General features: G+C 42.4%; 8 protein-coding genes across 21 annotated transcripts in view; 4 read left to right on the top strand and 4 right to left on the bottom strand.

Annotated features, from left to right (window-relative positions):
- The first annotated feature begins 3,175 nt into the window (after positions 1-3,175).
- LOC125288125 (suppressor protein SRP40-like) lies at positions 3,176-3,947 on the top strand. The gene is made up of 2 exons (XM_048234231.1): positions 3,176-3,262; positions 3,480-3,947. The coding sequence occupies exons 1-2, from the start codon at positions 3,203-3,205 to the stop codon at positions 3,882-3,884; spliced, it is 465 nt and encodes a 154-aa protein (XP_048090188.1). The 5' UTR covers positions 3,176-3,202; the 3' UTR covers positions 3,885-3,947.
- Positions 3,948-9,206: 5,259 nt separating this feature from the next.
- Positions 9,207-13,768, bottom strand: spp1 (secreted phosphoprotein 1). 2 transcript variants are annotated; one of them, XM_048235247.1, is made up of 9 exons: positions 13,688-13,768; positions 12,211-12,275; positions 12,079-12,120; positions 11,716-11,781; positions 11,323-11,373; positions 10,942-11,022; positions 10,041-10,352; positions 9,734-9,929; positions 9,207-9,702 (listed from the first exon to the last, which is right to left on the bottom strand). In XM_048235247.1, exons 2-9 carry the CDS (start codon positions 12,262-12,264, stop codon positions 9,452-9,454), a joined length of 1,053 nt encoding a protein of 350 aa, XP_048091204.1. In that variant the 5' UTR covers positions 12,265-12,275; positions 13,688-13,768; the 3' UTR covers positions 9,207-9,451. The 2 variants fall into 2 exon arrangements, with proteins under 2 accessions (XP_048091204.1, XP_048091203.1); XM_048235246.1 differs by having other exon boundaries at positions 9,207-9,929.
- Positions 13,769-46,155: 32,387 nt separating this feature from the next.
- On the top strand, positions 46,156-62,734 carry sh3bp2 (SH3-domain binding protein 2). Of its 6 annotated transcripts, none has more exons than XM_048234217.1 (13): positions 46,156-46,182; positions 54,081-54,220; positions 54,493-54,595; positions 56,725-56,842; positions 56,980-57,047; positions 57,721-57,806; positions 58,249-58,317; positions 58,664-59,264; positions 59,679-59,799; positions 60,569-60,624; positions 61,248-61,326; positions 61,454-61,513; positions 61,716-62,734. In XM_048234217.1, the coding sequence occupies exons 2-13, from the start codon at positions 54,085-54,087 to the stop codon at positions 61,851-61,853; spliced, it is 1,635 nt and encodes a 544-aa protein (XP_048090174.1). In that variant the 5' UTR covers positions 46,156-46,182; positions 54,081-54,084; the 3' UTR covers positions 61,854-62,734. The 6 variants fall into 6 exon arrangements, with proteins under 6 accessions (XP_048090174.1, XP_048090171.1, XP_048090172.1 ...); XM_048234214.1 differs by lacking the exon at positions 46,156-46,182 and adding an exon at positions 47,571-47,720; XM_048234215.1 differs by lacking the exon at positions 46,156-46,182 and adding an exon at positions 47,571-47,720 and having other exon boundaries at positions 59,682-59,799.
- A 4,299-nt stretch (positions 62,735-67,033) lies between these two features.
- Positions 67,034-87,606, top strand: vldlr (very low density lipoprotein receptor). 4 transcript variants are annotated; one of them, XM_048234880.1, is made up of 20 exons: positions 67,034-67,345; positions 70,072-70,197; positions 73,509-73,631; positions 75,079-75,201; positions 75,679-76,047; positions 76,644-76,766; positions 77,425-77,547; positions 78,397-78,516; positions 78,909-79,034; positions 79,807-79,978; positions 80,590-80,814; positions 81,513-81,631; positions 81,902-82,041; positions 82,349-82,490; positions 83,203-83,352; positions 84,663-84,725; positions 84,923-85,009; positions 85,554-85,634; positions 86,004-86,173; positions 86,771-87,606. In XM_048234880.1, the coding sequence occupies exons 1-20, from the start codon at positions 67,285-67,287 to the stop codon at positions 86,804-86,806; spliced, it is 2,679 nt and encodes an 892-aa protein (XP_048090837.1). In that variant the 5' UTR covers positions 67,034-67,284; the 3' UTR covers positions 86,807-87,606. The 4 variants fall into 4 exon arrangements, with proteins under 4 accessions (XP_048090837.1, XP_048090839.1, XP_048090838.1 ...); XM_048234882.1 differs by lacking the exon at positions 84,923-85,009; XM_048234881.1 differs by lacking the exon at positions 84,663-84,725.
- Positions 87,607-93,003: 5,397 nt separating this feature from the next.
- kcnv2a (potassium channel, subfamily V, member 2a) lies at positions 93,004-97,513 on the top strand. The gene is made up of 2 exons (XM_048235392.1): positions 93,004-94,451; positions 96,438-97,513. Exons 1-2 carry the CDS (start codon positions 93,135-93,137, stop codon positions 96,774-96,776), a joined length of 1,656 nt encoding a protein of 551 aa, XP_048091349.1. The 5' UTR covers positions 93,004-93,134; the 3' UTR covers positions 96,777-97,513.
- A 580-nt stretch (positions 97,514-98,093) lies between these two features.
- pum3 (pumilio RNA-binding family member 3) lies at positions 98,094-108,538 on the bottom strand. 2 transcript variants are annotated; one of them, XM_048235390.1, is made up of 18 exons: positions 108,458-108,538; positions 107,880-107,965; positions 107,421-107,726; positions 106,879-107,017; positions 106,604-106,679; positions 106,251-106,344; positions 105,969-106,035; positions 105,603-105,777; positions 104,427-104,530; positions 104,219-104,297; positions 104,021-104,119; positions 103,849-103,902; positions 103,013-103,093; positions 102,483-102,625; positions 101,825-102,047; positions 101,507-101,594; positions 99,817-99,907; positions 98,094-98,562 (listed from the first exon to the last, which is right to left on the bottom strand). In XM_048235390.1, exons 2-18 carry the CDS (start codon positions 107,956-107,958, stop codon positions 98,436-98,438), a joined length of 2,025 nt encoding a protein of 674 aa, XP_048091347.1. In that variant the 5' UTR covers positions 107,959-107,965; positions 108,458-108,538; the 3' UTR covers positions 98,094-98,435. The 2 variants fall into 2 exon arrangements, with proteins under 2 accessions (XP_048091347.1, XP_048091348.1); XM_048235391.1 differs by having other exon boundaries at positions 108,399-108,463.
- Positions 108,539-112,308: 3,770 nt separating this feature from the next.
- carm1l (coactivator-associated arginine methyltransferase 1, like) lies at positions 112,309-126,955 on the bottom strand. 2 transcript variants are annotated; one of them, XR_007192532.1, is made up of 17 exons: positions 126,605-126,955; positions 126,281-126,323; positions 125,976-126,021; positions 123,084-123,364; positions 121,864-121,989; positions 120,380-120,486; positions 120,035-120,139; positions 119,680-119,790; positions 118,318-118,495; positions 117,627-117,717; positions 115,364-115,445; positions 114,452-114,537; positions 114,216-114,305; positions 113,712-113,849; positions 113,531-113,620; positions 113,161-113,276; positions 112,309-112,858 (listed from the first exon to the last, which is right to left on the bottom strand). XR_007192532.1 is itself a non-coding variant. In XM_048235457.1 (16 exons), the coding sequence occupies exons 4-16, from the start codon at positions 123,244-123,246 to the stop codon at positions 112,849-112,851; spliced, it is 1,377 nt and encodes a 458-aa protein (XP_048091414.1). In that variant the 5' UTR covers positions 123,247-123,364; positions 125,976-126,021; positions 126,281-126,323; positions 126,605-126,953; the 3' UTR covers positions 112,309-112,848. The 2 variants fall into 2 exon arrangements, 1 of the variants encoding a protein (XP_048091414.1); XM_048235457.1 differs by lacking the exon at positions 113,161-113,276 and having other exon boundaries at positions 126,605-126,953.
- Positions 126,956-128,310: 1,355 nt separating this feature from the next.
- lin54 (lin-54 DREAM MuvB core complex component) overlaps positions 128,311-142,748 on the bottom strand; it is a 16,585-nt gene continuing 2,147 nt past the window's right edge. For 2 of the 3 annotated variants that reach the window (XM_048235242.1, XM_048235244.1), the window contains exons 2-14: positions 140,742-141,503; positions 138,584-138,701; positions 137,399-137,517; positions 136,687-136,839; positions 136,201-136,405; positions 135,298-135,371; positions 134,468-134,650; positions 133,527-133,618; positions 133,312-133,383; positions 133,092-133,194; positions 132,319-132,456; positions 131,830-132,032; positions 128,311-131,535 (exon numbers count right to left, since the gene is read on the bottom strand). In XM_048235242.1, coding sequence (XP_048091199.1) covers positions 131,346-131,535; positions 131,830-132,032; positions 132,319-132,456; positions 133,092-133,194; positions 133,312-133,383; positions 133,527-133,618; positions 134,468-134,650; positions 135,298-135,371; positions 136,201-136,405; positions 136,687-136,839; positions 137,399-137,517; positions 138,584-138,701; positions 140,742-141,482 — 2,391 coding nt within the window. In that variant the 5' untranslated portion in view covers positions 141,483-141,503 and the 3' untranslated portion in view covers positions 128,311-131,345. Of the gene's footprint in view, positions 131,536-131,829; positions 132,033-132,318; positions 132,457-133,091; positions 133,195-133,311; positions 133,384-133,526; positions 133,619-134,467; positions 134,651-135,297; positions 135,372-136,200; positions 136,406-136,686; positions 136,840-137,398; positions 137,518-138,583; positions 138,702-140,741; positions 141,504-141,606; positions 141,696-142,748 lie in introns of those variants that run through there. The other variant, XM_048235245.1, reaches the window with a different exon arrangement.

Here is a 142,748-nt window from a genome sequence, read left to right on the forward strand (position 1 = left end):
AGCCGCAGAAATACAGTGTAACTGTTTTATTATTCAGCTGCTGTGACCACAGTGAAACTGGGACAGTCAGTCTGTGTACTGTACGTGCATGAGTGATGCAAAGAGAAGAGGATCCTCCAGGGGATGGATAGTTGAATATTAATCTATAGCATGACCTCCTTCCCCATCGTGTCCTTCCCTTGAACTGTCATTCTATTCTATCGTAACGCCTCCAATTATATGTGAGTTGGACTTAATGCTGCACTAACGTCCTACTCCTAATTGCATTGCTCCTTGATTGTTGCCTGTTTTGTAAGTCGTTTATGTAAAAGTGTCAGCTAAATGACTAAATGTAAATGTTAAATGTTGCATAATGCCTGTTGAGAGTTATCTGGTTTGGCATAGAATAGATCATTCCCTCTGAGGCACTTGGATCCAGATCTACGATCGTCTGGTAATCAGTCCTCTGAGATCAATCATATTAGCACCATCGTCATGAAACCTGTAAAGATTCCAGAATGGTTGACTCCTCCAAGTTTCGTCTCAAGCTAATGATACATCAGGTGTCTATGAAATAGTGGCCATATAAAACTTGCATAATCAATGTTTTCTGTTGCTGTTGCGGGCCAAACTCTTGTACTATGAGTAGTAGCTGCCTTATGATTCATATTGCTATTCCCATAGACATTTATTTTGAAAAAATATTTATACTATACACAAAGGCTAACCTTTGCACATTTGGGGCAATTTCTATGATGATTTCCCTTTTGATTAAAATGCAATTTTTTGCTTCGCAATGTACTTCAATGCTGAAGACAATAGTCATGCCATAAAAATGATAATGCATTTCTATGTAATACTTGGGTAATCAAATTGTGAAATATTTCATTTGATTTATGTAATTACTGCTAAGTATGAGATGATTACAAAAGTCTTATTAAAGGGGTAGAGTTTTGGGACGTAAACCAAACCTCATGCCTCAACTGGAATGCCTGACATCATCAGCACACACCCATTTCTATGGAAACCGTACTGCACTCATTGTCTTGACTGTGGGGCGGTCTGGGACCACAAACCATATCAGCTCTGAGCATACAAACAAGCCCCGTTTGGATTGAAGCGAATGAAGCTAGATCACTCTGCTGATACAAAGTCCTTTATTGAGCGGACACTGATGCCCCGGCCACTGATGGCCAGGTGGGGGCAATAGATTACATGGAAACCCACGACTGTCATAATACCACCTGGCCTGGGTCAGCTAACTGTGCTTTTGAAAAGCACCTGAGATATCGGTCAGACTGTGACACAGCCATAGTTGCGAAGGTAGTAGTTTCCTTTGAATGAATATACTTCTCTAACAGTTTTATGTGTCTCGCATATAGTACTGAAGTGCTGGAGCAGACACCAAATTGTACTCTTGTACATCAGGACTCCCAGGAGGAAGATATACTGTATCTCAGTGGGACCTTCCTGGTAAAACAAATGATAAATAAAAAAAATGTCATTGTAATTTTGTTTTCTACCATTTATTCAGAAAATACTCACATATTGTTGTCCTTCCTGGCTGAGAGAGTTAATGCCACATATATCATGTATGGCCGTCAGAGTGGTGTTGCAATAGCAATAGCCCATTGCTAGAGAGTGGATCTGCTGAGGGAGGACCGAGAGTACCCCTGTTTCACCACCACAGCCAGAGAATGTCACATATGTGTCCCAAAACAGCCAGAGCATGTCAAATATGTGCCCCAAAACAGCCAGAGCATGTGCCCCAAAGTAGTTCCCCTGAATGAACAGAAAACAAAAAACACGTGCCTATTGGCACAGTACTCACCAGAGCTTTGTTGCGGTAACACAGCCAAATATGTACTCCAAGATGCCTTCCATGGACTGCCCAGATGTTAGGTTTGTCTTTAACAATCTGTTAGAGTGACCACATCTGCTTTCAGGAATTTGCCAATGGTTAGAGGGGGACAGTATTTACAGTTATAACGGCCACACAACTTACCCATTCAAACAGCTCACCAATACCATATAGACACAGACAGCTCAAAAGCGACATATTGTTCTGTTGCAAATTATAATGCAGTATTTGCACCACCAAGGAAAATAACTCCATCTCAGATCTGTCTATTCGTACCATAATATACTTACAGTAACTATGTACCGCTTTACTGCCACTTACTCCTGGACATTCTCTCCACAAAAATAAAGCACGCAATTTGTCTCCATCTCCTACTCCAGCCCCTACGCTTGCAACTTTTGTGTATGTAAATGAGTGTGCATAGTGTGTGTTTGTTTTTGTGTATACTGTATGTGTGCTTCTCTGTGTGTGTGTGTGTGTGTGTGTGTGTGTGTGTCTGTTCGCTTGTGAGTGTGTACTGTATGTGCGGGTAATGGTGTGTGTGCATGTGTGTGTGTGTGTGTGTGTGTGTGTGTGTGTGTGTTTACTGTATTTGTGTGTGTGTGTGTGTGTGTGTGTGTGCGTGTGTATGTGTGTATGTGTGTGTGTGTGTGCATGTGTGTATGTGTGTGTGTGTATTCCCGGCTATTTCCATACTTTTGTGGTACCTCGGTAAAGAAATTACCTATTTGATTCTATCAGGAGAAGGAAAACTGTTATTTTTGTTGTGGTTATTGATACAATGTAGAAGGAAATTCATAAACAATGCAAATACAAATATGAACTAAGATTGAGTTTAGAGTTCGCTGTGACATTCTATGTTTTTTGTTATAGTTTCCTTGAAAGTATTTAATTGTTGCTAATGGATGTTGAACAGCTTTATTCCATGACTCAAGTTGGGTTAGGATAGATAGGATGTGGTTTACCAAAGACAACAATGGTCATTTAGCAGCAGACTTCACTTGCATCAGGTGGGAAAATACCCAAGGTCATAGAGACCCACCCATGGCGTTACTCATCACCTCTTAATGCTGTATATTAACCCTGGCTCATGCAAGAGGATCCTCAGTTGTTGAAGGATTTTAAAAGACTAGTCCATCCACGAAAGCAGCGAAGACCCAAAGAAGGTAATGCAAAATCTAAACTTCAAATACCTGCTCACATATAAGATGCCAACTTCATTGTTGTGTACACTAATATCTAACCAGCATTGTTGCTTAGTAATGAAATTATCTGACTGTTGCTGCATGTCAGACATGTGTTAAGCACAGGTTTGTTCATTCTTTCTTTTGGTTCAGGAAACACAGCACTAGAAACTGAACAATGGCGATTTTGAGGATCACTCTCTTTGTGATGTTTGTGACCGCAGCATTGTCAAGACCAGTAAGATTTGTAATTCTTTGACTTACTTAACATTTACATTCTTTGACTTCAGAGCATGGTGCTCTGTGCTTTGATCAACAAAGCGTATGGTGTTGTGATAGTATGCTCTTGAACATTCAATTATTGTAGTATAAGAACTTCCGATGTCACTCATAATCACTGTAGGGTGGATTGTAATGGGTACAACACTGACCAAGCTGTGTATCTTTTCTTATAGTTTGGTTTGCGCAGTCAAGAATCCTCTGAATCAGTTGAATCTACCGAGGCCATTTACGGGAGGCATTACAACCCCAGACATGACGCATCTGAGGGCAGCATGGATTCCAGTTTTGAGGACAGTTCAAACTCGGATTCAGATTCCAATTCAGATTCTGATTCTGATTCTGATTCAGACTCTGATTCAGATTCCTCAGAGGAGGACATGACGTCCACAAGATCACCAATCACCATAGGAACAGTGAAGACCACAAGATCACCGCTCACCACAGAATTCGTAACCACAGAACCAGCTGCAACCACCACTGTGCCAGGCACCATGGTTCCTGTGCCACCAACAACGGCAAAGGATACTACAGGCTGTGTCACTCTGGATATTACAACAACAAAACGAGGAGACAATTAAGTTATAAAACAGTAAAAAACAGTACACAGATGATTCTACACTATATTGCGTTTTGTAGCATATTTGAGGATATATTAGAAGATATTCCTGTTTGTGATCTCAGTAAATTGTATGTTGCATGTTATTTATTCTGCACGCTTTTAGATAAATGCATTGTTTGCTTGACTTGATTTATATATATATATATATATATATATATATGTGTGTGTATACATACATATATATATATATATATATACACACACACACACACACACACATACATATCTTTAGAGGCAGTATTAGAGGCATAATAAAGCCATCTTATGAAATAGAGCCTGTCTTTATCTGTTTCATGCACTCTCTGTTACCCCCTCCCTTGGTGTTTGCCACCATGGAGAGGTCATCTCCAGCCACATTTAGATTCAGTCCTAATTTAACTGACTGATATCATAGCTAAGGTGTGTAAAGATCTGGTTATAACTGCAAAAGACAGTACCTCCGAGTAAAGCTGAGGAGGGATTTATGTACAAAAAGTAAATTTATTTTTAAAAACAGTCGCTGTCACTAAAATATCATGCCATGCAAGGTTGCATTCATGCATGCAAGGTTGTAAATCCTGTGAGGAACTAACCAGAAGGGGGCAGTATTGAGGTATTTCCACCTACTGAGAACATAGTAACACACAGCAGGGCACCGGCCTTGATGCCAGGTACAGCATGCCAGGTGCAGCATTGATGTATCCCTTCAAAATTGCAAGTAAATGTTGGTTGAACTCAAATGTATTAAATTTTACTCAAAATTGTTAGCAGTCTGTTGAGATTTTATAACACCAGAGGTCTGATCCCAACTCCCTTTTCAGGGGGTCCAGCATGGATTCTGATCTTTTCAGGGGGCTGGCGAGTCTTTGGACCTTCATAATGTACCCAACAGGAGCAAACATCAGACACTGGCATCTGAGAGCAGAGTAATTACAGCCCTTGCCATTCCACTGCACATTAGGGATCCTGGTTTAGCTTGAGGTCTTCCTGATTTGCATGATTTAGTGAACAATAAAAACTCAGTGTTGAATGGGATAGGGTGAGTGTGCTGACTCTGACTGAGGAATGCTACTTTTTATTAATAGTCTAAAGACACTAAACTCATCCAGTGTACATATAGACCAAAGATTCTAGAACAGAGCTCTGTTCTAGAATCTTTGATATAGACCCTTTCAAGAGTTCCATTATCAGCATCATAGTTGGCCCCACAAGGCTTCCGTTTTAACATTCCATAATAATACATATTATGTTATCTTAATGCAGAGGAATTAGATTGGGAACCAAATAGAACGTTCAAGCATTATTTTTGTTTTTATAAACAGTATGGTTGATACAACGGTTGAAATACAATACAAGTAAATGATGGTGAGAGTTTTGCTAAATAAGGTGACCAGATTTCTGAAACACAATCCAGACAATTTTGAGTTCAGAAGCGTAAATATCTCCAAAATGTTTTATCTTTGTAAACTTAAGTAAATGTACTCCATTACTGTCCAGAGTTGGACAGTAATGGAGTGCATTTACTTGAGTACAGTACTTGAGTACAATTTTGAGGGATCTGTACTTTACTCGAGTATCATTTTTGGGGAGTACTCATGACTTTACTCAAGTACATTTGAGAGGCAAATATTGTACTCTTTACTCCACTACATTTCTATCCATAACCGTGAGTACCCGTTACTACTTCTAAAAAGAAAAATCTCGGAATCCCTCAATTTGTTGTTTCCCTCTCAAACGTGATTGGATTGTGCAGGCACCACTGATTGGGACAGCCTATCAGCAATCACCTTCAGCTTTCCGCCAAAGTCAACTCCATGGTCAGATTTAGATAAGAGACGAAACCATGGACGAAACAATGGATGAAGACGCAGCAGGTCCATCCCAGGAATGTGCCAATCTTAATCTCGCCAGACTATTTCAATTTTCTGAACAAGTTAATGACAGTTTTCGCTTTGAGTGTTTCAATTACAAAATAGTATTTTGTATTTGAAATACGTATTTTAAATACATGTATTAGAAATACTGCCCATCCCTGGCAACATGGTAAAAAGACTTGATTTTAATTTCAATTCCTTTTACATTCTCCAAGGTATTAACATCAACATTTTTCATAACTACATGTAGGACGTATCTGTACATAAATGTAAGCACTGTGGCAGTAGTAATGCAATATTTAGAAAATGTAGGCTACTCTTGTACTCTTGATACTCAAGTACTTTTAAAAACAAGTACTTCAGTACTTTTACTTAAGTAGACATCTGACTGTTGTACTTTTACTTGTACTTGAGTAAAATTTAGCAAAGGGTAAAAGGGTGTACTCTGTCCGCCTCTGCCTATACTCTCATATACAGAGCAGCACAACCAAATTCAAAGGTAATCCTGCCTAATTTGACTAACTGTGTTTGCAAGCAGCCTTCTGTGTTTTTCTCTTATCACAGAGCGGTCTCAGTCGCCATTGTGCATCTAAATGAGATGGATAGACTTTTCAGGCTAGCATACATTACAACAGATACAGTTGTAGCCAATACAGCAAATACATGTCTTTAGTTTTTGTAAGGTCTATAGTAATCATTTATGTGGACTTTCTTCTCGGGGTGTCCCTCCTCCTCTTTATTTTCATGAAATCAGTGACAAGCTATGCATTAGCATAAGCGGTAACACTTTACTTGACAGTATCGACATAAGGGTGACATGACACTGTCATGAACACATGACACTGTCATGACACATGAACCCTAACCCTAATCCTAACCTCTAACCCTAACCCTAACTCTAACCCTAAACCTACCTAATAATTACCTACTAATCCTAACCCTCATTTGTTATGACAAAAACCGAATGAGACATAGGGCCCTATCATGATAGTCAAAAGCACATCGTCACTCGTCAAAAACTTATTCAAATTTAGTAGGATGTCCAGTCCACATTGGGAGGGTTTTCGTTATCAAACATCGAGCACATGGCCCAATCAAGGTGTTCCTGGGTTTTTTAATCAGTCATGGATGTGTTTGGGGCGTAACATCATTTAAACCAATGAGAATGGCATCTGTCATTCCCTTTAATAGCGCAAAGCGTGATGTCAAATAAATGCATCGGTATTTTGACATTCAACGGCGCACTTGAAGGAGGCTGCTTGCTAGACTGTATGGAATAGTCATTCCACTAAACCATGCTTTCCTAAAACCTAGCATAGCCTTCACGCATTTGCACTCCTCTATTACAGTTTTTCTCGATTGCTTTTACCTGCTTAAGTAAACTAGAACCCACTTGGTCTTCATGACTACTTTCTTTGCACAGCAGAAGTCATCTCTTGCGAATGTGTTCACACATTTTCATTGGGTTCACACATTTCTCACACCCTTTTGCAAAACAGTTAACACAGGTGTCATTCAAAAGCCCCAAACTCTATTGGTTTTCTCATGCTAAACAAAAGGAAAACATCTTTTCACAGGTGGTATAGATTCCTTGCATAAGTCTGAATCTCTGATACACCTGTGTGAAACTCCTTTGCACAATTCTTCAATCAGCAATCATTCATTATACATAAGAGATGTCTGTTCTGTGTTGCTATTTGCAAGTATGGATCTAATGCACATTTAGACAAAGTACTGTATTGCCTATTTGGTGGAGAAAACAGTACAAAAGGTGTTTACTGTATGTCTATTTTGATGAAAGTTGTAGTTCATTGAAAATTGCTGTATCTTGCTAGGTATTTGCTGTATGTCTTACATGTCAATGACAGTTACATCTTGGGAGGAATGAATAATTCGTTTTTTTATTTAGTACATTTTGTCTTTTCAGAGTTTTTTTTCTGATACCAGAAAAATGAGAAAGTAATGAAACAGACATAGCAAAAATGCTCATTTTGAGAAGTAGATTTTGCATTTTGTTGCCCAGTGTGTAATGATTGATTAAAGAGTGTTTTTGAATTGGCAACAAGTTGTAGTGTTTGAAGGCAAGATTTGCTTTTGCTGCATGTTTTAAGTGTTTTGAGAGAGTAACAGCCTTTTGCAAGCAAAATGTGTCATTTTGTCCAGAGTGCTTTTGTTCAGACACAGGTGTTAACTGTTTTGAGAATGTGATGTCAGAGTTGATACAGGTATCAAAACGATTGAGAAAAACTGTATTTGAACTCATTGGCAAAGTGAAACTAACTTTACCATGGTGTCAGTCAACGACAAGACAGTTATATGCTGTTACTTTCACTATTGACTGACAATGGGTTACCATCGAAAACATGTGCTGGAAAAAGCAACACTTACCCTAATATTGCTCAAAAGACTGAATAAAAAACATTTATCCTGCAGAGGAGTTGCTTATATCTTGTGACAGTGTGTCTTTAGCTGTGCTCCATACGTGTCTCTCGCCTCTCCCCTAATCACTTTTAACCATCATGACCAATTTGCAAATAATGGTGAATAACTACTCATCATGAGATGTACAGTATTTTGTAATATCTTTATTCTAATTATGTTTCCCATTGTAATCGTGCAATTTGTAATGTTTTGCATGGACGTGGCTGGTGTGCGTTCATGGATGATAGGTGCACCCGCCAATATGACTGTTGACAATGCGCTCTTAAAATAACATATAAACAACTCGCCATAGACTTCTGACCAGGTGTACAATAGCGATTTTTAGACAATGCGCTAAGCCACTCCCTAAGTTGTTAATTGCCACACCCCTGGGTGCATTGTTTAAAAAATAAACGTGCAAAATAAGGAATTAAACTTTGCGCCTGGTGGAAAACGAGTTTTACACCATGCACCAGGGTGCAAAATACAGCCCTTAATATTAACTGAAATGTCTCTCTTGTTAAAGCAACATAGTGTAATTCTTTTACCTTAAAATACTGGCTTCAAACTCATGTAGATGCCACTCTGACTTACAATACGGAGAATGGACTCTAACATTGCTGATGTGGCCCGGATTGTATGTACAATGTATGTCAAGTTTTTGTCATATGTAGGAGCATGACTTTTTTTTGTTGGTTTTTAACAAATTGGGCACCCGATTGTGATAATTGGTTCACAATCGTCACGTGAACCAAATTAGACATTACAGTCAATGGCTAGTAACTGCAATAGACTGTAATGCCCTTTACCAACAACAAATATTTGAAGGCCATATAAATGTCTTACAATGCATTAGTTTTTTTGGTGGTTTTTACAGGGGTCAAGGAAAGGCAACAAGCTAAAAGGTACTGAAAAAGAGCATTTTTATTAATAAATTTAGATACATTATACCATTATACATAGTAGTAAAAATATATATTAACGTAAACATATATGGTAAATGTGCAATGAACAATAAATGCCTGTGCTTCTCCGAGACACCCATGGACATTTTATTGCTCTTTACAAATGCTGCAAGTACAGACCTTCAAAGGGCCACAATGTCTCTGAATGTTCGCTACTATGCCTCCTAGCTGAGCTTATCAGTTCTCTCAGGCCTCACGGTGTTTAGCTGTGCACACCACAGAAGTTCCCCTTGCAAACTCATCACCGCAGCCAGCCGAGCATGGGGACATTGAACCAGCGATTGGTTTTACTTGGCAGTGATGACGATGGTGGGGGCTTCGCTGGTGGGCTCTGGGCCCAGCTCTTCCGAGGTCGAGTCGGACTGGCTCTCGTTGCTCTCGTCGCTCTCGTCGCTGTCGGCGGCCCCAGGTGTGGCGGTGGCGGCGCTCTCCTCGCTGCTCTGGCTGCTTTCGGACTCCTCCTCCTGGCTGGCGCTGGCGCTCTCGCTCTCGCTGGTGCCGTCGCTGTCGGCGCTCGCGCGCGTTCGTCCCCGCGGCCCTCACGGCCCCAGCCGCCGCCTCTTCCTCACTCTGGCTCTGGCTGTCGCTCTCGCTCTGGGAGGAGGCCGGGCCCTCGGCGGCGGAAGCACTGCTGTCCAGGCCGGCCTCGGCCTGCTTGGGGACGACGGCCTCGTCTTGGATGCCGCTGGAGGTGTCCAGGCTCTGGCTCTCCACGTCGGGGGTGCTGGTGTCCTCCTCCAGAATCTCCTCGTGCACCTGGAGGGCCTTGGGCCGAGACAGAGCAGTGGGTTTACTAGCTAGACTGTGCTTACTTACGGGCAGTGCAGACGAGGCGGGCAAGTGGGCGTTGTGTACATGCCGCAGGACGGTGTATACCTTGTAAACCTTCAGGGTCTTCTCAACGTTGTTTGCACCATCATCAAAGGTCGCGCCGGACTTCTTGCTCACCATGTTCAGTCCCATCTTGTCATCGGCGTAGGACTTGTAAGGTGAGGGCTCCTTCTCCACAACGTTGCTCTCCATGTAGCCGGATTTCTTATAGTCGCTGTAGCCCATGCTGTCGCCCCGGCCACTGTCAGTGAACGGAGGGAATGTGGGGACCACTACCGATATGGGAAAAGCGGTGGTAGCAGCAGTAGTGGGTGCCTCTCCAGACTCCGTACTTTCGCTAATGCTCTCCTCCGTTTCCTGCAAAACATATATACCGCCTTTAGTCTAGAGGTCCTCTATCATTACCATACCCATATTCTCCATAAATCCCTCTACTCTCGACTATAAACCAAGCAAGGCTATGTATATCTTAGTTTTTACCATAATCCTATACATGGTGCAAACCTCTTCCATCTACAGTAGTGGTCCTTTCAGAGTCAGACACATTCATTAGTTAGATAATAATAATACCTCTGGAGTCTACAAGAGTCAAGACTTTTCTTTTTTTCAACATCACAGCAGCTTCACTGCAGTGTTGCAGTAATTCCCAGCATGATCACTGGCAGGCCCTGTCTCCTTTACATTTCCATATCTCTGCATATTTGAATGGGGCACACTTGAAGAACTCTCATAGTGCATATTTTGGCTTGTGTGCCAAACCATATGAAATGGTTGGAGTGAAAATGGAGTATGAAAAAGAGGTATGACATGGGTGACTTCTCTGGGACTGTGCTGTGTTTTTTCCCACCCCTCTTGGTATGGCTGCATGCTTATGCACTGTATATAGCCCTGATGATTCACATCACATGTGTGTCTGTCTGGGGATGGCATAAATGGAGTGACTCACGCTCTCCTGTGTGTCCACGCTGTCGGCACTGTCGGCACTGTCTGTGCTGTCTGTGCTGTCGTCGGATGCCGTGTTAGATTCCTGAGGACAGAGGAATATCGGTCATCACTCAGTCAGTCGCTTAGATATTCCAGTCCACTTCCATGGAAGTGACTCAAAATCGCATTAGTCAAGTCTGTGTCTGTATATTTGATGTTAATGGATAACTTTCCACTAACTTTCCAGTGAATGTGACAAATCCCTTTTTTTTAATTGTGTGCGTGTGTGTGTGTGTGTGTGTGTGTGTGTGTGTGTGTGTGTGTGCAGTCACTGAGAAAATCTAAAAATGTAGCAGATGTGGTATGCTCGAGGGTTTGTTTACAAACAGATCGCTCTACATACCTCAGTTTCCTCTGATGTTTCCGTGCTCTCATCCGAATCAGCAGGAGCAGCCTGGAACAACAACAGCCCAGGGTGAGAAAACACTTCCACTAGTCAAGCAAGTAGCAATTACCCCATGCCTACATGTGTGTGTGTGTGTGTGTGTGTGTGTGTGTGTGTGTGTGTGTGTGTGTGTGTGTGTGTGTGTGTGTGTGTGTGTGTGTGTGTGTGTGTGTGTGTGTGTGTGTGTGTGTGTGTGTGTTTGTGTGTGTGTGTGTGTGTGTGTGTGTGTGTTTTGTGTGTGTGTGTGCGCTTGTGCATTTGTGTGCATGTGTTTATATTAAACATTTGTGTGACAGGGTTTAATCTAAACACATAGACATGACAGTTCTCAGCAGAACAGTCGGTTCTTACAGCAGGTTCTGCAGCCTTCATGGTCAGAGTTACAGGAGCTTTCCGAAGTACCGGAGCTGGCCTCACCTGAGAACATGACAATTCCACGGTCCATTAACGGAGCATTGTTCACACAGAGAGACTAATAAAAGACAAGTAGCTTGTAATAAACATACTTATAAATTCAGACTTCTAACAGGTGAAATTATTTTGACCTTATAAACTATTTCAGTACTTGATGACACATCTGAAATGCACATTAAATGATTTGGTCTGTTTTGAAGGCCTACATATTTGGACAGGCAGATGACTCAAAGTTATATTTGTGAATATTAATATTGTCCAGATAAAAAAAACTGTGGGTGTTTTTAAAATGAAACATACCACTTCTTCTGAGCTCTCTGAACTGCTTGCAGAGCGTTTCACCTAAGAAGCAGAATTAAGTTATGTGAGATGGTCAGTTACGTTTCAGTCGGAAATGTACTTATTTATGGAATAGCTTTCTGTTTTACATACTGGGTGGCAGAAGACGCTTGCAAAAAGAAGCACAAAAACAATGACGGCCTTCATGGTCTTGATGTCTGGAGAGGAACAGAAAGGAAACTCATTTCAGTGATTCATTACTTCCATCTTTTCCATCACAGTAAAACTTTAAACACTTTAAACAGTACTTTTCATCATTGTCACATTTTTGCACAGTGAGCCTTAAAATACACTGCACTCCCTTTTTAGACCTCTAAATCCTAGTGAAAGCTTTATGAATTGTTCTTCATCATGTCCCAAAGCTAAGTGCACAACAATTAAAGGGCAATTACTGCCACTTTTATTGTCAGGTCCATCTGAAGTGAGACCTCACAGCTTCACAAAGGTTGGAGGAGAGAGAGTTCCGCAGGGAGAACACATGTCCACAGCTTGTTGGATATCCAGGCCCTTGCTGCCTAGTACCGCCAACTAACTTCCGGCCCAAAACATCCTCCATGTTTTCCATTTCAGCGACCTTGCGCAAAATATACGTTGAAAAACCTCCCTCTCGTTGACTCCACCTATAATGATCTTGACAAGTGTATAATTCTCCGAGTTAAATGCGGAGGCTCTGAGAAAACCACAGCCACAAGATGGAGGGGGTCGGGTGTACGTTGGGTGCTGAGAAACGCCTCAAAGTTTATTTTGGAAGCTGGAGCCAGTTTCTCATTAGCTCGTCTATTACAGCGAGGCGAGCCCTGAAATTTGTGTCGCTTGTGGAAAGTGCAGAGCGTAACGCTAACGCCACGTGAAACATGGCCACTATAGGAAAGGGGGATGCTGAGGCCCCAGTGCAGGGGCCGAGACAAGTCTGTGTATCCGCTTTAATTGTAGTGCCTGTTATTATTACTGTTTATCTAATGAGGCTTTGATATTGTGGCTTCGCCGCTGGAACATGTGAGTCGGTGACAAACCCAGGATGGGGTGACTACAGACTGCCCACAGCTTCCGCCCTTTCCCTTGGTCATGTTTGTGTTAATTGCTCCGGATCCCAAAATGTGGATTGTGGTTTCATTTAATCTTTTCCAAAAACCGGCTCTCTCTGACTGTGTGCATTTGTCAATCATGCAGCTCTTTGTTTTGGAGTGCCTGGATCAAAGAAATACTGCGCTCAGTAATTTCAATTCTTTCTCATCCAGTGCCTCATACTAATCAGCTGTCACCACACTGTCTTTAATCCATACTGCATAGCATAATATCTCTGAATGCCTGAAGTGTAAATAAAGGTCTTCAATTTCAGACAGAAAAGCTCTAAAAACCTTAAGTGCATGAGGTATCCCTTGCTATAATCACTCTAAAACACTCTTCTACAAAGACGAGAAACTAAGGCTGCATGTCTACAAGTTGTTCTCAGCCTTTTGCATTCAACAAGATGTGAGGCAACCACTCTTAACATTTACCCTTAACATGGTTGCAAGACTTACATGAAACAGACTGAATATATCAAGAATACATTGAAAGCTGTTTTTACCTGTGGTTGTCTCTTCAGGGAACTGAAAGATTCACTTCAGGTTGAATTCAGAGTGTTGCTCAGTATGCTCCTGGTTGCCAGTGAAGTGACTGAGGATTGTGATGCTGCTTTGGAGGATGCTGCTAGTTGGCTTATAAACCCTTCAGCCTCCGGTGTCAGCCAATGGCAGCGCAGCCTGTGATGTCATGAGGTTTACCACGGCTGTCCCACCTCCCATCTCCCACTCTTCCTGTGGTTGCTGCGGTCGGCCAATGCAAACATACACCAATGGGCATGGCATGTCGGGCACAACAAAAGCTCACATATCTTATATTATTCTTGTGATCCTACCAAAGTAAAAAAAACACCATGGAGGTGGACTGGTTGCATGACCATGGCAGATTTGACCATTTTCTTTACAGATTGTGAGGGTATCATCTTTTATTTCATATGTCTCAAGCACCTAGTTTCCATGAATGGAGAATGCACTGAAACATTCTATGAGCATTCCAACTAAGCAAGAAAGCGATTGGATTTACGAAAAGAAATTAGGCTGTAGACTAAAATATCAGGACCTCACCGGTAGCATATTGGATTAAAGCATTATCTTCACTGAAAAATAGTCATTACAGGAAAAGAAAATTGATTCTAAAATTTGCATTACTTCTGACAAGGACCTTAGGCCTTCTCTCTTTGCATGTCTTTCTTAAATTTGTGTGAGCAACTGATCGGCATTGTTTACTCTAGGCAGCTGTTGCACAGTTCCAAGTAATGGAGAAGATGATATGGCTGGTCAACAATAGAGATCCCTACCGAGAGGAACAAGTGTGTGAATGCAGCTTAAACATTATTCTGTTGCTGTAGCTCTGTATCTTAAATGTCATTCGCTTTGGACAAACGTGTAAATGAATGAGCAAGCGAGTGAGTGAGTGAGTGAGTCGAGTCCTCTCACCCTCCCGTGCATTCCAGTTCTCCTTGTGGGTACCACGAACACAATGGAACTGAGGCAGACTATCTAGCTCTAAGGTCATGTCCTCCATCAAAGATAGCTCTGAGAGACCACCCTTTTGTCTGTACCAGGATGGAAACAAGGCAACTAATACATTTACACCTTAAACCCTCTCTCCGTTGAGGATATCTCATTTCTCAACTATCAACTTAGTGCAGATCAACACAAGATGAAGATAACTACAAAGTAAAATCCTACGCTAAGTACCATATTGCTATTATTCCAAAACTTTATTTGGATACACTCCTACATACCATACATTTTCAAGGAAGCATGCCGACTATCTGCTAATCAGCATTGGTCCTTGGGGAGCAAAGAACAGACTCAAGGCATCAGGGGACAGATGAGGCGCAATGACTTGCATAATGAAGTTATTTAAACTAAAGGATTAGACTTTATTCACCAAGGTAAGTTGTGATCTACTTTTAGAAGTAGGCTTAGGAATACAGATTTGGCCTATAGTCCAGGGGAGGGCCGGGCCATCACTCCTATGTGGGTGTAAAGGCTGTCTGTTTTATGATCCCATCCCCCTGACACATCCAGACAACTGTGCATTCCCTGAATGCTACGATATGATTATTTGCTATAAAGTTGGGAGCACATTAAAGTCAACAATCCTCCCTAAGTGGTAGTTAGCGTCAAACGCCCTGATGATTTGCTTCTTCGTCACAGACTCTACCTCAGGCTTGCAATTAGCGAGTCTGGATCAGGGGAACTCATTTGACAGGTAGTCGTCCTGCCTCTATCTGCTCGGTCACTTTCACTCGAGGCTATAGAAGCCGTTTTTTCCCCCTTCACAGTGATGTAGACACGAGGGGAGGGAAGCACCACATTACGTTTCAGAATGCGCCTGAATTCCAGACTTGTCTGAAAAGTTTGCATTGAATGCGCCAGGACTTGTCACATAAAGCAAGAGGTTTGAGGGAAGAAAAGTTGTGTGTTTTTACCCCACAGTGTTCCATCTTGGGTGTCTGTCACCGCGACATGTTTCCTCAGTGGCCTTTGTCTGGAAGTTTTTCAAGAACGTCCAAATGAGCGTCTCGCTTTCCGCTGTCTTGCGCCGTGGCTGCGGTCCGCGGGCGAGATCGACACAAAAGACACCACCACCGAGACCGCCACGGGATGACTGCTGTTTTCCCCACGCCACTCTGAAATAAGCCACCAAATAAACTCCACCAAAGTCTGTGGATCAAAGTGTCTCTTCAAATTCATCTCTTTGTCTCTTTATTTGTTCTTAATCACATAAACAGACATATTGATAGTCTGAAAATATCGTTAAATGGAATGGAATTAGGCCTATATTCCAATAACTATGAAGAGACAGCATTTCCTTTGGGGTCTACAATGTGTCCAAAATGGTTTATTGATAATGTACAAGAAACAGTTGTAGTCAGCAGTATAACAGTTGGATAGTTCCATCTTGCGCCGTGAGCAGAAAGATAAGGCTTGATACTATGAGCTCAACTCAGATGTTAATTAGGAGATAGGTCTATGGATCATATTTTATGACATATTGTAAGATTATAATAATGATGAATTATATCCCAAATGTTTGCTTTAAGATGTAATTAGATTTGAACTTTTGTTAGATTTTGTAAAGTAGATTTGGTGTAAAACAAATGATCTTTGAAGCCATACTAATCCTGGCCAAACAAATGCAAATGAGAGGCCTGTTAATGAAGTTTGATTTACGTCTACAAACGATAGTCTGCAAATGATTTTGTTAGTCTGACATAGAAGCAAGTACTAAATGAAGTATTTATACAGAAAGAAACAATGATATTGAGACAATATTTAATATCTGACAAACTCCTTGTCTGGCAATCTGAACGATAACACTGGATGGCTCTTCTCCACAGAGTGTGTTAAATATCTTAATCGCCGTCGGGTCAGTTTGGTGCCGTGGTTTGGCTGTGTGCAAGATCTAGAAAATACATGTGGCACCAATTGAGACGGATCCACACAGCATTAGTTTATGATGCTGATGTCATTCCCCTGCTTAACCCATGAACAATACAGCTCCATTGTGGTTAAACTGAGACCAGGCCATCGTTGTGGTGCATCTTTGTTTGGAAATAACCCATAAATTCCACATTACAGTACGTGGATTTGCTATTCATATCCATAATTCCTCTTGGAATGCTGAACTGAGCCATGAGCTTTTGTCCAGTAGAAGATGTATATGAATGCTGAAGCACAATGGGAATAATCTGATGTGGCCTTTATTGGGTCACTTTATGAGGGGTGAATGAGTTGTTTAAGACCCAGGAGTCATAAAGTGTGGTGTAACACTAACTATTATACAATCCCAGCTAACAACCCTCAAAGCATTGAAAGAACAGTATATAGAATGCCTTTACTATTGTCCAGCGTTCTTGAAGCCGAGAGACCATTGTCAGCATTGTGCAAAATGACCAGTTTGAGTGTGGTTTCCATGATTTTTGTATGTTGTCCATTAATATTCTGCCCACTGTACATTAAGAGTTTCAGCAATGTTAATGGACCCTGGATTCCAAGGAAAGGGAGGAGAGTATTTAGAAATGTAGCACAAGCAGCTGAGTGATGTCTCTCTACAACCGGCAGTTAAAGCTTTTTGAAGGTTATAGTAAAAATAATTGTATTTTGAAGATTATGCCAAATTTATACAGCACAAGTTAGGGAGTGGGTCCTTAAGAGAGGCATTTCCATTGTGTTTAGCTAATACAAATGCTCAGCACAAGCCTATATATGTTATAAAAAAAAGACAGTTATGGGTATTTTCCCCTTTGGCTTTTTACTCTTTTGTTTTGAATTTAGAGAAAGAAGCTGAAGAGAGGGAGAGGGGGGCGTGTAGAGAGTAACCACAGGGGAAAACCCTTATCACATCTCAACCACTAAGTACATGATAGTACACAACAGTAATACATATGTCAAAATGGCAGGTGATTCACACATCAACTAGACAGATATACTCAGCCTACACATTTCAGGTGATTAAGACATCAGACAGGTAAACATTACATTAAGCCTTCCAGACAGCATTGACTTAGGTTTCTTATATGTCTATGGCAGAGCGTTTGTTGGGAAATAATCATCGTTCTCAATCATGCATCCGATCTTGCTGAACTGAGAAATCAGGGGAGCAGTTTTCCCATCTGATCCACTTGCATGCAGAAACATTGTGCTTACAGCTACCCATTCCCACACTAATGTCACACACAATGTCTGTATGTGCTGGCCTATTTGGCTGTAATATAAAGGAATGCCATCATCAGCATGGTGTATACATACAATTTAATTGAGTTAACTTGATATTACTATCACATAGTGTAAATAAATAAATAAATAAACAAACAAACCAATCAGTGAACATGAATTTAAATTGCATATACTAGTCATTAAAGATCAAAGCTACCTGTGATCTGAATTGAACATCCACTGAAACCATGCAGGATCAGGGCTGGCTCCATGCCAGGGTGTAATTTCATCAGCAGACCCCAGAAGACGAGATTTGACAGGAGGTTCATGTCGTTCATACTTCAGACTTCATGTCGGGTTTAATGTGACCTGAAGTAAACTCTGAGAAGTGTCTTTTGATGTCGTCCCTGTGGAATGGTTATTGGATTTTACTCATGCATTACAGAATACGTGAATCAACCTGGAGGTGCAAGTCTGTCTGTGCCTTGAGAATGTTTTGAACCTAGTTAAAACAATGTAAGACTGTTGTGTTTTTAAGCAAAAGTGGAAAAATATTTTGTTGAATTTTATGACTGGGTTCCTGTCTCAGATACAGAGGGGAAAGAACATATTTTATTGTTCAAATACAAATAGCGACCCGATACAAATTATAAAACTAATCTTTTCGACACCTCTTAAAACCAAGGGATTGGCCCACTATTCAGAAACAACCGGTTTCAAGAGGACTGGAAACCATGAATTTCCCCATTATTATTTGTTATGTCAAACCACCATCTGCAACAACAGTTTTGATGAGTGTAAATATGAATGTGGCCGATGCATATAAAATGCCGAAATGAGTGTGGCACTAGACATAAAACAGAGTGTCAGGGCATGAAAACAAACACTGTGGAACCCGGTACAAGATTGTTCCAAATCCCTCTTGTAGTGAGGATATGCAATACAGTTCTCTGGTACTGAATCAACAAGGAGCCACTTACAAGCCCGGATCAACAGCCATCAATACAATTTACAACTCAGAGCTGCGTCCCTGCCAGAAAGAGTGGCTTTCATTTTTATTATTTTTGTTTGTTTGTTTGTGTGTTTTTGCCTTTATCATATAGGACAGTGAAATGACCCGGGTCAGACTCGAACCAGGTCCCCTTCGGCATTTGGACACGTACATGGCATGGGCACTGTAGCCAGTTGCATCACAGCGTGCGTGCCCCGACACTCTTTAGTTTAATGCATATTTTGATGACTACAGTCATCTGAGTCCTCACTGGTTGTAAATGGCCATGGCCAAGTCATAATTTGAGAACATGGGCCATGCATTCTTCTACATGCAAATAATGTACGGTAAGGTCAACATGTCATATTCTTGTCAAATTCTGCATTCACCGGGAAGAATGGGATAATAGAGTGGTAAAGTAAAGTAAAAAATGGCTTATGGGTGGCTTATGACTTCATGCAGTTTTCCATTTTTTAAATGTTAAACTACCAGTCTGTGTAGTCTTCATTACACACCAGTCCTCTATTGAGTTTAGGTCATTTAATGCGGCTTTCTATTTTTCACATTTGAACCTACCCGTCTTTTAAGTCCCCACTTAACGCCATGTAGTCCTCCAATACGTTTAGGTCATTGAGACATTGTATGACAAAATGTCTGCAACAACTTCTGTTTTTCTCTGGTTTCATGCATTACACTGTGCATTGTGGTGAGGCAGGGGTAGAGTAGGGATTGTAACGGTTAGTGGGGTGGGTTGGGGGTGAGTGGTCATGTCTGTGCTGTGCTGTATGTATTCTTGGTTCCCACCTCCACAGTTTCCACCATGACTAGGGCCACAGGCTTCCTGTCCCTCAGACGAGACCTCCACAGTCCACTCTCACTGCTCAGGTCTCTTCTCCTCTGAGTCAGTGTCCTGCGCCAGGTCAAAATGGGTCAGGATTTACTGGAACTTAAGCAATGAGGGTCATTTAACAGTTAAAGGGACAGTAATTAGTTCTGTAAATAGAGCCTCTATAAAGTAATGCAACAGAAAACCCCATATAATGAGTGCAGGACACGGGTGAGAGAAGCACAAATACACTAATAAACACAAACTCTTCAGTAAATGGACACCACACCACATATTTTATTATCATACAACACATGCAGACAGAGACAGACAGACAGACACACACACTCACACACACACACACCAAAACACATCATTACACATAAGGGAGAGGACAGATCCACTAATTAGAGACTAATTATGGACATCTATGAATCATGATTCAGTCTGAAAAAGGTTCCTGCTATTTGCATTAATCACAGGTCACAATAACGTCTGTTTGTTTGTTTATTTGTTGGTTAGTTACAATTAGCAACACACAAAGGAGGAAGTGGTGCTCCGAGTCCAAGACTTGTATCACTGTCTCTCAGAAGGCAATATGGATGTATGAAATGTCACAATCCGACACAATCAGAAACATGTGGTGATGAGCCAGCATTTCTCCCCCTCCTGCCTACTCATGCACTTTCATCCGCCTTACTGTAACCTGACAAACAAATACTCAACCAAAAGGCACATTTCCACCCAGTCAACAGACCACAGCATAGACCACAGCATAGACCACACAGCAGCAGCACAGTTAACATTGAATGGCACCCAAAATGATTACAGACTCAGTGCTGCAAAGATATAGAGGTTAACCAGCCATCTTCTCCTGCCATAAGTATGCAGAAGTGGCCATGAAGCGAACACCCAAGGGTCAAACGGGAACATTGGCGCCATGCAAGCCCTATCTGGGAGAGAAGATTAAATACTTTAAAGCTTTTTAAAACCTTTTGAGAAATTAGGTGTGCACAAATTGTTGATGGTTCTGAAGACATTAGAGGATTAGAGGTTAAATAAATAAATGACACAGAAGCATTTTTCTCAAAATGAATATAGTTATAAATGGGGTTATTTGGGATTATGAAGTGCAGAGCGGATTTGGGATTATGAAGTGAAAAGCGGAGACTGCACTTTTTCTTTTAACTGGTGTCGCGATACTTGAGCAGCAGGAGAATACACTGACTACGTGTCAGGCTTCTGGCCTAGAAACAGCCAACTGTATGTTAAATGTGACCTTTGTTTATTCAAAGCCTCAAACTGTTGCTTCTTATAATTGTAGTCATTACAAATATCACATTATCATATATAGTTTCTGTACATGGGACCTTCTGAGAAAGATACCACTGAGCAACCCATCCTGCCATCTGTGCTCCAGTGATGTGGCCAACCGTGTGATTAGTGGTGGACTTTATGCCTGCTCAACCTCCCAAGCAAGGCATTGGTGGATCCGCGTCATATCCCTGACATGCTGCTAGAAAGGTTAGCTGATATACAGCCGGTCTTTCCCACATCATAAAGTCTACAGACACTGACAAAGACTAGAGGGTGTGTGATGTTTTCATGCTCCATATTTGTGTCAATCAATGCATCATTATCAAGACTAGAAGACAGTTTGACTTCCTTCAAACGGTGAGAAATTGGTATTGCATTTGCAGTCTCGCAGATGATTTCATTTGACATAGTGACAGTTATAAAGTGTTAACAAAATCTCTCGACAGGGAGCTATAGTTTAGAAATTAGGGGGTAGACTCAAATCTGGCCAGTCTTCAAGTGTTGTGCCAATGCATGTGGGTAGAATGAATGCCAACATTAAGTCAACAACTATCATTAAAAACAAACTAATTAACTGAGCCGCCACAAAAAAATGAAGAATAACAAGTGTGAGGAGCCACTGAAGCGAAATCAAGTCATCTGACCGCACCATATTCAGGTCATCTGATGCGCCAGAGGTACTGTATATGAAAATGCTTTACCGACAGACAAAGCATCCATTCTTCTGTAGGACAGCTCAGTGTACCGTATGGGCGCTTAGGTCCATAATAAAGCCTCGCTGAAGTCCAAAAGGAGACCCTTGGAAATTTCCCATCAGTGCTCCTTGTTTTCCGTCCTAAAGAGGGAAACTCGCTCTGCTGGCTACAGAGTAAATGGGTGTGATATCCAAGGGCATTTCAATATTATTTTAACAAGCTCGCTGTTAAATGTGCCTATAAACTAACTTTGACCATTTTTAAGCAGGGAAGAGACTCAGCAAGTTTATGGTTGCACTAAAAAATACAGTGTTTGCCAGTGGGACAAATACATTGGGGTTCTTATGTAATGCTGTTTCTTTGCAGTGTTGTGTGCAGAAGCCAATATTCTGACCCTGATACAAGAAAAGAGTACTGAAAGAAAAGAATAAAAATACAATACTGATTGCTGCGTGGGTTCAACATGCAGGTGTGCAATTTGATTTTTATTGATGTGGCTAAATCACCAAAGCCACAGAGTGAAATATGGCAACAACTCACACATCAGATCAAATAGCTCTTAAGTGTAAAGTGAAGACTCATCATGTAGGGCTATTATTCTAGAATTTCCATTTCCATGAGTAAGAATATGTAGACATAAAATAACAACAGATCATTGCTTTGAAAGTGTGACAATTTATGAATTGAAATGAGACAGTGTAGACACAGAAATCCCTGGGACACGCTTAAGATTTATGCCTGTACAAACCCACTTCGGTTTGTGGAGCACAACCACGGCTAAGACGTTAGCTAGCCTGCTGATTATAACACTAACGCTCAGCTGTGCCTTCGCCTTATGCGGAAACTCTGAGCATGTGATGTTTACTTTATGAAGTCTAGACATCAGAGCTGCTGTACAGTATGTTTGTGTGTCGCTTCATTTGCTGCTTTCCATCCAGACAATAAACTGTAAAATGTGTTATGATTACGAACAAGCCTCCCAAAACCAGTCCAGCTCACCCATAAGACTGTCTGAGCAGTTAGACGGGCGCACAAAGACAGACAAAAGGGACAGACCAGCAGACAGACTCAAAGAAGACCAAGGCTGAGAGGTAGAAAAGGAAGAGAGAGAGAGAGAGAAGCTGAGGACAAGACAAGACAAGTCTGTGCTGTTGTAAACAAATTATATGCAGATATTTGTATGGTGTAAGAAAGGATTTAACACCAGAAACTTCCAGCTTAGTGAAATACTGTAATGTTGTGGTTTTTATGTATGAGAGAACACTGTAAATACATGTAGACTGATTATCTCAGTATAAATGGGCATGAGTGATGCTTATAGGAGAGTTACTTGTTCCAATAGATAAGTACTGACCACTACAATTCTTGTATACCCCATCAAAAGCCAAGGGCAAGTCTGTCACCAGCCCAACTTACCAACTACAGCTGTAAAAATCTGCAGGACGTAGGGCAGCTCATGGCTTTGGTTCCCACTCAAGGGAAATTCCATCCTTGTGGTGTTATCAGCTTCTCGCCGATTCTGGGAATGGCAAGGAAAAGCATCAGGGGGCGTATACCAGCAATGCTGTTTGAGGGGAATGCTGACCAAGTTTTCTGCCTCTTCGGCCCTTTGTGTTAACATGCACTGCTGTAGTGGAGGGATTCATTTATATTACGACCACAGCAGGCCCATGGTACATAAAAATGTAAAAAGAGGAAAAATCCATGTTGTCATTTTAACACGGCAATTAAAATTTGTGTTCAGAAAATAAAGATTACCACAATATGTGTTATACATATTTAAATTCGACACGGGTCCCCCTCATAAAATGAGCGAACAAAAATCATTATGATGAATGCGGTCCATATCACGGCTGCAAAAGGCGTACAAATCTTAATTAGGGAGACTGTAAAAAGTGGAACAGGATGGTGGATGGAAAGCCAGAATAATGTGGTGCCCACCAGATAGGGACAGAGCAGGGAAACCAACACAGAATTCCCCATTACTGGGCAAGGGTTGGGCTGATCGTGTGCCAGTGGAAGAAATGAGAAATCTCTAAAGTTATAGTGTATCTTGGCGGCATAAGTCCAATACAAATAATATTGTAGATGGAAACTACATTATGATAATAACAATTTTATTGATGTGAAAGTTTGAAAAAAAAATGATCAGCTGAAGAAAGCCCTTCTTCCAAGGCCTTCACATAAGCCTACAGATGAGCGCCGAGCGCCGCTGTAGCAGGCAGCTCACTGCGTCGGGATTAGTGTGTGCTTCGCCTCTGTGTTCACGGTGTGCTGAGTGTGTTTCACTAATTCACAGATTGGGATAAATGCAGAGACCAAATTTCCCTCACAGGATCAAAAGAGTATATATATTTATGCTTATACTTACTTAGATGAGTGCCTGGCACATCAGTGTCAATGTCAGGCACACACACACACACGCACACAGACCACATTCTCTGGAAGGAGCTCTGAAGGATCAAGGACCAGATATACAGCAGACATAGACCTCTCCAGAATAAGTCCCGCCTCCGTAACTTCCGTATCCATCCAACTTCCTGGCGTCGATTGTCTATGGGAAATAACATGGCGTTTCAAAATATCATACCGGTAAAACATCTGTAGGTAGCGAAGTAGAAAAAGCTGGTGGGCAGATTGGCCTACACACTTCTGCCATCTAAGTCATCTGCCATCTGCCGTTTAAGTAGTATACTACTTAAACGGCACCGACAATCAAAAAATCCAGTGGAAACTAGATGGCAGAAGTGTGTAGGCCAATCTGCCCAGCAGCTTTTTCTACTTTGTCACCTACAGTTTGACAGGTACGATCTTTCTAAACGCCATGTTATTTCCCATAGACATTTGACGACCGAAGGTTGGATGGATACGGAAGTTAGGAGGCGGGACTTATTCTGGAGAGGTCTATAGGCTAACACAAACATGAAAGCAGCTGGACAATATGGTGACTCAGTGACCCAAGCCTTTCCTGGAAGGCCCTTCATAACTTCATCTGAAATGAAAATGGGGGGAGACGGCTGAAGAGCATGAGAAGCACAGCACCTTTGCCGTTCCTCTTTTTTCACTGTAGCTGAGGAAAGGCTTCATGATAGATATATAGAGGCACACATAGCGGTACCTTGGGCCCAGGCTACACTGGGTCAACAACTAGAGCGCTCCGTCCGTGTAGCGGAAAGATAGTATTAGAAGACTCATTGGTCTCATTTAGATAGATAGATAGATAGATAGATAGATAGATATACTTTATTGAACCCTAGGGGGAATTCAAAAAGAGCTACTGGAAGTGCTGCCACTGTCGTCGGCGCCGGAACCGGAAAAAATAGTATTATATTACCGGAATTTTATTATTTATTTATTATTTATTACCAGAATTTAGATAGATAGATAGATAGATAGATAGATAGATAGATAGATACTTTATTGATCCCCAGGGGAAATTCAAGGTATTTCAAAGAATTTATAGTATTATAAATGAGACCAATACTATTAGAAGACTCATTGGTCTCATTTTTTCAAACATGCTCGCTGCTATCACATCTGGTGTAGCCAGTTCCATTGATTACAGTAAAAGCTAATTGTTGCAGCAGACGCTAGGAGAACGGAACGCTTCAGTTGCCTGCGGTGGAGCGTCCCTGTTAGGGCACGGCATCTCGAGTCACAACATGGTAGTATGCCTTCCCTCCACACCAAACAGCTCTACTCATCAATACATTCCTTTTTCTTTTTTTTCTTCTTTTTGCGACGGGTACTGTCTCCACTTGTGATGGAAAATTTTACGGGCTTCTTTTAAAGGCCCTTTGAGGTGAACGAGGTCTATTAATCAGGCATGTCTAAAGTCATCAGTTTTACTCCTCATGTTTCCCCAACTTCTACTCCACCTACACTTCTCGGTGTGTCATTAAATGAGTCTCACTCTGCTATTATTAGCCTGCTGTAGCGTCTCCATGAGAGAAAAGGCCTTTGGCCAGACGCCTTTGAGCCACACATTATAAAGGTCATTGGTGATTTCAGTCTTCGTTTGTTACATTTCAGATAATTAATTAATCAGAAACAGTATCTTTGAGTAATAATATAAATATTGTATTTGTAGCTAAATATTTTTCTGTCGTTCTGAGTTCTGTGTTTCCGTCATTGCACTGGTGCCCTCTTCAGTCATTAGTTTCCTGCCATTGCTTAAAATAGATGAGATGTTTTGTCAGAAGCACACAAAAAAAGATGGCTTCAAAGAAGCACTGCTCCTGTTGCTGGTGCACAAGTGGGTTTGCATGCCATGTCTCCCAAAAGGTCACCCATGTGATGTCTGACCAGTCAGTTCACTTATTCTTTCCATGTTGCACATTAAAACATTTTTAACAGGGAAACCACAAGCGTTTCCTGTGGCCCCCCTCAGCAGCACATGAAGAGCTGTGCGACAAAAAGAACGCACTTTCACCGTATGATACATTCTCATTCGTAGAGACACGCTTTGTATGCTCTTGCCCGCTCCGAATATTATTTTTATCCATTTTCATCTCTTAAAAATAATATTTTCTGTTATTGGGTTGCAGTCTGATGCGAAACACATGAGGAAAAAGGATAAAACAGACAGTTGTGGGACAATCATCTTTTTCAGGCATCCAGGAACAGATGTCAACAAGTTCCTCAGTGCTCTCACCGCATGTATTTTATGGCTACAATCACAAGCTAGCCATGTCCCAGAGTGAACCTCATGCCTGTTTTAGCCATGCACAGATGTTGTGCATGTTACATGTAGGCCATAACAGAGAGGACAGGATAGAGAGCATTCCACTTAGAAAACACGCAAGGCATGGGAGCAGCAGCCATGAAAACAAGCTAGTGGAGACAGCCATGTTAGCCTTTGAGTATTCTAGGTGGATTAAAAAAGGTGCCCCACAAGTACTATAGCCTAACAACTGCTCTAATTGAAGTCTGGCAAACATGATGATCCTGCAAGGGTAGTTCAGTGAGTGAAAACTAAACTGCCACCTGTTACAGGTCAGAATGCCATGGCCAAGGATTTGAAAATTGCATAACCGTCTTAGCAGGCTCCTATTACGCTCTTGATCCAATAAATTGTTGGACGTCGACCAAGACTTAAGTCTGCATGAGGTAGCATTCCTGCCCCATAAAAATAAGCAACACAATAGATACAGACACTGATTTTTAATGTGCACATTTTTAATGGTTAATCCTGAGCACATTGTGACTCATCCCCTAGTTTGTGCCCTGCCTATATGTCTGCCATAGGGGCATGTTTTCTATTTTGAGTCTATTCTTACATCACAGCTCTAACATTGGATGGAAAAGCCCTCCCGTCTGCAAGTAACATACTGCATAAGGCTTTGTGTGTGGGCCAGACATGTCATGAAATTACCTGTGTGGTTGGGGAGCCTATGATCAAACCCAGGTGAGGGTGTGAGGGCTGTATTACTAAATACTGGCAGGCGGGTGATCAGCTACAAAAACAAAGCAGTCGTCCATCTGACCTCTTGTGCTGCTAAAAGCAGTTGTGTCCCACCCTTACTGCTGTTTTGACTGTGTCTGTGTGTGATGCTCAGTAGGAAACCTATACTGTGTGTGTGTGTGTGTGTGTGTGTGTGTGTGTGTGTGTGTGTGTCTGTCTGTTTGTGTGTGTGTCTGTCTGTTTGTGTGTGTGAAAAGGAGCCTGTGAGTATGAGGTTGAATATGTGGAGTTTGTATAATGTATACGATATCATAACATCATCGAACATAAGCGGCATATTGCACACACACCATACAGTTCATGTGTGTGTGTGCAATATGTGTTTGGAGCATGTCTGTATATATTGCACACACACACCGTACAGTAAATGTGTGTGTGTGTGTGTGTGTGTGTGTGTGTGCAATATGTGTCTTGTGCATATTTCCACATAATGTGTGTGACAGTGCATAGTGCCCTTTCGTTGCACCTAATGTGTGCGTGTTTCTGTGTTTCAATGTGTGTATTGAAGACGATGTGTGTGACGTGTGTGTGTGTGTGTGTGTGTGTGTGTGAGTTATTAGGGTGTCAGTCGTCAAAAATAGTTTGCGGTGGAGGCCGTGGGCAGTTGTTAGGCTATGTAACCAGGGCTCAGTGTGTGGGAGGCGGGTGGCAGGGCAGGGGAAGTCTGTCGCGGGCTGCAGTAAAACCTAACCACACCATGCTGCTGGAAGCCCACTCTACACAGACAACACTAGCAGCTCCTCGCAGCCTAAGGCTCCAGGCATTTTTATGGCAAGGGGAGAGGGGTGTGTGTGTGTGTGTGAGAGAGAGAGAGAGAGAGAGTGCTCATTATGGAAAGCATGTTTATAAGTGTATCCAAACACACACATTTATTTCTGTGCTTATTTCAGTGTGTATAAGAGATATGGTTAGAACATACAGTCTTGGTTTGCTTGTATTTTCATGTGGGTTGGTGTTTGTGACCGTGTAGAGGACATGCTCACTGTTTGTGACCTTGTGTGTGTGTGTGTGTGTTGGTGTGTGTGTGTGTGTAAGCAGAGGGAGGATGCATGTTGTGTGTATGTATGTCTCTGTGTGGGTGTGAGCCTGTGTAAATGCCTGCAGTGAAACAGAGATTATACATGAGAAGATTCCAACTCCTCAAAAGAATATTTGAGGTTTAGTCTGAAGTGTGTATTTACTGATACAGCTTTACCTTCAGGAGTTACACACAACTGTTGCATGCTCAATTTCAAACCCAGACAGACAGCCTATAATGGCCTCTGTAAGCAAAGTAGGCTAAACTAACGGAATGCGTCTGTGTATGTTGTGAAAGGACTTGACCACATCAGGGCCGCCAGTAAATATGACCAACATGTAATCACTCGACTTCGTCAATTAACCCTTAAAGGAGTACCGTCACACCGGTGTGACGGGAATGTTGGGAAATTAACATTCTAAAGAATATCTGGGTTCATTGAATTCAACATAGAATTTTAGAACCTTCAATTGTTGCGGAACTTAGAATGTTCAAAAACCTACACCTTTAAGGGTTAAGTCCACACCCATGTGTCCGAATCGATCTGGTGCTACTGCACAGGCCAAAGCCTCAAGTTTTCGTTTATGCACTGTTGCTCAAAACTGTCTGCTCTGCTTCCGGTGAAAGTCAACACAGACACTTGAGGTGTCGCTACAGGAGAAAGTTTTAAAAATAAACACCTGTGATATGTGCGTTTGTGTACGGTATGTGTGTGTGTGTGTGTGTGTGTGTGTGTGTGTGTACGCGCGCTGACACTGCTGAAGTACTGCACTCTCTACACTCTAGAATGAGATGATCTCGACCAGCCCTGTTACATCTACAAGAGTGTGTCTTATGGCTTCTGTGTAAAAAAATTTGATAACACACATTTACAAAGACTCATTTTGTGTCAGAAAACAGAGGTTTTGCTTACAATAGACAGTCTCTTCTGACAGATTGCTCACAGAAATATGGGGTCTTCAGCCTGTTCCTTTAGAGAAAAACCTAGAAGTACATAGAGACTTGTTTTGTCAAAGACTATTGGGCGTCTCTGTTTTGGTTTACCCAGATTTCTGTTTTCGATCTGGAGTCTGATGAGGGTTTGTTGTAGGATGCTGAACATAAACATGCTAAGTGAGCCGGGCGGGGAACTTCTACTATTCTGAAATAAGATTTCCTTGAAAACAAACAGACAATGAAAAATCACTGTTTACTTTGAAACGAACCCTTAAACCTAAAAATGCATCTATTTTTACAGCAGCTCTGATTGAGCAATCTGACGTCGTCCACAGTCGATGAGAGACGGACTCCTCTGAACAGCTAACTAAATATGTGTGGACAGAAAGTGGACGTTTAAGTGGATGGGATGTGGAAATGTTTAATTGCGACTTTGGTAAGTGCAAAGTGGACATTTAAGTGGACAGGAATCTGGAGTCTGCACTGTGTTGACCGCACAGCTCAAACCTGCACTTGAACCCGTAACTTACAGCACCTTGCATTGGAAATCGAGCGTGCAACAGTATAGCAATTGAGCTAAAACCCCAGGGTGCTAGCATCACTTGCTAGCACGTCTTTTAAACGTTGTATCAGTGATTGCAGGCCCACAAAAGGCCCAAACATAAATGATCACATTCATCTAATCTTTCCTAACGATTTGATAGCTGCCCGTCCCATAAGCAGGCTGTCAAAAAAACGTGTCTCTGTAAGCAGCCTAGGCTCTGAGATCTGCACACAAAAACAATTGCTACCAACAAGTGTTGCCAACCACTCAAAGGCAAAATAAAGTGTTCCAACCAATAACCGACGAGATGCGCGTTCAGGAGAGTTTCAATTGCACGGGAGGGAGGGGGAGCGAGTAGGGAGCTAGCTCTCTGTTTTGTTTGAACGTCAACAGAAGTGACGTTACCATGCAAACGCTGATACAACCTTTAACGCCGGTGATCTACTAGCATGCGATGCGAACTCCGCAACGCAGTATCCCTATTCATATCTATGAGAAGCGAATTCCGCACCCGCATAGGATTCTGGGTATGCGGTGCAACATTCGCTGTGGCTGTGGCATGTCAAAAAGTTCAGCAATCCCCAACTTTATGCAAATGAATCCGTCCATCGCGAGGCGAATATCCAATAGCAGAGCAATACGCAGGGGAGGTCCATCATCACGTAGCCTAAATAAAACCTAATTTTCCGGTAGTGTGGTTACCGCCAAAACAACGTAGGCCTACAGAAACATGGCAGACGAAAAATTAATCATAGCAGTGTCTACATTTCCGTGTTTGTATGATGTGTCGCTAGAATCATACAGGGACAACTTCATGCGAAATGAAGCGTGGAGGAAAGTTGGAGAGATTCTTAATGTAGCATTTAATATGAGAACGGCCAATTGTTTATCATTGGGGAATGACAATTTTAGGGGTGTTCAGGTTCAGCGTAAAGTTGCCCCACTACAATGGCTAAAGGCCGCTGGCGACATACCTGGTACAGGTCCGGCGGGCAGCCGAGCTGAATGGCTGTTCGGCGGAGAGAACGCGCGTACAGGTGGCGTTGGCTCTGGAGGGGGAAGCGCTACAAGTATTAGAAGACCTGCCCCCGGCAGAGCAAGTAAGCTGGACCGCAATCGAAGCAGCTCTGCAACGACGATTCGGCCAGAGAATCTTCATCAGCGATGCCAGAGAACAACTCGCTTCCAGACGGCGACACAAGGACGAGAGACTGGGCAAGTTCGCGGCTGACCTGCAGCTGTATGCCCGGCGGGGCTACCCAACGTACAGCCAGGGTCTACATGAAGAGATGGCACTGGAAGCGTTCGTGCGAGGCATCCACCCAGAGCGGCTAAAAGAACACTTCTTGTCCCATGCCCCGCGTAAAAGTCGAGCGGGTGGAAAAAACATCTTCCGCGACAAAAGAGTCGAGGCATTGCGTCGCCAGACATCGATGGAGGAAGACGGGAGGAACTGGAGGTGACGCGGCAGACCGCGCACAGCCACCACAACGCCGCCCACGCAAGTGGGAAGAGGTCGGCCAGCAGAGACGGATGCCACCGGTGTGGCGAAGCCGGGACACACTGCCAGCCCCGGCACCCCTCACCGCGTCGTGCCCCAGTTACTAGAAGAAGGTGGCACGCGGGGGAGGGGCTATGGATTGCATCACGGCTGGGCGGCTCAGCCAAACCAGAGGACTGTATGTGGACTGCACGCTAGATGGGACTCGGTGTGGCGCCTTGATCGATACTGGCTCCACCATCTCAAAAGCGCCCGGTCTCTTACCCGCACGCTGGTAGCCAGACCCAGAGGCTGGGAAAAGACAAAAGCGCGCATCACAACAGTTACCGGAGAGCGAAGGAACTGTATGGACAGAAAGTGGTGTGCGCGTGTGCATCAACGGTGAGACGGCGAGAGTCCCGGCTTTGGTTGGCTAGCATTCAGGATGATTGCATTCTCGGCCTGGACGTGCTAGAGAAATGGGGGGCTGTGGTGGACATTTCCCGGTTCACACTACACTTGGGGAAGAGCAGCGTAGTGTTGCACATGGCGGAAAAAAGACAGAGCATGAAGTGCGGAGAGCTGGATGACGAAGAACTCTCCACCTCGCTCCACACAAGTCCGCAGGGAAGCGAACTTCGCAAAGAGTGCTTCGTCATCCCAGACTCGCCCCCCCCACACAAGCCCGCTAAACTCAAGCCCGAAAAAAACAACAGGTCTCATCCAGGTCCGCTTGTTGAGTCTCCGCCCCTCCCACACAAGCCCGCAAACTCAAGCCCGCCAAAACAACAGGGGCCTCATGTACAAAGCAAAGCAAAAATGACGCGACAAAAATGCTGCGTCAGACGCCACTTCTCACGCCACGCGCGGATGTAATAAGACTGACTTGAGGCGTGACAATGTGAGGTCCTCCACGCAAACTTCATGTCTGGCGACGCAGAAATTTCTAATGTGTACCGTCAGTTGTTTACACTTAGAGGCAATGCAGCTGAACAACAACATTATATGATCGCTGAGTCTAGGCCTTTATTTGCACAGTATATTGTGAAACGTGGGTTATTAAAAATGATAACACTTGCCGAAAATAGGCCTATGTTTCTAAATTTGGACATGCAACATGCGCCAAATTCTACTAAGTTATGCAACAACCTATCTATGATGACAACTGTAGACTTATTAGAGGATAAGAATTAAAAGGGAATGTGAAACATAGCCTACACAGCCCCGATATTTGGTTACGCGATTGTTGATGACTGGTTATCAAACATTTCAGATTCTGAAGAGCTTTCCACAAAACCTGTGATAAATGGGGTCGGCTTCACATTTTTGCCCATGCCTTAACATTTGCAGTGTTTTCCCTTCATATCTCGATAGTTTTCATTTTAAAAGAAATACATATGGGACAGGATCATGCATGGGAATAGAAAGGCTGACTAATAAGTGTGAATATAAGATATTTCCCTGATTGACTGCATGGCTACTTTGACTTTCCTTGAGTAAGCATTTGCATTATTGTCACACTTGTGTGCAAATATAGGGATATGATCCAGAAATCGTAATGTTGTGGCGAGGTGGCCTGGATCAACTGAGTTCATTCCATTCGGTGCACGATGCGGGTACTTGGACGCGATTTATTTAATGATTTTTTAATAAATGCAGTAATGTTGTCATGGTCCAAATGCATTCAACCCAGTTATCACGAACCCTGTCACCTACTTGCAGACTGACCAATAATTCTGCCACGGTCTCAGCCTAGCCACTGCCACGCTCTGCCACTACTGTTTTTGTTTTGTTATTAATTAATTACAGATGATAAAGACATAAGATTCTTGCCATTTTCGTCAGATAAGCACTTCTACCTCGATTCGTGCTGGAAATACACTTTTTTATTCATTTGATGATTTCAATTATTAAACTTTGCAAATTGCAACAGGTTTGAGTATGAATGGATTCACAGATGAGTTTTCATTGTTATTAATATTGCGTGGGATAGGCCATTTTGTCTTCTGAGAGGTCTGCGCCTCGAATGTCCTTCTAGTGAGCATATTAAAATGAGTGTGATTGAGGGAGAGAGGGTGGAGTGTAATGCCTGCATGCACGCTTAATTTCACATTAATTGGGATGTACAAAGAAAAAGCTGCGTGGAATGCTGCGCACGCACAGTTTCATACATCAGGATTTTTTTTGCGTGACGCTACTTTTCAGGTTTGCGCAGTACTAATGTTTTAGTATGAAATCCCGCAAAGTCTTTGTACATGAGGCCCCTGGTCTCATCCAGGTCCCGCTTGTTGAGTCTCGCCCCTCTCCCACAAGCCCGCCAAAACTCAAGCCTAAAAACAACAGGTCTCATCCAGGTCCGCAGAGGCCGCCACACCAGCTCACGCCCACCAGAGAGGAGCCAAGAGAGCTGGTTGAGCAAACGCCAATCTCCGCCAGAGAGCTGCCCTCTGTAGAGACAAGGCAAGCCAAAAATGAACTCTGCACTCGTAGCTGTGAGGGGCTGAGTGAAGCACAGAGTAGCCAGGGTGTGAGACTACTAGCAGCGCACACCGACATCTTGCTGCAAGAGATGAGGACTGCACCCGAAATCAGCCTGGTCCAACATGATATCGACACCGAAATGCCCGGCCCATCCGACTTCAGCCTCATCGCTACCGCTTGCCCGGCGACAAGCAGCTGAAGGGGCAACGCTTCGCCAGCAGCACGCCAGAGAGACTCAACGCCGGCAGCGCCGCGCCATCAAGAGAGCCACCGCCGCGCCACTTCCAAAAAGTAGAGAGTCAATGCTTTCGCCAGCAGCACCCCGAGTTCGCCTTCCACTACCAGCTACAGTGATAGATAGACCGGAGAAAACGCACGCAGCCCAAAGCCACAACGCAGCACTGCAGATGGCAGCTTGGGCCATGGACGCCAAGAGTCGCCGGTGGGACGGATGTCGAGGAGGAGATCCGAAGGCTAATCGGAGGACGCCACGCCGGCTCAGTGTGGTCATGGATCGGCCGGTCTTGACCGCCATGGACTGATGTATCAGCACTCGATCCAGAGACCAAAGCGATTTATTCACAGTGGCGGGAATAGTAGCACATCAAGGACTGTTGTATAGACACTGGCGAGCCCCGATAGACAATCTGACAATTTCCAGTTGCTGGTTCCTGCTGGATTACGAGCCCGTGTACTGGAACAGGTACATGGGGCAGTGGGGGCGGCTCATTTCGACATTGCAAAAACTCTTCGTCGACTGAGAAGCCACTTCTATTGGCGGGATGCAGGCTGGACGTTGAACTGCATGTTCACTGCTGAAACGCCTGCACAGCGAAGAAGGCGCCCCCCCACGCGACGTCAAGACGCTCCGCTGCAGCAATACACGGTCGGGTAGCGGGTAGCCGTCGATATCATGGGCCCACTGCCAGTCACAGAGATGGGAAATCGCTACGTGCTCGTAGCTATGGACTATTTCAAGTGGCGAGGCGTATGCAGTGCCAGATCAGAGCTCAGCCCATTGCGACAGCGGACAGACTGGTCACTGAGATGTTCTGGCGGTTCGGGGCACCAGAAAGAGCTCCACAGCGACCAAGGGCGGAATTTCGGCGGAGGTGTTTGCTGAGGTTTGCCAGCGCATGGGCATCTGGAAACGAGAACAACACCTCTGCATCCACAAAGCTACGGGCTAGTGGAGAGGTTTAATCGGACTCTAGCAGTGCAGCTGGCCATATTGGCCGACCGCCCGACAAAAGGACTGGGACTTACACTTGCCCCTGGTGCTCTGGGCATATCGCAGCGGTGCAAGAGTCAACGAAATGCACACCGGCAGCTCTGATGTTCGGCGAGAGCTACAATGACGCTGGTGGACTTGGTGTTCGGTTCGCCTCGAAGCGGAGATTGGAGGTAAGCCAGCTGGAATACTACAAGCAGCTACGCCGAGACTGAAAGGAGTACACGAGTTGGTCCGCAGGCTGTGAGTGAAGCTGGAATACGCCAAAAAGCGAAGCCACGATACTGGCGCTGTCATGGCCAGGAGTTCAGACTGGCGATATAAAGTTTGGGTGTACTGCCCGGAGAGAAAGAAAGGCATTTCCCCGAAACTCATTAGCCAGTGGGTCGGGCCGCGGCGATTTCTTAGAGAAGCTGTCTGATGTGGTCTATCGTGTGAGACTGATTAAGCGTCAGAGAGTTGTGGCTCTCCACCATGATCGACTGGCCCGTGATCGACCCCTGGCCTCAGCTGAGGGGTGGAGACTTGGACACTGATTCTGTGGACCTTGGTGACAATGGAGCTGTGGCTCTAACACCAGTCACCGTGCAGCCGTCCCTCGAAGTCACCGCCCGTGGCAGCGTTTTCCCACAACGCCAGCGTCGCATCCCAGCCAGGCTCATGGACTGACGTAGGGTAAGACTTGAGTCAAAGGGACATAGACTAAGTCTCGGGGGGCTGTGTAGTGAACTGAGCCTAGCTGGTTCATGACTGAACTCCCATAGTGCTGTGCAGTGTATGTGTGTGTGTGTAATGTTGATGTTGGTTTTAGTGAGAGTAATTGCGTTTAACTTGTCATGTATGTGTTAGCTGGTATAGTCTTTCTTTATGTTGTACCTCATGTGTTTTGTATGTGACTACCCTGTTTGTGTATCGTGCTTGTTTAATTGACAATTTAATTGAAGTGTTGCCTGTGTAATGACGTTCGTGTGTTTTGGTGCTTAACCAATAAAACCATTCTGAGACAACTTTGCAATTTGTTACAATATATATGTATCAGTGTATGTTCTTAAGTGAGCCTTACCTCGGACGCTACATTAATATAGATGGTGGGTGTGAAGTTATGAAGTTTATTGGTTGGTTGTTTAGCCTACTAGGCTACCTGCTCTTGCCCTGCCGTTTCTACCCATCTACAAAAGGGAATGTAATAGCATCAAAGCGTCTTCATGGAGGGTAGTGCCTCCGCGTAACGCCCCTGATCCACTAGCACGCAATGCGAATTCCCCAAATCGCGACGCTACCCTCCATGAGGACGCTTTGATGGGCGTTCCCTTTTGTAGATGTGTGGAAACGGCAGGGCAAGAGCAGGTAGCCTAGTAAACAACCAAACAAAATGTTTCCCTCCACTATTTTGAAATTACCGAGAGAAAGTCACATCTATAAATTAGTTTGCAAGTTGGACGGTCATTTCAATCATGAAGTTGTCCCTGTAGGATTCTAGCCACACATCACACAAACACATAAATGTAGACACTGCTATGATTATTTTTTTCTTATCTGACATGTTTCTGTACGTTGGCGGTAACCACACTACCGGAAAATTAGGTTTTGTTTAGGCTACGTGATGATGGACCTCCCCTGCGTTTTGCTCTACTATTGGATACTCGCCTCGCGATGGACGGATTCATTTGCATAAAGTTGGGGATTGCTGAACTTTTTGACGCACCGCAGCCACAGCACTCGTCGCACCGCATACCCAGAATTCTATGCGGGTGCGGAATTCGCTTCTCATAGAAATTAATAGGGATACTGCGTCGCGGTGTTTGCATCGCGTGCTAGTGGATCAGGGGCGTAAGGCCCGTTTCACACTGGGTGCGTGACACGCATGTCTCAGGTGCGGCTCAAGCTGCGCTGAAAACGCCTATTTTTCATGCCACAAGCGTGTTGGAAGCGTTTCCATTCAATACAGTTAAGAAAAAAAATACGCGAGAAAGAGAGACGTTTTAATTGGCAGAAAGATAGATAGATAGATAGATAGATAGATAGATAGATAGATACTTTATTGATCCCCAAGAGGAAATTCAAGGTCTCAGTAGCATAGGCCTACAGACATCACACACATGCACTTACAGGAGAAATGGTAAGTATAAGTATAAACATATAACAAAACTCCACTGTACAATAGAGACAGTAGAAGATAAGAAAACTAACAAAACTAAATACTAAATATACTATATAAATTAAATTAAAAAAAGGCCGCCACAGCACTGCATCAAACACACTTCTGGTAAGCAAAGACATGACAAAATGCCACGCAGCAGGCACGCAACTGACACGCAACGTTCACATCTCGTTCCCGGTGTAAAACGGGCGTAAGGCGTCTGGAGTGAGGTTTACCATCCTAATGTATATACTGCAATACCAGCAGGTTACCGCTTCAAACACACACTATTTATGTATCAACTTTGTAATACAACCGTAGGCTCAATCATGAAATATGCCCATGAATGTACTGTAGGCCTATACAATTGCTATGATATACAGGACATGCATGGCATGTTTGCTAGGCTACACTGCTGTCTTTTCAGGGATATAGACCTTGTCCTTTTCATCATATCACTACACAGCTATTGTATCAGCAAGGACTGTTCAATGAGAGGTCCTGAAGGACAAAGTCTCCATTCACAAGCATTCGCATTGTGACCTTAAAAGGTGGGTCATACACTTCCTACAGTATAAGGTTTAAGGACATGAGGGTAAAAATTCTAAAGGAAGTGCCAGGGAGCTGCATGTGGCATTGGTTTTGCTGCCGCCAACGCTCTGTGTCTGGGCCTCCTCTTGGATAATTACAGGCTCCTCTTCTGGGTAAGACAGGACAGAACAGGCAGGAAGAACCTTATATGGGCAGACGGTACACAGGCACACATGTCCTGTGTTGGTGCTGACCTGTCCAGACCGGAGAATTTGATCCAAATTCTATTCTAGAACCTGAAAAAGCATGTGTGCTCTACAAAAACAATAATCAACTCACAGAACGTCACCATGGTCCTTTCCTTCCCTCCCTCGAGTGCATGTTTTGAGTTTCTGCCACTTTGGAGTAAATACCTCCATGACAAATGTCCCCTAGCGCACGTCGCCTAGGCCACGCCCAGAGTTAGGTCACACAAATTCAACACAGAAAAATAAGCACCCTCAGGGAGTTCATTTATTACACAATCAATTTCTGCAGTAAATAATTGATGTTCATTGTCACTTCCATGGAAAATATCAATAACTGCATGGCATTGAAGGATGCAATGATGATGTTTTTGGTATTAATAGGTTTATGATGCATCATATGTGATAGTCATAAGATCTCTAACCTCATATATAGATTATAATGAGGACATTATGTATCATAACATCCACATTATTACATTATTTGACAACATTTCAGGCCTCTGTACTTCTCAATACTTTCTACTGACCTGTGCAGATAACTAACATTGAAGAACCCAAAACTGGTAGAATCTAGGGATGAGTCTGCAGAGATGAGGAGCATCAAGTGCATAAGGCCTGGACTGGGGGAAACATCGCCATCTGCTGGTCAGAAGTTGTAAGTACTCTCATCTGACCTGTATAATAAATCATACCTGCCAACATTTAGCTTTTTGGGAGATTTGTTTTTTTTGGGGGTGCAGTGTTTGCACAGAATCAGTTTTTGCATATGTAATTCTGCATTTGCATCTGCATTTCGGTTATTGCTTTTACCTTACCGAAATTAGGCTACGCATGCTATCCGCCTGCTGCCTCCCTCCAAAACTCCTAAGCTGCTCCAAAGACTATGTTCCGAGGACAGAATTTGCCTATTGTGTATCAACAACACTCAATAACAGTTATAATGTGATGTGTTAACCACAACATTTCTTCTAACAATTTGACAAATCCTTGGTTCTCAAACTTTTCACAATGAGTAGGCAATTGGCTCTCCAAGTACCACCATTATCACTGGCATTAAAATACAATAGCCAATTTTACATATTGTATATTGTAGCCTAAATACTGTGTTGCGTCGTTTGTTGCTGGCAGGTGCCATGGAAGCTTCACTGGTCATATGTGCTGTGCTCATTGTCACTAACTTCAGTTTCTGCTCGACATATCACCACACTTCTCTTTCTAATACTTCCCGTTTGGAGCCATATTGCATTAATGTTTTTAATCCATCATGTTTGCTTTCTTTTCCTTAGCTTGCCATCAAGGCTAGCTTGTCAACCATTTGCTAATGCTCCATACAGTTAAACTAGCCAAGTAGGCCTGTTGGCTCCTATTGGCTGATAGGCTATAGGCTAAAAACAAATATAGGCCTACTTTGTTCATAAAAGACAAAAAATAGTTTAACTTCAGTGACAGGTACATATAGATATAGATATAGATATATTTAAAAATCCTGTACCTGTCACTGAAGTTAAACTATTTTTTGTCTTTTATGAACAAAGTAGGCCTATATTTGTTTTTAGCCTATAGCCTATCAGGATATATATATATATATATATATATATATATATATATATATATATATATATATATATATATATATATAAGATAGATTATTGATATAATTAGAAGTGATTGTCATCTTTATTTAACAAAAAATCTTGGAGACTCCTCCACTAGAAGGAGTCCGCGTAGGCTACCAGCAGTGGTACCCGTACCACAGTTTGAGAACTACTGAACTAGACTATTCAACTAGCCCGCTTGCTTACGAGACAGTGGTTGCGCAGTGTGCACCCGCTTGATTTGGGTTTTGGGTTGCCAGGTTTTATGACAAAAGGGTTGAAATTGAAAGTAGCTCAAGTCATTGTGTGTAGGCTATGTGTAGGGCGTATCATACCCAATTTGGCAATCCGTGATTTAAAAAAAATTAAGTTTAGGCTAATGATCATGCATGCAAATTCCGGGAGTTTCCCTAGAGGGCGCCGGGAGATGACCTTGAAATACGGGAGAAACCCGGTTGAAACGGGAGTGTTGGCAGGTATGAACTGTACTATGTGTGCACCACACCGGAATCTCAGGTCAGTCATAGGGCGATGGCGTGGTAACCTCACACATGATGGAAACAATGCATTGTTCTTGCAGCAAAAACTCTAAGTGCTTTTGGTGGCGAGTCAGACTGCTTGTGGCAATGGGTTTATAATAGCAGTGATGGAACAAACACTGAGTTCTTAGCTTATAAGCAGGAAACCCACACTGCTAACTTCACCACAGGCCTGCAGGCGTTGTGTAAGTGTGAATTGTGTTTTCTTTTTATCTATGCGTCTTGTCGTCCAGCTTGAAGAAAATAGTTTGTTTCGTTATAATTGATTTCATGGACCCATGTAATGCTGGATGATTCAATATCTCTCTGTAATGGTAGATTACAGATGGCTACGCCTATCTCTCTTTGATGGTAGATTTCAGATGGCTAAGCAAGATATTAAAAACAGGTCAGTTTCCTCTCCAACTACGTGTATAACATTTGAATGGGTTGACAACGTCAACCCAATCATGTTGGGCAACATTTTTATTTGTTTGGTGTCCACATCTGTTTTTGACCGTGTATAACTGGCTAAATACAGTACTTATATGATACATCAGACAAATGAAGTCCTTACAACTGGATTTAACAGAACATATATTTTTTATAGGGTTCAACAGTTGTCTTATGTAGAACCTATTTTGAGTGGCAAACTAGTGGATGTAAATGCTCTCTATATCCAGGCTAAGTTGAGTCTCATAAACTACTTCAGAGAATTTACAAGAGTAAGCATGGGAGGACACAACAGAAAATACGATGCACAGCGCTGTGGCATCTCAGTTGGTTTACTTGTTTCATGTCATTTACGATCCTTTTTTCAATTACACTAAATACGTGAGACATTTGTTAGGACCTTCATAGCTAATTGACTTAATGGATATGTACTGAGTATGTGCCTTTTTAGTTCTGTGGTCCAATTAAACCACTGCTATTTTCCTGAGTCTCTGTTTGATCTGCTCTGATTAAACAACCCCCACACTCAAACAGAGGAAAATGGCTTCTGTCCAGAACGATTCAAAGTTAAATGAAATTCAGAGACTGGAAAGTGGTCTCCATATTCCTCTCCATACAAACTAACCCCAAAATGGGATCAAAGTATAATGGAATTGTCTGACTTCACAGTGTAATAAAAATATCTCTTGATGTGATTTTATCTTTCTCCTCCTAGGAGACACAGTCTCATTCTACAATTTTGGCCAACTGGCAAACCTTGTTTCTGAGAGATTCAGTCATTAACATAACCAAACATAAATGCCCACAAAACGGTGTCCTTGAAAAAATAGATAGGGCTTCACTCACAAAAATGCTTCCATATCAATTCTTAAAACGTGTGGCAAATTATGAAATGGTAATTGCTCTTTGTGTCTTTATATAGGCACATTGTAAATAAGCTAAACCAGTAGAGAGCAGTGTTTGCCAATTTGCCTACTCTCAGTCGTCTAGCAATACACATTTAGGATGTCCATTCTGCTGAGCTTTGCTTTAACCAAGACAGCAACGTGCTGAAATCTGCCGTCATGACAGTTGCCCGAGCACAATGGACTGTTCAATGATACTGTCATACTGTAGCCAACTTGAAAGAAGCTGAAAGTTGACAAAGACCATTTGGGTTTGTAGTCTCAAGATCTGGCAGTTTTGTGACAAATTGACTATAATTTTGATTTGGCGCGTCTGTGGCTTAAACTAAGGCAACTGCACAACTTTATGTGTTGCACACCCTCTAATGCAGGAAAATGCTTACATGACATAAACTGGTGAGAAGAGGGAAGTCGTACCACATTAATTAGGCTTCCCGTCTCCCCACTGCTGTAAGAGTTATGCTCCAGAAGTGAGAGAAGAGAAAATTTGTTTGTTTCCATGCGTACTCTGGTTATTTTATATCTTTGAGAAAGAAACTGGAAGTGGAGGTTACCCACAGAGTCAAACGTGGACTTAACAGTGAAAATGTAGTGGGATGTCGACTTGTGAGAGTCGTCAATATTTCCACTCGATGCGTGTTTAATTATAGCCTCCTCTTCAGGATGAGTGGGAGGGGGCAAATGTTGTTTCTGGAGATCTGTAGCCTATTAAGTTTCCTTTTCTTCGAGAGGTTTAAGTTTATGCTTGTGTTTGTTTATGCTATTTAGCAGATGCTTTTTGTCCAAAGTGACTGCAATAAACATTACATTAGCATTAAAATTAACAGTATATTGTAAAACCAATTAGCCTAAAATTACCAATATTTTTAAGTAGGTCGGGAGGGGATTTCCCAGAGACCAATCAACCAAGCCTGTTTACCATCAAAGACAGAATCACCAACAAAGCAACCTTACCAACACAGAACAATGCCATCAGAGCAGCCCTTTGAGAACATTTCACTGGTTATCAAGCAGGCACCTTTCTTCATCTGTGTTTCCTTAAGTTAAGCCCATGACACCTCTAAGGCTCAACAGTTTTGAAGACTCCCAGACCAGATCTACCACCCCCACACTCATGACGGGCTCTCTGCCAACAAATTCTTCGGTCATTCCTCTTCTTTGCTGTGACCGTTTATGATCCGATGAGCATATCCAAATTCTTAGGTCATTCCTCTTCTTTGCTGTGACCGTTTATGATCCGATGAGAATATCCAAATTCTTAGGTCATTCCTCTTCTTTGCTGTGACCGTTTATGATCCGATGAGCATATCCAAATTCTTCGGTCATTCCTCCTCTTTGCTGTGACCGTTTATGATCCGATGAGCATATCCAGACAAAACGCAATCTTTTATGAGAGCACCAAGACCAACAAATACCAGCAAATTCTTCCATCACTCCTCTTCGTTGCTGTGGCTGTTTATGATCCGATCTGCAACATAACCGGATAAACCATAGTCAGAGTGACCATCGGTTTATTGGTCACCTCCTTAACTAAAGCCTTTCGCCCCTGATCATTCAGAGGGACGGCCAGCTCGAGGAAGTCTCCTGGTGGCTCCAAACTTTTTCCATTTATGGATGATGGAGGCCACTGTGCTCATTGGGACCTTTAAAGCAGCAGATTTTTTTCTGTACTCTTCCCTAGATCTGTGCCTCAAGACAGTCGTGTTGTCTCGGAGGTCTACAGACAATTCCTTCGACTTCATGCTTGTTTTGTGGTCTGACATGCACTGTTAACTGCGGGACCTTATATAGACAGATATGTGCCTTTACAAATCATGTTCAATGAACTGAATTTACCACAGGTGGACTCCAATTAAGCTGTAGAAACATCTCAAGGATGATCAGTGGAAACAAAATGCACCTGAGCTCAATTTTGTGCTTGTGCTTGAATACTTATGTACAAGTGATTTCTTCGTTTTTGTATTTTTTTTTATAAATTTGCAAAAATCTCAAACAAACTTTTTTTAATAGCGGCCTTACATTCTACGATTTTGGTACAATGTTTTCACAGTCGGCGACTACATTTCCAAAGTCGGAAAGAAATCATGGGAGTTGTACTGGAATCGCGGCGCGCTCCCGTCAACTAGATCGTTTAGTGTAAAGTACCAATCTTAGCGGTTTTAAGTCAGTCGGAGTCAGTCTTTTTCTAGTTTTGACGTTAAAACAATATCAAACATGTTTGATATTATCGCAAGTCTTTTGAGTCGTGGCTCATGCAAATAGTGACGTGAACAATATGAAAACCAATAGTGACCTCTCTCCAACACCAAACAGGAAGGGGCAAAGTAGGCGACAGCTGTAGCCTATATGATTATTTGTCATTCTTATAATATTTGTCATTTCTTATACATATTTAGTCATATTTAGACAACTCTATATCGGTTAGGGATGTCACGCATGAAACAATGCTGCAGAAACACGAAAATATGACTTTGAGCTTAGTAGGCTATCATTTCAGTTCCTGTTTATCTATGCATGATGGGTAATAATTTAAAGGAATCTAGTTGCAGTCTTGTAAATAGTGACCCTGCAAGATCCTAGTCATTGCAAAATCATAGTCTGTGACTTAAAACTCTAATACTTGTCTTTAGATGTGAGATGGTCTGAGACTGTAGTCTTTCAAAAATCTTTTCCAAATCTTTCCAAAGTCTGTCAGTGTAATGAGGGCTTAAGTTGTTATTATGGGGTATTATGTGTAGAATTTTGAGGATTTTTTTAATCAAAATGTGGAAAAAGTAAAGAGTACTTTCCGTATGCACTGTATATCCACTAGTCTTGTGTGTGCTTGCCTGCCACATTCCCTTTCTATACCAGTTCAGCATACTGTAACTTCTTCCTTCTTTGCTTGTTGGTTCTTGCTTGTTATATTTCGTTACATTTTAGTAACAAATAGGTTCCATTCTGTGCATTAGCCTGATGAGTGATGAAAGTTGCCTATGAAGATGAGAGGCATTTGAAATTGCCGTTCACAGGCATGATTAGAGAGACACTTGGAGTAACCAAGAATCCAAGAAAAAATGGAAATTGCTGATGACAAATTCAGTGATGCCATTCCTGGTCTCATGTCCAAGACCACAGATGCCCGTGTCGGGAACGGTCTACTGTCAGTGGTCACTGTTCAATGTCGCTGTTATGATATTTGTTGGCTTTCCACTATGACGGGAAACAAATGTACTGTGACATCCATCCAGTACATCACCGTTCTGGCTATTTTAGTGAGTCAAATGTAAGACATGGGCTATCGCCTGAAAATGTTTGGGTTCTTTCTATTTTTTTTAGATATTAACCTACATAGCTTACTGTAATGTTTTGCTTTACCCATACCTTAGGCTACAATGACAGTCAGGCTACATGTTGGTCAATTGTTTGATGGGCAGGCCATTTAGCGGATAACAATTAGGCCTAATTGTGTATGCTGCCCATCACTGTTTTCACTTTCAATTGCTGAGGTTAACCAAAGCAGAGAGAAGCATACAAATAGTCTTAAAATGAATAGGCTAATCCAAATGTTGATGGACATCGTAAAGCTATAAGCAAAGAACCAAGTTAGGCTACTATAGCCCTGTGATTAAACTTTAGCTACCTGCCACATTAATCAACTGTCTTCTGTTTGAAGTGATGCATCTGATTGGCCAAAAGCTTTTATATCTCACTGAAGGAGCTGAAAGAGCTAACCATGAGACTGGTGGGTCTCTCACTCACTGTTGGTGAGGACAGCTAGCTGGTGGTGAACTAGAATGAGGAACTTAAGGAGTTAACATCTTTCACTGTGGCCGGTCTTGTTCTGGTCTCACAAAAGAGGTAGGCTAACAGGAAGGAACTGCAGAACCAATTGCCTTGAGTTAGGGTTTACATATATAATTTTTTGTTAGTAGAAGTAAAATTGTAGTTATCCTTTATAGAACACTTTTTAGCATACTTAAAAGTATGCTGACTGGTGATTTGTATTTAGATCAGTTTCAAAATACCGTGAGATCCTTTCCATGTTTCATCTTGTGTCAGTGAGAATATATTCTGTGTAGCCTACTTGTTTTATGAATGTTCCTCCTACACAAGGTGCACCCAGTGCAGTGCAACACCATGCATGACAAATGCAGATGCTTGATAGCAAATGCAAATGCTTAATGGAGTTTTGGTATCACATGCTCTACTGCAGGGGCGTCAAAGGTGGCTACGGCCCCGGGGCTAGATCCGGCCCACCAACAGGTTTTAGTAAATAAGTATATCATCAAAAAAAATTGATACCCATGCAGTCATGGCAATTACTATGAATGAGATCTCATTCTAACAAATCCGGTCAACTGCCTAATATGAGTCTGACACCCCTGCCTAGGGTTTTGTCAATTTGTTGACGAAGATGGTTTCTTAATTTGTTTAGCGGTGTACTGTACCTTATAATATCACACCACAATACATTTCTTGAGTTTGCATCCAAATGTGTTGATCCTTAAGCAACAGTAAAAGTACTCTATGAATGTGAAACTATGAACTTCAGATGCGTATTGTAGGTCTGAGGCTTACTGTAAGTGCTGTGCACTTTTAAAAGCATGCTTTCTGCAACCCGCTGTTTTTTTATGACGCGTGCACCTCAAAATTGCCACTAAGAATGCCACCGTGGAGCCCCTCCAAAGCACCGTCCTGACACAGAGACTGGTCAGCAGCCCATGTAAGTGTTTTAAATAGGCACCACATCTGGGCCCAGAGTGTCCCGGCGCTCAGTCCCAGCTGCAGGCTTGTAATTTGGGTCGCTGTTGCTGCGCGGAGAGGCTGTGGTCGGAGCACTTTCAGCCCTGGCTTTAGGCATCTAGATGGGAGGGTCTGAGCTCAAGCCCTAGACACATAGAGAGGAAACGGCCTTGCTCTCACGGCAAACCGCTGACATGAAGCAAGAGCACACACACTCAGAGATCCTCAATGGGTGAGTCTTTTGTTTTCAAATGGGACGGTTGTTGTCATTTGAAAATGGGTTGTGTGAATGACCAGGTAGGTGTCGTATGAATGCTGAGATATTAGTCTGGTTTTGGTGAGTGTGGTCTGAGTGAGATGTATCAGACCATAGCTAGTGGATCAGAGTTAGTCTTACAGGACAGGCTGTCAGGACTCTGGTGCGTTTGTAGCTGGACAGGAAACAGAGATCAGAGTCCTAGGTTAAGTAAGAGCCAATTTTATCTAGTATGGCAGAATTGTAGGTTGTGTAAGTGCCACTTTTATCTAGTATGGCAGAATCCTAGGTTGTGTAAGTGCCACTTTTAACTAGGCTATGGCAAGGTGGATTAAAGACAGCATTTGGTGAATATCTGGAAATTTCATTTTTTGTTAAAAGATCATTTGGAAAATAATCTAAATCATTTGAGATTTGAGAGTTCTGATAGTTTTTTTGTTTTGTTTTTTTGACGGTACAGACCATACCAGCAAGCATATGTATTGAATATAAATAAAACAGTTCAGTTCGACTTAAAATTGATATCATCGCTATTTGATATTCAAGCTAAATAAATACTCAGAAATGTAATTATTGTAAGCATAGCATCAGCCTCTGTTACAGCAATTCAACTTTACTATAAGAAAGACTATATTACATGCTGTAGAAATTGTAGTTTTCTTTTAATTGTACTAGTAAACATTTCATTATGATCCGTTCAGCCCTGACTGGTACAAGTTTTATAAGGCAATAGGAAAAATCCTTGAAATTGATCCTTACATTTAACCTATAAGTTACAATGTCTCTTTGTCTGATTATGTCTACAACTGGACAACGTTAAACTGAGTTCAGTGGTGGAAATCATAAACAATATCGTTCAGCATACACTAGCAATACAGAGTGTTTTGACCGTGAGAGTCAGGTCGTGCCATCAATCATTGATGATTCTGAGAGGATAACTGAGATGATCAGGTGTTCTCTGATTCAAAACCAGACCAATATCAACAGGTGAATTTTGGCAGTGGGTCTCAATCTATTCACAATAAATTCACCACCTGTATACAAGTGCAGTTTCTTTGCTCAACCCCATTTGTCTTTCAATTCAAATGACTCAGTGTGGACAGTGTGGCGTCTGTGGTGGAAAGTCCCATGCTCAGGACACTTAGCCCCCTTAAAGCCATGTTGTGAGGATTGTGAGTCTTCTGTGCTCGCCTAATAGGCAGAGAACAGGAAACAGCAACTGTGACATGACGGCTAAGTGCGGTTTGGGTTAGAGCGAGACAAGGGGCTGGCCGGATATGACAAGCCCTACAGGGCCCCTCACAGTGCATAATCTCCTTCAGACACTGAGACATTATCAATTAGCTCCCAGACTGTCACTAGCTTCCGTCAGTCTGTCCGTCCAGCGGCACCGTTTTGGCTGGACAGTAACATGGTTGAGTGGATGTGCGAGACCCTATGGCTCTGTCGGTGAAAAAGAAGGGATTCGTTGGCTCAACTCACCCTAGTGTGAAAATGTGTCTTAATCGCTATAAGTAAGTAGATATTTAGCTGGCTTGTTTTTAATACCAATCTGCAGTTCAGTGTGTGGCCCTAGTTATTAATGACGGGATGTGCTGAAAGATATGATTTTTGTTCTACATGCAAAGTCTTTCTCTTCCAGTAAAATAACTTTGATTTTTAGGCGAAGGTAAAGAACATCCTATGCTGAGAATATTGGAGGTGAATGTATGCTTCTGGAAGTGGCTTGTTGTTGTTGGTCACAGCATTGTTGTGGTTTCCCTTAACACTACTGTCACTACTGTGTTTGATAATCAGATAGAGTCAATGTGTGTGTGTGTGTGTGTGTGTGTGTGTGTGTGTGTGTGTGTGTGTTGCTTCTTGATTTAAAATGGCTTCTCATCCAATGCAGATGCAATGAAATCACAACTTGAAAAAATATGGTCTCAGTTTTTGTTGCTTGAACTTAGCACAAGGCTTTCGGTTTTCTATTCTCAGAAAGGCTATAATTATTGTTAAGAGCCAACTTCCTTTTTTAAAAGAGGAAAGCACATATTTGGAGCCAGTAGGAAGTGACGCAGGGGGGGAAAGCCAAGTGTAGCAAATGGCAGAAAGACTACTCAAGAATCTGTTTCCGTGGTGCAAAGTCAGGCTTTCACAAAGAACAACCTGAAAATAATACACAAAGGAATAGAGAATTTTCCAACCAAAGCTTCCTCTTTGTGATGCGCTAGAATGAATGCCCTCAATAGACTGCTCATGTGTTTACATGCAACTCCAATTGTTCATCCAAACTCCTCCAAGTATCCACTCTGACCAGTAAACACGGAGCTGTTACACTGTGCAGAGGAGGATTCTGGCTTAGAAATGGTTAGAAATGGAAACGTACCCTCACTGCCTGTCAAAGAATGGGGTCCCTTATTTTGAAAGCCAGGATGACTTTTGCACAATGGTGTGGCGTTAGCTGACCTTTCCCACGTGGACAACTTAAAGACACTGCCGTCTTCATGGACTAAATAGAGTGACAACGCGGGGAGCAATGCTGTATATCCTAACCACCACTGTTTTTTGAAGTCATGCTGACACTCGTGTGGAACAAATGGCCTCAGTGTGAGTGCAGCGCAGGTTAGGGTCAAGCTGATTCAGCAAGGTCAGACACCCGTTTCCCCTTCCTTTAGTCCAGCCAGGGAGTCGGCATTAGCTGATAATTTACATGTTTATGTTCCTGCTACAGGCTGTAGTTCACGGACACTGGATTAAGAGGCTACTTGACAGTGAATCAGTAGGCCCGGTCACAGACACTGGATCAGTGCGATAGTGCACTATTGAATGAATGAATTTGTTTTGTAAAATGCAAGGAAGCCACTTCAGCACGTACACTGTTCAAATTGCTAATTGGTTTAGCCATGACCATGACTGCTTACTTTTGTTATTCTGTATTAGTAGGGCTAATACTTTTACAAGACATAGGCCTATTCAAACAATTTCATGTCATTACGCCATGAACCATATCATATAGATGTGTCCTCTGAAATAAGCTACATTCACTTAGGAAATGGCTTTAAATAGTGTGAATGACAAACACCACAACATTACAACTTCATGATTCAGAGCAGGTCCATACTATGTTACCCCTTATATGTGTGTCTATGAATCACTGCTATATTTGTTTGAACTGTTGTCATTGTCATTGTTATGATGGATCACAACTGCTTTTGGGGTCAACAATTTAGAGAGCTTTCACACACACACACACACACATGTGCGCGCAGCAGAGCATGAGGGTTGTGTATATTACGTCCACAGGGCTGCAACAATTAATCAATTCATCAATTAGTAGTCAACTATTGAATTAATCTCCAACTATTTTGTAAAACGGATAATTGGTTTGGGTCATTTTGAAGGAAAATACCTCAAAATTTGCTGATTGCCGCTTAGTCTTTTCTGGTTTTATTTGCTCCTTAATGGCAGTAAATATCTTTATATCAAATATCAAAACAAGGGATTTGAGGACAAAATGATGGGCTTTGGGAAACACCAATCGACAGTTTTCACCATTTGTTATTAATTTAATGTCAATGTCAATTTATTTATATAGCACATTTTAAAAACAACAAAGGTTGACCAAAGTGCTGTAAAAAATAAAATAAAATAAAACAATACAAATACTAGTAATTGAAGCAGCAATTTAACAACTAATTGATTAGTTGTCCACAAGAGAGCTGTTGTCATGGTGAGATATATGGAAATACAGGGTTGTTAAGAAAGTTCTGTATTACTCTTTCATTTCTATGGACCCTTTCAACAAGGTAAACACAAACAATGCTTAAACATTCTATTTGGGCCCAAATCTACTTCCTCTGCATTAAGATAACATATGGAATGTTAAAAAGGAAGTCTTGTGGGGCCAACTATGATGCTGATAGTGGAACTCTCTTGAAAGGGTCCATACATGCGCTGCATGTTACAAAGAAATAATGTTTTTGTTAACCACAACAAAATTCTGGCTGTATGTGGCTTGCCGATGACTGCCATGGAAATTCCTCGAGCTGTCCTTTTGGGTCTTTCAGTACCGCTACCTTCCTTTAGAGCAGGGGTTCCCAAACTTTTCCACGACAATGCCCCCCAAATACCACTAGGTTCTTGCCAAGGACCCCTGTGATGTGTTATTAAACCCATCGAGAATACTACGGCAAATGTAAAAATACATTAAGCTAATCCTAATAATTATTTTAGCCACAAACACTTCGCGATGGAGCATACAGTGTGTAAAAATTGTATTTGGGGCTTTCTGCTATGTGAGAGCTATCACTCTACTATTATTCCCAGTCATCAGGGAAATATAATAAGCCAGTTATCATGGAAAATATAATGTTCAGATATGCGACACATTATTGTAATGGCATTGTATAACAACCTAGTAATAAGTATATTTTAAAAATTTCAAATGTATTTATTTGTTGCTTTTATTTTTCCTTCCAACTTGCTGAGGCCCCCCTGGCACCACCTCGCGGCCCCCCAGGGGACGCCGGCCCCCACTTTGAAAACCACTGCTTTAGAGTTTTACCGATTCCACTGGCCTGCTTACCACTACACAGGCAGAGACCCAACCCCCAACTTATGGAAACATAGCATTGCAAGGAAATCAGAGTGGAATAAACCATTATAGTCATCATCTGACAGTATTTACTATGAGCATGACAGCATCTCAACTCACAGAATCAGGATAGGAAGGCTTTCTAATAAACAAAAGTCAGCTGGTCCTGGAGTCTGTGGAAATTAGAATGACACAGATAAACCCTAAACTGACCCTGCTATTGCACACATTCCAAAGAAATCTGACAGTGGTTGTGGTTGACTGACCAATTGTATAGTATGACATCATTATTTGACTGGCTTTAAACCTTCTCGTTAGTTACTCTTGAAGTCACACTTGTTTCAAGTTTCAGCATCACATCCAGTAAGACAAAACATAAAGGATATACCCGTAACGTAAAGGATATAAAAATAACATGTAATATATATCGCATGCAGTCTGCACCTCGAACTGCACACACAGAAGTTAAAGATAATGTTACATTTACTATTCTGTTTTTAATGTTTGTCTGCACATTTTCCTCACATTTATCTGTGAACAATGGAGAAAGATGCCAGGGTCTGAGAGGATCTAAGACAGCCTTTCAAAGACAACACTTCTGGTCTTCACCCTTCTGTGGTAAACAGTTGTACAAAAAGCATGAATAGTCATCACTGCATCAAGTGTCATCTCAGATTGACCTATTGCTTATTAGATGACCTGAATGGACTCAAAATGGACACATGCATGGTCATCTTGTGTCATGGCTTTATGACTTTATGAAACCCTGGTCAAACTGGCAGAGTGGAATGGACTCACTGTAACATCATGAAATTGAAGTTTTTTACAATAAAAATTAAAATTTGAACTGAAAGCACTGAAAGCATTTTTCAGTATTAAAAAGCTAGGTGCTAATGTTGCATAGTCATGAAGCTTGTCAGAGATACAGGTACAACTACAGGTACAACTTGCAGATTTTAGAGCCTGTTTTAAAGCGTTTGTGTTGCATCATAACATTATACATTTCATGTTCATGTTATACTGGACACAGTGGTCGTTGTTGTAGATACGTAAATGTGTATATATTAAATGATGTGTTGGGTCATTCTGAATATATTATATGAATATATCAAAGCCGTGTTGGGTCATTCTGTGATACATCAGTCGTGGGTTGTTAGTTGGAGAATAGCTTGTTTTGTGTACAATAAATTTATACTTTTTTGAAGTAACTTTGACCTTTAAGTGCACAAGTAGATGTTAAGAAATCATCTGAGCTCTAAATTAAACCTTACGGTCAGACATGCAGACCTCTTAAAGCCAACAAAGAAGTAGTGTGTGTGTGTGTGTGAGAGAGAGAGAGAGAGAGAGAGTGTGTGTGTGTGACTGTGTTGGTGTTCCTTCCCTTCATTAATCTACTCAGTGGACAACCCAGCGTTTCAAAAACTGTCACAGGAGTAGAAATGGATGTTGCTTTTGGCCCTGAAGTTCTGCTGGACAGCCCCAAGTGTTTAGCATAGACTAAACTCATCTTATTATTTTAGTCTCACAGTCCACTATAAGACATCCGTCGTTATCTCTTAAGTTCAGACTGATTTGGAGATAACAGAAAGCTTGAGGCCCTTAAATGTTTCCCGTTAGAGACTCAGCTACTCGGAGGAGTAGTCTACATTCCTGCGTTCTTCTGAGAGGTTTAAGCCTTTGTTCTGCTTACTGGGTTAAATTACCCCTGCAATCTGGGCCCATGTTCAGTCAGAAAGCCTGACTGTGTTTGTCCCATAGCATTTAATCTTCCTTATCCACCCCACCCAGCATCTCCAGGCTCATGTCAAGGGGAAATCAGATACCTCTCGGGTCAGTCTAGGGGATTTTTCGGGCCTCCGTCATCGGTTTGGTCTCAGGTCTTGCTTGGAGCTACCCAGCGCCGCCGCAAACTAAGTAGACCCACAGCCAGAGTCATCAGGGAGACAGGAAGTGGGAGACCTAGTGAAACAATCAGCAACTCCAAAGGGGCACGCGCATTCCAGGGGAAGCGTCCCAGCTTCCTGACTGAGCGCGCGCATCCGCTTTAGGCTCAGGTTGGTCGGCTTGAGGGGGCTCCGGCGCTAACAGCAGCTCGCGCTGGCTGGCTGGGTCCAGGCACTAGGCGCTCTGACTCACACCGGGCCCTTATTTTGTGGTGGAAAAAACTCTCTCGCTCGTACACGCACGCAGTCCTCCGCCCTGCCTGAGGCGCAGAGGCAGCAGCAGCAGCAGCAGCAGCAGAGCGGAGAGGCAGGAGCAGAATGGGCGAGAATTCCCCAGTTCCGAGTGTGAGGAGACAGAGGAGCAGGAGGTAAGAACCTCAGTGGGATGGAGAGAGGGGGAAAAGGGAACAGACGGAGTGTTATTCTTAACCCCTGGCACTGGTGAGTCAGCGTTCTGACGTGTCTGAGCGACTGAGACAGGCCCAGTGGCCCAGAGAAAGCGAGAGCGATGCTGTGCAGTCGCCTGATGGACAAGACTGAAAGTAACGTGGTTGAACGGCGGCTATCTTCTTAATCTAATTTGCTGAAAATAACTAGTCGCCTGAGACTCTGTGTGGTCATGTATCCTGAGAGAGAGAGAGAGTTGAGGAATGGCTATAAATGGCGGTTCAGACACAAATGAATGCAGTTTCAAATGAAAGGCTGTCTTCTTTCCTTTCTCTTACACTTCATTCATATCTACAATGCCTTTGTTTACTTTGTATATTTAACGGGAGTATGAGAAATGCTTACAGCATAATGACATGCATTTCTATTTTCAGTCAAATGACTAAGTGTAGATTTCCTCTTCATGCTTGGAGCTGAAATGGTGGTGAGTTGGTCTGGGAGGTGCCCTTGGTGAGCTTCTCTCTTCTGATAAACAAATGATGGGCTTGGGATGAACTCACTGACCACAAGTGTCTTCTGAAGCTCTGAGGACAAAGACAGGGCTTGATCTTCCACACAGAGTTAGTCCTGTTACAACGACATCTTGTCTCCTTTGTCGCCTTTTTTAGTCATTGTTGCTAAGATAAGAGGAAACCCGAGAGTAAGCGTTTGCATTCCAGTAAGTTATTTCACTGTGCCTATAAAGTTGCGTTTGTGAACTTGAGAGAGAGAGAGAGAGAGACTGTTTTCTCGAGCTCTCTGTCAATGGTCAATATTATATAATATATATAATTTGACCATGATGTTACGTTTGTTTTGTGAATCACCATACGGGTATCGTATCATCTGTCAATAGAATCTTATCAATTAAATCTTGTCAATAGAATCTGAGCATGTTCTAACCAAGCGTTTGTCCACCTTTTCCGCAGGAACATGTCAGCACCTCAGCTTTCCTGGCCCGTTCCCATGAGGGCCATCGGGGCCCAGAACCTTCTGACAATGCCCGGGGGCGTCACCACATCCGGATACCTCCACAAGAAAGGCGGGAGCCAGTTTAGTCTCATGAAATGTGAGTCTTTTGGTCAAGTTTGGTCACTCTCTCTCTCAAGTTTGTAACTTTAGGATTCATTAATGTCTCTCATATTTGTAACAATTATAGTCTTCCAGTACTCTAAATTAATACATTTTAAGATTCCTGATGTCTGTCTTTTATTATATCGCTCATTCAGTTCCTTCCATTTTATCCTGTTTGAGTATTGTCAGTCTGTAATAGAAAAAGTGTACGGTAATACAACATTTGTATCTGATGCAGGATCTTTCTTCTCTTGCTCCTGTTCTCAGGGCCCTTACGCTACATAATAATTCACAAAGGATGTGTGTACTACTTTAAAACCAGCACCTCCGCCACACCACAAGGGGCTTTCTCACTCAGTGGTTACAACAGGTCAGTATGCAGAACTGAAGCAGAACGTTTCTGAACTCTGTCAAACTGAGGGTCCTGTTCAGCAGTTTGTTAGTGGGCTGTATTGCAGCCGCAAACACAAACACACACACACACGCACACGCCATACATATGCAACACACACACACACACACGCCATACACATGCCACACACGCCAAACACACACCACACACACACCACACACACACACACAGACACACACGCACAGAGACACACACACACACACACACACACACACACACACACACATATTGGGCTGTACAAGCTGTACTACAGTAAGTCTGGTTTGTACTAATGCCTCATTCCACTGTTGGCATGACTGTGTGTGATAAGTGGATCAATTTGTTGCAATACCTCTGTTTTGAGAAATACCTACAGTTTGCTATAGGCAGAGTGTTATAGTGAGCCAGGGTTTCCTCGTGGACATGTGATTGCAAGGTGTATGTGTGTTTCAGTTAGCCTATTATCTGGTTTGATTTGCATTGAGCTCAATGAGCATCAAACCAGCTAATAGGCTAACTGAAATACACACCATGCCAATCTCTAGGTATGGTGAAGGGTATGTGATGATGTGGGGTTATTTTAATTCCAAAGGCCAAGGGAACTTTATCAGGAAGCATAGTATCCTGGATCCATTAAATAACTGGCCTTTAAAAATAAAAATCTGCCTGTCTCTATGGGAATTCAACATAGGTTTAACATAGGGGTGTGAATACTTATGCACCATGTATTTTAATGAAGAACATATATTTATTTACGATACATTAAGACACAAAGAAGATTGGTGTCCTTAAAGGTTGGATGTTTCCTCATTTTTTTAATTAAGGCATTAAGATCCATGTGCAAAAGATGATTTTTTTTATTCCTCTTTTTAGTCAACTTTAGCATGGGGCTGAATACTTTTTATAGGCACTGTACCTCCTAGACAAATAACGTTTCAGAATGTGGTCTCAAATATGCATTTTAGCATTACATCCGTGACATTAAATTTACGTCTATACTCCACAAGCGTAGGCTATCTCTGGTTCTTTGACAGGATGCTGTTTGGAATAACCGCATTACTGTTACTTTTTTTATATAGATGGAACTTCCTCTTTCGACATAGGTTATAGTGCCAACCAGTTTCATTTCAATGCATTTGGTGGAGCTACATTATGAGTCCTTTTGGCATCGTGACTTGATGGAATGTGTCCTGTCTTAGTCATCTGAACATGTTCTGCTCCTGTAGAGAACAATGTACATTAGACCCACTGTAAGTGCAGTGCATATATGAGCACATATGTGCACTGCCACTCAAAAAAGTAGGGGCATTTTGATTAGATCTTTATGTTTGTGGGAGAGACATTAGTGTCTTATTACTGACTAAATGGGCAGATGGGCATGATCATGATGAAACTTCTGAGGTGATGCAGACATCTTGTTATGCATCTTGCAACGAACACCAAAACATATTCACTGACGATGTTAATTTGCATTTAACTTAAGCCACGCAACGCTTTGCTCAAAAGGAGTGTGTGTTATTTCAACACCTACATGCGTATGGTTTTATGTTTCGATGTTTCAAAAGTACTGAGCCAACAAAGGGTGCTGTTTGAGACCACTGGCAACATTTCCCCTGAATTAAACAAGAAATATCCCCGTCAAGCAGGGTACTTTCTGAAGAAAAGTTTCTGTCCCTGTCCATAGTTCACTCCATTTTGTCTGTTTCTTCCTCCCTGTTGTGAGCACGGGGGTCAAAGGCAGCGTGGCTAATTATTGACCACAACTACTCCTACGCGGCAGCAGCGGTGTATAAATAGCCGTTTCACATGGTTGCATCATGACATGCTGGGCTTTGCCTGCGTAGCCTGTTTCCATATCTAGGCTGTGTAGGCCTAAAGCAAGACATATCACAGCAAAGAACAACCAAATAATTGAAGACAGTGAAGGATTGTATCTGACAGTATGCCCTCACATGTTGTTTTGAGTCTTAAGGCGAACATGTGTTTTAGCATGAAATCGTGAGCATAAATCAAGTTACAAAGTAATACCTTAATCGGTTGAGGAGTGAATTATTTTCGTTGTTCCTTCTAGAATTCTCATTTTTCATGTACTGTGATTGGATTTGCAGGGTTATGAGAGCAGCGGAAGAGACAACATCCAGTAACGTGTTCCCCTTCAAGGTTGTGCACTTCAGTAAGAGACACAGAACCTGGTACTTCTCTGCAGCCAGCGAGGATGAGAGAAGGGTAAGGGGCGCATCTGTGTTCACTAAAGAGGGTACATATGTTGAGGGCATAGAATAGTCATTCTCAAGGCATGATTGAGAAATTAGTCATTTGTTACATATTAGTCATATGTTTCAATTTATTTGATTTGTTGACAGAAATGGATGTGTCATTTGAGGAGAGAAATCGACCACTATAATGACCGCAGAGACACCTGTGTTCCGAGGTGAAAAACACAACCCCTCGCCCCTCCTCACTCCACACACACACACACACACACACACACACACACATGCATACTGAGATCTGACATAGTTCAACTAATGAGCTAGTCCTCGGCTGAAGTCTTTACACACACCCTCTGCTTTGCATTGCCTTTGCCTACCTGAGAGAATGTATTTAGCAGTTTGCTTTTGCATCTGGACATCTGAACTGGACAAATAAGTTGTTTAATTTCATAGTGCATTTGTACTCCAGAATATGTTTTTCACCCCCATAATGCAGTTCCAGAAGCTACTACCTTCTTACAAATGGGAAATGGGGAAAAAGAGACCCCTGGGGGCAGCTTGAGATGTTGCACATAAATGACACATGCTGTGGTGACCGTTTCTGTTCCGAGCAGCTTTCTTTAGGGAGTGAGGTTTTGGTCATGGAAACTATGCACACACAGTTTCCGATCACTGAATGTTTGCTTAATGTGCACTTTATCTTCTGCTGGATAAAGGTTTTAGATCTCTTGAGCTTTCACTTCCCTCTACGCCTATGCACACAATCAACACTTTTGTTTTAGAAATGGATGGATGGATAGGTGGATGGATGGATGGATGGATGGATGCACGGTTTGATGGATGGATGGATGGATGGTTTAATGTTACTGACTGTTACTGTTCCCTGGACAGTGACTCAGACTCTGATGCGGAGAGTTTCTATGGGCCAATTGAGTGTCCACTGGACATCACCCACACTGCTGAGAATCCTGAAGGTGGTAAGTTCTCTAAAGTTCACCATGATGTCATAATAGAATTTAATGGGCTCCTGAGCTGAGGAAACCCAAGCCAGACTTTTGAGCAATGTTGCTGGGCAAACGTTGTACTGGCATTGATATTGGGAAGCAAATGTTTCTCTGGAGAGCATTAATCATCAGAAGGCAAGTTGTTGTGATCATCCAGTGACATATGGACATATGGAAACATTTATGTGGTTGCTCAGCAAGATTGCTCAAAAAGTTGCTCCATGTATCAGCACTTGTAGTCTTCTCATTTTGATACTGGAATGCTGTATTCAAGTGCATAATCAGAGATCATTACGCAATTGTGCAATGCATTTCTCTCTGAGATGTGCAATTACTTGAAAGAAAGTACTTTCATTAGTACTTTAATTGGGTTGTTCAGGTGTCGAATCTTCATTAGTTAATGTTTTTAATTTAGATTACCTCCTGGAAGAGGACTCCGATGAAGAGGATTACCTGAAGCCTGATGGACCATCTCCAACTTCAGGTACAATCAACCGAACTGGGAAAACATTTATGGTGCAGATATGAAAATGGGTCTTTCAAGAGGGGTCTAGCATACACTTAATTAATTAAGTGGTTCTTAGTTATGGTCTGTATATTATGATGTTTATTTCTATTAGGCTATTGATCATTGATATTGCGTTGACATTATTGTTAATTATTGCTATTTTCCTTAATGTAGTCTTCAAGCATCTGCTAAATCATATAACCATAACCATGAAAATAAATACTGTATTGTGCATTGCAGTCTGTTTTTTCATGAGTAAATGCCTACATTACTTGAGTACTGATTCAGAGGTTAACTTTGGTTGTTTTTATTTGTTGTTTAGGTCGACCCATTGCGCCCCCTCCCTCGTACCCCCCTCCTCCCGTGCCCTACCATCCTCACCCAAACTCACTGTCCGCTTTCTCTAAGGGGCCTCCACCCACACCTCCACCCATCCCGAAGAAGCCGCCCCCATCCTACCCTGTGCCCACCCCATGTAGCCTACCCCCGTGCTTTCCCCCGCCAATGCCCCACGCGCCAACGCCCCCCGTGCCCAAACCCGCGGCCTTGCGGGGCCCTCCCCTTCCATCCCTGGACAGCCTGAAGAAGCAGATCAGCACACGGACGGCCTCCACTATGCCCCTCGTGGAGAGCCGGGACCGGAAGCTCAGTCCCTCCGAGTTTGCTCCAGCCCCGGCCACACTTCCGTTCGTCAAGAAGCCGCCCCCCTTCGCTCCGCCCAACAGACCCCCTCCTCCTTCCGTATCCAACCACGCCCTCCTCCACAAGCCCCCACCTCCCATGCCCCCTAACCTAGGTGCGAAGCCCCCGAGCCAGCCGCCCACCACCTCGCCCAACCTCTCTCTGGTCAAACCCAAGCTAACTCCTCCTAAACCTCCTCTTCCGGGCCAAGCCATGCTCACTCCAAGAGGACCTTCACTGCAGTAGGCACCTTTTTTTTAATGTCTGTAGAACAAACACTGCTAAAGACCACCCATAGGCCCATGTTAAATATATTTAATGAATGGTAAACAGCAACTAATGAAATAAAATATAGAGGAGTTATTTTCACAAGGTCAGTTTTACAGTATGTCTGAGGTATTTATATTAGATGGTAAAGATACAAAAATAAATAAGCTTTAAATGTAGAGTACTTGCATATAAAATCTACATAAACATCTAAAGGAACCAGAGGTTTATTCTTCAGCTGAACTTTTGATGGCCCTCAATGAGGAAATCTTTGTCATAACATGACTGAAATAGTCGTATTATTTCTACGAGGCTGTAAATGTTTAAAAATACGTTGGTCCACCAGAAATGGGACTCAGGTCATGGTCAACACTTGCCTTTCTCTCCAGAAGATCGTCTCCAGATGGGCAGAGCTTTCGCTCCTTGGGGGACGAGATGCCTGGCGTGGTGAAGAAGCTAGCGAAGCTGAAGAGGGGAGCGGAGGACGACTCTGACGACGACTATGAGAACGTAAGTGAAGCTCACACTTACATATACCCACACACACTCACGCACATGCACACACACACACACACACACACACACACACACACACACGCACACGCACACACACACACACACACACACGCACACTTACAAATACCCACACACACTCACGCACATACGTACACACACACACACACACACGCACACTTACATATACCTACACACACTCACACACACCCACATACACACGCACGCACGCACGCACACACACGCACACACACACACACACACACACACACACACACACACACACACAGAGGGGCTTCCTGTCCACACTGCAGCTCAGCTGCACACTCACACATTTTTATTGATGTGTGTCAGCCATAAAGACGCTACAGAGAAACCATGGCCTAATCTTACTCTGGAGGAAACCAATATATGTCAAAGCTGCATATGCCAAGACTATATCAAAATAAGACCTAAGCTCTCATATGTGGTTTACATGCACATTTGAGTCTGAGAGCACATCAAGTGGAACATTTAGCAAGGCGTGTTGAGCAAGACTAGAACTGTTCAGATTAGAAGCATTGTTGGAGTTGATTTGGCACTGAACACTGAACCATAGGGGTGCACTACAGTGTCACTGAATGTATACACGGAGTTAGGAATGTGAAGGGACGTCTGTAGTTCTTTGGACATTAATATAGGGTGTTTGCAGATCTTTTGCATGTTTACTTTATACTGTACATCATGTATATCTGTTTTCATTTTTACTTTACATATATCTATTTAGGTGCAACTGCCAGATTCAGTGTTTGTGGAGACAACCGAAACCAGCATTGTTGAAAGGTAAGGCCTTCCACTGTACTCCACACCATAAGGTTATACCATAGTTTGGGGAAGTTTTTTTTTCTAGAGCCAGTATTAACACAGGATGTCATGACTTACAATTTATGTCAAAATACACCCAAATGAACAGTTCATTAATTTCCATTACAAGCCTGTACTGTTGACCTTTGACAGTGTGGTGTATGGACTATTGCCCTGCAAAACTGTTTTTGCCAAGATTGTGTGCACGGATGTTAGTATATGTTAAATGACAGTGCCATTTACGTCAGTGAGTATATTTAAAAATGAATGGAAATTCCACTGTTATTTCAATGCACAAACATCCTGATGTAGGCAGATGCGAAACCTTGTTTCCACTCTGCCACTATACTGCCACCTACTGGTGCAGGAGAGGAGTTACATAAACAAGCCCTTAGGGGGAGTTTTAGCTTGCACCATTCACAAATTTTAGTGAGGACTATGCTTGCCTAGCAGTTTGTTTGGAAAAGTACATAGATCATGAATAATTCTAACCCTAAATGGACTCTCTAATAGGACTCTTTGTGTGTGTGTATGTACACAAACAAAGGTTCTCATAGTGCCCTCTGGTGCTTAAATTAACCTTCATTTGTTGTCTCCTACAGAATGTTTAAAGATTGGTGTGGTAGCTGTCCGCAAGATGGACTTTACTGCTTCCGCAAGTCAGGAACTAAAACATCCAAGGTTCATTTCTCTCAATACTATTATATGTACTGTTTGTGCAAGGTTGAGTGTGTGTGTGTGTGTGTGTGTGTGTGGTGTATGTGAGAGAAAATTTGCATCTATTCACCACTTTTGTTTCTATACATAGGTGCTTGTTGTGTGGGATGTGAGCTTAATAAAAGCAAGGAACTACAGACTCTTTGAAGAGGTGAGTTGTTGTGGGAATAACATCCATCATCATTCTAAACCCAGACAAGGTGACGTGTCAAAACAACCATAATGTATGTGTCATGTAGTGATGATATTTAACAGTGCAATACCATGACATCCTAATACAGCTCAGTAATCATACATGTGTAGCCTGCATGTCACTCTGAGCTCACACCTGACTGTTGTTCCTTCCCTCCCAGGACTCAAAGTTCTTCCTGGAGACGGACTGCACCTTTACCTCGCTGGCCGAACTGGTAGAGTACTACCACGGTCATCCGCTTCCCAACCACGGTTCGCTCTGTTTGCAGAAGCCATACGGCTACACTCCACCCAGGTGACCTCACCTATCTGCCTGCAAGGGACTCATGTCACCCACCAGTGATTAACTGGCTGCCTGCCTGTGTACAGCGGCTCCAGACTCCCATGCCTGGAGTCAAGCACCCCCTGCAGGATGAGACTTGTCACTACAGATGCCCCCCCCCACCATCACCCAGTCATGTGGGAGGACACATATAATGTCTGTGTGTGTGTGTGTGTGTGTGTGTGTGGACGCTGCAGGGACAGAGGAAAAGGATATACTGTTATGTTCGTTCCCTCTGAATACCCACATTCTCCGCAGTGGACTGAAGAAGGGTCTGGAAACTGCAAGTGGCGATGAATCATGTCAGATTTGTCGTGGGGTTGAAAAGGCCAAGGGCTCAAATGCCAAGGCAATACAAACTGCGGTTGACTGCCTTGACTGGACCCCGTTAAAAAGGTTGAGCTGGAACAGATGTTCAAGAAAGACAAAGGAAGGAGCATTACGAGGACATCACAGTGTTAAGTTGTTTGAAAATGTGTGTGTTCTTTGCGTATTTGAAACGCCGCACACAAGATAACAGATCTGCTGAGGGGTAACGCCTGTAGCTCATTGAGAAATGACTTTTGAATAGAGGGGACATTTAAGGTGTCCTATATATTCATATCAGAAGGACGCTATCTATTCTGAGTTACAGGTTCATGTACTGACACACACTCTCCTGTAGCTCTGCTAGTGGAGCAACTTGCAAGTAATGCCAAGGTCATAGAGTTCAGACACACAGACACTGGTAAAATGTAAACATACTTTGTACTGTTATGTAAATACATGCATTTGTAAGTGTGCTAGCAAAACAGTATGTACATTATTACAGTATATTTTAATAATAATATTTGTAAATTAAAGGATTTGTATAGTAAATCTGAGCAAAAATGTGTTATCACACTAACATCATCAGAGTGGCTTCTCTTGAAAAGCCTCAGTATAATATTTTCTATTTCTTATTATCATAAATCAAATATGCAAAGAAGCAGCTTCTATGTCAATGAATAGATGAAGCTGAATAGATAAATAGATAGCTGAAGTGCCCTTGAGCAAGGCACCTAACCCCTCACTGCTCCCCGAGCGCCGCCATTGTAGCAGGCAGCTCACTGCGCCGGGATTAGTGTGTGCTTCACTTCACTGTGTGTTCACTGTGTGCTGTTTGTGTTTCACTAATTCACTGATTGGGTTAAATGCAGAAACCAAATTTCCCTCACGGGATCAAAAAAGTATATATACTTACTTATACTTAGATGAACAGGCTGTCTATATTGCCTCCAATCCCTTATCCTTTTCTACTCAAACACAGAAATGTTACACATTGCATTTGCAATTTAGCAATACTAGGTCATTGTACATTTCTGCTAAATATATATAATAATGCAATTTAGTATGTATATGTATAATGTATAGGTTCAGAATGAAGAAAACATATATTGTTTTGTATTATGCATTACGATGCTACATCATAAAGAAAAGTGTTCATGTTTATTTAGATTAACTGAAACCGTAGATACTGTATGTCCACTCTAACAATGAACAAAGAAACCTATTGCAAATTGCAGTGAGATGAGCACAAGACAGCAAGGTGACTGGCAGGCAGTCTTTCCTGGGGGAACCAAACCCACACAGAGGCATACATACCAACATACTGGTTAACCTGTACATTTACTCATTTAGCAGACACTGTTGTCCAAAGTGACTGACATATGTCAACTATATTACAAGGGATTACAGAGCAACTTGAGGTTAAGTACCTTGCTCAAGGGCACAACGGTGGAAGCCGGGAATTGAACCCACAACGTTCAGGCTACTGCATGCTAGCCCAGCTCCTTAAACACTACACTACCACCGCTAACTATGTTCATACTATAGGTGTGATAGTTGACCAGTCATGCATAATTCTCTCTATCAGATCCATTACAAAATACAGGCTCACAACAGATATTGTGTTCATGGAGGCGCTGTGGTGCAACTGGCTACAGCGACCACGCCACATTTGGGCCCAAGTGCCCACGGGAACAAGGGTTTGAGTCAGACCCAGTCATTTCCGGAACCCGTCCCATGTCTCTCTCCCACTCACTTCCTGTCACTCTGTTCACTGTTCTATCTCAATAAAGGCAAAAAAAACCCCCATAAAATATAATTAAAACTAATCCTGTGTTCATTTTTATAGATGGTAGGCCTGGCCCAGGAGTATAAGACTTCAGTAGACCTGTGCCAGATGAGAGCTGGAACTGTTCATGAGATGATATTCCCATATCAAAAGAACATTTTAAAGGAGATCCCTTTATCATCTCTTCAGTTTCCCTCAAACAACATTTTTTAGGCTTAAGTTTTCAGATTTCTGTATGAACCAAATATTTTTGACTTTGTTGGATTTTGCCCTTTGCCCGCCTTTTAAAGGAGAATTCCGGTGTGATATTGACCTAAAGTGTATTGAAACATGATACCGAGTGTGAACGGATGTCTCATAGCCCATCTCGGCTTGTCCCCTGCACTCCAAAATCTGGCGCTAGTTAGCCGATGCTACCAACTGCTTTTTCAATAGTGGTGCTTTGGCATCGGGCTAATATTCCAAAAATAATTCAGTAGAAATGCATGGATTCCAGTTGCTGCTACTGGAGGAAACTGGAATCCATGCATTTCCACTGAATTATTTTTGGAATCTGATCCCTTATCATACCTGTTCATTCTTACTCGTTGCTCGACTTATCGTGACTAAATTCAAGATGGCTGCAAACGCTAAACTTCGTGAAGATACTGTCTGTATAAATCGTCTTGTAAGTAAACTACCAGTGCTTTTTCAAAGTTCTCAATGTCTCGTTTTAAATGTCAGGGCCCTCGGAAGTCTACCAATGAAGTGTGGAGATACATTGAGCCTCGTAAATGGGTGTAAAACAGTGATTTATTTGCATGGCTAGCCCGATGCCGAAGCACCACTATTGAAAAAGCTGTTGGTAGTATCGGCTAACTAGCGCCAGATTTTGGAGTGCAGGGGACAAGCCGAGATGGGCTATGAGACATATGTTCACACGTACGTACGTATCATGTTTCAATACACTTTAGGTCAATATCACACCGGAATTCTCCTTTAACCCTCCTGTTATCCTTGGGGTCAATTTGACCCCAAGCAACGTTTAACATCATAAAATATATGGTTCACTTTTTTTTTTTTTTGCTTCATGTTTCATGACTTTTCCTCAATTGAAGGGTACAACAGAGTTAGCATGAAATTTGTACAATGATATGTTTTCAATGTCCTATACAAATATTTTGTACATTGATGTTCCTTGGGGTCAGTTTGACCCCAGCTGTATGAAACATAGGATACATGAATATTTGACACATTATGGATATATTTTTATTTGATTAGTATGAGAACATATTGTTATTATCATTATTACATACAGAAGTACTTATTACATATAAGTCATTTTGGCAGGACTGTATAAGTCAAAAGGGGAAGCAACAGCAAGCATTTGGGCTGCTGACACTGGATGGGCAATATTGCCAGCCAGGGTTCCAAGGTTCATAAAGGGGTGTGGGGGGGTGGGGGGTGGGATTGTTTTGTAGGGCTTTTGGTGGTGGCTATTCCACTCTTGTTAAGTACCTGTCACAAAAAAAAACTGGGTAACAATATGAATTATAATCATTTTCTGAGGGTTTATTTAGCTGGGGTCAAATTGACCCCAAGGTTAAAGAGTGTCGGTAAGATTTGAGGATAACACAAGGGTTAAACTAAGTGCCCTATGCGTTCATTGCTCTGCAGTAATCAGTTGTTTAAAGAGCATGCCTTTACAACCACTTCAGGGTTGCTACGTTTCACTTCGTTGACTTTTCTCACTCCCCATCTGTCTTTTTGTATATCTCTATTCTATGTCTCCTTGTTTCTCTATCATGGATTTTCACACAGAGGTTGCTTGGATTCATTTGAATGGTCTCAAGAGTGAGTGGCCTAATGGTCTCAGAGATTTTAGTAAACATCTCAGAAACATTGGCATTCTGATCAAGCTGCAGGCAACTCCTAGAGGTGATAGACCAACCATTCATAGATACTTACAGTCCTCCAGCCATGAATCCTCATTATGTGATCCCGACAAGTGTAAACACAACATTCCATTTAGTCATTAATACCCTATGTCTGAAATCATTAACTAAACCACTAAACGGGGTGTTTAAGGGAAAGATAGTAAAACCATCCTATTCTGTGTGGACATTCTGTGTCTGAGGCTGAGCAACCAGGTATGTTCAATACTCTGAATGTTTGTCTTATTATTACACATGTTTATGATTCAGTAGCTTGTACATGAGGAATAAATTCTAATTTCTTGATCCACTTTAAATATTTTTTATATTAAATATTATCTGAGAAGTACAACATGTCAACAGTGTTAGAGCAACACTTGACGGTTCAGTTTCATAATCAAAGAGCAAAGCACATTCTGATGTAGGCCTACCTGGCTAACCACCAGGGTTTGGTGTGTTAAACGTAGTATGTTTCCACTGACTGCTGGATGTCTGCCTTCAAGGTCATTATATAACTGTTATTCTTGTGCATTCTTCGTCACCAAACATCTGTTCCAGATAAGCAGAACAGCACTGATTAGGGTAGCATGTCACCCCTCTGTCCTGAAGTGTCTGAATATGTAGACTGGGTTGACAAAAAAAAAATACTCCCCCTGTCAACCTGAAAGAAAGTACTTACGCTCATTTTGATTTCAGGCTTTTCTGATCAAGTCAGTCTGGTGAATCAACAACGTAAGCTAAATTCTCTCCATCTGCAAATGTAGGCTACAATGTGAGGTCTTGTCTCCCTATTGCCACTGCCTGACTCTAATGCCAATATCACTCCTTATATAATTCGGCAAGAAATATCATATTTATATGAATTGCAGGGCTATAAATTGCCACAACAAAACCATAGCATCATCGACAAAATACAGATAATTATGTATCCCCACACAATGCTTTTACCTAATATGAAATCAAAACATTTTCTTTTATCCTAACACTTTAAGATGTAGGCATATCCCCTGAGATCTCATCAATTACAGTGCTCTGCATGAGTATGTGTATGTGGATGCTGAACGTCAGGCAATGAATGGGTGTCTAGGTAGTGTGTGTGAACTGTTTAATATACGGGAGAGGGGAACAAAGGGTTAAGTTAAATACATGACACTGAGAGGAGGAAAGCCTAGACTCTACCGGCGCGGTTATTTGCTGCAGGTTCACGCTATCATTAAATTAGGACATGGACTGCAGTTGTATGGCCAACTTGAGAGGTTGGAGCTATTAAAGGGGATCTAAATGAGATAAAGGCGCGTGGTTTGCGGGCGTTTCTGTTTGTCGCCACACGGACGGATCGGTTGTGCCACAATATCAGCGGAGGACGAGGCCACGGGCGCACTGCTCAGCAATACCACGAAATGGTCACGTCTATTCTGGGATTTCTTATTCTGCCAGTATGTCTGTGTGGATATGTTCGAGGTGAGTAGCCTGCCTAGAAGATGAACACAAACCGCTGCCGTTAACGAAGACTCAGCATTACAATCATTTCTTGCGCACGGGGAATGTGTTTCTTATTCTTTAGCCACACTTGACGAAGGATCGAAAGCTCTCATTTCCTAGTGTTAAGCTGCCTTCGGCGTGGGAATATGGTGAAGGCATTAAATCAGTGCAACGAGTAGCCTAAATGTAAAGCCTGCGTTATACCCAACGTCTACACAGTAGCATGTGTTTGCTGTGGCGAAGATATCTTCATTTGTGCGCCGGACTTGACTCGGGCAGTCTTTAATTTTATAAATGGATCACCGACTCTGGTTAAATGCGACGGAACATAGGCCTGATTGCAATTTGCACATTAAATCTTCAATACAAAAGACGCACAAAATGCAGAGAGCTTATAGGGGCGTTTTCTTTTCATCCAACACTGAATGCATTTATCCTATTGATGTTTGTGTGCGTTGGCTTTAATACGTTTATTTTTCATAGTCTATTTTAGCTTAGTTCATACTCGGGATAATTTATTTATTTATTCGCAAAGATGGGGCCGAGTCTACATTGACTTGGTTAGCTTATTAAATGCCCAGTCCGTGGGCTTACCCCATATTTAGCTTCATTGAGTTGAAGGTGCCAAGGTGAATGAGGAGGGTGTTGTCTAATTAATAAGCAGGTAACTTCAATTAGTGGGTCGTTTGCCCTGGTTTGGAATCCCAAGAGAATAACCAGGGCCAGTCTCCGATTCCGCTACACTCGCAGTTCTGTATTAGCCTATGTTAGTAGGCCCTGTAGCTGGGCAGCATTTCCAGGCCACTACCTGAATAATTTCGATTCCTCCCTTTGAACAAAATTAGTTGGCAGATTGACTTGTCGGAGGCCTGTTGCATAACTTAACGTAGCCCTAATGTTGCCAAGATCAGACTGCTGAACTTGCGTCCTTGAATAATTTTCACACGTCAGTAGCCTAATCACATTCTCTGCACCGCACTATTTTTCACATTCTGCAAACGGAGGCGGGGCAGGTCCACGCCACTGGAACACTACAGGTTAGTCAGGTAACCTACGTGTGTGTCATTTCCCAAACAACGTGTCTTGGCTGCATGGTAAACTGAAACCAGGCAAAAGCATGGTTGCCCTTTTGATTACGGTAGGCTTACTTAATATTGAGTTGTAAAGTAGGCCTAGCCTAGTCTATAATTCTTATCAAAAGCAGGCTCTTCATGTGTGGTAACCAATAGCCTACATGTATCAATGTAGAATACGCAACCATAAAATGGGAGGGGTGTTGTCGCAACAAAGCCTATATTGTGAATCAACACAAACGTTAGGTAGCCTACACCTCCGGACAGCTGTTCAGTCAACGGAAGACTGAGCAATTCGCACGAGATCAAAGAAAGGTTCTGTCTTTAAAGTTAAACCGGAGTAGTGGAAATCACCACACTCCTCAAGCGTCAATGGCCTAGGCCTACCTTTGCGAAATAAAAGGTGCTTTTTGATTTCTTTCAACCAATACACCTACTAGCAGAAACGAACAGTAGAAATCAGCCAAATCAAGACGTCTCCTTGAGAGTTCAAGACAATTGATGTTTGTGGTAGGTTTTAGTCTTGCTGTGCTTCCTCTTGGATGAACATCCCAAATAAACAACTTTTCCTTTTTATGGCCATCCATGGTTCTAGGGGAGAATGTCACATGACATTGCTCACGCTAGTTTTGACCGCATATGGCGCTTGACCCTCAGGCCACATCAGTATTCCCTCAGTTTTGTAGTGGCAAAACATCTGTCAGAGCTGATAATGGCTTAAGTAAATATTCTAAAATATTTGAGTTAGGCTACTCCCCATCATTGGGTCCGCACAAATCATAAGTTTGCCAGATCAAAATACAGTAAAATCTTACATTTAAATAATGCAGACATGCAAGATTGCAGAGCTGTACTGTGGGTAGTTTGCTATGAATATTTAAAATGTGCCCTGATCAGATTGTTAATTGAATTTTCAGATATGACCTTAACTGCTCACTAGGTACAGATCATTCGGTGGACAGATCTGAAAACAGGTGTTTTGTTTGATTAAAACATTATAGATTCATTATTTTTTTGCAAGTGCATGAAATGATTAGATTTAAATTTCCTGAAGATAATTAAGGTATTGAACTTAACAGCACATCTCATTCTAAACTGATGTGTTGCCCTGATATTTGTTCCATGTGATTGCAACACAGCTTAATCATTTCAATTATATGCAACAACTTGTTTAAATATTCCTTTATAGTCTAGGCATCACTGGATTTATGCTATTGGCTGGATATAACAGGGGTCAAATATCCAGAGCCACAAATATGAGCCTATGCAACATTATATAGTTGTTACACTGTGCACAAATATGAGCCTATGCAACATTATATAGTTGCTACACTGTGCACAACTATGAGCCTATGCAACATTATATAGTAGCTACACTGTGCACAAATATGAGCCTATGCAACATTATATAGTTGCTACACTGTGCACAAAAACATGGCGATATCTGCCCCAGTGTTCCTAATAATGCAGTCCTTGTCTTCCGTCTTTTCACTCATTGTTCAGTGTTCTGTTGGGTCCCTGTCCAGTACTGAGACCTTAATAACACCACATTAACTGTGGTCACTGGGGCTGTGGATGGGTCTTTCTGGAAGTAATCAGGTACTCTCCTCCTTCTCCCCTCCACTTCCTCAGGCATGCAGACGCAGACGCAGTGCGAGCCCTCGCAGTTCCAGTGTGGGAATGGCCGCTGCATCCCCTCCGTGTGGAAATGTGATGGAGACGAGGACTGCACCGATGGCAGCGACGAGAACACCTGTGGTGAGTCTTTCTTTCTTTCTTTCTTTCTTTCTTTCTTTCTTTCTTTCTTTCTTTCTCTCTCTGTGCACACCTCACTCATGTACCCTTTTAGTCAATCAGAAATGCATGGCAAAAACATTCTTTTAAAAAATAATACAATCAATTGAGAGTAAGGTATACATAAACTCTCTCTCACACACACACACACACACACGTGCACACACAGACGCAGAGAGAGACAAGCCACCTTTGTTACTATACATAGAGGGACACAGAAGTATTGCCCCCATCTCTAACTGCTGCAGAAGGTCATTACAGGTTTGGCTGTGCACTGTAGCCCCCCGGTCCTCTGCAGGGTTTTCTGCTTCGCCGCTCAGTCGAGCAGCTCAGCACCTGTGTCCCTCACGAGTGAGCATTGTATTGACCGGTCAGCATGATGCCCCTGTGCACTGCCAGCCCAGTAGTTCGATAGTGAGCCAAAACCCCTACCCCCCCCCAACCCCAAATCCCATGTTCTTCCTGGATGTTAAACGAGTGCTAAAAATGGCATCAGTGCAGAGGTTTCCATCTGTATGAGGCACATCTTCCATCTATGTGTTTTCTGGGTCATGAATTGAGTCTTGGGAGGAGGGTGAAAAAGGGAGGGAATCTGGGCTGAGGGAGGGAGGGATAGATGAACAAATATGAAAGGAGGAGGAAGGGCCTGGCACTGAAATGAGAATGAGACGAAGTGCAGTGTGTGAGTTTGATAGAAGGATTCCACACGTGTGTTGTTGAACCCGCCGTGAGAAACGCCAGGCTGCAGCTGGTTGTTTTTGCTTTGGATGCCGTCCACTGTGTTGAGTAAAGATCAGCTGACTGGGCCTCATCCATACATGGAGTTTGCCTCCCCTTCCAAAAGTGCGCATGTGACTTTGCAGTTGGGCGACAAAAGTGGGGATCTTCCCAGAGCTGCAAAAAACATTTCAGCTCATTTGAACTAGTTTGACTGTCTGAGGAAAATGGCAAGGATTCTTAAGTTTAAGCAAAAATATGATTGGAAATGTTGCCATTTCCATGCTGAATTGCTAAGAAATTCTGCCAGCTTTTTACCTTGATACATTTAGCAGAAGCTTTTATCTGAAGCAACATGAAGCACATAGAGGCACGCGTTTAGGCACAGCAAAAGATATGTGTGTGTGTCTCTCTCTCTCTCTCTCTCTCTGCATGAACGTCTCCATGCACCAGAGCAGGGCTCTCCTGGGACTTCCATGTTGTGTGTGAGCACTGCTGTTCCTGCCTGCTTTGATCCTGCTCTATGCAGATTCAAGGTCTCTGCTCAGCTGGTTGTATCAAATTGTTATAGGCTGTCAACACCACTCTGTTCACAATGCTGCAGATCCTTTGTAAGAAATTTTTCAAATTCAGATGTGGGTCATTTGTCATTAAAGGTATACTATGCAGGTTTAGGTATTTTTGGCTAGTGTACAGCTCCCTCTATAGTCGGGATGTATTTATATGTTCCTCTGCTATTGTGAATAGCAAACTTCTCCCGACTTATCCCCCCTGTACACAGTGCAAATGCTTTTGTTGTGGAGGTGAAGGATTAACAACAGGCAAAAACTATCTCGAGCTATATCTACTGACAAGGTAATGTTTCACGATTCTCGCGAGGTTTGGCGGGGTGCAACTCCTTGAAAGTTGCATGGCTTGTTTTCTCGGTAGGGATTCGCTACGTCTATGCTGTATAGCTAGGTGAACGATTTGCCTATTACAAGTTCGTTTACCATCAAATTGGCTTCATAAAGGTGAAACTCTTGCATAGTGTGCCTTTAATGTGTGGGTCATTAATTGTGTATTTGCAGCTTTATAGTGGACATGAATTCATCGTGTTGTTGTATATTTCAATACATTTGAATATAAAAAATACTGCATAAAAATGTGTAGTAAATACTGTATTGAGCCAGGAAACGTTGACTATTGTGACATTTGCATTTGGGATGCGACTGGAAAAGCTGTTCCCAATTTGCCCTCTCTTCAGCACTCCTCTCCGAGTGTCCCTCCTGTGACATGAATACTGATCGATGGCAGAGGAACAACTCCTGACACTTATTACCATTCCAGCCACAGGCCACAACGGCCTCCGAGTATGCTCTCGGGGCACAAGCAGACAGGAAAAAGACCCCTAAAAACCCGGGAGCTCGTAGCGTACGGAAGGCACAGTTCTCCTCAAAGCTGGCCGCCAGTGTTAACTTCAGTGCCCTTGCCCAGGGTCTCTCCATTGAGTGAGCAGGTGTAAATATCAGGTGCTGGCCTGCCCCACCAGTTACTTTGGCTGCCTGCCTTATGGCTGTTTGCCGTCTGCCATTCAGAACAGTTGACCTCATATTTTCCATACAAGCTAAGTATGGAAGACTTTGATACTCTTAGACATTGTTGCTGAATTCAGTTAATGTGTATTCAGTGTGTTTACCTTGTTAAATTACCCTGAAATTAATTACTCCTCTGTAAACAAGGCATAGCCTACAGAAGGAATAAGCATTGAAATGAACCTCAGAACAAATATAATGAACATCCTCAGAACAAAGATAATGTCTTTGCAAATCCACTGTTTGTGACTGTGCCCACGGGTCTCAGGAAAGAGATTTGCAAGGAGTGTGGAATTGAAACAGACAGAGTCTGACTTAATTTTGGCACTAACTCTGGGGCTCACGATTCATAAGAGGTTGGCACACAAGCAGCTCGGGCACCAGTCGTTGCTCCAAGGTCCTGATGACTCAGACGGAAACACAAACTGTGAACATGTTTATCCTGATTTCAGATCAGGTGCTTAAGGGTTTGTGACATTTTCATGCCTTTGTTTTCCTTCATTGTGATTCAGAAGACTAATGCTTGTAAGAGTTTCTGTGTGTGTGTGTGTGTGTGTGTGTGCGCATGGTGTTTTTCCCTGCATTATGTTTTTGAAGTGAGGCCTAAAAAGTGTGTGTGTGTGTGTGTGTTAGCACTCATTAAAATATTTTGTATTTACTTTATGCTTTCGTTTGAATTCAGATTATATAAATACCTATATGTACTTACTGTACTTAATCATAGTAATGACCCCCCCCTCTCCCTCCAAGGCTCAATGTTAACTTTTATAGGTAAGGTTTTGATGGCCAAAGCCAACCAAGTCTGGTTCCCAGTAAAGATTCTAGAGCGTAGCACCACTTGTAACAATTTGGTAGCCAGGGGCAATCGGGCAACCATTAATGTCGATCCCTGCTCTCTTTTGCACTGAAGCTTGAATGTTACTCCATTCTGTGGGTCGCTTTGAAGTATTGTTTTTTTTTTGTGCTTTTGTTTCATGGATATAGTGAGGAAAACATGTGAGCAGGTGGACTTTGTCTGTCGGAATGGCCAGTGCATCCCCAAGCGATGGCACTGTGATGGCGAACCTGACTGTGAAGATGGCACCGACGAGAGCATTGAAGTGTGCCGTAAGTGATGCTTGTTTGTTTTTTGTGGGGTTGTTCCTCTGGCTCCTGGCCTCCTATCAATTAGGCATTACTTCTGTTAGCCTGCCAAGAGAGTCCAAGGAATAACAGCATTAATCACATATCATTTATCCTAGTTACTTATGTTGCATACCATTTTGGGGTAGCCCAATCCTATTAGCTTGTTTGTTGTTTAAAATCCTCCCTGGTCTTTTAACCATACATCCGTCTTGATCATGTCTTGGACGTGAGACCACTGCGTCTCTGGATGCAGAGCTGACTATTGATTTTCAAACAGGCCTCAGGGAGTGCTGTCTGCTTTTATTTTGCCAATGTGCAGTGATAACGGGTATGAATGAGCCTTCCTCTCTGACAAACGTGCATTATCGCACATACAAAAGGCGCCTGAGGAACAGGCCAGTCACACGGTCAGCCCTTGGCTGTGGAAAAGCAACAGCTGTTCCAGCCTGTGGAAATGGCTGTAGATCAACAGTGCATTAGCTCAGGTTACACCAGTTCCTCGAAGAGATCAAACCTTAGTCATCAACGACCACTTTATGTTGAGGACCAAAACATTTGGCTTAATATACTGTATGTGTGCTTGTACTCCACACAGCCACGTGTTGGGTCCATGGCAACACCTTTCCCCCGGTCTGTGTGTGGGGGTGCAAGACCTCATACTGTATAGTGGCTAATCAGCACTTTGGAGTGGTTTGTCAGCAACAAATTAAAGTCGCTGGTGTGTGTATGTGGGAGTGTCACTGTGGTGTGTCTTGTGTCAGGAAAGCTACCGTCTGTATGTAATTCCCCTACGAGATCGCAAATGAGTCACTGCCAATTTCTTCAAGCCTCTACCCTTTTTGAGTGGGCAATTTGACTGACTGGGCCATCCATTCTTCCTGTTAGATATTTGCTGTGTGCGTAATGACTAATGACTTTTCTTAGAAATATGCTGGAATGACACCACACCTACTCACTTCACTGAATTTGTTGACAAACACACGGCAGACAGTAAAGAAGTAGAAATGTTCCAGCTGATTGTGTAACAGTGCCGACCGCACAAGCATAGTTGTGTTTGTCTGAGAAGGCTGGCATGATTAACCCTGGGAGGTTTAGGCATTCCCTGCGCACTAATAGCTTGTGGCATGTGTTGGACACTGTGGGAGGTGTGGGCCTGTTGCACGTCCTCAGGGTGTGAGGTGGCATGGGGCCCACTTTAATCTGAGTCCAATCCAGCCTTTTAAAAGCCTTTTAAATGTCCATTGATGCTAATTATACTGAACATTAGTGCACCTCTGTGGAGACCATGCAGACTTTTTCTGAAAGGTTTTTGAATGAAGGATTCATAAAACCTGAGTGGCTGAATAAATGTGTGTGTGTGTGTGTGTGTGTGTGTGTGTGTGTTGAATGAATGAGAGAGTGCATTAATTGCTGTGTGTTGGTTACGCAGACACCCGGACGTGTCGTGTAAATGAGTTCAGCTGTGGGGCCGGCTCGACGCAGTGCATCCCCGTCTCCTGGAAGTGTGATGGCGAGAAGGACTGCGACAACGGAGAGGATGAGCTGCTCTGTGGTAAGACTGACCATCCGAAGATTGTCAACGTCTATCCTGAACTTGTTATGTATGTTAACAATATGTATTATTAATGTCCAATTTTATCTCAACAAGATGCCATATATATTCCTCTCAGGCTTTTGTGTGAAGGCAAATGTCATGGATATAATTTCACACCAACGTCTGCTTTAAAGGCCAGTGACTTATTCATAGACCATTGATGTAGTGCTAGTCTGTTTCAAATTTAGTTTCTTTCCCCTGAGCACTGAGCAGTCTTCCCTTTTCTGGTCATGTCACCTGAAGTGCACCTTGAGATTGTGCAGTTGATGAAGCATAGACAGCAGTTAGTTGTGGTTGGACAAGCCATGCTGGTATACATAGACGTATACATCTGTATACGTAGCTAATGAATCAGTAGTTTTGTTGTACATGTATATTATAATTAGTTTGTTCTTTATTATAATTTGATGCATCTTCCTATGGTGTTTTGTTCAGGTAACATTACCTGTGCTCCTCTGGAGTTCACCTGTGCCAGTGGCCGCTGCATCTCGGCCAACTTCGTGTGCAACGGCGAGGACGATTGCGGGGACGGCAGCGACGAGCAGGACTGCCCACCGTCCTCGTGTGGCCCCACCGAGTTCCAGTGCGGCAACGCCACCTGTATCCCGGGCAACTGGGTCTGTGACGACGACGTGGACTGCCAGGACCAGTCAGACGAGTCGCCTCAGCGCTGCGGACGGCCCACACCGCCCGCCAAGTGCTCGTCCAGCGAGGTCCAGTGCAGCTCGGGCGAGTGCATCCACAGGAAATGGCGCTGCGATGGCGACCCGGACTGCAAGGACGGCAGTGACGAGAAGAACTGCCGTAAGTCTTCTGGGAACCGTTGTGGGATGTGCAGAGGTTAAAGGTTACCTCCAGGAGGCCCCCACCCCCCACGGAGTTGGTCTAATCCCTATAATAATACACCTGATTCAGATGGTAAAGCCACTTGCTGAACACAAGGGTATGTGGGGATTAAGACTGCAACTGAATTCTGAATGAGGAACGGATCTCCAGGAGTAGCAGGCACCTCTGTGGGGAGGAGTGCTGAAGTAGGCATTCCTGTTGTCAGTAGATTACATTGGCAGCAGTGGCAAAGGTCATATTGGCGTGTCTTCCACCTGGGAGCATAACTGCCCAGAAGTTGTTGTTCTCTGCACCGCATGTGGTCTCAAAGGAAGTCACTTGGGGCTGTATCTGAGACTGCAGTAGGTGTACTGATTTCCGTGGTAACTGACTGGAATTTATTAACAGATGTATGCAATTGTAGCCATGACCCTTATGACTGCAGTGAAACTAAAACAAATGACTAGACAGAAAAGCAAGCATGAGTCCATATGGTGGGATTTCTTAAGCGTGCGTGTGGGGCTGGTGCAGGAGCGTCAGCGTGTGTGTTTACCGCCTCTGTTTGTCCTCCCCAGCTGTCCGCACCTGCAGGCCCGACCAATTCAAGTGTGAGGACGGCATCTGTATCCACGGCAGCAGGCAGTGCAACGGCATCCGCGACTGCACTGATGGCTCTGATGAAGTAAACTGTAAAAACCGTGAGTAATCACGTCCTCTCTCTCTCTGCTTTCAGCCACAGCGTCAGGCCGTGTGTCTAATTGTGTGTCTCAGCTGGAATGGCAAAGCTGAGTGGGGAATCATTTCTCTAATGTTTTTCAAAGCTAGGCTACATGGAAATAAAAAAATATCAAAGAACGCATCTCGTTTCACACTTGAGGCCCAATTGAGGTTAAATGTGGTTTTGGTGAAATTGAGGTTGCGTGAATTGTTGCTGCCTAAAAAGTAGGTCAGGTCAGAAGCCCATGTTGGATTGCTACTGAAATGACGTTTTTGCAGGTCAGGTTGATACGTACTTACTGTACGTGCCATACATATTTCATCATGGTGTCCCCTGAAGCAAGGATGTCTCAAATGTTTGAAATCCAAGGCATCCAGCCTTACTGTTTCACATGTCCTATAATTTTTGTTGTACACCAACATACGAGACATGGAGAGTTAAAAATGTGTACATTTTTACAGCCCAAGTCCAATATACTTTATGGTTGAATTAATGAACACTGTAAATGCAATACAATCAGCTGGTCAGTTCAATATATTGCTCACATTGTTAAACCGTAACTAGAATTAAGATGCGGTAATTGTGTAGGTTGTAATGAATAGTCATCTTCCTCGGTGTCCCCTCTGTCTGTGTTTTAGTGACCCAGTGCCACGGCCCAGACAAGTTCAAGTGCCGGAGTGGAGAGTGCATCGAGATGAGTAAAGTGTGCAACAAGGCGCGAGACTGTCCCGACTGGAGCGACGAACCCATCAAGGAGTGCAGTGAGTAGCGTTAGTCTGAATGTGTTTCTCCATGTCGCTGCACTCTTGTGCATTACCACTGGAGTAGAAAACCGTCGCACTAGCAGAATGTTAAGCCTTTAAAAATGAACGGCGAGGGGAACAGGGAGTCATCAATAGTTATGAGGGGTTTTAAGGAATGGGGATCCGACTCCGCAGCCTGCCAGGCTGGCGCTGTTTGTGTTATTAGAGAGCACACAGTGCGCATGTGGGCGTTTGGAGCTTTTTTTGTATTCTTATTTTCTTATTTATTTATTTTATCACACCTTTTGAGCCGAGGGGCAAACCTGTCTTTGGACCGTGGCCTACATACAGTTAGGATTAATATTTGCCCTATAGGTGCATGTTTGTTTTAATGGTTCAAGGACACACTATCTCTACCAGTCCACCACCTCTGCCTTTCAGTACAGGTATTTTTATATCCTTGTGGGTGTACAGTACCCTTGGTTTCCATGGCATTCAAAGCAAGAGTGCACATAGTGTAGGCTAAGCAACGCACTTAGGTAATTTGGAGTTTCAATCTTGAAATGTGCTTACGGTCCATCAAAATGAGATAAAACAGACCTTAATGGCCATTTTGTGGCTTAAAGCCTAACAAAATGGCTCAAATAGGCAGCCCAAGCAAAGTTTAAATGTTGAATTATGAAGGAATGAATGGGTGTCAGTCACAGGAGTGGTATGTCTTTCATAATGTGGTGCATGCAGTTTTGCTCAGAGACTACAGTAAGTGTGTGGAATGCATTATGTTAATATCATAACTGTTCCCTCAAATGCTGTACATCTTTAGACAGGTGCCAACAATGTGTCACATCTGCCTTCTCTCTGCTGTAGATCTCAACGAATGTCTGCTCAACAATGGCGGCTGTTCCCATATCTGCCGGGACATGGTGATTGGTTATGAGTGTGACTGCACTCCAGGCCTCCAGCTCATTGATCGCAAGACCTGTGGAGGTGTGTGTGTGTGTGTGTGTGTTTAGTCAGTTTAAATTCAGAAAAGCCTCAGATTCTTAAACCTAAATAATCACTGTAGAATACCCTGTAATAATTTCTGAGAACAGTAATTCCTGGTAAAACACTGAAAATGTAAATGGTCTTCCTCAATTGTCCCAGTCTGTCTCGACATGAGGAATAGAGAAGATCAAAATGTGGTTATATCTGTAATCTAATCTAAACTTCCTGAGAGCCTTGCAGCTACAGAGGTGACATACTGTATCAGTTAATAAGAAAAAGCGATGTCAGCGCTAGCCAGAGCATCTTCACATTACTTGCTTAACAAAAACTGTGTGTACATGAATTTACACAATAAATCTCCATAAATGTAATCTTCCTCCATCTCTCCACAGATATCAATGAATGTCAGAACCCAGGGATCTGCAGCCAGATCTGCATTAACCTGAAAGGAGGGTACAAGTGCGAGTGCCACAGTGGCTACCAGATGGACCCCACCACAGGAGTCTGCAAGGCTGTCGGTAAGTAACCCCATGCCTTCTGTATAAGCACCCGAGCCAGTCAGTTTTAGCAGTTAACCTGTTTCCATCTGTTCCCCATGTCCCAGTGTAGCAGATGCGTCTGATCAATGGCCACATATTAAAAGTCCTCTCTGGTACATTTTGTTGTCTATCGGGGTTTGCCCGTAATTGCCACAACTGTCTAATTGGGAGATGGCCATAAAGCTGTGAAATCTGCTGTCCCATGCATCTGTGTGGTAACACAAGCGGCTTCTCGGCTTCATCAAGAAAGTAATATTCCGGCACTTTCTACTTATCTTTTTGTGAATGGACCACAGAGGATAAACTAGATAGATAGATAGATAGATAGATAGATAGATAGAGGAGAACTTGAGTGAATAAAAGTTGTTGTATTTGTGCTATTGAAGTAAACCATTTGCCTTTTGGAAACTGGATCTTTCCCAAAAGTGCAGGCTTTCTGCAGGCCATCTTTGTAACAGTTTCGAAAATGTAATTATTTTTTGTGATGTAATTTGGTGTGCTTGATAAGGTGGGTCATGGGTTTGATGGAATCAAAGAGTACGGGTTTGATTTTAAAATATGCTCAGTTTCTCTGGATGAATGTGTAATTAATAAAATATTGTAAATGGTGATGTAAAAGGTAATCTGATGAGAGATTGATATGGCCCTCACTCTGGCTCCGTGGATGGCTCTGGCTCCGCATGAACCTTTCCTCTTATGAACCCTTTTCACACAACCATGCTTGTGTTTCCTGTGGCATGTGTTCCTGCAGGTAAGGAGCCCTGCTTGATCTTCACCAATCGGAGGGACATCCGTAAGCTGGGCCTGGAGAGGCGGGAGTACACTCAGATCGTAGAGCAGCTGAGGAATACTGTGGCCTTAGACGCTGATTTCACCCAACAGAGGATCTTCTGGGCAGACCTTGGGCAGAAAGCCATCTTCAGGTGAGCCCGAACACACTCCCTAGTTAGTAGTAGGAGTAGGAGTTTCCAGAAAGAAGTTAGTAGTTGTTTCCAGAAAGAAGTTACTCAAAATTCCCCATCCTCTTCTCAGCCTTAATCCTGTAATGTGTTGATGTTGTATGGTGCGCTTTGCATGCTAAAGGGATTGACAGGTCCATAAATGAATCTGTCTAAATAACTAGGATTAGAATAACAGAACCTAGGGTGGTCAAAGACTGCAGTTTCTCTGACAATCTTGTCAGGATATTCAAATATGAAAATTGATACAAGTGAAAATATCAATGAAGCCTTGTTATGCAACACTGACCACAATTATGAGGCTTGCCTCAAACCTTTTATGTAACTCAAAGTAAGGGAATGAGTCTAATGCAGTGGTGATCTTCGTAGTAGTGGTTAATAAGGAAAGTTGTTGTGATAAGGTGATTCTTGTAGGCTCACAGCTCTTGTTTTGAAGCAGTAGATGTGCATAAATCATGAGGAAATTCCCCACACCTGGCTTTTCAGTCCAAAGACAACCACCTAATGTTTAAATAGCACCAAAGCATACTACAATGGTATCCGTGTTTAAAAAAACGACTCCTACTGTGTTTCAGCACACGACTAGATAAGCGAGAGGAGATCTCGAGCCACATCAAGGTCATTGAGGATGTTCAGATGCCTGTTGGAGTTGCTGTGGACTGGATTTATAAGAACATCTACTGGTCTGACCTGGGCAGCAAGAGCATTGCAGTGGCAAACTTCAATGGCACCAAAAAGAGAGTCCTGCTTGACAGTGGCCTGAAGGAGCCAGCCTCCATTGCTGTTGATCCCCTCTCGGGGTAAGTAAGGATGTCCTGATCCTATAGCAGGTATCAATGGGGATTATCCCATTCATTCTACCTTCAATCATTGTACAACATCACACATGGCAGCCTGGTTAACCATTGACCTTGGGGTCAGCCGTGGCCTACTAGCCCCGACCAGTAGGAAAAATGTGGGCGGGGGAAGTGGTTGAGCACTGCTCTCCCATGCCCACATCCACAGCTGAAGTGCCCTTGAGTAAGGCACCTAACCTGTAACCGCAGTAGCAGGCAGCTCACTGCTCCGGGTTAGTGTGTACTTCACCTCACTGTGTGCCGTTTTGTATTTCACTAATTCACAGATTGGGATAAATGCAGAGACCAAATTCCCCTCACGGGATCAAAATAGTATATATACTTAATTATACGTACTTAGAGATAATGTCTTGTTTTTTTTTGTTGCCTTGATTGAGTTGTACTGCCTCTGATCTCAATATTCAGAGGCCTTGAAATGTGCTCAGGTATGTTACGTGCCTCCTATGTATGGAGGGCTGATTGGCTTGTCGTTCACCCACGATATTGTTTTTCATGTTATCATTATTGATCCTATGTGGACATTGTTGTTCATATTAGCTAGAGCGATACTTTCTTGCCATTATTGTTCCTGGTGAGAATGGCCCTTAACGGCGTTGACTGTTACTATGATGTGATCATAACGTTGTGTTGGTCTGCTGTAGGTTTCTGTACTGGTCAGACTGGGGAGAGCCAGCGACAATTGAGAAGTCTGGCATGAATGGAGTTGACCGGCAGGTCCTAGTCGAGACGGACATTCAGTGGCCCAATGGGATCACTCTGGGTGGGTGAACTGATGCCACAGTGCTTGTGTGTAGGCTGCAGTCAGAACACCATATCTGAGAAGTTCACTTTTGTGTCAAATCTATGGTATTAAATTCCAAACACATAGCAAATGGGCATCAAAAAGTTGGCTAATGTTGTGCACTAAAGCAATTTAGTTTTTCATTTAGTTTTTGTGGTCACTGTTTAGTTTTTAACATCCTCATTCATTTTACTGTGTCTTGTAAACTAATCTTCCACATTGTGCTCTACACAAACATTTCATCCTCAGATCTGATCAAGAGCCGCCTCTACTGGGTGGATTCCAAGCTGCACATGCTGTGCAGCGTTGACTTCAATGGAGACAACCGCCAGAAAGTACTTCAGTCCTCTAACTACCTGGCTCACCCATTTGCCCTCACAGTCTTTGAGGTAAAAAAAACACAACCAGATGTGCCTTGGTGTGACTTTATTTCTATGAATGTCTCAAAGCAATGTTTTGTTTGTACTCCACTGATTGCAAGAGAGAATGTATTTAGTATCATTGTAGTGATTCATGCGAAGAATCTTGTCAGTCTCTTAATTGTATTGTATTGCTGTAACCTACTTATTTTCGGACTGTTACTGAGAGCCTTGTATGATATTTCACTGAAAGTGGAACTACTGCACTGCGTACAACTCGTGTAAGATTCTGATTTTTTTTTTTTTTTTCTTTTCTTTTTATCTATTTTGCAACCAGGATCGTGTGTTCTGGACAGATGGGGAGAATGAGGCTATTTATGGTGCAAACAAGTTCACGGGAGCTGATGTCACAGTTTTGGCCAGTAATTTAAATGAACCTCAGGACATTATAGTTTATCATGAGCTTATTCAACTCTCAGGTGAGTCCACCTTTTAATTGACTGTTAAAATATTTAACTTGTTGTTTTCAGTGTAACATGATACCTCACCATGGAATTGTCTCTTACCCTTTACACTTAAATCACTTTGTCAGTTTCAATTACTGAATTGGCTCAGACCATATGAGACTTCAACTTGAGAGCGTGTTCAGTCTTGTTGAACAGATTTTAATTACTGTAGTCCTCCCTGTCACACACTATTAAATTGGACCTCTTATTCCCCTTGCCTCTCATTTCCTACCACTTACAGAATCCATGTAGTGTGTCAGAACACTGTGTCCACGTAGTGACAAGTGAAAGTACAGTGTAAAATTGGTTGACTAGGATTTCCATATGGGTGGTGTCCCCCTCCCCCTGTAGCACATTGTGACCGGTGTGGCAGCCGGAACCAGAACCAATCTGGTCTGAGTCGGAGCTGGGAGCAGTCCAGGGTCTGTTTCCCTCAGCGGAGACCACCTCATGCTCAACATGTTGTCTGTCAAAGCAGTGAAGGAGAAACTCCGCAGTTGGCCCACATCAGTACAGCATCAGCACAGACCACCTCAGTCAACATGTTGTCTGTCAGAGCAGTGGAGGAGAACCTCCTGCTGAGAAGCAAAGCAACAAAACCGAAACGCCACTCGGCGGAATCCTTTGTTCTTTCAGCCGTAACAACAAAACCCTCCCCCTTTTTCAATGTGATCTTGTCCTGCAGGAACGAACTGGTGCAATGAGAAGCAAGAGAACGGCGGCTGCTCTTACATGTGCCTGCCAGCTCCGCAGATCAACAAGCACTCCCCAAAATACACGTGCGCCTGCCCCGATGGCTGGAAGCTTGGGGCCGACGGCCGGACGTGTAAGCCAGGCAAGTAGCCCAGCACAGAGCCACTGGTTGTGGGAGATTAACTGCTCAAGCAATAGGGGTGTAAGGGGGCATTCTTTCCAGCTCCTTTTCTGTTCTTTTCTGCTACGAGCTCCCCAGTGCAAGCTCTCGGTGTCGTCATCCCCCTCTACCCCTTTCTCGGGGTTGAGTGATGGCTCCACTTTTCCTTTCCCTCACCCCGTCTTCCCCCTCCCCGCACTCTTGTGGAGTCCTGTAGCATTTAGTAGTACAGGGGATAGCACTTGGCATCTCAGGCTTGTTGGAAGAGTTCTGAACGAAAGGAAAGCCAAGGAAAAGGGGGGTGGGGGTTATTGGAGATGGGATTGGAGGCGGGGGGGGGTAGCAAACTGAGGGCCAAGAGATCACAGCTGCCTCATGAATGCATATATGGTTTAAAATTCAGCGCTGTAACAGTCTTTTATCCCCACGCTGCTCTTCAGCAGTATAGAACTGTCAGCTGCAGAAAGGCCTGTATTTGCTTTGGTGGCAATGGCTAGAGAATGCCATGGCGTATTCTGTCATGGATTCCTTCAGTTTAGGATAAGAAAGGACTCAAAAGGCCCTGAGCTCCTGCGCTAGAGGCAGACATTCAATAGGGGTGTCAAGCACAAGCTGTATGAATTGATGCAGAGATTCCTGTAGCCCTCTTCTCAGGCGCAGAGCTGTATTCATGAGTTCTCTAAAAGCACGAGTGTGTGTCCAGGAGTTGTGGTTGATTTCAGGTCAGTCCTGTGCCAAGCTCGGCCCAAAGCTAGACTAGAGTTTGAGTGTGCTCTGCAGGTCATACTGAACGCCTGATTGCACAGCGAGCATATTCCCGAGATGGCTAATGTTATATTGGAACAAAACATTCATACAAGTTACAGTCAATGTGTAGTGGCATTTTTTTTCTGGCTGTTGCCTGCTACATTGTGTTATTTCTGTATGAAGACAAAAATAACCTGAATAAACTGAAAGAAATTCCCAAGACGCTGTTTAGAGACATCCTCGCTCAGCTAGCAGGGCGCCTTGTTTGTGCTGCAGTTTTGGAAATGTTGTAGTGTTTGCTGTGCGGATTCCTCTTCTGCTGCCCCATGTTCCTCATCTTTATCTTCATCTTTTATTTACTAATGCAGTCTTCACACAGATGAACAGTGTTTCTTCAGTCATTTGACTGAGGGTGTGCATACACTGTAATACAGCTATATAGGTGGCAAATAATAGTGTTGAAACAAGTTGCAGTACCACCGTTTTTTCTCAGTTCTGGCATTACGTGAGACTTTTGCCCTCTGGCTCTTACCCTCTCAAAACAGTCAATGTCCCAACTGCCCAAAAGGATGCTGGGAAGGTACAGTCATCCTCGGCTCCCCCTCAAGGTAAATGAGGTCACGGCATGACCCTGTAGAGGTTGCAGGTACTCACTCACTCTCCGTTAATGACTTGACTCAATTAGTGGTGTGCTGCTGGGGTTTGGTGATTCTCTTATTAGTGGTGGTGATGGAATGCTGTCTCATGCTTTTAATTATCATGCAAGTCATTTTTTCCCCCTCCCATCCTGTGTTCTCCTGAATAGAACGGCTCTTGCATTCTCCAAAGAAACAGAATGGCAGTTGTAAATATGGTGAATGTGGTGGTAATGATTTGTTTTCCACAATGCAAGGTAATCCCTAATGCACTCTGCTGATTAGTCTAGATTTATACCCAATGATCTTGCCTTAACATGCTTAGTAAGCCTACAATCTCACAAATGACTCACAATAATAAGTAGACCTTCACCCTCACATGCACGTTTTCTCGAATCGGTCCATTTATAGGATAGCAGAGTGTACCCTTGAAAATAACAGTATCACATACTGTCGTTTACCTTACTCATATCTTCCATTAGTGTTTGCTGAATACTTGCTCTTGTGGAAATGTTGGCTCTGCATCAGCATGGCTAGCCAAGCTTTGATCAAACTGATAGTCTAAGCGCATAGCAGGCCAGCTTGTTTCTGGCACAGAAATGCTTTAAACTTAATACTGCCCTTTTGTCTTTGTCCTGCAAACTACTATAGATCTTTTGTTTCTGAATTAAAGGTGGCATATTGTCCTTTTTTTCTTCTGCTACTTGGGGTTTTCCCATATTAACTCTGTCCTTTCTCTCTCTTTCTTTCTTTCTTTCTTTCTTTCTTTCTTTCTCTCTCTCTCTCTCTCCCCATTCCCAGAAGGGAATGTAAGTGCATCAATGCACGAGGTCAGCTCTTCAGCTAAGGGATCCGCAGCTGCCTGGGCCATTTTGCCCGTGTGTGAGTATCTGCCCCCCCAGAGGTGGAAACACTCTGCCCTAGATCCGACTCGTTTTCAGTCCAGTCACAAGCTGAGCTGAATCATTCGGTGCAGAGGTTCTGCTGACAAGTTTTAAGAGTTGTGTAAATTGGGTCCGGATGCTTTGATGCTTAACCCTGACATTCCGCATCAGAGGATTGCTACTTGATTGCCTCATTCAGCAATATGTGTGGAAAATAAAATATTGACGTGCATTAGGAGTGCATCACTTCGATTGATGTTGGCGTATTCATGTTCAATTACAGTTTTTGAGTAGAGATGTTTGATTTGCATAACTTGTAGAACTCTAGGCATCCAATAATAATGTCAATCCTGTGCATTCTTCGCAGTGCTTCTTGCCATGGCTGTTGCTGGTGGTTATCTTATGTGGAGAAATTGGCAGACGAAAAATAAGAAAAGCATGAACTTTGACAATCCAGTTTACCTGAAGACCACAGAGGAGGACCTTAACATCGACATCAGCAGACACGCAGCTTCCGTCGGACACACGTACCCAGCAGTAAGGGCAATAGGGCTTGAGTAGAATTCAGTGTTTCAAACTTTTTTTTTTGTTTTTTTTATAATTCACAATCCCTGCCCTCTCTTGAGAGCTGGCATTTTCTGCAGTAAAACCACAGAAATGATGTGCAGTTGCTCATCACAGCACTTTGTTGCCCCAGAAGATTCAGTTGCAGCTGTTCAGCTCTATTCTCATCATTTTGGCTTATCTGTTTCACTGACACTTTAGTATTATAGGGCAATTCCATGTAAATAGGCCAATTCCATGTAAAACTGTCACGTCCATAACGTAAACTAAATACGATGGCATTGTGTTGCTGTTATGGATGTGAAAGTTTTGCGTGGAATTGCCCTATATATTATATTGGGTCCTTTTAAGAAACGAACTATAAAAATAACACCATATAAATGATATTAGCGCCCATTGTCATTCATATTAGTCATTCAACTAGAGCAATACTTGTCATTGTCTAGTCATTCAACTAGAGCAATACTTTTTTGCCGTTGTCATTGTAATTATCGCCCTTAAAAAGGTCAACATGTTTCGGTTTTAATACCACAAAGAATACTAATGCTGACCTGCCTCTGTCCTTCCTAGATATCAGTGGTGAGCACAGACGATGACCTCTCCTAACCCTCCACCCTTAGCCAGTGTCCCCTCCTGTTTACCAGTGACTGCTGCTCAAGCAGAGCTACAACCAGATGCCTTCTGGAGAGTTGTATTTTTCTTTTCTTCGGGTGGAGAAGAGATGGAGGAACATTTTTGAGAATATAAGTTGAATTGCTCCCCACCCTCAAAGTGTTGGATCACACACGAGCTATTGGATTTACCAACATCAACTGTAACTTCTGCCCGCTTCCAATCGCCCACATCACTTCCTGTCTAAGGTCCTGTCATCTCAAGACACCTGGCTGAGGACCCCACATTCGTCTCTGCGCTAATTTGCGCATGTGAATATTGATTGAGAGAGGAAATTCATATTTTAGATGCTCATGTCCATAAGATGTGTTTTCTCCTTCTTTTCATATGAACTTTACCTCCTAGCGTGTTCTTATAAAGCTTTTTATGTGTTTCTGTGATGAAGGCAAAAAGGAGCTTTATAAGGTGAGTGCTGTCACTCCATTTGTAAAACAGTGTACATAAATGTCCCTCAGTGGAGACCACAAGCAGGACTCTGAAGCACTTTGATCAAATATTCCTCTGTAAATAAGATTGTATACATTTCACTGAATCAATTTTGCTATGGTGGGGTTAACTACCAGGGGTAAGGAAACAACGTATTTAAAGAAGTAAAAAAAGGAATTTGTTAAAATATTTTGTATGTTTGTGTGCTGTACCTGTGACCTTTTCTAGCATTGTACAGGGAAACATGCTCTGTACTGTGACGGGGATCATATTTGCAAATAGATTAAATAAAACCAGACAAAAGCTCATTCAAACTTTACCTCTTTTGTTGAATTGCATCTACAGTACGTGATAATTTCAGCAAAGCTGTATAGTAGATGGTGGACAGTAATTTTGCCACTACAATACAGAATGAACTGGGTCTCGTTAAGATTAGTATTATTCATGCTAAGCTATAATTATTTCAAGTAGCTTCAAAGCATCTTCACAGTATGGGGTCTAATTTGTGGTAGTACAATATAAATCTGTAGTCAACAAAACACCTACCCGTAGCTGCAGCACCCAGAACAGGAACCTTTCTTGAACAGAGAATTTATTCTAAATATAGCTGCAAGCAGCAATGAGGGGGGCCAAGCAGTTAAGCAGAGAGTTGGGATTGGATTGAATGGGACTGGACTGGACTTGACTGTGTTGTGTTAGATTGGATTGGACTTGTTTGAATTGGACTGGACTGGATTCGAAGGTCACCGAATTTATTGTGTGTCCAAGATGTACTCCTAAGTCCACATACCAAGTTTGGTTTAAAGTGGTGAAAGTGTTGATAATTATAGCACCCCTAGTGGTGAAGGCACACCAAATTAATTGTGCATCCTCAGGATGTAGTCCCAAGTCCATATACTAAGTTTGGTTGCGATAGGTGAAAGTGTTGCTAATCAGAGCCCCTAGTGGTCAAATGTCACCAAATTTATTGTGGGTCCTTAGGATGTGTTTATGACTCAATGTACCAAGTTTGGTGTCAATGCAAAAAAGTCTTCCTAATTATAACGCCCCTAGTGGTCAAAGTACACCAAATGTATTGTGTGTCCTCAGGATGGGATCCCAAGTCCATATACCAAGTTTGGTTTCTATATGTGAAAGCATTGCTGAGATATGACCCTACTTCCTGTGATTATAGCGCCCACCTAGTGGTCAAAAGACTTGAAATTGATTGTGCGTCTTCAGGATGGGGTCTCAAGTCCATGTACCAAGTTTGGTTTCAATATGTGTAAGCATTGCTGAGATATGAGCCTACTTCCTGTGATTATAGCGCCACACAGTGGTCAAAATGTACCTAATTTCTTGAGCCTCCTCCTTATTGGGTCCTGAGCACATGTGGTAAGTTTAGTCTTGATACGAGAAAACCTTGCTGAGATATTACTTCACTTCCTGTTTGGCAGCTTTGCCGACAATTTTAATTTGGCTGTTACGGGCGAACGGTTTTAGATTTGAAGACAAAAAGGCTTTGTCTGACGATCATCTGCACCAAGTTTCATGAAAATCTGACAAACTTTGTGACCTGTGAAAACTTTTAGGCGTTTTTGATTAAATTCAATATGGTGGCTGAATCAATTACAATGACATCACAATTTGGCTTGGGTCAGCCTATGGACCTCCAACAGTATTAACAGACCCCACTAGTACATTTTAATTCCAAACACAACAGCAGCTATAGGCCAAAACACATTTTTCCTAATTGCAGCGCCCCCTAGAGGTGAAAGGTCACCAAAGTTTTTGAGCATCCTCCGGATGGGGTCATGAGTCCATGTACAAAGTTTGGTTATGATACATGAAATGGTTGCGGAGATATGAGCTCACTTCCTGTTTGGCGGCTTCGCCACAAATTTCGATTGGCTGTTACGGGAGAGCGGTTTTAGTTCCGAAGACGAAAAGGGATAACTTTTGTGCAGCTTGGTCTGAAGATCATATATACTAAGTTTCGTGAAAATCGGACAAACTATGTGAGGCGTGAAACTAGTGCTGGGCGGTATTCCGGTTCACACCGTATACCGGTGTATATTTTCGTTATGATATGAATTTTTAATATACCGCCATACCGGTGTATTTGATTACACAACGTTTGGAACACTGTGCCGCGCGACTGTTTCAGACGGGACTTTTTTCACACGCACGCATGGTGCCACTGCGAGGCATAGTGAGGGTAAACACAAAACACCCCTGAAGTATGACCCTTAAGGCTCAATTTCTCCTTAGGTAAGGGGTTTATTTAAGGGTGTTGCACAGAAATAATACTAATAATAATACCTTAAATTGTTTCTTTAGTTAAGGAAAAACGTTAAGGGATACTGCATTGAAAAGGATTTACCGTCACGAAAATTCTATTGAGATTGTTCAACAGCTGTAGCTGGCTAGTAGGTGATGTCGTTAGTTAGCAACCCACCGAACACAGTGAAGTTTAATGATCTTATCATTCATCTCACCTTAGAGTATTCCTTAGAGTATTCGCTGAAATTATCCAGGTAGCAAGTAAAGCGTGTTATAGACATGCACTGAGCAATACTAGCTGGCTAGTTAGAAATGATCCTGACTGTCATCAGTGCACCAAAACAAACTTTTTTGTTAATATTTTGCCTAGCGAACCGAACCGAAGTAGCCTGGCGGGCCATCCTATATCATTGAGATGTATAGTCTGGAATCGAGCCATTCACCTCGCTTAATCCAAGGGGTGGGCAAAGAATTGTCTTTCAAACTGCCTAGGCATGCAATAGGCCAGCGCTACGACCATATCGGTATCCGGTCGGCAAAACGGCAAATACATCCTTCTTCGAAAGGAATGACTTAAGTGCATTGTGTTGCTCAAGTCCAACTCCTCCAAAGTTGACGCCAACGCCGATTCAAACAACCGCTCTTCGTTCGCCATAGCCACCTTCCTTGTTGTTCACCGTCGCAGGACTGTCGTTATCCTGTTAAGCCCGCCTTAAGACTCTAACAAAATAGAGCGCTGTGATTGGATAACATATAGAAATTCCTATGGTTTGCTACTAGACGTACAGGCTGAGCAAATTTATTTGCCGCCGCTAGGGTGCGTCTAGATTTCTAGGCTAGAACCGAAGCTCATGGCAGGCTAACAAGACATCCACATCCACATGAAGTTAACGTTAGCCTACCACTAACGTCATGTAAACCACACAATAACAATACATTTCTGATAGGCCTATTTAACAGAGTAAGCATATTAACAGAGAGGTTTTATTTTAAATTGTATAATTTTCAAAAAAGTATAATTATTGCAAGTTGCACTACTTTTTGTATTGGTTTTATCCAAGATGTTTGTGAAATTTGCACAGTAAAACTTCTGTATTTTGACTGCAATTGTCTTTGCATTCTGATTAGATTCTTCATTAGAATCATGAGTGGCTCTTTGTAAACAGCATCATTTTCTGGGGCCATGCAAAACTGCATTTCCACTAGTGTGGAGTTATTCTACATCATGACCGTAAAATAGACCATCCTTAGTCAATGTACTGCAGCAATTCCTCTCTCAACCTGTAGAAAATGCTGTGAACATCTGATTATGCATGGTAAAAAAATACCATCATATACCGTGAAACCGTAAGAATTTTGAAAAATACCGTGATATACATTTTTGGTCATACCGCCCAGCACTACGTGAAACTTTAGTTTCACTTTCGACAAAATCCAAAATGGCGGAAAATCCATCATGGCGGAAAATGACGTGTGTTGAACTCCTGCATGGGCCAAGGATTCCAACAATACCTCGTTTTTGACAATCGGGTCAACAGGTCAAAAGTTACGTGCGTGAACGCACATCCAACTTTGGCCTGTTGGTGGCGCTAAAGCGCTCGAGGTGCCGACATGGAACTTGATGAAATTAATCATGGGACTGTCCCCAATCAAGGTGCCAAATTTCACAACTTTTTACCAGACGGTTCTATGGGCTGCCATTGACTTCCATGGCGGAAGAAGGTATAATAATAAGAAAAGATAGAAACAGAATGGGTGCCTTCGCTGCTTGGCCCCCAAATATACACCATGTCTCAGATGTAGGCTATACATGTTTTTTCTCTACTCTAGTTCCTTTTAAATACATTCATGTATATTCACTTTAACCTTTTCCTGGAATATTGTCTGTCTGGTTGTTGTGGGTAACTTCAATAGATTCACAAGCTCTTTTTAGATTGTGGTCATAGCTACATTGTGTTTCCTATAACTTATATACATACATATCTATGTAAGTCTTGGTGTGTGAGCTCTATATTTTAAGTGGGGAATTGCCATTTCCGTTAGGAGACTCGTACCACTAAGTCTCCAGTGCTGCTTCTGATCGCCAATATTCTGTGTATTAGTAAAATTCCTACACATTTTAAGCTGCTAGAAGTTCAGGCAGCTACTAGTTCACGTCAATGTAATTACTCTATAACAACCTGTGTCTAAGAGGTCAACTGCATAAACCATGTGGCAGGGCAGATTATATGCATACATATAGAGGCTACTGAGACCCAATGCTTTTTGATCAGGATAAACCACTTTGTTCTTATTAATGTAGACTGACGTGGCAAAGACCAGTCCATTCTGGTCCAGAGGGTTGGTCATATTGGTGGCATGTATTTGTACAGATGAAGCAATTTAGCTACATAAAGTAAAAAAAACACTTAACTGTGTGTGCTATAGTGCATTTACTGGAGTCAGTCACACATTTCATGTTAAATTGAATATCTAACTGACATGTACTGTACTTCTGGAAGTGCTGTTTAGACTTGTCTGGTATGGGTAGATTGGGGAGTGGGAGTTTGTTAATTATCCAAATCAATGACGAAAAAGCCTCCTGGATCTGGACATCTGGATGCCAGCGTGGTTTTAAATTCACTCATAAACAAATATAATATGAACATGAAGTAGCATTTTAAATGTGAGCACTGTTATTTTTTTCTGTTTGGAATGTTTGCAATAAGCAATGGAGTATGGTTCATGTGTTCACAGGCATTACAAAGCAGTGCAAATAAGACCTTGAGGGCTTTGGCCACCTGACCTATGACATCACAAACTCATAATCTGAGCCTTGTAATCTGCATGCCCCAAGAAGCCTGGGCATAATTCCCAAGGGCAAAAGATACTGAATTGTGATAAATCTCTTTCCATCGCTGATTGATTTGTGCTTTCTTTTTGTGACAAATACTAGAATTCCCTGAAACACCATAGGCTCCAGTCATACGTAGTCTACATGCAGCAGTGGATAGAGTCAGATGTTCAATATTTCATTTGATTAAGTGTGAATAATTGTAAGTGACCATCCTTACATAACATAAGTGCCACTGTGTTTTGAGAAGGGCATAATGGACTAATTCTCAAATCAATTCTCAAATTCACCTCACTGGTCAATGTTTTATTGAGTGTGTGCTATGCACTTTCCATGTGCCATATACAACACATAATTCCTAAGTGATAAATTACTTTGTGTGGGTCAATATTTGTGTGTATTTGAGTGTATCCCCATGTTTATCAAGTGTAATGTTTAACTGTGGGCCTATGTTGTGTTACTCCCGATGTTGTGTGACCCCCTATGGATTTCCTCACGATAGGTGAATGAGAGAGGTTGGGCGGAGACAGAGTGAGTTGATCAGAGGAAGAGGATAATGGTATTTAAACCTTTAAGCACCCAGATCCTCTCAGTCAGCATATTAGACACCCGCAGCCTGCTCCTGTACATGTTCTATGTGTGTGCCTGTGTGTGTGTGTGTGCTAGAGAGCATTGTTACACTGAGGGATGCCTCCAGACATACAGTAACTTACCAGTCCCATTGGTCACAGGTCCGGCAGGATGCAGAAGCTCAAGAATAGGAGGCAAAGCCTCTTTCCAAACTACAAGGTGGGATGTCCAACCCCAGCAGTGAAAGACCCAGGGGAGGACATCGACCTGCCATTCGCCCAACACAGCTGGGTAAAGCCATGGAACTCCATGACGGAGCTAAGCAAAGATATCTATGATATCTATGCTGAATATGAGGATGAAGATGATGACAAGATAATGGCTATGACTCCGATGAGGCTAGCCTCACCAGCCAAGAACTACATGCTCAACATCAATGTAGGAGGCAAGGTGTACCAGATCTCCTACCGGGCAGCAGCGAAGTACCCCAAGACAAGGATAGGTCGTCTCGCAACGTACACCGACCACAACAGGAAGCTGGACCTATGCGATGACTACATTGTCCAAAACAATGAGTTTTTCTTTGACAGGGATCCAGACATTTTCCACAACATTTTCAATTTCTACCGGACGGGCGTGCTCTGGATCAAGGACGAGTTGTGCCCGCGCAACTTCCTGGAGGAGATTAACTACTGGGGCGTCCGAATCAAGAACACACACAGATGCTGCCGCATCTCCTTCGAGGAACGTCAGGACGAGCTGAACGACCAGCTGAAGATCCAGAGGGAACTCGAAGCCGAGGTGGAGACGGAGGAGCATGAGGAGCTGTTCGAGGAGATGGCCTTTGGAGAAACACGGCGGATGATCTGGAACATGATGGAGATGCCCTTCTCCTCAGTCACAGCCAAACTCATGGCCGTGGCCTCCAGCTTCTTTGTGCTCGTGTCCCTGGTGGCTATGACTCTCAGCACGGTAGAGGAGATGCAGTACACCACGCCCTCGGGTCAGCTGAGCGGTCACTCGCACGCGGAGTACGTGGAGACCACCTGCATCGCCTTCTTCACCATGGAGTACCTCCTGCGTCTGATCTCCACACCCGACCTGAAGCGCTTCGGCCGGAGCATGCTCAACCAGGTCGACCTCATCGCCATCCTGCCGCTGTACCTGCAGATGTTCCTCGAGTACCTCGAGAAGGATGACCGTGCACACCACGGCGACATCGAGACGGTCAACCGCGTGGGCAAGCTCGGCCAGGTGCTGCGCATCATGAGGCTCATGCGCATCTTCAGGATCCTCAAGCTGGCGCGCCACTCCACTGGACTGCGGGCGTTCGGCTTCACGCTGCGCCAATGCTACCAGCAGGTGGGCTGCCTCTTCCTCTTTATCGCCATGGGCATCTTCACCTTCTCCGCCATGGTGTACACGGTGGAGCACGATGTCCATAAGACCAACTTCACCAGTATACCACATGCCTGGTGGTGGGCTGCTGTAAGTACCTTAACACATGCCTACACCTACCTTCATACATCAGCGCGACTGATACACTTTTACAGATACAGTTGTTGTTGTTCAATTCTGTATGTAGACCAACATTATAGGGCAGTTGACAGTATTACCGTAAGCATAGGGGTCTTAGTCTCAGGGAGTATATGGTTCACAGGCTAACATAAACAAAATATATATTTTTGTGAGTAGGCTATATTCTAACCTACTCACTTCCACAACTAATATCATCAACATTTTTTTTTGTCGTGCACTGCATATCTGATTTGTAAAAAATACAATTTAATACTACAGGGGTGCGTTTCCCAAAACCATAGTTGCTAACTAAGTTAAAGTTAGCAACTTTGTTGGTTGCAATGCAATTACTCATTGCCACCCAATTACCCATTGCCACAAGTTAGCAACTATGGTTTTGGGAAACGCACCAGTTGATTTTAACAAATAACTACAGTTTTCTGATGCGCAACATTATTATTCAAAAACATATTTGTAGCAAATTATGTATTGTTTTAAAGAATTTATTATAACTGATTAATTTCATATTGAATCAACAAATTATTTATATTTGATTAATTTGTTAAATAAATAACTTTCTTAGTATCATATTTTATTTCCTTTGGCAGTTATCATTTTAGCTATGTTTCTGTTATCTGTAGAATTAGCATTAGTACAATAAGTCTACAATTCTACATGGAACAGTAGCTCATAAGTGTCTGCCCTTTGGAGCTTATGGGACTTAAGATAATCTTTGTCTGACACAGATAACTTCAAAAAGCCTTGAATGCAGCATTTCCAAATATGTGAGGATAACTACTCATTGCATTCTATATGAGAAGTTGAATAGCTTTTTTTTTTTTTAATGGCAAAATTCAGTCATTTGATCAAAATGATATATACCCAATCCTACAGAGTTTCCCTTATCCTTGGTGGTCAGGATGCTGAAGCACAAATCAACTGGCCAGGGGCCAGAGCAGGATTGTGTCTCTGGGCTGCACTCTGTAATGCTATTAAACACTTCCTTTGAGCAAGTCTCAGTGTAACAGCATTGATAGGCCCTGCCACTCATGCTTGTCCCTTACAAAAGTAATCCATATTCCAAGGCTGTCCATGAAGTTGTGCTCCTGTTAAACTGTAGGTTAAAACCAATCCACTGCATGTCACAGAAATGTAGGGGAAATCCAAAATGCTACTATGCCATGACATTTTCTTTAAGTGAGCAAACAGGCCAGTCACGCCTACAAGTAACCAAATATACGTTAAATACAGTCTTAATGAAAAAGGTTCTTTGACTTTTAAAAGATGTTCAATACTGTATGTGTGTATCACATTTTAGCATTGGATAAGCTGGTTGGTAGGTGATTCAGTTTTCGTAATTGGCCTGCCTTCATATTAGCCTACTGACAATTAATAAACAGTAATATTTGATCACTTCAGAGTTAAGAATTCTCCCATTTAAATGTATGCTGCCAACCAATTTGTCCTTAACAGTAAAGGCCCATTCACACCAAGAACGATAACGATAACTATAACCATAACGATAAAAGCGTTCACACTGAACAACGATAAACAAAGTCTCTCATTGTCTCAGTCTCTCATAAATGTGAGGGCTAAAATTCGATGGGTTCTGATTGGCTATTAGCATTTTATCGTTGTGAAAATCGCTCTGAAAGTGATCCCCAACGATATCGTTCTTCATGTCGTTATCGTTATAGTTTATGTGTGAACGTCGTCATTCATATTAACGAGAACGATATTTATTTATAGTTATCGTTATTGGTGTGAATGGGCCAACAGTGGTGAGCGAGAATTCGATGTGTTGAGGTCAGGGACAGGTCAAGGCTATCGATGTTTGTGCAGTTAAGAACCCAATGGAAATTCATTCTGTGTTGTGCTCTCTCCTAGCATATTCTCTTAAAAATATGTTGCAGACAAACGCTTACATTTTCTAATGGGTCCATTATTTTCTTTTAGGTAAGCATCTCTACCGTGGGCTACGGAGATATGTACCCAGAGACTCACCTGGGCCGGCTCTTCGCCTTCGCCTGCATTTCCTTTGGGATCATTCTGAACGGCATGCCTATCTCTATTCTCTACAACAAATTTTCAGACTATTATAGCAAACTGAAATCCCACGAGTTCACCTCCACTCAGAAGGTCCGTGGCAAGCTCCGCTTTGTCAAGAGAGCTATTAAAAAGATCGCAGACGGCTCCATAGAAGCTAGACGGGTGCAGGAGCCTTGGCCGCCAAATTATGCTACGTTCGACGACGAGCCGGGAGCTGAGAATTGCCATCACAGAATTCCCGGTTGATTGAGGCATTATGTATTGCACTTACTGAAAGCCAATTCCATTCCTAGGACCGTTAGAAAGCACTAGCCTATTACATCACATATCTGTATAGGTTTGAGACGGTCATGGCTAGAGAATTAGTTTGCACCCTATTCACTTCAATCGGGTGACCAGCTATGCATTACTTTATTTTTTATTCACATAATTTGCATGGACAGATTTGTAAACCAGTCATAAATCTATTCACTGAGGCCTGCCTCATTTCTGCAAGATTATCTTTGATGCTGAATAGTGATGGAACTAATCTCTTTGGATCTTAGGCCTATATGGGTCTAATATTCCACACAGTGAAATAAATCTTCTCGGCCTATATGATGTGAACATATGAGGCAAATCTATATGCCTGTTTAAAATAATTTTTATTTTTGCTACTTCAACAAACAATAAAAAAAATACAATGTAAATCCACATATTTATATGGTTGATGTGATGGATCACTATCCAAATTCTAATCCTGTGTCGTGGAAGGAGGGGGTAGCTCAGATTATCAGTTGGAAAGGCAACATTTGGTGGACATACACAAAAACCTAATACTTCCCTGCTCTGTGGAAATCTGTCAGTCCAGAAGACCTGATCACATAAAGCCGATTTATGAGCAGGCCACAAAAAATATTAATGATTACATTCTGTTTTGATATGCATGCTTTCCGATTGGGTAAAATGTCGAGTGATTCTACAATAGCCATTGCACAATTAGTCTAGCCATCTCGATTGATTTCTTTTTAAAAGTTGACTTTTGATTTAAAAGTATGTTCAGCATCCATGCAGGCATTGATGATCCTTAAAAAAAAAAAAAATGAATCCGTAAAAACTAGAAGGATGCCAGGGATTGGGAAAGATATGTCAAGAGTAAAAGCAATTACTCACTCCGCACTCAGTCAAGCAGATTGTATGAGACTTCTAACAGACAACATGCTCCAGATTTAAATTACAAGGTCATGACTGCATTCACTCCACCCACTATGAAGGTGTAGGGGAATATGAATAAATGTGTATGTAAAACATCAAATTTGTGAGCGCCTAAACATCCAGATATTGAGCCCAGATTTCATACACCATTTCAGCTAACTATGAGGGTGTGGTGACGGATTTGTCCATGTGACTAGTTTTGAAAACCAGTATACAGTGGTATGCGCTGGACTTAAACTGGTCTCTGCGCACACAATGCAAAACATTCTCATTGTAATTATAAGGGGGGGTTTAAATACTGAAAAACCTAATAGGGATTGTAACCACTTGTAACATGCAGACTTTTAAGAATGGAAGACTGGACCAAAATTGTTATGGATGTATTTTATATTTAAATACATAAAAATCATTATTTCATGGCAACATTTCAAACAAACAAAAAAAATAGTTCAAGAACTGTGTCCATTCAATAGCAGATAACTGTATGTACGACAAGACTGCACACATCAAATGGCAGCAGGGCAGGACCAAAGTGGCAGTGAAGGTCCAAAGAGAGACATCTCTCAGGCAGACACTTGACAAATGCAAACGCCTGCTGTGAACAGCACCCAGGTTTTTCCAGACCTGTTTAGATGTTTTGGAAAAACGAGGCATCCGTCTGTTGGAGCATCCATCACTTACACACGGTAGTGTCTCTCACAACTGCCTCCCTCAGCCAAGCTTCTCCAGTAGCGCCTCAACTCCTTTAGAGTTCTGGATCTCCTTGAGGTCCGGGACGATGGTCTTCAGAGCCTGTTTGACTTCTTCAGCCACTCCCTCATCTGCACTCTGAAGTAGGCTGTAAGTCAAACACAAAACACAATGTTTACGCTGCAATGCATTAGGAAAAAAAGACCATTCAACACTGCATGTAACCATTTAAATTGTGCAGTGTAGAATAATGGGTGTTAAGCCATTCAACAGTGAGATTATCAGTTCAATTTAAAAAACAACAAATACTGGTCTGTCTGTTCTGGAATCACAAACTTCCTGAATTGAAAAATGTTTGAGAAAAGTAAAAAAAAAAAACATGAAAAACAAACACTGCTCAACGTCATGAAGAGGAGGACTAGAGAGGGGAGGAGGGAGAGTCAGAGAGGGGATAGGTGAATAATAGAGGGATGAATAGAGGGGGCGAGGATGAGAGCAGCGAAGAAAAGAAGGGGGGAGTGGAGAAAAGGTAATCCCAGCTCGGGGCGGGCATCTGATTGGCATCCTGAGCCCGCGTAATCGTGTGAGTCCTGAGAAGTGGGGCAACTGAGCATGCTCAGACGCTTTTTCTCTCAGCACTGATGGCTGGGAATGAAGCTCTTCAGGATAAAAACATAAAGCCTGGATGATTAATCCATCCTTAGAAACTTCAGTGAACTCTTCTCTTGTTCTTACAATTGAAACTACGAGCTCCACTTCACTGAAAACCTCTGTGTGGTTGATGTAGCGTGAATTTATAATGTACTGAAAGTATAATGTACTGTTTCATATCGACTGTGTGCTACGTTTAGTATCTATGTGTAGAGTTATGTTGTTTGTAATAAGCGGGATAATGTATAGAACGCCCTATTATCCGGTCATTATTGGGAAAATAAGTCCCTTCAGGGCGCTGACACATTATCCCTTACGTAGAGTTATGTTGTTTGTGCAGTACTGAACGTGCAGCAGGGGGCCCTTATGGAGTGGTGGAGACATCATCGCCTGAAAAATGTTTAGCACAGGGGTGCGTACAAATCCGCAAACACAGTCGAACATTGGCGAACGTCTGCAGACAGTTTACTGTTTGCCTCGAGTTTTCTGCGACCGTTTGAGGAGGTAGTTCTCTGGGAACATGTTGGGAGTGGAACAGAGAGTTACCATTGAGATGGAATGTTTACACAAAATAGTTCACATGCATCTGTTTAGATGAACACGTTGCCTCCGTTCAAGGAATTTGAACGCACCTCAGGTTGGAAACCCAAAGCCCATGTTGTGAGTCCCGGTCGCTTTGGATAAAAGTGTCTTCTCAATCCCACTCCATTCACTTCATGTGTTTTACTCAGTAGAGTAGATGTGTACTCACCAGCCAAGGACCATGGCTCCACGGTTGACTGCAGTCCAGCCCTTCATCTTCTCTAGCCCCACCTTGTCCAGTAACACCCTGGAGAAACGTTCTGTGGACAGACAGAACAGATAGTCCATTAGATTGACACTGTCTATTCAACACTCACTTACATTCTTAAAACTAATGTGTTAGAAACAACACAAACCGAGTTGTCCCTATCTGGACATAGAGATGTGTTAAAAAAAACAAAAAAAACACACGCTGTGTTATTTTCAACACATTCGTTTTTAAGAGTGTACCAGCCCACTCCCATATCCCTGGGCAAATGTTTTAATGTGTTGGTTAGTTTTACACATGAGAAGTGAGACTTCTTATGGTTGGGGTAAGAACATCACGGTCAGCCAATCGGAGGCAAAATAGGACAGGTCAAGCCTCCGCCATCCCTTTAAAGTAAAAAAGGGGAATTTTGCCAAAAGATGACAAGTTACCATCCCTGATTTAGGGTCTCAATTCTGCAAGTCATGCAAGATCAAGGCTGTGCCTCTATTAATTAAACATAACACATGGGATGGGGATCAAGACTCCATTAAAAGATAATCAATGGTGTTGAAGTGATGAAATGGAATAAAATTCAGAAATTTCAGCAGGTTTAGAGTTACCAGACACAGCAGTCAGAAGATCAGGGTGATCAGTCGTGTAACAATTAGGGCTGCAACAATTCATCGGTGAATCGATTAATGGTCAACTATGAAATTAATCGCCAACTATTTTGGAAATCGGTTAATCAGTTTGGGTCATTATGTTCAGTAAAATACCTCAACGTTCTGATTGCAGATTCTTAAAACTTGAATATTTTCTTTTTACAGTTTTACTTACACCTCTATGACGGTAAACTAAATCTATCTCCAACTAATATCTGCGGCTTGTGCACAAAACAAGGCATTAGAAGAAATAATCTCAGGGTTTGGGAAACACTGTTCAAAGGTTTCTTAAAATTGTCCATCATTTTATCAATCAAACAACTAACTGATTATCAACTATGAAAATAATCATCAGTTGCAGTTGCAGCCCTTCTAACAATAAGAAAATAAGACACCGGCCATGATAAATTTGCTTGTTAAAGCAAATGGACTTAATGGTTCTTTGAATCATAAAAAATGACTAATGAAAACAGAGCACAGTAGTGTGGATGGCTGACTGTGTTGCTGTAAAGTAACTCAAATGACGGTGTAGACTTTGGCTGTTTTCTAGAGTTACAGCTCCCTCCAGAGGCCCAATATAGTTATTCATATCGACTTTATCTCTAGTGGTGTTAAACTGCCCCATCTAAATAGCTCCATCTGGCACACAACTATACTGCCTTTATTACCTCATACGTTAAAAACCTAGCACTCAATTCTACAGAGTTCTATTTTGTACACATTACTTGCATGGCACATTGCAAACAAAAACTGGTGAAGCTGAACTAGCTCTACATCAAAGATGTATAAATAAAGACTTGCCTTGGGCTCCAGTGCTACATTTAATATTCAAAATGCATTTGCACAGGCCATCTAATGAAACATCCAAAAGGTATTCACACTTCATTGTAATTTCGGCAATTTTCATGCGCAACAAGTTGGCAACACTACCTATGTGAACACATTTCCTTTGATAAATAACCAGTTTGCCTGCAGCTACAGCCTGCAAGTGGTCCCCCAGCCCTCACCTTCTCTGCCTGATTCCTTCATCTTGGAGTCCTGTTCAATGAGCCACTTCAGCACCAGATGACCCGCGGGGTGTTCCACCATGTGCAGCTGCAACAGAGGACATCAGGATGCAATCACACAATATATTGCAGGCCTCGAAGCCATTTAATTATGCAGTCACATCCACAAGGACCAGCTACGAGCAGCTGTCTAATGTAAAAACAGACACTAATAAGTATTAAACGCTCTCGTCTTCACAGACTACGTGACGTAGAATGTGGAATAAACAACAGAGGCAGGGAAAGAGAGCTTAGTGGAGACATATTGAGTGGTCACACCTGTCCGTCCACACCACCAGGAACAAACTCGTCAGCAGCTAGATCGGCCACTGCCTCCATGGCAGGTCGAAGGTCGCCGAGCGCTGCACCCAGGATGTCGCTCACGGCGACGCAGGAGGCCTTGTCTGTGGCCATGGTGCGTGCGTTTTCCGTCAGGTGTGTGAGCAGCGTTGGGGAGATGGCCTCCAGCAGCTCACGCCGCCTCACCGCCGTGTCCTTCTTACTGCAGGAGCACAGAGCACATGAACATCATTCAAAACATTATTACATTCAATTATGATATTATTACATTATATTCATTAAATTGTGATATTATTACATTACATTCATTAAATTATTATATTATTACATTATATTCATTAGATTATTACCTTACTATATTATATTGATTAGACTATTATTACTTTACTATATTATATCTAGATTATTATTACCTTACTTCACAATATTCATTAGATTATTACAGCATGACATTATATTGATATTAATACAAACTAGCCTGACAGTTCTTGGAATTAACTATTTGGAGTGACTGTCTAAATAATAACCCCCACCACCCACATTAAAAGCACAACATGTAGGTGCCATGAAACTTTTTGTCCATCCTGTTTGTAATAACAACGCTGAACATTTTATTCAGCGGCACGCAGTTCCAGACCTGTGTGAGTTGCCGTCTCCTTTCTCCAGCAGCTGGATGATCTCGGGCAGCAGATGAGCTGGGTCCCGAGGACTGAGCAGATACAGCAACACCTTCCTGCCATGTTTGTTACTGATGACGTCAGTGAGGGAAGAGATGATCTCCTGCAGGTCAGAGGGTAAAGCTGGGTTAAAGCTGGAATATGCATGCTATCATACTGTAGAAGAACAGAGTGCACTCTGCACCTTCACACAAAGTCTGAATTTTCAGACATAATGTTTGCATGATATCATGATGGTAAATAAATATGTGTCCTTATTAGTCTTTGTACAACGAGGACGAAATTCATTGCGATGACAAATTAATTTCAGAATGTCATCCTTGGTGTGTAAGGACTAATTACAAACGTGATTTCGTGCAAATATGTTGTCCAAACATTTAGACTTCTGTGAAAGGAACCTTAATTTCAACTCCTGATCACAAATATGTAATTACTTCAGTGAAACAGGTAACAGTAGTCAAACATTTGGTCAAACTTGGGAATGACTCACTGATATGATAAGTTGCTTGACTAATTTGGTGTCATCAATACAGTCGAAGGCAGCCAAGAGTGCCAGGTGTGCATACTCGCCCTGGAGAGAGAAAAAGAACACACATATATGCATCAGGGTTTCCGTTGTCCGGTAATTACCAGACATTGGCCGGAAAAAAAAATTAAATGTCCGACAAAATTAAATCTCTCCGGTCAAATTGTCAGAGAAAATGATTAGCCTGAAATTGGCTAATAATCCTGTCCCCTAACGCAATCTGAATTTATGGCACAATTAAACGGTATCATTGAACTGCGGCCGAAAGAAAAAGAAACTTAACATTTCCCAGAATAGGAAACATTTCTTAATTTATTGTTATCAAATAAAGAGGTATAGCATTAGGAGGTAGTGGTGTGAGCGCTCATTCTTGTGTGTGCACATCTGTGTAAGTAAACAGTCACCAATGGAGATAATGTGGGTAGCAGCAACAAACAACGTAGCCTTTTTAAAACAACGAACGAAGCGGACTCTTGCTGTCCATGAAAATATACTGGCTAGATCTTGTTAGGCATGTTTAAGTTAGGCTAATGAACATGTTGCATTCTATACAACCTGAGTATGTCATTTTTTAAGCTACATAGCCTGTCTCCAGTTTTCCTCAATTTGACTAATTAAGAAGCGATAATAGGATATTTGACCGGCATATCATCAAAATGTCCGGAAAACGAAACCTCTGCCGGTCACTTTGACCGGCACCATTTTTGTCTAGCGGAAACTCTGATATGCATCACATTATAAAATCGCACAAAATCTCTGCTTTCTATGAGCTTAAAACAATCTAAGACCACTTAACTTACCATGGCAAATTTGTCTATGTAGGTCTTCATGGTTTTGACGATGACTTTCCTGTCCTGAAAAAGCAAGCACAGCATAGTGAATGTTCATTTGAAAGAATAGATACAACAGATTTACATGACGGACAAACACGGATGGATGGATGCTTGACCGCATGTGACCATTCGGCCTCACCTTGGGTGTTCCGTGCCACAGGCAGTGCATGGCAACCCGCGCCCCATCGTGTGTGTGGGCGAAGTACACGACCGACTCCCTGATGGACTCGATCATCTCCTACACAAGGGACTCAGTTAGGAGATGCACAGTAACCTACGGCCCCATTAAACAGCAGTGGAAAGCAGTGACAGTGTTAAAGCAGAGTGTGATGCTTACCGTTCTTTGTTTGGCTGGGGCATGGAGAAAGAAATCCAGGAACACTTTATGAACCAGGGAATGTTTGACAACCGCTTCTCTGTTTCACACAGAAAGAGAATTCCAGTGTTCAGTGAATTCCAGAAATAAATTGTAGGAGTATTGTAGGAATAAAAAAATGTAACAATATTATTTGTATAAATAGAGACATTTTAAATGTTGTACTCACTTTTGTGACATAGGTGTGAGAATCTGTTTCATCTCTTCCATGATGCCATCTAACTTGCCTGGGTTACTTTCAAGAACCTTGTCTAGTGTGGGACAAACTGTGGACTGCAACACAAAGCACTGTACTTTAATACACTGTCAAAATTATGAGTAACTAGGAGACCAATTTTTACCACCATTATCCACAGTTAAGTCAATTTGGTGTTTGGCCGGAAAATGTTCGAAAATGTCAATCAGAGTTCCTCGAAGCCCAAGATGACATCTTCAAAGGCCTTATTTTGTCCGCCCACCAAAGATATTCAGGTCATTACCATCAAGCAGTAAATTAAACAGAAAACATTCAGAAGAAGCTGGGGTTGCAGAATTTTCAACACTTGCCAATTAAGTCAATAGTTGACAACTAATCGATTAATCAATGTAGTAAGGAGCCCAACCAAACACTGAGGCAAAACTAAATATTAAACAAATATGACATGAAAATAAAAACACCTCTATGTAAAATACATAAACAACGTCACACAGTGGCATCCAAATCAACTGTAGATGTGGACATCTCATTATGTGTACATTCTGACTTTAGCGGTTAGAATATACACATGCAGCTAAGCTTTACCCTTACAGTTACAGGGAAGCTACACCAGGCGTGTAACTGAAGAATTCAGTTCGCGACGCGTAAAATCCATTTTAGAAGACTGGTCTATTTTTTTTAAACGTATGCGCCGCAATCACGTCTGGTGTAGCTACTTCCATTGATTATAGTGTAAGCTAATTGTTGCAGCAGACGCAACGCGAACGGAACGCTTCAGTTACGCGCCTACCATAGCTTCCCTGTAAGAACGCGCAGCTTCACCACTGAACTCAGAGTACCCATACTGTACACAGAGCCAAATACGGTCAACTGCATACCCTCATACGAGTACAAATGCATTTTTACACAGGTCTGTGTATACCCCCAACAGTTAGCAGTAGCACGCGATTCTTGTATGTTTATGTTTGATCTAAGGCATATATGTGGGCATAGATTAAATCAAGTACCTTCAAAGCAACCTCTAGGCTACATACCAATAACTGCCAACTGGCAAACTCGTAATCAAATAAAAGGAATCATTTTATTTAAAAAAAAAAGAAAAAAATGGTTAATTGTTTAAAAAAAAAAAAAAAAAAAACCTGTCCATACCTTGAGTACTTGGAATGTGTTTCCATAGAGCTCCTCGGTGAGCATGAGGCGCTGTGAGAGGATGGCCTTGTCGTTGTAGGCGTACTCCACCACCGACGAGGCCTCTGAGTGACGCAGCATCTGCCGCACGTTTCCCTTAAAGGCCACCATCACCTCTCCGACCTGCTGTTTGCTCCTGTGGGAGAAAAGACAGTCAGGCTGTGGCCATTTACTGAACATACAACTATGGCTCAGATCCTCTTAGTTACAAACAATTATTGTCTACAAACTATATGGGAACATCAGACCAGACCAGGGAAAAAAACGTGTGGATATGAAGTGTTTGAGAATCTTCTCATAAAAGTAGCAAGTAAAAATAAGACTTACCCATACATTAAAAATTTCTTAACAATATTTCTGGCATATTTAGATTTGCTCAACTCAACAATGTGATCTGAAAAATAGAAGAAAAGACATCATATGACTTTCTGCCTGGGGGCAGCAATAAAGATTTGTATGTCTTTAAATCAGCTCTTTTTTGGAACAGGAAACTGACTGCCTTCTGATGGGCATTACTAATAATATTAAACAGACAACCCTAACTCCAACATGAAAGACTTCACCAATGGATCAGTTAATCGATGTGACAGCAGAGGGCAGAGTACTCACCTTTGAGTTCATCAAACACTTCTTGTCTCTGCGTTTCACTGCCAAACTGGATAAAACACTGTAGCACACGTGTTGAGTCATGTGCGAAGGCAATCTGAAGAACAGACAAACTCTCATTAGGCACACTAAGTCAACCGAACCCACCAAATGTGACACTGCCTATTATCTAAAGCAATACTTCATATAAAAAACATCAGACTTTGACTACATTATAATTAAACTGCCAAGAACAAGGAGAACAACTAACAAAAGACGTGTTGCTCACTCCATTTTGAACTTCAATCAACCAGTCAATATCCTTGCAAATATTGTGGGATCTAAGCACATAATGAGAAAACCAGCAACACACTCACAGATTTGATCTTCCCTTGTACAAGGCCATGCAGCTCTTTCATCAGTTTGGTCCGCTTGTCTTTATCACAGTCTTTCCTGGAAAAGTGATTAGGCAAAATGTTAGGAGAGATTCAACCCAGTCATGGTGAACGGTGAGGTCAATTCAGGACATGAGGTACAGCATAAACAACCATAGCCTGAAGAACTCAACTAAAATGCTGAACAAATGAATGACACTACATCATGGTGTCCAACACATAGTCCAATGAGTCCAACAAACATATGGCTTACTCACCTCCTAACTGCTTCCCACACCTGCTTTGCTCTGGTAATGATGTGAAATGTTTCTTTCCGTTCATTTTGCTGACGATTCTGCTTTAAATCCTTCTTCTTCTGTTTAAACTCATCCCATTTAGGTTTCTTTGCCTCTGAACCTGAAATTGGTCATTGTCATTAGTCATGGCCATTTTTACTATAAGGTAACCAGGGGGTTATGACCTGTACTCAGTGGTTAAAGTGGGATTTGTCTGGTGGGGGAACCCTCAAATCCAGTGTCAGTGCAACAGGGAAAAATGACTCACCATTGGACAACATATTGAGTATCGTGGTGTAGCAATACTTTTTGGACGAGAATTGCTAGTTCTTGGTCACCTCTGTACACGCGAAAAAATAACTCACCATTTATTTTAACAATATAATCGCGCTATATCGTTAGTATGAAAGAATATATTTATTATTAATTTATCTGAGGTGGCGGAACTGCGTTCCTCCCCGTTCCCCCCCACTTTAACCCCTGCCTGTACTATACCCTCACCAAGCACTTCGAGAAATACTCACCATCCTCACCCTCCTTCCCTGGTTGAAACTTCCTCTTCTTGGAAAATTTTCCATCAGTTGGGGTCTTCTTGGAGAACTTTTGTGGGAATTTCTTCCCTGCTCCTTGGAATTTCTTCCCCTCTCCTTGAAACTTCTTCCCTTCACTTTGAAACTTCTTCCCTGCTCCCTGAAACTTCTTCCCTGCACCTTGAAACTTCTTTCCTTCATTGTTGAATTTCTTTCCTGCTGCATCAAACTTCTTGCCCTTGCCAGTGTTGTGTGGCTTGAAAGGATGCTTTCCACCTAAAGCTTTACCTTTAGGTTTACCTATATAAAAAGGACAAAAAAGGAAAACCCTTTCACTAGAAATTGTGAAAGATATGCATTCATTTATCAACTCAAGATAACGAAAACAAAGAGGGGTAACTCATCACCACTGTCAAAATAAATAAGAAAATTAACACAGAAAATAACCCATACCTGACATAGCACCACCTTCTCCTTTGGATTTTATCCCGTCCTTGGGAGCAAATGACTTCTTTTTTGGCTTTCCGTCCATGGTGACACTGTCACATTAAAACAAAACACATGCCAAAAGCACCAAACTATGAATTCCAAGTCAACGGAAAGGTAGGAACAGCACTCACTTGCTTGCTTGCTAACTTAGCTAACTAGCGAACAAGCTACCTAGATAGCGAAAACTGTAGGATTTACTAGACTTAACACCTGACCAACAGCAATAATTACAAAATGTGTACAGATGACTACAGTATGCGCTGTGTCGATGCCAATATTTTAATTTTCCTGACAAAGCCCCGTGCCGGTAGAGAAGTAAACTAGGCTAATGTTACTGTTAGAGCTTTGGTTAGGTGCTGAATGGCTATCTAGCAGTCTGGGAACTAACATTATCTAATTCCTGTAAATCAGGTCACACATCACATTCTACACAATGTATAAATTGAGACTGGTCCAAAGACACGACCAAGCGTTTAGTCATACCTGTCATAACATAGACGGTACTATGTTTATTACTAAGTTAAATTCACGCCTTAGCTTACCTTCACGTGTGAGTCGCAGTGTACACACGCTTTAACGCACTTTACGGCAAAGACCGATTAGGCAGGGGAACTGTCGTAAAACTACATGCGTGGACCCGAACATGACACGTAAGATATTATTCTGCAATCCTCCTAGGGAAGTTAGGGAAAGTTAGGCATTTTTTTTGCCAATCTACAAAAAAATATATATTTTTTACTTTGTGTTCCTATATGTGTCTAGTACCTCCCAAAGTTAGGGAAAGTTAGGCATTTTTTTGCCAATCTACAAAAAAATGTGTTTTTTTACTTCGTGTTCATATGAGTCTAGTACCTCCCAATTTATCCACGGCCAAATCCTCGGGGAACACCTACAGAGCTTGGTGTGCCCAGAGGGACTGGGCGAAAATAATGAAAAATATTCCAATATTAGCTTTTGAGATGTCTAACTGGGTTTTAGGGGTGCTGAATCTTTCCCAGCCATTAGTTTTGAGTAAAATTGACTCTAAGTCCATAAAAAAAATGCATAAAAAAATTGGTTTTATTGAAATTACAAAACAAAACTTCTTTAATCAGTTAAAAATGTAAACCTCATCCTACTCCCCTGCATCTCCCTCACTCCTGTTATCATCTGGCTGGTTGATGTTCTGGCAAGAGTTACCATGACAGTTCCCACCAGCAGAAATACACTTTTTGCATTAAGCACCTGAGAGTGCACAGTCCCCTGCACAGTTGCAGCTGACAAACTTCAGAAGGAGGCCAGCGCAATGGGATCTGTTGTAGGGCTTCTGTAGCAAGGCAGTGGCCGTCTTGGGGGCAGCCGTGGCCCACTGGTTAGCACTCTGGACTTGTAACCGGAGGATTGCCGGTTCGAGCCCCAACCAGTGGGCCGCGGCTGAAGTGCCCTTAAACAAGGCACCTAACCCCTCACTGCTCCCCGAGCGCCGCCGTTGTAGCAGGCAGCTCACTGCGCTGGGATTAGTGTGTGCTTCACCTCAGTGTATTCACTGTGTGCTGTTTGTGTTTCACTAATTCACCGATTGGGTTAAATGCAGAGACCAAATTTCCCTCATGGGATCAAAAAAGTATATATACTTATACTTCTTGAAGGTGTGTTTGGGGTCGTTATCATGTTGGAATACTGCCCTGCGGCCCAGTTTTCGAAGGGAGGGGATCATGCTTCAGTATGTCACAGTACATGTTGGCATTCATGGTTCCCTCAATTAACTGTAGTGCAGCACTCATGCAGCCCCAGACCATGACACTCCCACCACCATGCTTGACTGTAGGCAAGACACACTTGTCTTTGTACTCCTCACCTGGTTGCCACCACAAACGCTTGACAGCATCTGAACCAAAGTTTATCTTGGTCTCATCAGACTTCAGGACATGGTTCCAGTAATCCATGTCCTTAGTCTGCTTGTCTTCAGCAAACTGTTTGCGGACTTTCTTGTAGAAGAGGCTTCCCTCTGGGACGACAGCCATGCAGACCAATTTGATGCAGTGTGTGGCGAATTGTCCCCCCCACCACCACCCCTTCAACCTCTGCAGCAATGCTGACAGCACTCATACGTCTATTTTAACATCTGGATATGACGCTGAGCATGTGCACTTAACTTCTTTGGTCGACCACGGCAAGGCCTGTTCTGAGTGGAACCTGTCCTGTTAAACCGCTGTATGGTTTTGGCCACCGTGCTACAGCTCAGTTTCAGGCTGTAGGCAATCTTCTTATAGCTAGGCCATCTTTATGTAGAGCAACAATTCTTTTTTTCAGATCCTCAGATAGTTCTTTGCCATGAGGTGCCATGTTGAACTTTCAATGACCAGTATGAGAGAGTGTGAGAGCAATAACACCAAATGTAACACACCTGCTCACCATAGGCCTACCTGTCAACATTTAGCTTTCCAAAAACGGGAGAATTTTTTTCGGGGGGGGGGGTGTCAGGGTTTATACCGGATCTGTGCATATTTTATACGTTTCATACACGTGTTTCAACACTGCATTTCGGTTGTTGCTTTTACCTTACCATTACCTTACGCCATAGGCTACCTGTCAACACTCCCGTTTTTCCCGGGTTCTCCCGTATTTCAAGGTCATCTCCTGGCACCCTCCCGTTTGGTTATTTCTCTTCAAATCTGACAGCAAGCAGCTTTGGAGTTATGGAAGTAGGCTGCAGGCAGGCAGCTGGTGGATACATAACTGGTATGCTGCTCACACCTGAGACCTTGTAACACTAATGAGTCACATGACACCGGGGAGGAAAAATTGGGCCCAATTTGGACATTTTGACTTTCACTTCAGGGGTGTACTCATTTTCGTTGCCAGCAGTTATGGCTGTGTTGAGTTATTTTGAGGGGACAGTTGGCTAGCCTACATTTACACTGTTATACAGGCTGTACACTAAACTACATTGTAGCAAAGTGTCATTTTTTCAGTGTTGTCCCATAAAAAGATACAATAAAATATTTACAAAAATGTGAGGGTGTACTCACTTTTATGATACTGTAACTAGTATCAAGCCTGAGAAACTGCCTCAGACTATAGGAGCTGCAGCACAACATATCTCCAGACCAGAGATTGACTACTGCTACAAAGTCCATCACTGGATGTCCTTGAGTATAGAAACAAGAAGAACAAGGTTATGCACCAGTCCCTATAACAGATATTGCATCACACTACCTTCTGAAGTTTGTCAGCTGCAATTGTGCAGGGGACTGTAATACTCTCAGGTGCTGCTGTAAAATACAAAAAAGTATATTTCTGCTGGTGGGAACTGTCATGGTAACTCTTACCAGAACATCAACCAGCCAGATGATAACAGGAGTGAGGGAGATGCAGGGGAGTTGGATGAGGTTTGTTCAATTTTAAACTGATTAAGGAAGTTTTCAATAAAACCACTTTTTATGGATTTTTTATGGACTTAAAGGTGCCATGTGTAAGAATTGAGGTAAAAATATCCAAAAAATTAGCTACACGCATCAAAAGAATGAGAAGAAATAAGGGTGATGATGTTATTAAAAAAATGACAAGGTATAGTGCTGCAGAGAGATCAACCTAAATTAGCATGCTAAATTACTAGCCACAGCCCGACAGGTGTCATAATACCAGTTTCGGCCATGGGAGGCGGTATGCGGGCAACATAACCGCCAGCCAAACTGCAATACACGTGTCTCGGTTGTTACTCTAGGGTAGACCAACTCACTTTCTGGAGGTATACTGCCCCATCTTTTATGGAATGTGGAGTATGAATTGATTTTTTGGCGGACATTACACATGGCACCTTTAAGTCATTTATACTCAAAACTACTGGGATAGATTCAGCAACCCTAAAAACCCTAGTTAGACATCTCAAAAGCTAACATTGGCAAAACAAATGTTTTTCATTATTTTCGTCCAGTCTTTCTGAGCACCCCAAAGTTGATTGGCTCTCCAGGCGTTTCCCTGAGGATTTGGCCGTGGATAAATTGGGAGGTGTTACACCTATAGGAACATGTAGTAAAAAAAAATCTATTGGTAGGAAATGTTTTTGCAGATTGGCAAAAAATGCCTAACTTTCCCTAACTATTATATAGTGTGTCTTTTCAGTGTGTGGTCGTTTGTAGCTTTATAGGCTATAGTATAGCCTATCAATTCTTGCAGAGGTCTGAAAAATACATGAAAATTGTCACAAAACCGAAAGAAATCCAGTTCATAGGCCTACTGTACCTCCGTGACACAACAACCCTGATTAAATTAGAATTCCTTAAATTCCTGCGTACCCTAGGCTATATTGGATTAATTTATTGTTAAAGAGTTCATACATCTTGTGATAGACCTATGTCATAGTTTAAAGTAAAAATATAAAACATGGGTGTAAAACACTCAACTTTGATTAGCCTGTTTTTATTGTCAAACATTTTAAATCCAGCTGTTCAAACATTCCAATGAACACATGTATTATACAATTATAATAGAAAAACATGTATGTCTCATAACAAATAGGCTAGCTAACACATCTACATATCTGTATTTTCAAAAAGGGGTCTGTGACCCCTGAGGGTCTCCAGAGTTATTGCAGGGGGTTCACCCAATTATTTTAATCCTACTCTTTTTTTTCCAAAAAATACAAAAAAGTTCTATAAACATGGTTTGCATTGTTTACATCTTTACAAAGTACTTTCATACATGGTGGCCTACTATCATCTGTCCAATCCATTTTGTTTAAAATGCAACATATTCAACCCAGTATGTTGGTCAAAAATGTGGTCCGTCCACCACGTCTGTATCAGTCAAGAGGTCTTTGGCCTTAGAGATGTTGAAAACATGTAGCCAAGGCTAAGAAGTTAATTCGATTTAGCCTATTCCAGATATCAGACATTGTGTAGGTGGGAACAGATGAGGATAGTGATGGGATGACTTCGGAGACCAGACTGACCTAGGCATACCTGTAGGGAAGGACAGAGCACCAGAGGGATGATTAATCAGTATGAGTAATCACCACAAGCAGCCCATTGTTAGTGTGGGACATGCAGACAGACAGACAGACACAGTTAAAAGACAATTACACATTTACTAAAATCTAATAACACTGAAGATATACTACTGAGAGAAACACACAACAACTACTTGGAGAGGAAGTATAATTCTGTCCTGGCTGTAATATAGTCACATATGATTGACACATTTAAATGTATCTCATACATGGACCCCACCCCTTTAGTTTTTCTGTTTCTATAGTGTACATTACCCAGCCTATAGTCCCAGGGTTCAGTTGAATCTAATCTGTCCAATCCTGCCCTGATGATGTCGACACACTCTATGCTCCTGCTGGGGGCACTCTATGCCTGAAGCCAAGTGGGTACCCTAGACAAGCAGACAGACATTCATTTTACAAGAGGGCCACTATAAAAATGTGTGATTGCTGCTCTGAATTGGTTATTATTATGTACACTTGTTTTAGTGCAGTAATACTGGACACCTTCTCTGAAAACATATTTGGAACCATTCACCTCACTTTTGTGTCAACACCAATATACCAATATACCAGTATAAATGTCATTTTTCACTTTCAAATAACATATGGCACAGAGTTATATGCTTCACAACCAACCTCTTACCTGAAGAAAGGATTTTTGAGGTCCAGTGTATTGCCAGACTTAAATCCTGACTGGTCAATGACTGCCACGATGTGAATATCATAACTTTGCCTACACAAAGCACAAGATTAATTTGTTTTCATTTCTTTGAAAGGCTCTGTGAAAATATGTGTGTACTTCCTGTTGTATTTACAGTATATACCTCTTATTGGCTATGAGTTGAACTCTCCCTGATAATGTTTGCCCCATTTTGGCAAACAGTGGTGTCTGTAGAAGGCAGCGGACTTGGTACCAGTGAGTCAGAGGCTGGTTTGGGGCTGTTGAGAGCCATACGGTCATTCTGTGGAAAAAATTGGAAAATAATTCTAAATCTATAGAGAATTACTTCTCTGTCTATACAATCATATCAAAGTTATAGTGATTTCAAATGCATATTTCAAAGTGAAAAAAAGATTTAATAAAATAAAATACTTAATATGTAATTGAAACTGTAATGGCAAAGATTCAACACATAATGGAAAAACAAATCAAATAAAAGGACTTTGATGTTATTGATGAACAAGGATGATCCAGACAAGATTGAAACTAACACCATTATAGATGCGACCATAATCTCTAGCCAAAGCTTTATGAGGTTTCTGAACACAATATACCATATTAATATGATTTTGTTGTACAATGCTTTTGATAGGATTGTGATTTGTACCTGGTTCCAATAAAGGCTATGTCAAACCAGAAGGCAATTCCATGGATCAGTCCTGTTTGTGTCAACTTGAAAACAAAGGGAATGTCCAACCTACATTATGAAAACAAATATCTATTTAATGGATCATACCTTTGGTTAAAAACAATATAGTGAAAACACATAAAAGTTGCAGTGTTACTTTTACATTAAAGGTTGACATGACCTTGACCAAGAAAGTTGATATGTAGAATGCAAACCTGTGCAAGTCCTCCTCCTTTGCCTCAAGAAAATTAATAGTGTATTTTGTGGACTGGGCCATTAAAATTTGCCAGTCAAATGTGTCCTAGAAGAAGACAAAATGCAAATGAATGGCTTGAGTAAAAGTTAGTGAACATATTCAATTATGATATATAAAGCATATGTTTAAGCAAGAGGTTGGAGTATTTGTCCTCTCATACTTGTATAGGATGTTACTGGTTTTGAGTCGCAAATTCATAGTCCTCCATTAAAAGCTTTAGTCCATGATTCTATAATATACAGTTTTTGTCAAATTCTGCTAAATGCTCCTTGCGGTCCTCTAAACTGTCTGTTCAGTATTTGCCCTCAGGGAAACTCTTTATTTATTTTTTCCCCCTTTGTTATTTCTTGTGAGATATTTTCTTTTTTTATTGGATTTTGTTTGTCACTCAGGGAGAACATCTTTTCATTCACAGTGTGTACATATAGGTGAAATACAGAAACAAAATAAAACTTACTTAAGTAAAGCAAAAGAGATGGTCAACCAAGTTCTTGGCTCACATATAAGGAACAGCAAAGTAACGATAATAGCAATAGTTTCCCTCAGGGAAACTCTTTTGTGTTCATGCGCAGCCCTGGCTTTGTATAAATGGGAAGCAAATACAGTGGCTCATAGCCATAAACAATCCCAGCCAATCCAAGCAGTACTTCAGGAGCAGAGGGGAGGGATGCAATTTGATTGGCTCTTGAGCACAAATAACTACATCGACCGAATCATGGACTTCATCTTTAATATATTCCCTCATTAATAACATGATTGAACTGTATGAAAAATAAAAGGTGATGAGTTTCTGTATTTGTGCCTTATATACCTTTTTTGTATATATTTTTGTGTAAGAGAGAGAGAGAGAGAGAGGGAGAGAGAGAAGTACCACAATAGGCTGTTTGAAGAACTCATCTACAGCTGCAGTGTGAAGCCCACTCAGATTGATGCCATGGAAACAGGTCTGTTGCCTGTCAAGAAAGACAGCTTGCATTTCAAATTAAAGTTTTCAATTACACTGAAACGGTTTCTGTAACTGCATGAATGTTTAATAACCTTGTGAAAGGCCATTATGTTGCTAAATGAACAGCTAAACTGCAAAGCTCTGCAATAGATTACAAACAATTTCACTTGTGCTGTCTCAGCAGACAGTAAAGACGACCGGTTAAATTGAGCTTTATTAGAGCAGTCGTGCATTGGCAGTTTTGCTTTCGCCATGTTTTTAGATTAAACCTCTTAGTTTGGAGCTGTGAGTTGGCCAGGAATGCTAAACGCTACACCCCATAGGCAGTGCTGTAGTAAAATTTCCAATGTCATGTCTCTGTTTCGTTTCCAAAATACACACCTCCATAAAACTGACTTCAGTGATATTGCTGTCTCCTGCCTGTAGTGATCCAAAGGTACCCGAAGCCAAGTTATTTAGTGGCTTGGGGCTTTCAGAGTCAAAGGTGTGAAATTGTAGAAGAGAGCTGCCACCGCTGGATCTCAACTTCATTCACTCTGGCAGGTACTTGTGACCGCAACTTCATTCACTCTGGCAGGTACTTAATGTGACCGCAGGTACTTAGTATGACCATTTCTTGTTAAGCTGCAATGTTGCATCAGGTAGATATGTAGTGCACTGACGCATTTATGCATTGAATAATGAATGATGCCAGTTTCAACTCAACAATTCTATGATGTGTTACAGACAATTTTGGAAGGAAAGCAAAAGGCCTCTGACTAACCTCACTGACGTTACTGTGTAACTCCCAGTATCTGTCACGTTTTACAGACAGCAATGATTGGATCTGTGAATTTGTTTGAAATCGATTGCACAAAATGTCCAAATTCTAAACACTTTATAATTTTGACTAATTGTAGTTCTGAAAATCTAGATATGAATCTACATTGAAATTACTATATCAAAGAAATGACAGTGTTTTACTGTCAGTAGGTCGCTATAAGGCATTCCAGGCTACTGTCAGTAGGTCACTATAAGGCAGTCCAGGCTACTGTGGGGCATAGTTCATGCAGTGACTGGTCCAGAATCTCACAGTGAGATCTGGATTTGGCTTTGTGCTGTTGGAGCTGGGCCAGGGTTAGGACAGAACTGAAGCATTTAACAGCATCCAGGAAACCCACACAGAAGGGGTCATAGCACAGTGACCTAAAGGCAAAACACAGTGGGTGGGAGGACTGCTAACTACATATAAGCTCACCCAGAAAGGGAATGTGCGTGGGTGTGGGTGTGTGTGTGTGTGTGTGTGTGTACGTGTGTGTAATGCGTGTGTGTGTGTGTGTGTAAGTGTGTGTGTGTGTAAGTGTGTGTGTGTGTGTGTGTGTGTGTGTGTTAAGTGGATGTGGATAAGTGGATAAGAATGAGAATGTGTATGAGTATGTGTCTGTGTGTTTGTGCATAAACTGCAGGCTTGAATACAGAAGTGTGTTTGCTTATATTTGCAATGAGGAGGTATGGCCAGGCCTTGTGGGTCAGGCTGTAAACATGCAATCTATGTGAATGTGTGTGTGTGTGTGTGAGAGAGAGAGAGTGAGAAGAGAGAGAGAGTGTGTGTGTGTGTGTGTGTGAGAGAGAGAGAGAGTGAGAATAGAGAGTGTGTGTGTGTGTGTGTGGGGGTGGTATGAGAGACAGAGGGTGAGATTGTCTGAGACATTGTGTGGGTGACTGCTGCAGGGAGTGAGGCGGCTTCACGTATGGGCTGTTAGAACACTGCTATGTTTTGGGCTGTTAGAACACTGCTATTTTTTGGGCTGTTAGAACACTGCTATGTTTTGGGCTGTTAGAACACTGCTATGTTTTGGGCTGTTAAAACACTGCTATGTTTTGTTCCACCTAGTGCTACAGGGGAGGGTTAAAAAGTGAGCTCATCTGCACAGAAGTGTTTCCACAGCAACGCAGAGCACACGACCAGTGGGCAGCGGCGACACCCACTACAACACCACACTACTACAGCTGTCCTGATGTGGGGAATTAACGACGATACACCAGAATGCTACACAGAGTCAACATCCTCATGTGTACTTGTGCTAATATAGACAAATACCAATAGTGCAACTGCAAGAGTCACAAAACAATGCCTTGCATATCGGTGCCACATGTTTGAAGTAAGTTTAGGATTTAGTTAAGGAAAGTCTTTGCTTTCTTATCTCACCAAAAGCCGGAGCGCGCATAGTGCTCCATGTAAAGCGCTTCATCTGTGAATGGGGCCAGGTGGATGTCACTGGAAGTGGGGAACATCATACCTAGCCACAGAGGGGGAGAAATGCCAGTAAGGTGTAAGTTTTTGAACATTCTAAGTTCCGCAACAATTGAAGGTTCTAAAATTCTATGTTGAATTTAATGAACCCAGATATTCTTTAGAACGTTCATTTCTCAACATTCCCATCACACCGGTGTGACGGTACTCCTTTAAGGGTTAACAGAAACTCAGTCCAAACTCAGAGGAGTTTGCATGCAAGAATGCAGCTGTGAAATATATATATATATATATATATATATATATATATAATACGTACAGTAGATTTAGGTTATATTTTGTATATTACCTTAGGAATGCAACAACATATATAAACTATTTAATTATCTGGCTAGTTAGTAAGTCATATAACAACATGTATAAATTATTTAATGATCTGGCTAGTTAGTAAGCCGTATCAATAATTTTTCATATGGCTACAGTCACCACTTCCAGTTGTCAACTGTTGTTGTTCTTTACATCTGAACCCAAATCGACAACAAACATTAGCAATTTAAAGATATGTTGGGACAATTTAATGGAACACGTTTTAATTAATTTGTATGCATTTTTGCATGTTATTTTTTTGTTTGACATTTGAGGTCACCTTTGGGCCGGAGCCATTTCTTGGCATGCAGATAACTCTCCAGCATCCTCTCATTCAGCAGCATGTAACCAATGGGCTCGGAGATAATAATGTCTATCTGTTCAGGTAACGTGACCTCTTCCACCTTTCCAGCTAAAACTATAATTTTATCTGACAGACCATTGCTCTTCACAAGAACCTGAAAAAGAAAACACATGTTCGTTATTACAAACTGGTTTTAATCAAAGAGTTTGGGTCCAGGCTCTGTGGGCTGAAAAGTGTGACAGAATAATTTCTCGTGTGGTGGAATGTTCTAGAACTCAGTGATTGGTGGAGTTATTGCTGCTGGCTGTATTACCTATAAATGCGATGGGACAGACTCTACCTGCACATAAAGCATTAACAAGCATCCAGCTGGATTCGAGGGATCAGATGTCTGTGTGGTCTAATAGACTAGCCTCTCGTGATTTAGACGTTTTTGTCTAAATCAGCACAAACACAGACAGATAAGAGGCTATGTGGAGGAAACGCCAGAAGACACATCTGGTTGCTCTCTTAAAAACGAACTTCTTTGTGATTCTTTCCAGCCCGAGTGAAGAGTGGAACTGAGATGCGTATGCTTGACTGTGCTTGACTGTTTGGCGAGCATCCACCCACCCGTGAAAATATGTTTTCTTTTGCCCCACTGCAGGGCTTTTTTTTTGCGCCAAAAAGGGCTTTTGCACCATTTAGCTTTCTGAATTTGACGCTTTGGGGTCAACTTGAGGGAAGTTTGTCAAACTCTAGATGTGTCTGTTTGATATTGTAACATTGCCTAACTACTCCTACATTTTTGTTCTTGGTCCAGCACGTTGTTATTGTCAGTAAATGTTTCCTGGATATTTAGTGCTCAAAGTTTTGCAACCACCCAAGAGAAACAGTTGGCAACATGAGGATGAAATCACTGGCACTACTGCACTCCCACTAATCTGGTACTGTGGAGTTGTCCGTCATGATGTCAACAGGGACGAAATGAAGACAATAATATTTTATCTTAGCTGTCATGTCTAAAATATTTCTTAATGTGTGATAGCTCTTGGGACTATATGAACTTCGGGCACAGGGAGCATTAGCTGGCTAAAGTGGATTTGAGGCTACATTGGTAAACATCTGGAAAATTACTTAGTGTCTAATGACTGCATTTAGACTTGGGCAAAGCTAGAGGCAAAACATGTTATGCTGGAGACACATTCAAAGCAATGTACTTCAATATCTAAATAATGGAATTGTAACATTCCATCTTATGTTCTATCCATCAAGTTGATAGTGGGTGGCAGGAAGTCTACATATTTAACTCAATAAAAAAAAAATAAAAAAAAACCTGATTGAGTAGCATATGCTCACCTCTGCGTACTTGGCCACGGCACTTGCTTCCACAGCGTACACTCTTTTGGCACCCGCTTGCACTGCAAAAAATGACAGGATCCCTGTTCCACAGCCCACATCCAGCACTATCTAACAACAGAGGAAGAAGAGCAGAGATTGAGCCACATGTGGGCCGCGTCATGGATGAAATGTCACTTTTAGACACTGAAAATGAAAAATTAAATCCTGCTTATTACTCTGACTGGTCTAGGTCTACATGGCTAATCGTCTGGTAACAATTTGAATGGGAAGATATGTACATGAATACATGAATACTGATGTGATCCACATAAACATCACAAAGTGGTTAGTTATATCTCTAGTCATCTCTTACCTTATCTCTAAAGTCCAGCTCATTCAGAAGAATGGCCTTCTGGTAAGTAGCAGTCCTCAGGTAGTCCTGAAGCATGTTCTGCTGCTGTGATATACAGCCGTAAAACTACAATGACAACGAGGAGTTATGTAAACAAAAACATCCCTTTCTCTCGACCACATCAGTGAATTATTGATTACAATGATCACCCATCAGACTCAGGTATCTAGTGAAGATAAAGCAGAGGTTGCTAGACTAGGATAGAGGATGCACAGATTATACAAAAAACAGAAGTACAGCTATAAACAGCTTTATTCTGTTATAAGCCAAGTGAAGTTGAGATGGACTTGAGGTGCAGGCCTCCACCTGGAAGTACTGAAGTGCGGAGGAGCCTTCGGTGCGCTGGTCAAACGCACAGCACTCCCCCCGAGGTTCCACCCAGCTGCTCAGGAGTCTCTGGAAGTCTTGGTACTCTGTGAATCAACACACACATTTGTACCTTTTTGTATCAACAATTCAATTGTTGTTATTTATAGAGCAGTATCATCATTGACACAGGTCTCAATATACTTCACAGTTGAAAGAATAAATACTGTAATGGAATGCCACTGTATTACAGAGTCAGAGAGATCCAAAGTGCTTATCAGCTGTGGCTTTTCCATCCAGCCCATAACCATACCATCATACCAACCATAAGAAAGTGATATTCTTCATGTCATCCAACCCCTGTTAGTCTGATAGCCTTTGTAAAGCTCTTCCAGCATTGATTAATGTTCCTGGCCATTCATCATAGACATAGTACTTATACTCAAGAAATATGACAGCTCATCCTACTTAAGCAAACACATCATATGCTGTTGTGTCTGTGCTCAACAGGCAGGGTGCATTAAGTAAATTAGCTCTCGTTCTCGTGTTCAGACACGCGTGCCGAATCGATGTTGGCGCACATCAGAGTGATGCTACAGTCCTCTTTCCCCATCTCGGCCCGACCTCACACACTCAGCGGGCGACAACTCTGAGCATAGGGGCCTGGGTGCTGCTCTGACATTCCATCCCACATGCTGAAGCAGACCATGTCAAGAAGGACTATTACACCCTGCTATGGACGGGCTGGCGAAATAACACAGCTCCAGCCGAGCTTGCAGTCTCTACTCCCACCACCCCACCACCACCACACACACACACACACACACACACACACACACACACACACACACACACCACTCCACTCCACTCCTCCACCCCAGCGCCGTAACGCTTGCCTGATCCTGGCCCTGGTCACTGCATGTGTTCCTGAGTGCACAGACAGGGGCTTGTTTGAAGAGCAGACACACACACACACATACTGCATGCAGATGTATTGCACATGTGCGGTGGATTCAACTTCAGAGAGACGGGGTGACCTCATTGCTGTTGCAAGGATGTCTGATGTTGGTTATTATACATGGAATATGACGCACATATATCAGTGATGTATTTTAATATAATGACTCCAGTGAAGAAAAAATATAGAGTTCATTAGGTCACGGAAAAAACAGTATACCTTCTATGTAAATTTCATAAATTTACATAAAAGCCTAGGAGCCTAGGTGGCACCATATTAAATGCCATGTGTTTGTTTTTTTAAGGTCCAGTGGGGCTTGAGTGGGCTTGTAGTGAGATGATGAGTGACTGGTGCATTGGGTGTTTTGTGTGTGATCATCATGAGGTCCATGGTTTATGTTTCTTTATGTTAAATACATAAACTTGTGAGATGAATAATAGATGTAGATGAGATGTGTGTGTCTGTGTGTGACTTAAATGTGTGGGTGTGAGAGTGTGTTGAGGGAACAGTTGGGTGAAGGTCTGACCTGAGTCTGTCCTGAAGCACAACACGGAACTTATGTTACCCTTGGAGACCAAGAAGGACTGGGCCCCGACACGACAACAGTCTGTCTCAGACGTGATGGTGACCTTGAGGACGCAGGTCTTGTCATCTATAAGAGTAAGAGTCAATGACATCCCACAGTGAGAAACTCAAACATTTTCTAGAGTAGGAGACATCTTAAACTCACACAAACACTCTCTTTCTTCTTGCAGCTGTGATCATTGTGATAACAGTTAAAGCTTTTAAATTACTCCTCTTTAGTCCCATTCCATAAGATGATTTTTCATGCCTGTCTGGTTATGTCAATCTACACGATCTTAATTCTTTTGTTGACGTCTGCAGAGCATCAGGTGGAAGAAATCTGTCTTCATTCAATCAATCAATCCACCAGTAAGTAAAATACATTGTTATTCTTGTCACTGAACTGATGCAGCACAATACTTTCAATGTTTGAGTAGTGACTAAGCAGGAAAAAAATACTTGATCCAAAACACTAGCGGATGAGAATCACTCTGGCAGTCAGATCCCTGGTTACATGGTAGTGGAAAACAGTCTGGAGCACTGGCAGCTTCACTGGTCTTGCCCCCCCTTCACTGATTGTGTCCCCCCCCAAAAAAAAGGCCACACAGCTAGACCCTCGGCAGGCCTAGCGCTACATCGTACTCCAGCAGTAAATCTCATCCAGCAATTCAGCAGCCAGAGGGCAGAACAAAAACGGTACCAGACAGATGTGCAGCAGCCCACCTGAGTAAAGACAGGGGAAAGGAAGAGGGCATTTTACCGCTCCTTGCAGCTAAGGTCAAATGAGCCTGACCTCAATTGACTCTTGGTTCTGATGTTGGTGTGCCAGCAGCATGAATATTGAGCTGTTGATGATAAACTCTCCACTTGACCAGTTTAGTGAACTGTTACTCCTTCATGCAAAAGCATACACTAAAACGGATAACAGCCATTTGTTAGGACCCAGGTTTCAGACTGACTTGGAGGAGTAAGCACTTGTAAATGCTTGGGGTATTGTGGCTCAAGACTCCCACCCCTTCAATAACTTTCTTGACATCATGCCTTTTATAATAAATGCTTTGCACGCCTAGGCAAATATGTGAGTCTAAACTGAATGGGTCTCTAAAATAAACTCTTAATTCTTCATTTATCCCTTTCCCCAGACTTCAGATCAACATGCGTATTACGAGTCACGGCGCTTACCATCCATCAAAACCAGGTTGACCCCCTTCCCATCTTGGCTGGCTTGTAGTGAGAGTTCCTTGTGCTGGCCCTGTTTGGTGACTTGAATGCCACATTGTTGTTGGTCTTCGCTCAGACAGAACACACTGACGCAGAAACAAGTTTTTCCCTCTGAAACATCCATAGCCCCATGTGTTAGTGGTTCCCTCTTCCCCCAGGGAACTGGTGTGGTGCCAGGGCTCTGTAGTTCGGCTTACTGGATGTGAGGCTTCTCATGTGCGCAGTCATATATAGTCTACTCACTGTAAACGGAGAGGAGGGGCATTAACTGTGACTGAACTTGTTCAGCCACTGGAGGAGTCAGACTTAGGGTGGGGCTTGACTCATTGAGGGAAACTGAAGGAGCATGCATTGAGTAAGGCAAACTATTAATGACATGTGGCATGTTGCTGCCCCCCTTTGGTGACTGTGTGCATTCCGCATGCGCATCCACTTAGAATAATTTTACAATAGACAATTGGAATAAGAATTCTTAGGTAGATTACCACCCATCTATATAATCTCTGATGATTACGGCTTACAGGTCATGAAAACCAAAAATTAATATCTCAAAATTGGAATAAAGAGGTTATAATACAGAAATGTCAGTTTGTTGCCTTGCACGACAGACAGACTGAGGAAGTCATTTGTCCCCAGGGCCATTGAACTGTTTAATGCTTCACTTAAGGGAAGAGGAGAGATAGACTTCTCTGTATAGTCTGTCTGCCTCTTCACCCCCTCCATGTTTGGATACTGTCTGTCCACTAGCCACTTTTTACCACTGTCTTCTGCCTCACTGTTTGCGTGCTATATTAGCACATATGCACAACCCCTCCCTCCATGCCACAGCCGAACTGTGGCCACACTTATACCTTTTCTTAAAATAGTTATATATATAGATATAGACTTATTCTTGCACTGTTGGAATCACCGTGACAGTCACTCACACAGAGCACCTTACCTTACTATGCACAGAGAATCACAGGCTCAGTCCCTGCCTCAGTCATTGCAAGCGCCTCTTGATTGATTAATCACCACTATGTGGATACTGTTTTTAGAATTGATTTAGATTAAGTGTTAGTTAGTATAATTTGTATTTTAGTATATTTAGTATAGTCTTTATCTTCTACTGTCCTTATTGCTTAGTTGTGTTTTTATATTATATACTTTAATTACTTTTTCTGCTGTTAGTGAATGTGTGTGTGTTGTCTGTATGCTACTGAGACCTTGAATTTCCCCTGGGGATCAATAAAGTATCTATCTAGTTTCCTGAGCCTTTAAACTCTGGTTTAAAGTCTGGTTCAGTAAACACAACCACAATCATAGAAAAGACTGCAGACTTGATAGTTGTCCAGAAGACACTCATTGACACCCTCTTTAAGGAGATAAGCCACAGAAGGTGGGCAGGGTGTTCACGGAGTGCTGTATGAAAACATACTCATGAAAAGTTGACTGGAATGGAAAAGTGTGGTATAAAAGGTGTGCAATCAAAGATGACAGCAGCCTTGAGAGAATTGTCAAGCTAAGTCGATTCTAACACTTGGGGGGGAACTTCACCAGTAGTGAACTGAGGCTGGAGTCTGCATCAAGAGCCACCATGCACAGACGTGCCCAGGAAATGGGATACAAGTGTCATATTCCTAGTGTCAAGCCACTCCTGAATCAGAGACCAGGTTAGAGCATCTTATCTGGGCTATGAGACAGAACTGGACCATTGATCAGTGGTCCAAACTCCTCTTTCACATAAAAACAGACTTTGCATTTAATTTGGATACCAGGGTCCAATCTATGTCCCAGGAGACTGGAGGAAGAGTGGAGGCACAGAATCCAAGTTGCTTTCAGTCTTGTTTGATGTTTCCAGTCAGTGATGATTTGGGATGCCATGTCATTTGGTGTAGGTCCACTGTGTTTTATCAAGTCCAGAGTTAATGCCGCCTTCTACCAGAGTATTTCAGTGCACTTCATGCTCCCATGTGCTGACAAGCTTTATGGAGATCCGGATTTCCTTTACCAGCAGGACTTAGCACCTGCATGCCCACAGTGCCAAAACAAACTGGTTTGCTTACCATGGTATTACTGTGCTTAACTGGCCATACAACTTGTCGGACCTGAAATCCATAGAGAATCTATGGTTTATTGTCAAGAGAAAAATGAGACACCAGACCCAACAATACAGATGACCTTCAGGTCGCTTTCAAAACAACCTTGGCTTCCATAACACCTCAGCAGTGCCACAGGCTACTTGCCTCCATACCACGCCACAGTGATGCAGTCATTTGTGAAAAAGCCACCAGAACAAGTTATTGAGTGTATAAATTAACTATTTTAGATGAGTCAAATTATTTTCAAAGAGTCGACATTTCTGTAGTAGAACCTCCTTATTGTAATATTGATACTCGGTTTCACATGAGCTGAAAGCCTCAAGATTACAACAAAAAAAATGTCTTGACATTTCACTTTATACCTAATTAATCTAGATCATATGAAAGATACCCTTTAAATAAGGGGGTAAAAATGAACTTTTCCACGATATTCTATTTTTTGAGACCCATCTGTAGGCCTACATTCACTGTGGGCTGTAGCTGCTCACTATTCTTAACACATGAATCAGAAACGGTGTTTAATCCAAATCTTTATAAATGTATAACAGAAGTAAATGTTATTTTTTACATTTGACAAGAGTTCATAAGCCTTATTGAATAAAATCCACACATGTGAACTCAATATTTTAATAAAATATATTTTCACATCAGTTTACACACGACACTCATTTTATGACTACAATTTCAACCCTTCATAACCAAAACCCAAAAACATTTAACAATTCTAAAATCAGTAAGATTCGCGCATTAAACACTACTACCATTGCTTTACCATAGGGCAGCGTCTTTCCAATGAGCCTTTGTGCATCCTTCTGGACCTGGCAAAATAGGGAAACAGTTGGTAAATGCTCTCGAAACATCTTCACTTTAATAACAAAAAAATCTTTAGTAGAGATAGGACTTCCGTCAACTGTACCCTCATAACAATATCTATAAATATCCTTCCCAACAAGGGTCAAATGGGTAGTGAGTATAATCATTGGGACAGGCTGACAAAAGCTACGAGCACATGTACTTAACGTTAACTTTGAAACGTTTAAATCTGACTAAAACCAATGTTTTACATTAGCATCTTACCTGTGCCAAATGCCTTTAGCAGACCGAAGTGTCCAACAGTGTCCTGAATGGAATGGAAAGTGATGTTATTTCAACAACTGGGCATAAATGTATATAATTTCACAATGTAGCACTGTGGGGTTAACCTCACCACGTGCTAAGAGTAGCAGCTAGTTAACGTTAACAGTTAGCTGCTAGATAACGTTAACGTTACTGGAAAGTTTTCCGCGCGTCCTCATAATATAATATGAACTAATCACAAAAAGTCATTATGTGAACAGCAAAAGTGTTTAATCATCGGACGGACATTCTATGCAACATTGAGACAATGATGAAGCAACTTACAAGACAAATCCGCGTGCCTTCGTTTCTGGAGACAAAAGACGGGAGCAACCCATCAGCAGCTCAGAAACATCATTAAGATTACTTGTAGTAAATAATGAAAACTAGAAACGTCTAGCTTTACAAATATAGGTGTATATTCGTCGTGTAGATTGACAAGCGCAGTCGTCTTAATCTCATGTCCAGAACACAGACAGTGAAAGAAAGTGCTCGTGTCCCTGAAGTCGAAGAAAAAGGAATGATGTATTCTGGGTATAAATTGAACACCACATGGCTCATTAGCGCCACCTAGAGTATAAAGGGGTAATGCAACATTATTCAGCGCGCCAACAGCCTTGTTGAGGGCATGGCTTTTAAAGCTGCAGTTGGCAAGTCTGACAGTTTGAGAGGACTTAGCCAAAATGTTTAATGTTTACATTTCTCATGCCCCTCCCCCACTACCTCCGAGCACCCTCTCATCGAGTTTGTGCTCATCAGTGCGCACCAGACTGCGATTGACAGTCAGATCTCATACAGCCCTGCTCTGATTGGACCAAAAGAACCAGGAGCTGTGGATTTTTGCAAAACAAATAACAGGCTGTAGATGTTTTCCCCCTAAAACTGGCTGATTTATGTTGTTCTGTCAGAGCATAGTGTTGGCTTCAGTGAATATGATCAAAAAAATCTTGCCAACTGCAGCTTTAACATTTCTGTAGCTGTGGCCTAACTCACACTGGAAAACTCCTCACATATTCTTCCAATTTTCTAAATCAGTTGATTCTAATTGGCACAACTCATCTAGTATAAAAAGGTAACTACTGATATCACCAGTGTTAAGTGCACAGGCCGAAGAAACACATGGCAATATTTAATCATCAATTGGCAAATTGTCATGATCATCCAATCTGAAAACATTGAACAGCAACATTGCTCAAAAAGTTGCCCCTTGTATTATCATTCTATGGGGAACTTATTGCATCATCATTGTCCCTTTTTAGGACTGCCCAAAAATGTTGTGCTGTTTAGTGGTCTAACTCCACAATTCATTTTGCTTCACAGGATCTTTAAAATGTAGTCGTTTACCCTCGGGTTGATAAGAGTTGAAACAGCCGATCCGTTCCATGCTCCTGGAGCAACATTGCTCATTGGATACAATATAGTGTGGCTTGGTCTGTACCACCGTTTCCCATCAGGAAGGCAAGAACACTGAGTGTGGACAGGTAGAGGAATGAGGAATGTGAACAGGTAGAGGAATGTGAGATGTTTGCTCAATTGATAAAAAAAAAAATCATGGATTATAATGAATGACTGCACATTTAAATACATTGACAAAGCTGATTCCTTCATGAACAAAAAAGTTCACATGAGCTCAACAATCACAGATAATGGACTGAATTAGCCCCCCCCCCTTTAAAAATCTTTAAAAATGTGTACAGACTTCCTGAAGACCTATAGGCCTGAACACCTATTATATTCCCTACCCACAACATGAGTTTCGTCTAAACAACTAAGGCCACCTATAGGCCTTGGATATGAAGTAACGTGTTGAGATGGATCCGTTTGGACGCAAATATTCTTGATACGGTTCCAGGGAAGACGGAGGAAAAAAAGGTCGGTTTGGTACGTGTGGACTAGGCCTAAAACACAATTAAAATACAATACAACCAAACCCTAGAATCAGTAGAATCACAAGAAGTAGAATCACAAGTATTAGAACAAAAATAAACATCTTTTTTTAGAGAACTGTATAAATTTAATTTCCTTGTAATTTGTATACAACATACTGCTGAAAGATCACATATTCTTTGCTAATTAATAGACATTACATTTGCAAATAATTCCAATGAATTTTAATAATCTGATACTTGGTGTTATAACAGCGAGTATAAACAAGATAAATTAAACACATAAAGACAGGGCAGGAAAAAAAAAAAAAAAAAAATGTACATTTACAAGAAAAACAAACAAAAAAAAAAAAAAAATAGGGAAAAAAGCAAAATATGGGATAAATTTATGTTAACAGAAATAAAAGCCACATGGCACCAACATATACAATCGACAGATTTGGGATCCTAGTGAGCTGTTTGTGTGAAGTCTTCTGTACACATGGTGAAGTGAGGCAGAGTAAAATTACAATTATATTATTTCGGTAAGGATCTTGTGGTGCAGGAAATGTTAGAAAATGCTGGAGGAAGGTACAATGAAGCTCTGTACTTCTACATTTGTACTGCAAGATTTCATGGTTAAAATCACCTGAAGGAAGAAACCTCCTGGGGGAAAAAAACAAACAACCCCCTCTTTCAAGCTCTTTCATTTGTTTGGTTTTGATAATGGGGTGGGGCACAGCCTCTGTAGACCTGACTGGAGGTTAATTTCCAGATGCAGTCTCGGTGAGTGTTGAGCTTGGGACTTGATTGTGCTTTGTGCCAGCTGGAAGCCCTAGCAAGCAATCCCACCACGCGGGGCACACTTTGGGACACACTAAATTTTGCATGCAGACAGTGAAAAACAATCTTAAAAATTGATTGAAACTATTTGGGCTGCCTCTTAGCAGTCCTTCCTGGTTTAAGAACAGTGAAAATGATCCTTGGGACTTCTGGCGCACTTGGGATGACACGGGGGGAAAAACACGATTAATGGGTCGGCATCACAAGGCAGGTCTCCTTTGAATTTGTTTGCAAATGCATAGTAAAACTACATCTGATGCCCAAACTCATGCGAGTTACAGACAGTGCAGGGAAATACCTAAAAGCTGAATAAACTCAACAAAGCCCTGAGTAGTAGGTGGTGGCTAAGGCATACTGCTCATATTAGGGTGGAGAACACAAGGGATCTCTCTCAACACAAGGAGCTATGGGATTAAAAATATAGAAATCATTCACTGACAGTTTGCAATCACACTTCCAAAATACGTGCGATTTAAATCGAATGAAAAACAAAATGATCCCAAACTTCATTTTTACACCTCACTTTCACAACCTGCTTCAGACACTTAACACACTGCTAAAAAAACCTCCAGATTCAATCCAAAACATTTTTGCACCACAACCAGCAGTTTTCTAATTAACAGAGAAAGGCACTGCAACCCAGAGTAGTTTAACATGGATCAATTGACTTATGGTTCTTCTGTGCATTCTGTTCTTACTCACTCCATAATTAGCCCAACATGAAAACATTTACTAGAGCAAAAGAAATGTAATGAGGTACTGGAAAAATGATGTATAGCCTACATGATGTGGCTGTACAACAGAAAAATCCTGGTTTTGGGATACAAGCCAGTCAACTAATGCAGGGTTTTGGAGCGGCCATCCCAAAACTTTCCGAATATCAAAATGGAGACCCATGTTATTACTGCATGCTCATTTGTTTCAAAACCTCAAATCAGCTTTTTTTTTTTTAGTTAAACAGCTGCTCCATTAGCATGAAGCGGTCATTCAGGATAGCCAGATCAGACCTGAGGGGAGCTGGTAATGCACAGAAAAAGTGGAGTTTTCCTTTAACAGCTTGTTTACAACAGATTAATAATTTCAGATATAACAGTACATGTGGCCTAGTTAATTAACAAATTACACGTTATTAGTCAGTTTCCCTTGACAGTTCTTGATAATTTAGTAAGAATTCTATATTTCAAAAAGTCTGAACATCTTTATGAAAGAATGTTAAAATTAAAGGAAATTTTCAAATATTTCCATAATTTAGCAGTTAATAGCATAGCACAAACAAGACTTTTTCTTAAGCATTATGAATATCAAACTAGCCTAGGTCTTGCATCGTTCTGAATAGGACTTTAGAACAGGCCAAATATTATTTTCCATACTTGTGGTAGCTGTTGCCAAAAAGCCTGCTAATGCAAACTCTACAACGGCAATATCGCTGCCCACAAAACTTGTGAGATCCAAAAGGTAACAACACAGCTCACTGATAATTACTTTACTCTGAGTAACTTTCCACCACTTTGTGGTTGGCTCCATGACCAACCTCAGGATCAAAATAAATACCAAAAGAAGCATCTCTTTAATTATAGGCTACAGTATAGGCTACTTGCTGTACATAAATCATGATTGAAAAATGAGCTGAATGTTGAATATGTGGATGCCTCAGCCAAGCCTTTTAGGTGAAGCAATTAGTTGAAAATTAACATTTCAGAGAGATTTCTGAAGACTGCACTGAAAGATCAGCAATTTCCATGATGGATAAAAAAATGTAATGAAAAATAGACCATTGAAATAAAGAAATAAAAACCTACTTCAAAAGTAAATATAAACACTCTAAATGACATCCCAAAAAAGCATACTGTGCAATACTACTCTCTGCGGGAGCCCACAAAATATCATTCCTGTGTTGAATGCCATTTCTGTCATTCCCGTGTCTTTCCATAGCGCTCTCGACTCAACAACAATTTGCTGGAAGAGACTGCGCTGGTAAGGGGACGCTAGGTCTCTGGTCTTCACCTCCAGCTGACCTCTCCCAGGGCTTGTGGCCACTAGAGCCTCCTCAAAGAGGCTGAGGCTTCACAGCCATGTCTCTCTCCTGTGGTGGCCCATCCCCTGATTGGCAAGGGACATTCCTTCCTACCTGTCGACTGGGTAGATGGGGGGCATCCCTGCGAATGCTTTGGGGCGAGGGGTTGAGGTCTTCCAGCTTTTGTGCCAGACAGATACGTGTGGTTGACTTGAGTTTGGGAGGATGTGACCGTGGCTATACCCATTTCGGCTCCTGCTGGGAGTTGCCAGGTGGTCCGCTGGTTGGAGTTGGTTCCGGCTGCCTAACAGCAGTCCGTCTTGGCTTTGCCGGCATAGTTAATGATTCTCTTGAGACAGCGGCCAAACTCCTCCAGGATGACCCGCTCGGCCATAGCCTGCGACTGATTGGACAGTTCTGCCTGCTCGGCCGTCTCCATCAGACAGTCGCACGTTGCTTCTGCAACTTCCTTAGTGACAAACGTGTAGGGAAGCCTGTGAATAGGAAGAGCACAAGAGAACAGTCAGTCTGTGAACGGGAAGAGCACAAGAGAACAGTCAGTCTGTGAACGGGAAGAGCACAAGAGAACAGTCAGTCTGTGTAAATAAGCCTGAAGGCAGTTTTATACATTCCTTGAATAGGGCATGTCCACAATCAGACAGAAATTTTCTTGATCTGTGTTTTGTATATGCCCTGCTGGCCCCACTACAGAGGCAGACTGGAATACATTCATTCAACATTTCATTACACAACGGTCACATGGAGGAAGTAGAAAGTGGATGCCTTACTTCCCCCCTCCGCTGGATATGGTTGGAGTGGTGCGGGTTAGCAGGTCTGAGATCTGTGACGAGAGCTTGGTCTTGGCCGCTGTCTGCTGCTGCACCCGAACCTCCGCTGCGTCTGCCAGGTGCATCAAAGTCTTCCGCTCAGGGCTCTCCTCAAAGTTTTTGCAGCCCACACACTTACAGATGGATGAGCACATGATCTTGGCCTATTTAATCCAGACAAAACCGTACACACACACACATCCACCCACAGGTTAAATGGTTATGCAAAGTGCAAACTTGAACACCTTTTGGAAAATGCTGGCAATACTTCAAAGACAATTAGCATGTTCATATGACATGAAAATCTGTTGAAGACAACGTTGCCCATTTATCAATTTCGATTGCAATGAATTAACAACCACAAAAAGCGGTTCAAGTAAGGCCTACTTCACCAGTATGCATCCAGATTGTTCCCTACTGCTTTGGTACTTTATTTAATAAGGAACTAACCTCGTAACACTCGCAGTAGTTCTTCAGACAGCCCGAGCGCTTGCAGTTGCAGCCCTTGCTGTGCCTGCGGTCCGACTCGCCCTCTTTGCCTTTGCCAATTTTGGGCTTAAAGGCTTCTGGGTTCCGGTCCAAACACGCCTTTGAGCAATAAAAAAAGTATGACTATAAGACATGACAAGGCAGTAACATCTCAATTCATTACTTAATGCATACATTCACATACGCATACTTAGTTGTGTTCTAACGAAAACAGGTCTGAATTTTACATTTACATTTCAGTTTGCAGATCTTTTTTTTACAGTGAAACATTTTCAACCCTATATGCACTTCCTGGGCATGGGCCCAGGGTCTTGATTGCATTAGCAACATTTATAACTATAATCAAAACTCTCTACACAGTGCTATCAAAACTGTTGCAAAAATCTTTATAATGTAAGTCAACCTCAAAAACTTTGAATGCAAGTTGAATTAGCTTAGCATTATACCAGACAAATATATTGGTATTTAGACATGCCAATGCTAAAGTTTAAGATGAAGAGAGACAGTTATTTTTTTTCCCTACGAATGTCATAAAGTTGAGGTTTTGCATTTAAGCTCACAACCCCCTCCGCTAGGTTTGGAAGAATAGCACCCATCTTCAGCGGTCAGATAAAGTGTAGCTCTACTTACAATCGGAGTAGAACCCATTAATTTAATCTGTTAGAAATTGATTTATTCTGGAGCAGCTACTCTGAGTAGGCAACCTCAATGATTCAGTGGTGAGTGGCACTTACCTTGATGGCTTTTAATCGCTCTGACTCATGCTCCAGGTTATTAAAGCAGTTGGTGCAATTACAGTTGCTGCAAAACTCCCCGTTGGCAAAGCAATCACAATAACTGAGAAGAGAGATGTTTGAATTTAACTTATGAAACTTAACTTAACATATAAAATCCTCAGAGTAAATTACAACCAAGACCAAAATGCTACAAACTAGGACCATAAAAGTGACTTACAGTTTCAGACATTGTGATTTTGTACAATTGCATGGCTTCCTTGGTCTTGATGTAGAATCTGAAGCTGAAAGACTGGGGGAAAAAAATAAATAGAAGTATGTGAAAGTTAACACTGGTCTTAAGATGGAGCGTCAGATTGCTTGCATCCATGCATATGAAATTATAAAACAATAAGTAACCGCAGTAACACCCCTTAATCCCTCTCCAACTCTTACCCATTAAGAGGCAATCTGGCTTGTGTTTGTACACTGGATGGTGTGGAAAATCCAGAGTTGCTGGCCAGTGTCACTATTGTTGACTGCTGAAGCTGAAGAACAAGCCAGCGACACACGATTAATATTTTACTGAGAGAATGGAATTAAAGCTAAGAGCATGCTGTACAGCACAGGCCTCCTTGCACATAGAATACATAGATTGCACGTATTTTACAGTCAAGGAGGACTGATCATGGGTAAATGTAGACACATCACAGTCAAATCAGGAATGATTACATATATCTAGAAAGTAACATATGAGAGTATTTGAGCTATGAATTGACATCACCGTCACTGTGCTCACACCTCACAGCGACATGTATATTGATCGACAATTATGTCAGATTGAATTCCAATTCCGACCAATCAGAAGTTCTAGTTAACCGTGCTACTGTGGCTGTGATGCTCACATCCACATAGCAAACAACCACTAAATATTTGGACCATGTCAGGTCAATTTTAGACATTTGCTTTCAACTCAGAGCTATTGTTTTGATTTGCTGGGCATTCTTATGATCTGAAGTGTGACAAATACAATCTGACAGGCATGTAATGGGGACAGGCAATAAACTGCTGTTGCTACAGTTTGTACAAGTCTTTAGCAGGAGTGTTTGTAGTTTATCCTAAGACTGACATCATCAAAGCTGATATTAAAGTTAAGAACTGAGGACTAAGTAATCAGGATTAGATCATGGCTTTACAGAAGTGTAGCCTAGTGAGTAGCCAACAGGAAGCTTATTCAAACCCAGGCCGACCTGTAGCCTCCAGTTTCTAGAAGAAAAGCGGCATTTTAGTTTTGTTATTCCAATGTGAAACCTATCAAACTAATCACGTCTCCCAAATTTGGGAACCGCCTCATAACTGTGGAGTGTCTGGTGTTGCGTTGTGTCATGTCTCCTGACCTGTGTGACATATGGCGCGGAGAGAACGGCGTAGCCCATGTTCCCCTGACCATGGGCTGGGGCAAGTAAAGTTCCGGGGGGCAGAGGCTGAATCTGCTGGAGGGGCGTGGCTGGCATGATCAGGCGCTGCTGTTGGCTGGTCACCACCTGGGGGCTTGCTGACGTGAGAGGTTTGGGCACGACCTGGACAGGGGACCGGAGGCATCAACAGATTAGATCAGACAGACAAATTGTGCACACCTTAGCAAATGTTCAACCTGTTTAGACCTTGAAGATGAAAGGGGTGGGAAATCCCATTAAAGTTTTACATATTCTATCTCATCAAAGAAATCCATTACAGACACTAAAACTTGAGCTAGGTGGATGAAATACACAAACAGACAAACAAATAAAAATATGCGATGCCAATTCAGTAATATAAAGCCTCTAAGGGAATGGTGGTCAGAAACTATCCTGTGAGCATGAGAAAGTTTATGGTGTACAAGAGAAAGCATTACAAGCACCACATTCCCTTCCTGATTCCTTTTCTCAAATGAAAGTATGGAGCTTGCATGACAAAGTATTGTGCTCATACGAGAATATTTTACTCGAATATAAGAAAGATTTGCGCACCAGAAACTTCAAAAGGACCAACTCTGAACATGCTCTTAATCTACAGATTTTTCAAAAGATTCAATTCAAGACAGTTGGGTATACCATAGTCCTACATATGTATGTACAAACTATTCACCAAATCATCTGAAGTGGCAGAAACAAGAGAGCGGAGGACCGAACAAGCTCACCTGCTTTACAGTTTGCAATCTCACCTGCTTTACAGTTTGCAATCTCACCTGCTTTACAGTTTGAGCTGAAACAATGGGAACAGACATCCGGACCGCTGCAGAGTTGACCACCATGGGCTTGGCTGTCGTGAGAAAAGGGAAGCTTCAATCAACCACAAGAGCATCAAATCGTCAGCGTCACTCAAAGGTTGGAGCTAAGGAATATATTTGTAAAACACTGGCCTATTCGATCAGATAGTAGTAGCAGTAGCAGTAGATGCAGTTGATTTAGTTTAACGCCATATCAGCATCTATGGTTAGATCATGGCAAGAAAGGAATAACGAGACAATATAAATTAGAGATTAGAACAAACAAATAGAATAACACAGATAAAGGTAATTTAAATAAGATTATTACACGGCTCTTCAGAGTGCTGCAGAAATTTCCATTCACATGAATGGGCCTTCCCAACGTTCGGGCCTATGTTAAATCTACATAAATCACCGGCAAAGTATATAATCACCGCTGTCAATGGCAACGGGTTGATTAACGTCTTTCATATCCCTCCGCAAGACGTCTGTTCGCTTATTGCAATGGAATTTCATTGAAAGGGAAAATAAGCTAGTACGTTGCCACGCAACACCTGAAACTGTCAAGTTCTATCTGTGTGGCGAACTGAAGACACAAAACGGTAGCAAAATAATTTTAAAGACCCATTGTGTTAGGTTTCTTTTCTCGTTTTGGCAAGTAGCCGTGTAATAAGCGGGATAATGTATTGTCCGCTGGAAATTATCAGAAAATAAGTCCCTTCAGGTCGAAGCAAAACCCCTCTGCTGCGCGTCGGGGTTCTGTTCTCCCTGTCGGGACTTATTTTCTGATAATTACCGGCGAACAATACATTATCCCTTACTTCTTCAAATCTACATTTGATAACAATTCCAGCACGTCATGTATCCGCCAGAGAGCCCCACCTGGCTGTATGGTGCCAGCCACGCTGCTGGGGCTGCTACCAGTGACCGTGTGGCTCCCGCTTGACGCCGTCACCAGCCGCACGTAATGGAAGCGGCTCCCGGGGACCTGGATCTGCTGCACGTTGGGAGGGGTGGCCAGGGGGACGATGGTCTTGAACTGGGGCGGCACTCCCCCCATGGAGACCGTCTGGACAGGCTTCACATTCTAGATTAGTGGAGGGGGAGAAAGAGACAGATGGAGGGAGAGAGAGATAAATAGAGAGAGAGATAAGAGCAGGAGAGGAGAGAGGAGAGGGCGGGTTAGCGCGTATTTAGAGAAACTAGATGATGGTGAAGGTATCACACTCAAAGAAGATCATCGACTCATGCCGATGCAGAGCTCCCACTCTCATATGCTGGTCTCATGTGCACTCATATGCTGGTCGCATGGCTCAACACATCAAGGACACGATCAACTCAACCGACTGAGGGGTAAAAAGGTCTCACCTGTGCGGAGAGGCTGACCCCAGCTTTGGCAGGTGACGTGGGGGTGGACTGCTGCATTGTGAGAATCTGTTGACCTAGCGCCACGCTCAGGGGAACGGCCACGGACTTCTGAGGGGAAGTGGGCGACGGAGAGGCCACGGACACCACGGTCAACTGTGTGGACAAACACATTTAACGGACAAATACATTTAACGGACAAACACATTTAGCGGACAAACACATTTAACGGAAAGTTTTCCTACTAAGGGACCCGTACCAGACATGTAACAAACAGTGACAAACAAACAGTTTGTAACCCTAATGGTAGAAGGCGGCAGAGGAGGAAAGTGAGGGAAGTGCATGGTAAGTATGCACACACATAGAGCTTGTATCAATATAAGCAGTGGAATTTCCCAGAGGCATAGGACCACATGGTCCGTCTACCCTTTAAATTGTCTACCATTTATATGGCGCAAGTTTCTGTAGTTGATACCAAGGAAGTGTGATGTTACCAGAGGCTGGGGCTGAATCTATGACAATTTGTTATTTTGCATGGGTTTAATTAGACATGTAACAAACAATGAGTTTGTAACACTAGATTTGTAAACATACACAAATATGATCTCTAAACTTTTGAGGACCTTTAGTCTGAGATATCTAAAAGAGCGTAAATGTCAGAGTAAAAAGTGTGTGAACACCCATGGTGTAAACATGACTAACAGTGTGAACTGACCTTGCTTGGAGACTTGAGGGGGGAGATGGCCACCTTACTACCTCCACTGGTGCTGAGCGCATCCGCAACTGTGATGGTCCGAGGGGGCGTTCCTGGGGTGCTCTGGGTCAGAACCCGCCCTGTAAAACACAATCAGTACAGACATAGATATTAGAACGCTAGATACCGCATTGTCCGTCGAGTTCTATTAGGTGGCATTCGTGAACGCAGCCGCCATTTTGCTGGGGGCAAGACCTTGTCTACAGTATGAACAACACTTGCCGGCAATCAGAGACACCTGTCTGATTTCCAGTCAGAGTCACGTGTCTCCAGTGGCCTCCAGTGATTGTTCCCCCCACCAAGATGGCGGCGCTATTTACGTACGTTCTGTAGCTCAATGCGGTATCTAGCTTTCTAATATCTATGATCAGAGACCCAGCTATGCAAAAAGTAACTACTAAAGAATTTATCACAACTAATCTCCTACAACTGAGATAAATAGAACTGGTTAGTCTTGAATAATGTGAAACCGATGGGGACACATCAAGCATAGCACATCCTCAGGATCTTATGGCATCGTGGTAAATTGATCCGAGTTGATGTGTAACGATGGTGATTCTACCCTCTTTCATTCCAGTCTGTACAGGGTGACCTCATGCTGACATCTTTAAATTACATTACACTGTAATTTTGCAACATGCATCCCATAATAAGAAAATTCATTTTGTGTTCTTCTTATGCGGTAGCATGGCATACTTGTCAAAGTTCACTGAAAGGAGAGGACGAAACTTTGGATGGCAGAGCTGATAAGACAAACCACAAAACAAAACAAGCAAAAGGACTTAGAAAGGAAGAGTGCCACACTTTTACAAAACTTTTGAAACCGAAACAGCCCACATGATTTATCAAACCAGCTATCTGCCCCGTGTGCATTTTCTTTTTTTTAGAAATGTTTACAAACTAGACAGGAAAAACATGCAGAGTAAAAAAGATGCTTTCGTGTTTACACTGTGTATTTTGTGTTTACATTCAAGTACATGCTACTTCAGTTTAAGCGAAATATCATTATTCTTTCTGTAGCGTTTTCTTGATTGATGTAACCAAAAGGTGCTCAAGTCAAAACGATTCCAGACAGACTCATTGTATTTTCCTTGCTAGATTCCTTGCTCTACTAACTCCTTGTAGAGTTCAGTAAAAAGCACTTACCTGTAACCACAGGCGACACAGACGTTTGGCTGGTCAAGCCTTTGCTGTTAAGAGCCTTTGTGATGATGTATTTTGTGATTACTGGGGCAGCAGTGGAGACTGGGATTTTCTTGGTGATCTGTCCGAAAACAAAACAGCTCACATTAATCTTGTGGTAGGCCTGCAAGCCCCTGTGGGTCCTGTGGGTCCATTTTACCCAAATCTTCTGGCATGCTGGCAAGGACTGCAGGTCAAACATGAGGTAGGCATCAAACTTGTTAAAGCACCTTTGGCTCATTGTTGTTGCAGTTGTCTTTTTTATAGTAAGTAAAACCAGACATTGAAGGGGTGCTATTTAAGACTTAATCACTGCACATTAAAGCCAATTGCATTTTATTCTGCTTGGGTCCTCTGCTCCAGACACCTCCAGGGGCAGCCGTGGCCTACTGGTTAGCACTTCGGACCTGTAACCGGAGGGTTGCCGGTTCGAACCCCGACCAGTAGGCACGGCTGAAGTGCCCTTGAGCAAGGCACCTAACCCCCCCTCACTGCTCCCCTCGCGCCAGCTGTTGATGCAGGCAGCTCACTGCGCCGGGATTAGTGTGTGCTTCACCACACTGTGTGCTGTGTGTGTTTCACTAATTCACGGATTGGGATAAATGCAGAGACCAAATTTCCCTCACGGGATCAAAAGAGTATATATACTTATACCTTGGATTTTAATACAGTGGTTTTTACGGTTAGAGGCTCTTAAGTTGTGTATGCCAAGTATATCAACATCTACGGAGTAAAATAGGCCAAAAACTGAGTCTTCTTTTTTCCGAGTTTTAAGGATTCCAAAAAGAAGGCGGGTTTAACACCCAATAAGTGCAAGTATGAACAACTGCACTATAACAGTTTTCACCTGAGTGTACATTTCAAACACAAGTCTTCTCACTGGTTTCTGTTGACAGTAAACAAGCAAAACACAACATAAGCAGAACCTCATTCTCTGCATCTGTTAACTACAGAATACCAGTTGGACCCTCCATGCGGTTAAGGAGCTGCTGAATCACCGGCACACTGCTCAATCCAGATTCACTTTCCTTATAGGACTCCGTATAAGGAGCGCATGTAGCCTACAGCTATGCAACAGGTGCTCAGTTTCAATGAGACAAGGAGATTCACATGCACCGGGCTGCCCACCACCTGTCTCTTGTCACTGACTTCAGCACAAACTCAACACTTGAAAAAGAGCCTCGCAGCCTTGCATACATCTTTAGATTAGTACCATATCTACACAGCCTTGCAACTACCGTACATAATGAGCCTCTTTGCATGCAGATAAATATAAATAAGACCCCACATTATCCTACTCCAGAGACCAGCCAGGCTTACTTTGCCACTTCAACTTCACTTAACACCACATTAACTTGCATTTCAGAAGTTTACATTGAAAGACAGGCAGTCAGTAGAAAACATGCTACCAAAATAGTGTCTTTGCTATCTGAGAAACTAATTGCTAAAAGGCACAGCCTGCAACCTGCCAATTTCCTGGCAAATAAAAAAAGCATCTGCTACCTAATCAATCAGTTGGAGTACTATTCAAATATCTGGTGTTAAAGAAATCTAATGATTGGGGAACTTTATTGTTTATGTTCCAACTCTGGAACCTGTAGAGTGCTGTAAATTGACTAGTATTCACTTACAGTATGGAACAGGTTATCTTGAGGCAGACTCAGAAAATAGGCAGTTTTACAACTACTAGATCATTCATTATACATCAGCTACCCAAACCAGAAAACACACCAGAGACAAATGATTGTCCATGTTATTGTTACTACAAACAAGACAGCTAAACAAGCATCCCACTAGATTTCTGGCACCTGTCTAGTTTAAAAGATATGTCGTTACTTGGGGGTTGTCTGACAGAATAGGTTATGGTTATGGGATCTGGCAGACGCTTTTGTCCAAATAAGGACTTAAGGCGGTCACTATGGCGCAATAGGCTATAGTGCCCGTACCACATTTGGATCCAAGTTCACAAGGGGACCCGGGTTCGAGTTCGACCTGGATCATTTCCCGATCCCATCCCATCTCTCCCTCATAGTCGCTTCCTGTCAGCCTCTTCCCTGTCCTATATAATAAAGGCAAAAAAAGCAAAGGAGTAGAGACTTCTGATTCACGGCCACTCACTCACCTGTAGCGTCTTGAGCTGCTGACCCTGCTGGGCTGTCTGTGACGTGCCTATCAGCTGACTGGCAGTGCTCACCGCTTGGACCCCGATTGGTTTCAGGTCGGTGCGGCCCCCAATGGTCACCACCTTGAACTGTTGAGGCTGCCCTTTGCCGTCCCCTGGGCTCAACATGGTGCCAGCTTTGCCAGCCCCGGGCGGCAGCGCCAAAACAATGGGCTGGCCAGCCTTTCCGAGCGTGGTGAGTACCAGTTTCTGGCCGTCAGGCTTGAGCATTGTTGGCTTGGCCTCCGAGCCTGGGGAGGACGCCACCTTGTTGAGGATGAGCTGGTGGTTGGCAGGGAGGGCGAGAGGAGTGGAGAGCTTCTGCAGGCTCCCTGTGACCTGCGGGCTGCTGGGTTTGGGGGCGGTGAGCGTGAGGGAGGTGGGCTGGAGAGTCATGGTGGAGCTGGAGGGAGTGAGGAGGAGCTGGGTGCCCGTGCTCCCAGTCCCACTGGAGGGGGTCGAGTCCGTGCTAGTGAGGGTGGTCAAGGCCTGAGTTCTCTGCACGGGTATAGAAGGTGCCGCTGTGCACAGAGTCACTATCTCCGGCACCTCTGTCTCCATGGGAACGGGAGCGTCCTGCGTCTCCAGGGGGTTGGGCGGAGCAGGGCAGACAGCAGGGAGGTCATCATCAGTGACGATGGCCTCAGTGTCCATGATCTCGTCCGGGAGCAGGCTGTTTAGCTCAGGGGGCACCACGTCCATTTTGTAGCTGTGGTAATATCACTAAGAGAGGCACACAGGACAAATCAATTTGCATTTCACAACTGAATCTGTAAAACAGAGATATTTAAAAAAAAAAAAAAAAAAAAAAAAGGCTCCACATTACCTTAAAACATTCTTGACAAAATGTAAAACTCACAAAAGGGATTTTGATGTTACTAATAGCCTCATGCACTGCGGTCTGTCTAATGGTAATTGACTGATATTGAAAAACATAAAAATAATGGCCTACTTTTAACATAAATGAGATCAAAATCACATTACAGACAGCATTTGTCAACTCTTTAAATATAGCCTTAAAATACAGCGTTATGATGCAGTGGACTGCTACAATCTGCAACTTTTTGGTGTAGTGTAAACTCCGTCCAGAAGTGGCTGCTATTTTTCCAGCTATTTTACAAGAAAAAAACAAACAGCAGCAAAGCAGATCCACAGTATTTATTAATCTGCATTAGGTCTGAGGATCAACAGCAAGCATTTCATGCTTCAAAAAGCTTAGAAACTCTCAGACCAATGGGCAGGGTGAAATTCCACCACAACAACTTTTCTAATCAACTAAAAAAGGTATCTCAAAAAGGCTGGCAAAATCAAAACCAGACAAATCACTCAAGAGACACTAACTGTGTCAAACAAATTCTGGGTATACTGTTCAGGTAGATGGCAGTTGGGCCAGGAAGGTACAGAGTTCATTTAATGGCCTTGGCAGGCCTGTTGTAAGGGCTCACTCAGAATGTGCCAAAATACTGAGTAGATCCTGAGATACACTTGAATATTCCTCAACTAAAGTCTGCTATAGTTGAAGCAACTGATTGAACATCAGCCATAGACAACACGTTCAATTTGATGCTAACTGGCAACAATATCTTCATTGCAAAAGTATCAGCTTGGAGAAATTATGACGTCAAATAAACGGCACTAAAACAAAGACTGTATGGCTTGCATGCATTAGCCTAAGCAAATCCTTCTTAAGAATCAACTGCCTTATCTTGCCCTCTTTTCCATATGTACATATTTGCATATTTTTTAAATATACCATTAAAAGAGAATAAAGAACATCGACAGAATATAACATACATGTGGCGTGTATGCTTGTATCCATGTGATGAAAGTACAGTAATGTAAAACCATGTGTATAACGTTAAGTGTGAACCAACACTTCCAGACGCAGAACAGAAGGCCTGTTATCAGGTTAGCATTTAGACGGGTCTTTAAACTCTCAATGGATGAAAGGGACATAAATATGTGTCA

Source organism: Alosa alosa, chromosome 23 (assembly GCF_017589495.1).
Source record: "Alosa alosa isolate M-15738 ecotype Scorff River chromosome 23, AALO_Geno_1.1, whole genome shotgun sequence".
In the NCBI taxonomy this organism is placed as follows: Eukaryota; Metazoa; Chordata; class Actinopteri; order Clupeiformes; family Clupeidae; genus Alosa; species Alosa alosa.

What these genes read in the sequence shown, in the direction of transcription:
- LOC125288125 (XM_048234231.1), top strand. Translation starts at nt 3,203, where the DNA reads ATGGCGATTTTGAGGATCACTCTCTTTGTGATGTTTGTGACCGCAGCA. An exon ending in CCGCAGCATTGTCAAGACCA is followed by an intron (nt 3,263 to 3,479) that starts GTAAGATTTGTA and finishes CTTTTCTTATAG; the next exon opens with TTTGGTTTGCGCAGTCAAGA.
- spp1 (XM_048235246.1), bottom strand. Translation starts at nt 12,264, where the DNA reads ATGAAGGCCGTCATTGTTTTTGTGCTTCTTTTTGCAAGCGTCTTCTGC. An exon ending in AAACATCAGAGGAAACTGAG is followed by an intron (nt 11,023 to 11,322) that starts GTATGTAGAGCG and finishes CTCTGTCCTCAG; the next exon opens with GAATCTAACACGGCATCCGA. An exon ending in AGACCCTGAAGGTTTACAAG is followed by an intron (nt 9,930 to 10,040) that starts GTATACACCGTC and finishes TCTCGGCCCAAG; the next exon opens with GCCCTCCAGGTGCACGAGGA.
- sh3bp2 (XM_048234214.1), top strand. Translation starts at nt 47,644, where the DNA reads ATGGCTCTGTCGGTGAAAAAGAAGGGATTCGTTGGCTCAACTCACCCT. An exon ending in CCAGTTTAGTCTCATGAAAT is followed by an intron (nt 54,221 to 54,492) that starts GTGAGTCTTTTG and finishes TCCTGTTCTCAG; the next exon opens with GGCCCTTACGCTACATAATA. An exon ending in GAAACCAGCATTGTTGAAAG is followed by an intron (nt 60,625 to 61,247) that starts GTAAGGCCTTCC and finishes TGTCTCCTACAG; the next exon opens with AATGTTTAAAGATTGGTGTG.
- vldlr (XM_048234880.1), top strand. Translation starts at nt 67,285, where the DNA reads ATGGTCACGTCTATTCTGGGATTTCTTATTCTGCCAGTATGTCTGTGT. An exon ending in AGGAGTCTGCAAGGCTGTCG is followed by an intron (nt 79,035 to 79,806) that starts GTAAGTAACCCC and finishes GTGTTCCTGCAG; the next exon opens with GTAAGGAGCCCTGCTTGATC. An exon ending in ATCCTCGGCTCCCCCTCAAG is followed by an intron (nt 84,726 to 84,922) that starts GTAAATGAGGTC and finishes TCTCCTGAATAG; the next exon opens with AACGGCTCTTGCATTCTCCA.
- kcnv2a (XM_048235392.1), top strand. Translation starts at nt 93,135, where the DNA reads ATGCAGAAGCTCAAGAATAGGAGGCAAAGCCTCTTTCCAAACTACAAG. An exon ending in ATGCCTGGTGGTGGGCTGCT is followed by an intron (nt 94,452 to 96,437) that starts GTAAGTACCTTA and finishes ATTTTCTTTTAG; the next exon opens with GTAAGCATCTCTACCGTGGG.
- pum3 (XM_048235390.1), bottom strand. Translation starts at nt 107,958, where the DNA reads ATGGACGGAAAGCCAAAAAAGAAGTCATTTGCTCCCAAGGACGGGATA. An exon ending in AGTGTTTGATGAACTCAAAG is followed by an intron (nt 106,036 to 106,250) that starts GTGAGTACTCTG and finishes TCTATTTTTCAG; the next exon opens with ATCACATTGTTGAGTTGAGC. An exon ending in TCAAGCAACTTATCATATCA is followed by an intron (nt 102,626 to 103,012) that starts GTGAGTCATTCC and finishes TCTGACCTGCAG; the next exon opens with GAGATCATCTCTTCCCTCAC.
- carm1l (XM_048235457.1), bottom strand. Translation starts at nt 123,246, where the DNA reads ATGGATGTTTCAGAGGGAAAAACTTGTTTCTGCGTCAGTGTGTTCTGT. An exon ending in AGCTGGACTTTAGAGATAAG is followed by an intron (nt 119,791 to 120,034) that starts GTAAGAGATGAC and finishes CTCTGTTGTTAG; the next exon opens with ATAGTGCTGGATGTGGGCTG. An exon ending in TCTTCAAACAGCCTATTGTG is followed by an intron (nt 114,538 to 115,363) that starts GTACTTCTCTCT and finishes GTCTTCTTCTAG; the next exon opens with GACACATTTGACTGGCAAAT.